General features: G+C 31.2%; 14 protein-coding genes and 1 long non-coding RNA gene across 25 annotated transcripts; 5 read left to right on the top strand and 10 right to left on the bottom strand.

Moving 5' to 3' along the window:
* The first annotated feature begins 1,565 nt into the window (after window positions 1-1,565).
* LOC115722560 (uncharacterized) lies at window positions 1,566-3,877 on the top strand. The gene is made up of 4 exons (XM_030651801.2): window positions 1,566-1,743; window positions 2,231-3,117; window positions 3,300-3,444; window positions 3,594-3,877. Exons 2-4 carry the CDS (start codon window positions 2,571-2,573, stop codon window positions 3,652-3,654), a joined length of 753 nt encoding a protein of 250 aa, XP_030507661.1. The 5' UTR covers window positions 1,566-1,743; window positions 2,231-2,570; the 3' UTR covers window positions 3,655-3,877.
* Window positions 3,878-4,533: 656 nt separating this feature from the next.
* LOC115721747 (cell wall / vacuolar inhibitor of fructosidase 1) lies at window positions 4,534-5,675 on the bottom strand. The gene has a single exon (XM_030650820.2). It carries the CDS (start codon window positions 5,435-5,437, stop codon window positions 4,793-4,795), a length of 645 nt encoding a protein of 214 aa, XP_030506680.2. The 5' UTR covers window positions 5,438-5,675; the 3' UTR covers window positions 4,534-4,792.
* A 6,633-nt stretch (window positions 5,676-12,308) lies between these two features.
* LOC133028959 (cell wall / vacuolar inhibitor of fructosidase 1-like) lies at window positions 12,309-13,493 on the bottom strand. The gene has a single exon (XM_061104458.1). The coding sequence runs from the start codon at window positions 13,032-13,034 to the stop codon at window positions 12,450-12,452; it is 585 nt and encodes a 194-aa protein (XP_060960441.1). The 5' UTR covers window positions 13,035-13,493; the 3' UTR covers window positions 12,309-12,449.
* LOC115722615 (uncharacterized) lies at window positions 12,309-17,206 on the bottom strand. Of its 3 annotated transcripts, none has more exons than XM_061104459.1 (2): window positions 16,728-17,206; window positions 12,309-12,948 (listed from the first exon to the last, which is right to left on the bottom strand). In XM_061104459.1, exon 1 carries the CDS (start codon window positions 16,993-16,995, stop codon window positions 16,732-16,734), a length of 264 nt encoding a protein of 87 aa, XP_060960442.1. In that variant the 5' UTR covers window positions 16,996-17,206; the 3' UTR covers window positions 12,309-12,948; window positions 16,728-16,731. The 3 variants fall into 3 exon arrangements, with proteins under 3 accessions (XP_060960442.1, XP_060960443.1, XP_060960444.1); XM_061104460.1 differs by lacking the exon at window positions 12,309-12,948 and adding an exon at window positions 15,420-15,609; XM_061104461.1 differs by lacking the exon at window positions 12,309-12,948 and adding an exon at window positions 15,420-15,596.
* Window positions 17,207-24,684: 7,478 nt separating this feature from the next.
* LOC115722614 (sucrose synthase 7) lies at window positions 24,685-30,347 on the top strand. Its single transcript, XM_030651861.2, has 13 exons — window positions 24,685-25,094; window positions 25,582-25,736; window positions 25,822-26,014; window positions 26,856-26,974; window positions 27,057-27,273; window positions 27,381-27,767; window positions 27,851-28,017; window positions 28,111-28,335; window positions 28,424-28,990; window positions 29,300-29,438; window positions 29,543-29,625; window positions 29,924-29,953; window positions 30,071-30,347. Exons 1-13 carry the CDS (start codon window positions 24,846-24,848, stop codon window positions 30,084-30,086), a joined length of 2,547 nt encoding a protein of 848 aa, XP_030507721.2. The 5' UTR covers window positions 24,685-24,845; the 3' UTR covers window positions 30,087-30,347.
* A 491-nt stretch (window positions 30,348-30,838) lies between these two features.
* Window positions 30,839-34,864, top strand: LOC115722616 (uncharacterized). 6 transcript variants are annotated; one of them, XR_009684613.1, is made up of 4 exons: window positions 30,839-31,859; window positions 33,210-33,513; window positions 34,459-34,485; window positions 34,518-34,864. XR_009684613.1 is itself a non-coding variant. In XM_030651864.2 (3 exons), the coding sequence occupies exons 1-2, from the start codon at window positions 31,479-31,481 to the stop codon at window positions 33,462-33,464; spliced, it is 636 nt and encodes a 211-aa protein (XP_030507724.2). In that variant the 5' UTR covers window positions 30,839-31,478; the 3' UTR covers window positions 33,465-33,513; window positions 34,508-34,864. The 6 variants fall into 6 exon arrangements, 4 of the variants coding, with proteins under 4 accessions (XP_030507724.2, XP_060960440.1, XP_060960439.1 ...); XR_009684612.1 differs by having other exon boundaries at window positions 34,454-34,485; XM_030651864.2 differs by lacking the exon at window positions 34,459-34,485 and having other exon boundaries at window positions 34,508-34,864.
* Window positions 34,865-37,651: 2,787 nt separating this feature from the next.
* On the top strand, window positions 37,652-42,468 carry LOC115722746 (protein REDUCED WALL ACETYLATION 2). 2 transcript variants are annotated; one of them, XM_030652042.2, is made up of 16 exons: window positions 37,652-37,911; window positions 38,067-38,158; window positions 38,581-38,721; window positions 38,813-38,869; window positions 38,967-39,039; window positions 39,412-39,570; window positions 39,876-40,025; window positions 40,110-40,365; window positions 40,440-40,558; window positions 40,675-40,761; window positions 40,836-40,924; window positions 41,004-41,066; window positions 41,209-41,265; window positions 41,597-41,693; window positions 41,777-41,935; window positions 42,097-42,468. In XM_030652042.2, exons 1-16 carry the CDS (start codon window positions 37,879-37,881, stop codon window positions 42,100-42,102), a joined length of 1,638 nt encoding a protein of 545 aa, XP_030507902.1. In that variant the 5' UTR covers window positions 37,652-37,878; the 3' UTR covers window positions 42,103-42,468. The 2 variants fall into 2 exon arrangements, with proteins under 2 accessions (XP_030507902.1, XP_030507903.1); XM_030652043.2 differs by having other exon boundaries at window positions 37,681-37,911; window positions 38,584-38,721.
* A 69-nt stretch (window positions 42,469-42,537) lies between these two features.
* LOC115724142 (uncharacterized) lies at window positions 42,538-46,069 on the bottom strand. Of its 2 annotated transcripts, XM_030653610.2 has the most exons (5): window positions 45,874-46,069; window positions 43,769-43,893; window positions 43,297-43,492; window positions 43,172-43,191; window positions 42,538-42,836 (listed from the first exon to the last, which is right to left on the bottom strand). In XM_030653610.2, the coding sequence occupies exons 2-5, from the start codon at window positions 43,873-43,875 to the stop codon at window positions 42,806-42,808; spliced, it is 354 nt and encodes a 117-aa protein (XP_030509470.1). In that variant the 5' UTR covers window positions 43,876-43,893; window positions 45,874-46,069; the 3' UTR covers window positions 42,538-42,805. The 2 variants fall into 2 exon arrangements, with proteins under 2 accessions (XP_030509470.1, XP_060960438.1); XM_061104455.1 differs by lacking the exon at window positions 42,538-42,836 and having other exon boundaries at window positions 43,044-43,191; window positions 45,874-46,032.
* Window positions 46,070-47,694: 1,625 nt separating this feature from the next.
* Window positions 47,695-50,731, top strand: LOC115724151 (pentatricopeptide repeat-containing protein At3g48810). 2 transcript variants are annotated; one of them, XM_030653615.2, is made up of 2 exons: window positions 47,695-48,375; window positions 48,508-50,731. In XM_030653615.2, the coding sequence occupies exons 1-2, from the start codon at window positions 47,926-47,928 to the stop codon at window positions 49,930-49,932; spliced, it is 1,875 nt and encodes a 624-aa protein (XP_030509475.2). In that variant the 5' UTR covers window positions 47,695-47,925; the 3' UTR covers window positions 49,933-50,731. The 2 variants fall into 2 exon arrangements, with proteins under 2 accessions (XP_030509475.2, XP_030509474.2); XM_030653614.2 differs by having other exon boundaries at window positions 47,695-50,731.
* Window positions 50,732-60,353: 9,622 nt separating this feature from the next.
* On the bottom strand, window positions 60,354-62,567 carry LOC115721955 (ferritin-like catalase Nec2). The gene is made up of 3 exons (XM_030651066.2): window positions 62,172-62,567; window positions 61,682-61,907; window positions 60,354-60,935 (listed from the first exon to the last, which is right to left on the bottom strand). The coding sequence occupies exons 1-3, from the start codon at window positions 62,501-62,503 to the stop codon at window positions 60,567-60,569; spliced, it is 927 nt and encodes a 308-aa protein (XP_030506926.2). The 5' UTR covers window positions 62,504-62,567; the 3' UTR covers window positions 60,354-60,566.
* Window positions 62,568-81,829: 19,262 nt separating this feature from the next.
* LOC133031117 (ferritin-like catalase Nec2) lies at window positions 81,830-83,202 on the bottom strand. The gene is made up of 3 exons (XM_061104454.1): window positions 82,861-83,202; window positions 82,535-82,760; window positions 81,830-82,370 (listed from the first exon to the last, which is right to left on the bottom strand). The coding sequence occupies exons 1-3, from the start codon at window positions 83,190-83,192 to the stop codon at window positions 81,993-81,995; spliced, it is 936 nt and encodes a 311-aa protein (XP_060960437.1). The 5' UTR covers window positions 83,193-83,202; the 3' UTR covers window positions 81,830-81,992.
* Window positions 83,203-88,586: 5,384 nt separating this feature from the next.
* On the bottom strand, window positions 88,587-90,338 carry LOC133031175 (uncharacterized). Its single transcript, XM_061104612.1, has one exon. It carries the CDS (start codon window positions 90,336-90,338, stop codon window positions 88,587-88,589), a length of 1,752 nt encoding a protein of 583 aa, XP_060960595.1.
* A 5,982-nt stretch (window positions 90,339-96,320) lies between these two features.
* Window positions 96,321-97,511, bottom strand: LOC133030953 (uncharacterized). Its single transcript, XR_009684494.1, has 2 exons — window positions 97,341-97,511; window positions 96,321-96,614 (listed from the first exon to the last, which is right to left on the bottom strand). It is a non-coding gene; the product is annotated as an uncharacterized LOC133030953 (long non-coding RNA).
* Window positions 97,512-108,206: 10,695 nt separating this feature from the next.
* On the bottom strand, window positions 108,207-109,757 carry LOC115702012 (ferritin-like catalase Nec2). The gene is made up of 3 exons (XM_061104453.1): window positions 109,437-109,757; window positions 109,122-109,347; window positions 108,207-108,788 (listed from the first exon to the last, which is right to left on the bottom strand). The coding sequence occupies exons 1-3, from the start codon at window positions 109,745-109,747 to the stop codon at window positions 108,411-108,413; spliced, it is 915 nt and encodes a 304-aa protein (XP_060960436.1). The 5' UTR covers window positions 109,748-109,757; the 3' UTR covers window positions 108,207-108,410.
* A 4,864-nt stretch (window positions 109,758-114,621) lies between these two features.
* Window positions 114,622-115,908, bottom strand: LOC133031174 (uncharacterized). Its single transcript, XM_061104611.1, has one exon. It carries the CDS (start codon window positions 115,906-115,908, stop codon window positions 114,622-114,624), a length of 1,287 nt encoding a protein of 428 aa, XP_060960594.1.
* Between the last annotated feature and the right edge of the window lie 5,988 nt (window positions 115,909-121,896).

Here is a 121,896-nt window from a genome sequence, read left to right as displayed (position 1 = left end):
CATCACTTGATGGAGCATTATTTTTGCACTTTTCCACCTCTTCTCTTATTTATTTTAAAGAAAAATTAATTTTAAAAAAGCTATTATGAGTGCTCTTAAAGAAGAGATATATTTTTTAGATTTTTTTTTCTAAATTATTTGCATGTAATATTATGATAATTAATTAGGGGAAATATATGTGGGCCTAATGAAGCTCCCCACCTACATAACATCATAGGCCCTTTTGTTGAATTAAAAGTGATCTTTAAAATCTTCAAGACTTTTGGGTTGGGCCTACACCTATACACTACAACACACTCTCAAATCTCACTTCACTATCTTTATTTATTGGTAATTTTATATTTTATTTTTTTTTTTAAAAAAGAAATTTGATTTACATAGTTTTCTTTCGTTGTATGAAGTGACAGTCACAGAGTATATCCATTATTCCCATACTCATCCAGCTAAGCACACAATTTTCTCATCAAAAATTATATTTTCGAGGCCTTTGTTTGTTTGCCATATAATAATATTTTTTCTGTCTTATTTAAAAAATAATAATTCTTTTTATTCCATTTTTTTCTCACTAAAAATATGTTTATATCATTCACACAAATATATGTTGAAGGACCACACAACAGCTTTTTAGCTATGGAGAAGAAACAGTCAAAATATTAAAAATTAATTAAATAAATTAAAAAAAAGTTGTTGATAATATCAATTCTGGGTTCTGGCCGTTTAATTCCCACTATTTCCACAACCATATCTATAAATATTTATATATAAATTTAATATTGTTAGTTGTTATTTATTACTGAGAGATTGGATAAAAAGAAATAAATATAATATTAAATATAACAATAAAGATGAATTGTTTTAGGTAAAGAATTGAGAATTTAGAGTACACGTGGCATAATGTTAGGAAAAGTGTGTGTCGGTGAAGCTTTTAGATTCCTCAAATTCCGCTGCTTCTTTATACGACACCGTTTCCAGTACCAAACACTTTAATTAATTTTTATATTATTATTATTAGTTTTTTAGCTTTTTTAGTTAGGCACAAAAACTAGTGACTTAAAATATAAATTAATAAAAATATTCAGAATTAAGAAAGGAAAAGAAAATAAATAAATAAATAAATCTTAGAATCTTATACAATTTGTAAGACAAAGGAAAGAGCACTAAAGAATATATATTATTTATTATTCTACATAATAATTATTAGAAGTCAAACATCATTTAAGGAAATTAAAAAAATATATATGCAACATAGAATATTGAATTAAAGTTAAATACATAAATAAATTAATAAAAATTTGTGACATTATTAACAAAAAAAATTAATTAATATGTTTTATTTGAAAAGGATTGGATGTTGTGCTTTTGTTTTGTGCATTTGGAAAATAAATTTTTTGTATTTGATTTTAATTAAAAGGATCACCAACAAAGTTTATTTATTATTTTATTTTAGTGAGAAAACCACCAAAGCAAAGTTTATTGAAAAAGGTAATTATTATTATTAATTTGAAATATTTCCTTTTTATTTATTTTTTAAAAAAATATTTATATAACTGGTAGTTTCCTGGTTTCTCACTCCTAGCCTCGTGCTTCTTTCTTTCTTCCCTAATTTTTCTCTCTCTATTTTTATTTTTATTTTAAATAAATATTAAAAATTGGAAATCACAGATTAGATTTCCGATTTCGACGGTGGCCTCGCTGTGTTTTCTGACCGTATCGGATCTGGGGTTTCTTCGCTTTCTTCTTAAGGTATCATTTCAATAATAAAGTTTCAATTTTTATGTTTTCATTATATTTTCCCCCAAAATTTAAAAAAGTACATTTTTTTTTTCAAAAAATATTTTCCTGTTGATGCATTTCAAAGTCTCTTAGTTGGTTCTTCTTCCCTTTTTTCCCACTTTGATTTCGATAAAGGTATATGTTTTGGTTTGCATTTAAATTTTTTGTGGAAGAAATTCCCCTTTTGGTATTTCTTAATTGCGTGACGATCGTCTTCTCTTTGATATTAGTACAAAGAGGTATTTGGGTTTTTGAGATTTGACTTTGTTATGATTTCGTACATTTTGTTTTCCTTCAAGCTGCATTCTTTGTTTTACTTTTTTCATGTATTTATTGTAAACAAAGATTTTGTTTTATGTAATTAACGCGTTTAAGCACACTGCATATGGTAATATTGTAATGGGGTTTGATTGTTTGTTGTTTATTTTTTTCCCTTTCTTGGTATAAATAATTGCAGGATTTTCTTCTGTTGATAGCTTGGAGGAGAAAATAGGAGTTGGATTGAGTTTTTTAATAGTTAATTATTGACTGGAAAAGTGTGCCGTCCGTGGAAAGCAAGTTATAATTTCAGCTATTGTTGATGTTTTAGAATTAATTACTTCTTAAATTGAAAAGGGTTGCTCACTTGATGAAGCTAGATATTTCTGTGGCTTCTATTCACATTTAAGAATAATATACATCGCCAAAAGGGAAGTTTTGTGTTATGGGTTGAACTTTTGGTGTTTTTGGTGATATTATTGGTTTTGGTCAATTGGAGAGTGAGGAGCTAGTTGATAATTATATTGGGATTTTGGCTTATGATGGATCTTACAGTTTCAAGGGATGATGGGGTTAGAGTTGATCTGGAACTTGGAGTGCTAACCAGTGATGAAGAGTTTAATACTACCCCTGTTTCGGGTTCTAAACAACAAGCTAAGACATTGATAGCTAAGTTTTGTGGTGGTTTTGTTGATGGGTTAATCAAGGCTGAAGATGGGGTGAGTTGTGGGAATGTGTCATATGATAATGGAGTTTCTCTTGAGAGTGTCAAGGTGACAGATAAGATGTTGGATGGGGAAGACACTAATGGTCATCCAGAGAAGACATCATCAGTGAAGGAGAAACGGAAAAAGGGTAGTAATTATAAACCTTCAAAGCCTCCTAGACCCCCTAGAGGCCCATCTTTGGATGCTGCTGATCAGAAGCTAATCAGGGAGATTTCCGAGCTTGCCATGCTTAAGCGTGCTAGAGCTGAGCGGATGAAAGCCTTAAAGAAGATGAAAGCTGCAAAGTCTTCTTCTTCCAGCAGCAATCTTTTTGCTATGGTGTTCACCATTCTCTTCTTTCTCGTGATACTCTTTCATGGTAATATTCCACATTCCCATTTACAGTGACTTTCATTAATAATGTTATTATCTTTATAGGTTTATAAACTTGGGTCAAACAGCTATTTTGATCATTTAAACCAACAAACAGTTTATTTCTTGGCATAATAGAATAGATCTCTTGGCATAACAGTACAATTTACAGTGTGAGCATCTTTTCAGGTATATCATCAAGAAGTTCTACCGAGAGTCTCCAAGGACCTTCCATGTCTGCGGGTGCAACAGAAGGTGGTGGGCTGATCTCAGTTCAGTTCTATCCAATACCATCAGCAAGCATACCAAATGTTTCTGGTTCTGAGTCTCCCAAGTATGTTACACGATCGATTGTTTACCAATTCATGTTATTTCAGAAATGAGATTCATTTCATTCATGTGTAGCAAGTCATCACTAAAAAAATAAGCCACATTGGCCGTCGGTTACTAAACAAGCATTCCATGTTTGGTTGTGTTTTGCAGTATGGTAGAGCAAATAGCTGGTGCAGAACCGCAAGAGAAGCCGAGAAGATTTGCAGGATGATAATGATATATGTGATGTTCTTTTGTAAATGAGAGGTTTATTAGCCATAATTTGAAGGGTTTTCCAAGACAACTTTGAAGTTCTATTGCAAGCTGTTTGATCAGCTTTGCTCTTTTTTGTACACGCAGAGAGCCTTGTGAAGCTGAATTTCATGTGTTTATTTGTTCCCTCTTTGTATATAAATTAATATTTTGGGAGAGCTAGATGATTGTTTTTTCTTTTATTATTTCAACTTTTTCACTTGTTTCTTCTTATGCCAAATGATTGGTTGCCTTTTTAGCAACCTACTTTGTCAAATACCTTAACTCCAAGACTAACTGTTTATGCTTTGTGTACTTGCATAAAATTTGGACTAACTACTAACTAGAAAAACTTGTTATCATTCATTGATTAAAAGCTAGCATTACGACACTGGAAGATTCTAAACTTAGCTTGTGTAAATAGTTTATTATAAACAATGGTGCCAGAATCAAAGGTTTCATTTTCTTAATAATTGAGGGATTATTACTAATTATTTTCATTTTCTGGAATCAGTTATTTCATAATGGTAGTACTGTTGATTAATTCACATGTCTAGGCAATGGCCTAACTATAACATGTGATGTTAGGATATGGAAATCATAATTGCATATGGGTTTTTGTCAAATCACTTACTTAACATCTGCACATGAGTTTCTCAAGCTTTCCCTTTCAATATGGATTAAGCTGTCCCCATTTTTAATATTCTCTTGATATTTTAATGAGAGCAGGGAAATGCTTGTCCATTATTATCTAAAATATCTAAAAATGTAATTTAATATATCACTTAGTGATTAATAGCAATGCTCTATTTTAATAGACACAAGAAAAAAACAAAGAAAAAAAAAGTGAAAATAGAAGGCCAATAAGATAATTGGTAAACCTCTCTTGTCCACTAAGAAAATGCTTGTGAACTATAGAGAGAACCCCACCACTTGTATTAAAACCAACTCAACCTCACATTCATCAACAACAAAATTCTAGAAAATAACAAAAGAGCTCAAATAATCCATGGCTGAAAGAAACTAAACAAAGAAAAGGATGGTAAGAAGAAAAGAAAAACAAGAATATATTCACCATTACAAAGAAGGAAAAAAAATGAAAGAAAAGAAGAAAAGATTCAATCTTTAAGTATGATATTGATAATGGCTGCAGCTACTTCAGAAAGGTCATGTAGAAGAGTGTTCTTCTCAGCCAAAGGAGACTTGTCAGAACCTGAAAAAGTCTTCTCACAAGCTTGGGCTTGCTTGGCTGCATCTGATATACCATAGTTGGCAAAACCAAAGTGGCCTCCAGTCAAAGCATCAATGACCTGAGGAAGACTGTATTTCACAACTGGGATATAGAGTTCAGCACAGTAAGCAAGAGATTTCTCTAAATTTTCATCTGGGGCTTGCTTAAGCAAAGCTCTAATGAAATTTAAAGTGTCACTTGCTTTTGAGAGAACAGTATCAACCATTATGTGGGCAAGTCCTCTTAGATCAGAATCAGAGCTTTCTGGGTTGGATTTAAGGGTAGAGACACAGATATCATAATGGGGTGTTTTTTTACAGGTTTGCTCAATCAAATCATTGCCTTCATTTAAAGGAAGAACATAGCAGTAATGGGATTGGAGTAGAATGAAAAGGGTAATATGGAAAAGAAGTAAGGAGATTGAATTCTTCTTCATTCTTTTTCTTTTATTGGATTTGAAATGAAATAGTTTGTAAGTGATGATTCTTAAATGGCTTGAAGTTGGGTTTTTATATAGGGGTTTGGAGATCATCTTTAGCTAAGAAAAATGGAAACTTTTTTATTTATATAAATAAAATATTTTTATAATTTTGTTGGAAGTCAAATCATTAGGATCACATGTTTGCATTTGGTTATAGTGTTGTTGTTGTCTTTTGCTAGGTGTTCTTGGTCTGGAAAATTGTTAAAAACATTTGTTTGGCTCTCAAGAAAAAGAAAAGGAACTCAAAAGAAAATCATGTGAACGAAGAATAAATAAATTATGTGACTTTTAATGGGATTATTATGGACCAAAAAGAAAGGACACTAAAGCAAAACCACAAATGTAAAGAAATGAAAAACTATGAGCTATAAAAACACAAAAAGGGTAAAAAAAGAATGCTTCATTTTTTTAATTTTTTTATTTGTGTGGTCTTATAAAAATACTGACAAAATGGAGTCTTCAAGAACACGTACGGAACTATTTTTAGTGTTTCAAAGAATTTCTCTTCTTTATTTGCAACCAATCTGTGTTCTCACACAATACAACATTACCCTTGGGCATTTGCTTAATCATAACACTAATGATATTTGCACACACACCTAAGTCATTTAAATAAAAATGATTATTTAAAATTACTTGTTAATGTTAAGTGTGTCAGGTTTGTGTTTACACATACAGAGTTTTAAAGTCTGTAATTCTATTATGAGGTTATAATTAATTAATTAGTGATTTTTTATAAATTTTATTAAAATTAAGATGAATTTATGTCGTTATCTCGTTTTAATTTTTATACACTTAATTTTTTATTTTTTTGTGGTAAAATTTCTGTAAATTTTTTTTTTTTACAAATTTGACACACTAATTAAATATCAATTGGATGACTACTGTATACACCTGTGTATATGTAACAATAAAATCTCGAAATCGACACAGTAGTAATTCAGTTGATATTTAACAATAATATCTATTTGACACCTTAAATTTACAAAGAAAAATAAACTTAAAGGAGTTTTGTCACTTAAAAAATATAAGAGAATTAAGTGTACAAAATTAAAATATAAAAAAAATTTGCCGCAAATTACTCTAAAATAAATAAGTGAAACCCAATATTAAATTATACTAAAAACGATATTATATCTCGCAAGTGTACTAAACATTCTGGGTGCCTTTTAATATTTTTATTATTATAGTAAAATATTGCTATTAAACATATTAAATTACACTATTAACAATATTTAACATTTCATAGGGGTGTTAAAAGCTATTCCACCTCTTAGCATTTAAGGAATCTTGTCATTTTAATTTTTTTGGCTTGGTGTTTTTGTTTTCATATGGTTTTATAATAGCTTCTTTCTTATCTACTTATTATTCTTATTATTATAATTGAAAAGCCAAAAAGGGTTATCTCTTGGAAGATGGTTTGGTTTGGTTTGTTTCTGTTAAAAATGGTAGAGAAGAGAGTGATGATCCCTTTAGACCCATCTGACATTTGTTGTGATGCATTGGATTGCGTTTAATTCTACACGCAAATGATACCATATGTGATTTGCCAATCTTCACTAAAATTTTACCAATTTTTGTTTTCTCTCCCTTTTTATTTTGGTCTCATGTATGTAATAATACACTACCATCTCTTGAGTGTTCCATCTGAACACACGTAGCATTATTTTGTAAATAATTCATATAAATAGTTCATATTATGTAAGCAAACAAGAAAAATACTAGGCGGGACCTGTTATTTCTCAGGCCAATGCTAGTAAAGCTAATGAACTTCAACGCACCCTAGACTCCATTTTACTTAAACAGGAAATATTTTGGAAACAGCGCTCTCGTGTCAACTGGCTTAAAGCAGGGGACAAAAACACTCGGTACTTCCACAATCGTGCAACGACTAGGAAACGTACCAATTACATTAAGTCCATCTCTGGAGCGGATAACTCTCAAATCACTAACCTCAAGGATATCTCCTCCACTTTTGTTCAGTTCTACACTGATCTCTTTACCTCTCAGGGTACAAACTCCGATGCTATGAACATGGCCACACAAGGTCTGACTAAGCATCTCAACCCCACTCAGATTGCGTTTCTTAGCTCCCCTTTTACTTTTGAAGAAGTTAAAAATGCTCTCTTTCAGCTCGCGGGTGATAAAGCCCCAGGTCCTGACGGTTTTAATCCGAATTTCTTTCAGAAGAATTGGGACCTAGCTGGCACCGATCTTTGCCATGCCGTCTTAGCTGCTCTTGCAACCAATGCTGACCTTGGCCCGCTTAATGAAACCATTCTGGTTCTCATACCCAAAGTTAAAAATGCCTCCCGTGTTAAAGACTTTCGACCTATCAGTCTCTGTTCCACCCTTTACAAAGTCGTTTCCAAAACAATTGCCAACCGCCTTCGTGCTGTTCTTCCTGATCTTATTTCTCATAATCAGGGCGCGTTCCTCAGCGATCGTATTATCTTTGACAATATCCTTATCGCTAATGAGGTAATCCACGCTATTAACTGTCGTAAGCATGGCAAAGTGGGTTGGGCTGCTTTAAAGTTGGACATGGAAAAGGCTTTTGACAAAGTCGAATGGGAATATATCCGGCATATTCTTCAACATTTTGGTTTCCCCCCTCCTTTCATCTCTTTAATTCTAAATTGTCTTTCCACTGTCTCTTTTCGAATTCGCATTAATAACACTCTTTCTCAAAATTTCTCCCCTTCTCGTGGTATCCGTCAAGGTGACCCTCTCTCACCTTATCTTTTTCTCCTTGTCGCTGAAGGCCTCTCTGGCATAATTAAATCCAAGGAAGCTTCTAGCTCTTTTCATGGTATATCCATATCTCGTTCCGCTCCCTCCATTTCTCATCTTCTTTTCGCTGATGACAGCCTGCTTTTCACTAGGGTAAATCCCTCTTCTGCTGCTGAAATTAAAGACATTCTTTCCACTTACCACCTAGCCACTGGCCAGTCTGTCAACTTCAATAAATCCTCCATCCTTTTCTCCCCTAATACACCTCCCTCTGACAGCCACACTTTCAGGAACACTCTCCACCTGGATAACAAGCCTTTCATCGACAAATACCTGGGCGTTCCTCAGTGCTTTTCCAAATCTAAAGCTTCCTCTTTCCAGTTTCTGCTACAAAAAGCTAGTTCCAAACTGTCGGTCTGGAACCAAAATCTCTTCTCTAGAGCTGGCAAAGAGATCCTTCTGAAGTCGGTTATTCAAGCTATTCCCTCCTTCGCTATGTCCTGTTTCCGCCTCCCTGTTTCTCTCTGCAAGCACTTCAGTAAATTAATGGCTAAATTCTGGTGGGGCTCCCTTGGCCATTCCAACAAGATTCACTGGAAAAAATGGGACAACCTCTGCTCTTCCAAGTTTTTCGGGGGCCTGGGCTTTCGCAACATTATCCACCATAATCAAGCTATGCTTGCTAAGCAAGCTTGGCGCATCTTCACCTCTCCGGACTCCTTGGTTGCTCAGCTCTTCAAAGCCAAGTACTTTAAGCGAAACGATTTTCTCCACGCTGCCATTGGTCACTCGCCTTCTTTCTGTTGGCGTAGTATTCTATGGGGACGGGAGCTCCTTCTTAAAGGCCTCAGTTGGAAAATTGGGGATGGCACCTCGATTAATATTTCTGAATCCAATTGGCTTCCTTCTCATGATAAAGTTTTTTTCAAACCTGGGATCCTCCCTCCTGCTCACACAGTTTCCTTTTTCCTTACTGATGATCGACATTGGGATTTAGACAAACTAAGGACTTACTTTGATGAGGAGATGTGTTCTGCCATTCTTTCGGTGCCTATTGATCCTCACAATCCGGATAGCCTCATCTGGAAACATCACCCCTCTGGTTGTTTCACCGTTAACTCTGCATACCACTTATCTAACTCCAGCTGCTTCACTCCTGGCCCTTCTAATCCTTTCACCTTTAAACGTTGGTGGACCTCTGTCTGGTCTTCTAACATTCCTCCAAAAATTAAACATTTCGTTTGGAAAGCGTTCCACCACATCCTCCCTACCAGCCTTAATCTTTTTCACCGCCATTCCGCCCCCTCACCTCAATGTTCCATTTGCCACTCCCAAATAGATTCCAATTCTCACTCTCTTATTCAATGTTCCAGAGCAGGTAAAATATGGAAAAACTCTTCTTTTCACCAATTTTATCTTAGTAATAGAAATTGTGATATCAAAGAATTTATGCTTAGGGGTTTTGATTGTCTTGATAAATCTGATTTGTCTACTTTTTTGGGCCTACTTTGGGCCATTTGGAACAACAGAAACAAAGCTATTTTTAATCAAAACAGTTCCACTGATTTCAATTTGGAGAATTCTGTCAGTAGTTATTTGCAGGAATACAGGACTGCCCAATCCAGAATCACTACTACAACATCCACAATCCACCACTCTTCTTCCTCGCCTCAAGTGCCAGCTTCTATGTTCCAGCTTACTGTAGACGCAGCCATCTCTTCAAGCAAACATGGTTATGGAGCTGCAGTCTCAGACTCTCAGGGCCACATAATTGCCACTTTCTCTGCTTCTTCTTGTTCAGGTCTCCCTCCAATCTTTGCTGAAGCTGAAGCCCTTCACCGAGCGCTACTTTGGTGTCAAGCAGTTCGTTTTCCTCTAGCTGCTATAGCTTCTGACTGCCAGAATTTGGTCCACTGCATCAACAAGTTCTCGGCTGACCGTTCAGCCCTGTCTGGTCTGATCACCACGATAGTCTCCTCTTTGTCTTCTTTTCCAGGTGTAAAGGTTCATCACATTTCCCGCTCCCTAAACACTACAGCTCACAATCTCGCCCGCCATGCACTTGGAACGAACGAAGAGTCAACTTGGAACCTTATAAGTTCCTCTTACTGAAGATCTTAGTCTCCTTCTAGCCTTCGATCTTCCTCTCAAAAAAAAAAACAAGAAAAATACTATTTTTTTTTTGAAACAAGACAAATACTATTTAGATTCAGCAAAAAGACAAATACTATTTAGATTTGGTGAAAATATTGTGTAAACTTGTTTGAGAGAATTATGGTATAAGTCTCTAAAAATTTATGTTTGATGTAGATAATAAGTTATTAATTTTAAAAATTGATAATAATGTCTCAAGTAATGCTGTAAATACGGACCGAGCTTTTTGACACAATGCGAAACTGGCATGAGCCTGGAAGGCACAAGCACGACTAGGCACAAAAAAATACGAGCTTGGACACGACACGGTACGATGCTACAAATTGACACGACATGAAAAATAAGTCCTTAAGCACGACTCGACACAAAAAGCACAAAAGACACGACACCTAAACACGAATAGACTAGCTCGAAAAGTACGACACACGATAAGTCTAAAAAGCACGTCACGACATATTAAAAATCTTATAATTTATTAATAATTATAATAAAATATGAATTTATCATATAAATGAATTAAAATAATAATAAAACTTAAATATAATATACTGAATATTATAATTTTATAATTAAAACTATTGAAACATTAATTAAGATTATATATTAATTTATTTATAAGGTATGATATAAAAATTTGAATATTTATAAGTTAATATTTAAATTCTAATGATAATGATGTTAATAATTTTTTTATATAATTATTTATAAAATATTGTTTAAAAATTATATAAATATAACTAAAATTTTGAAATATATATAATTTAGTAATTGTAAAAAAAATTATGAAAAAGTAAAGTACGAATTTAAGTCCATATATGAAAATGGGCTGACCTGTTTAAGAAATACAGGTCGACACGAGCAAAGCACGACACAAATTCGAGCACAACACGAAAATACAAGGTCGTGCCGGGCTTACCCTTTAAAATTGTTGACACGACACGACACGATCCATATTTTTTGTAGCACGACATGACCTGACCTTTTTTTAAAAGCACAAATAAATACGACTATCACAGACGCACGAACTTACAACACTAGTCCTAAGGTCTCCATTCTTGAAAGTCCTTGTACCTATTTTAACTAATCCGTTAATTGCTGTCAAATTTACCACATGTTTTTTTTTTTTTTTTTTTTATTTTTTGACATTAGGGGAAGAGAGATTCGAACTTGAGACCTTTTTTTTTGAGGAGAAGTGTGAGACTACTAGACTTAGTAGGCTATGCTTATGACCACCTCATAATTTTGATATTTTGTTCATTAATTTGAATTAGTTTGGTGATATTAAAGAAGGTTTTAGTTTTGAATATTTTAGTTTGTGATTTGGAGTTAATTTAAAAAATTTAATAATTAGAATTGGAGAGGTAAACCAAGGAAGAAGAACAAAGAAAAGTGAAAAAAAAGTTAAATTGAAATTTTTAATTAGTTAGATAAACCAATAATGCTTCAATTTTATATAGTGAAAATTATATATTTAAAATTATATATTTCATGAGATTTTATACAAATTTGTGTAAAAATGTAATTTTTTTCTAAAGAAAATTATTTTATGAGAAAAATTAAAAAAAAAAAAGGTAAAAATAGTATAAGATAACTAGTTACCCTAAGAAGGTAGTGGATTGCTCTAAGGAGGTAACTGGTTACCCTCTAATTACCCTAAACTATTTTTCTCATATTTTTCATTTTTTTTAAAAAAAATTATCCTGTAAACTTTGCCCCAAAAACTATACAAATGAAAGCCCCCTTAATAAATATCAAAGACCATTTACACAATTTGGGTAGAATTAGTTACTAGTGGTGTCTAACACTCTCTTATATGTTAATATTGCTATTGGTTTAACTAAGTGACGAGTTTAGAAGTACTGAGTATTATTAGTGGTCAATAACAATACTCTTATTATTAATTGTTATTAAGAGTCTAAGACCCTACTTAGTTAATACGTGGAATAGTTAACATTCAATTTTATACTCTTTTATGTGAAATTAGGTTCTGAATTCGAAACCCAGTAAATATAATTAAAAAAAAATAAACTTTCAATTTGTTAAAAGAGCAATCTTTAAAAGGTAGGCCAGTTCATTGTTTAATTATTCCAAAATAATAAATTTTATTCATTATAACACAAAATAGATAAGCACGAATTAAAAAGAAAATACAAAGTGCATAACTAAAAATAAAGTACTAATAAGCAAATAATAACATCTTAGCCATGGAGGAAGTGACAAGAGCCACATCATGAACATCTTTGTTCATCTGAGTAATAGGAGAAGAGCCAGATGGTGTGAACTCATTCTCACACAAATTAGCCTCATTTGCAGCATCATCACTACCTTGTTGCGCAAATTTGAAGTCACCTTTGGTAAAAGCCTCGGTGGCTTGTGGTATGTCGCCATTCAAAATGGCGCCATAATTGAGAGCACACTGATCCAATGCTTGCTTCAGTGTACTAGTAGTAGTACCAGTACTAGTACTACTACTTTTCTGTTGCTTAAGTAATTGGTTGATGCGGTCAAGAGTTGCTTGTGCTTTGCTCTTGACCACATCGACCATTACAAGGCCTAGTCCTTCAACGTTTGTTGCTTTTGAGCTTCGAGGGTCGGATTGAAGAGAAGAGATGCATAGATTGTAATTGGGTGTTTGTTTGCATGTGCTTTCGATTAGGTCGTCAAGCTTATTTGGCCTGCAATGGGTTAGTTGTGGTGAAAATGTAAGTGAGAAAATAACAAAAACAACAGCAAAAGAGTACATAGCTATGATATTCTTCATCTTTAGGAGAAATAATATAAAGATGACTAGAATAAGAACAATATATAATAACTTTTTTTTTTTTTGGTTGGGTAATGGGTGATTTTCTAGTGTAGATATGGGTCCTATTTATAGTGTTGAAAAACCAGAATAGAGGACATGACACATGAAACTTGTTTTGGTACATCTTTAATATTTGATAACTGTAAAATGTACACTGGCCAATTACCATATTCTTTGTTTGAATATTCCATTTGAATTGAATTACATAAGGACAAACATATAATAGTATAAACGGAAACTAATTTCATTTAATTATTAGTCCACTCTAGCATTTTCAATTTTGAACCGTTTTGAGAAATTTGTAACTGAAAATATACTATTTCTTTTTTGAGAGAACTGAAAATACTACTTTTGTCATAGACCAAATTAGTATCCTATAAATTTAGTGCTACTTGCAAAATATATATATATATATATATTTTTTTTTTTTTGGGTTAACCGATAAAGGTTAAGATAACAACGGTAACAAAAGTTACAAAGAAAGAGGGAGAATTTCTTTCATCAAATAAATATATATATCTATGGAAGAGGTTTCAATGGTTACATTTTTATTGTAACCATCATGGTTACATTTTTTTAAGTCATTGGATTACTATTTAATGGTTGTGATTAATTTGGAAATTAAATAAAAATAAATAAAAAATAACTTGTAACCTGAAAGTAACCTAATCATTTATTTCCTTATAAAACTTTAATTAAGATTAATTATATTTTAAAATTAAATTAATTATAATTATTAATTAATTTTTTGCAATTTATTACTATATAAGGATCTTTTAGCAATTTATTTTTTTTATACTTAAATTATTTAAAATTTTATAGCAAAGTTTTTTATAATTTAAAATTATACACATATAATTTCATAATTTAAATTTTATTATACTTGTAAGGGTAAATACCATTTTGGACCCTGTGTTTTGCAAAAGTTACAGATTGGACCCTGTGTTTTGTTAAATGACAAAATAAACCTTGTATTTTCTAAAATAGTAAAAATAGGACCCTGAGCTTAATTTTTGTCAACTTTTTTTTAATACAACCAACTTGAAGACAATGCTTAATACGAACAGATACAAAAAAATGTAAATAGTTTTGTCATAACGCTTTTAGATCGGACTATAATTAAACTTTATTTTGACAAAAAATCAATTTAGGGTCCTATTTGTACTATTTTAGAAAATACAGGGTCCATTTTGTCATTTAACAAAACACAGGGTCCAATTGATAACTTTTGTAAAACAGAAGGTCCAAAATAGTATTTACCCTACTTGTAATCTTAATTTTAAATTATTAAACATAATTATTTAATTTTTTTATTTAAATATTTAAAAATTAAAAAATGAAATAAGTTGAAGGATTTTTTAGAAAAAAAAATGGCTGCACTTGTTATCGATTGATTAGCTTGAGGCCTTATACTTAGTTCATAGAATTGTAACAAAATAATTAAATATCATTTTAAAATAATTAATTATTTGAAAATTTATTATAAGAAGAGAATTTTAATTTGTGTCAAAAGAAGTTTAATTTTTGTAAAAAAAAATAATTTTTTTTGTAAATATTATAATTAAATGGCTTAATTATTAAAATAATTCAAGTAAGGATTTAGATATAAATATTAATTACTAAAAGAGGTCTTGTTAAATATTTAATTAATTATTTTAAGAAAATAGTTAATTATAATTAAATAATTTTAAAAAAGGAATGTTTATTTAATTAATTATTTTAAGAAAACAGTTAATTATAATTAATTAAATCTAAAAAAGGAAAGTCTACCTATTAGTAACCTGATATTACAGGTTAAAGAAAAATGTAACCATATGGTTACAATAAAAATGTAACCATTGAATAGTCACCAATTTAACCTTCTACTGTTTTGTTAAATGACAAAATAAACCCTGTATTTTCTAAAATTATACAAATAGGACCCTGAACTAATTTTTTGTCAAAATAAAATTTAATAATAATTTGATCTAGAGATGTTAAGATAAAACTGATTATATTTTTTGTATTTATTTGTGTTAAAAATTATCATAAAGTTAGCTATATTAAAAAATAATTTTTTTTGAAAATTAAGTTCAGTGTCCTATTTTTATCATTTTGAAAAATATAGGATCTATTTTTTCATTTAATAAAACAGAGAGTCCAATTAATAACTTTTACAAAACACAGGGTCAAAAATAGTATTTACCTATATATATCTGGTATATAAATTTAATTGTTCAAAATATAACATTTAAAAAAAAACACTTAAAAATATGAGATAAATCATCATAAATAAGAATAAATACCATAAAAATTAATTTTTTAACGAAAAACGAGTTAAAAATAATTTTGTTAAAGCAATAATAAACAAATATCAAAACTAGTTTATTATTAAAGAAACCAATTACGAATATCAAAACTCATATGAATTTCACATGCTTTGTATTCTAGTTTATTGTATGGAATTATCGTTGTTACTCGGAGTTAGACATTGAAATTGTCATCAGTGCTGGATGTTAGGGTTGTTGCCAGAATTGGACCCTAAAATTTGAGACTGAGAAACTAATTATATTTATCAACCAGTTAAAAATATTGACAGTGACGAACAAGTTATGTAGATTAGTCCAATCAAAAACTAAATCGTAGAACCAATCATGTAAAATAACAAAAACAATAATTACATACAGAAACTAATTTTGTAATACAATCAAATAAAAAAGTGAACAAATATATAACCTAAAATGATAAAAAGATAAATCAAATACGAAAATCAAATACTTAATATGTATATGTAGAATAATTTTTAACAACAATTTATAAATTAAATCACAAAAATTAATTACATTAAATAATTTAGCAAAAATATACCTAAAACAGCTAAATTAAAATTAACTCACATAAACTACTTACTCAAATAACTAAAACAAAAATTAAATACACAAACCAGTTACAATAAACAAATATTTAACAACCTGTAAAAATTGATCAAAAAAGGGGAAGAAAATAATATGACTATTGATATGATGTGAGAAAATGATGATTGATAAACAAAAAGAGTTGTTTTAAATGTTCCTTTCTATCACTGGGGACACACATTACTGTATTATCACAATAAGTTACAATATGGTGGGCTCTATAACTTTAATGTATGATATTATTATGTACACTTAAGACAAATGGCATATACACATAAAATAAATGGCACCAATATTTAATAATGAACCGACACAATCCATCAATAGCTGATAACTGTTGATTATTATGTATTAAGCTTTAGATAAACAAAATTAGCTTTGTCAAAGACTGATTAACAGGCCAATCAAGCAAGATAATAATAAGATGGTCTCAATTTTCAACCAAACTACTCCAATTCCAGATAAATCTAAATAGAATTAAACTTACATAACTTTTGGGTAGCATTTTAGTCATATCATAAAATATTATACTTTCCCAAATTTGAAGAGACTTGAACAAACATTAGTAAAATAATTTGATCAGCACACAAACACAAAAACCCTTTATAACAAATTAAAAATCAAGAATTTTCATAATTTGATTCAATTTTATTGGTCAACTCTCCAAAACAAGCCTAACCCAATTCAGATATCATCAATTATAAGCTAATAAAAAACATATACAAATTAATATACATATAAATATGTTGAGGAATACCTGATCAAAGGGTACAGCCACAAAACACAAAAAAGAAGCAAAGCATGGATAACAAAGCCAAAGACTCAACCAGTGAGATGAAAGTCCAAACCAAATCATCAACTATGGACAAGTCAAACCACCGAAAGCTCTCTAAACTCCACCCACTTGTCAAGTAAGAGAGGTCAAATCCCTCCGGCCACCGGAAAACTGAAGATGACAAAGAGAAGTCGAACTCCGGCCACCGGAAAGCTGACGTGTACCACCACCTTGTGGTTGTTGGGCACATAATAATATTTGTTTCTTTTTTTTTTTCTTCCTAATAGCTTAATTATTATCCTTATATGTATTTTGTACAACTCTCTCTATTATTCTATTGTAACACTTCTCTTTTAAAATCATAATAAGATAGAATTTTGAGGATTTGTTTATTTATTTGGTGGGATCGATTTTTGTATATATGTTATACCACGTGTTTTAGCAAGGTCTTGCTACTTCAACTATTCAAACCTACTTATCTCAAAATTTTATAAATATATATTATTATTTGAGGTAAAATCTCTTTAATTTTTAATTTTTATACATTTAATTTATTTTTATTTTTTTAACAAAATTCCTTTAAATTTATTTTTCTTTGTAAATTTAAGGTATCAGTTAAAATATCAACTGAATTACTATTATATCAACTTCGAGGTTTTACTATTACATATATACAAGTATATACAGTGGTCATTCAGTTGATATTTAACTGTAATATTTAACTGGTGTGTCAAATTCGTAAAGAAAAATAAACTTATAAGGAATTTTGCTATTAAAAAAAAAATTAAGTGTATAAAAATTAAAAGTTTCATCACAAATTATTTTTATTATTTTTGGGAAAGTTTTCAAACTTGCTATTGTACCAAATCTTTCTATATTGTTCAAGAAAGATTTTGTCTTTACAAAAGAATTGTTATTTTTTTATAGCGAAAAAAAACAAGATTTTGTTAACAACTACAACCTAATAAATATATTTTTTATTTGCTAAATAAATAAATAAATATATTTTTTATGGCTGGTCTTTATTGTAATGTTTAACTAGTTAAGATATTTTGAAAACACTCTAATATTGAAAATAAAATTTAAATATTGTACTATTTTTTTTATATATAAATAATGTTGTAAAGAGAGTTAAATTGTACACAATTTTTATACAATAATATGCATTTAAATTTATAAGCTTAAATGCTCTCTCCCAAGAAGAGCTTACCCTCTGGTTTTGCTTTCGAAGCCTTAATTAACCATGAATAACTTGGTTGATCGTACCTAGAATCTGAACATTCTCGAAGAAAATGGATGGGAAGTGAATGATGGGGTTGGAGCCGAGCTGGGATGGGTCTGTCTAATTGGGCATTTATGCACAAACAAAATTATGTGTAGGTCTTTGTTAAAGATGATTTTTTGTAGGGGTTGGGGGTTGTCAGAGATGAATTAGGGAGTGAAGATTGAGTTAACGACAAGTACACATCTCTTTCTTGTGTTTTCTTTCAAGAACACGCAAGATTTGAATATAATTCTGTCTCGATCGTTGTGGTTGTTAAATAATAGACTTTCGATTCTGGAACACATAACTATGATGCCTTCGAATTGGGAGAATATTTTGTTGAGGTATCTGCTGGTAGGTAGAGTGCTTAATTTACCAGTGAAATCTATCACAACGAAAAATTTGGAAAGCTTGGTGGCATTAGCAAGCGAGGTCATCAGAGTCCAAAAGATTGATGTGGCCAAGATTGTTTTGAACGACTTTTTCTTTTTTAAGGTGTGGTGTGAGGTTTAGAAACCCCTATGCCTAGGTTTTCTATTTTCTTTTGAGGGGAGGAAGATTTGGCTTCCCTTTTGATATTATATGTTTCCATATGTGTATTTCACATTTTCACTTGTGGAATGGTGAGGCATGATGCTCGTTCTTGTACCTTATCACATGTTATGGTGAAAGATGGGGACGACAACTAGACTGAGCTTTTGTTCCTTGGCTAAAGGTTTTTGATCGGGTTCTAGATGGGTCTCGACGTGTACAGGATCATTGGAGGCAAGAAATAATGGTCAAGGAAAGGATCCTAGAAGTGGATATAGAGGTAATAAAGCAAGAACATTGATAGTGTTTAACCAGGAAAGTTTGGTCTCAAATCTAGAAGTATGGTAGCTAATCCTCTCAGCTGTCAAACACTGTTCTTGATAGTGGTTAGGATTAGTGAGTTAGTTCAGGTAGTTATGTTAGTTACTTTTCAGTTGTAACTAACTGCTCTACAGTTAGCTTTTCTTTGTAATTGAACTCTGTATATAACACCCTGTAATTCATTCATTGTTCAATAATGAAAAGCTGAATTTCAAAGTCTAAATTCTGTGGTGTCTGAAATCTGTCGAATTAAATCTCTCATATCTGAGCTTCATCTGCATCTATCATCTCCCCCACTGGTCTGGTGTGACAACCTCAGCGCCATTCTTCTCGCTGCTAATCTGGTGCTACATGCAAGAACTAAACACATAGAGATAGACCTCTATTTTATTCGAGATAAGGTTCTTCAAAGCATAGACAGACCTAGGGGTGTTGAGGGAGGACTAAAGCCTACCCTGAGATTTAAAAATATATTAATATACAATTGTTATTTTCATATATACATAGTAAACAATTGGTTAAGATACTTTAAATTTACATGGGAGACCATGTTTTGAATTTTCTTACCCCTTTTTTTCTACGTGTATATACATTTTATTTATCAAAAAAATAAATGAAGTATAAGGTTTAAATTAGAATCAAACTTATGACCACTAGAGTAGGAAGATGCCACTAAACCATCATTCCACTTAAATTTAGCTAGTTATTTATTGTTTTAGATTATATTAAATGTATAACTAAGCCCACCCTTACACTACAAGAAATGTCACTTTTGCCAGCACATTTTTATGCTCGCAAAAATTTGATATTGCGCTGGTAAAATGAAATTTACTTCTCATGTGTTGGCAAAAGGGATTACAAATCAACGTTGGTATTAGAAATTTTGCAGCACAAAATGAAAAGAGCTGGCAAAAATGACTTTTTTCAGCGCATAAATGCGTTGGTAAAAGTTAGATTTTAGCCACTGCAAATGTGCGCTGAGCGCAGTTTGCGAAATGCGCTGGTAAAATAGCGAACTGTGCTAGTAAAAGTAACATTTTCGTGTAGTGTAAAATTCAATCCTGGGTCCGCCACTGTCAAAGGAAAATCCTTCTTCACCATGAACCTGCAGAACACCAGTTAGCTGACTCACTCACCAAAGCAATCTCAAATTCTAAGTTTCCTTTCTTAAGAGACAAACTTGGTGTTATTTGCTCTACAAAACTAAGTTTGAGGGGGGCTGATAAGGAAACTAATCCTATTGAACCCTCTCAGCTGTCAAACATTGTTTTTGATAGCGGTTAGGATTAGTGAGTTAGTTCAGGTACTTATGTTAGTTACTTTTCAATTGTAACTAACTCTTCTACAATTAGTTTTTCTTTGTAATTGAACTTTGTATATAAGACCATGTAAATCATTCATTGTTCAATAATAAAAAGCTTTCTCTTTCACTATCTTTCTCAAACTTAACACTTCCTTGTCCTTGGTAAGGGAAACCCACCCAAATCAGGGAGATATTTTAGAGGAGACTGTTAAAGAAGAGTCAAACAAGCTTGCTAAAGGTATATATGTAGTGGTGGATCTGAATGGCTCGAGTTCTGTTGCTTGGGTTTTTGAAGGCAGGAGGTGCTAATGGTGAGGGAATTGTTCCTAGTTGTGGGGGATAAGGTGTTGGGTTTTTTTTGCCCTAAATAAAACATAATTTCAATGTAATCATACTTTTATTTGTCAATAAAAGAATATAATCATTACCATTTCGTATATTACTTGGTTCACATAATTTTTTCTTGATCATATGTTTGATATATAAATTCTGTGAAATTCGTATCATATTACTTTTCATGATTATAGTATTGTCGACACAATAGAAGTAATAATCATGACTATATGATATAAACCTTTTTAGTCCTTTAATTTATCAGTTCACAAGGATTTACACTGATATGATAATCAATGATGTAATTTACTTACACATGTTTAAGTGAAATATATTTTTCAGGGCATTAGCAAAGTAAATATGTATCAAATGTATTGGCTATACATCAGACTACCGATATTGACAATGAAAAAAATTATCAAATGTAATTTACTTACAATTATTTTAGTGGAATGACTTGTTTGCTACTTTCTTACCTGTACGAATAGCCTATACTTATATCTTGAAAACACGGTAGTACAATGGAGTGGGAGCATTAATCATAGATATAGAATCTATATCTTCTATCAATACATAGAAATGAAACGATAGTTTCCTTTAGGGTTGTACATCAGTCGGTTTGGGTGGTTTATCTTATATATTTTCTAACCCAATATAAGGTTCAGGTTGCTAAAATTTAAGTGCAACCCGCTGATTTTAAAAAAAAAAATCTGTAAACCGACCAACGGTTTGTTCGAGATAACCCGCCCAAACCGGCCAAACTTTTTTTTTTTGGTTTCAAAGTCAAAATCAATATAAATTAAAAAGATAAATTAAAAATATCACATTCCACCAAAGCACAACACAATATATATGACTTTGAAACTAACAATTAAGTATATAGCTTTATATTATTACATATTTAATTATTTATGTTATATATAATAAAAACTAAAAAGTAAAAGAGAAATTAAATCTAAAATCGGGTTGGTCGAGTCATTCAGTTTAATTGGGTGGGTTGGACCTATTTTCAACCCTCCCAATTAACAGATTGAGCGGTTTGTAGTTTTTTCGGGTTATTTCGGTTTTTAATTTTTATCGATTTTTTGGGTTTGGTTTGGGCGGATTATTCAGTTTAGGCAGTTAACGAATTTTTTTGTACAACCCTAGTTTCCTTAGAGCTTGGCTGAACGTGTTTAAATGGTGGAGTACTTATTTCAATAATTATATTTGTAATGACCACATAAATAGAATATGGATTAGTAGAACAATTAACATTAATTACTTTTAATGTATGATTTGATTAGTATATGTATGTTGTGAGCTTCATTTTTAGAAAATGAGCATTTGAGTTATAATTTCTTAATTTCAGAGATTTTATTAAACTCTAAGTGTATCAAATATAATATATGTGAAATTTATTTTTATAATTTTTGTTCGGTAACGATGAAAAATGCGATAAATAATCATTAAAGTCACACAAGTTAACTTAAAACTTTTGTTCTAGTAGGTCAATCAAAAGTTTGATTTTAGAATATCGAGTTTAAATGAGGTTGCGGGATTTGGCCATTTTACCCTTGAGTCTTGGTTTTATTTAAGTGAGAAGCAAGGGTTATGTTGATTTTTTAATTTTAGTCAGACCCGATATTAAGTTGTACCAATAACAATATTACAACCTTTCATATCAAGCACTATAGTAGTCTGTTTAGTATTTCTCAATTAGTATATTCCCACTTATTACTTTTTCCAACTTTTAGTAGGTTCTCAAATGAGAACTAAGCACACGTATCCACTAAAGACAAGAGAAAGAAGTGGCGGACATGCAGTGTTTGCCTAGTCAAACTTAATGTATTACTTACTAAATCTAATTAGATCATATTAATTAGTATGTTGATATCTATATATGTATACATGAATTACTAGAAGAAACCCAACATTAGGTACAAAAATGGTTTATTAATATTGATCAATATGAGATGTCCAACAACATTATTAGCTCCATGCAAAAGATAAGAAAAGAAAAAAGAAAGTGTTTCATGTCGATATATTCCATTTAAACGTACACGTTTGGCTCTAATAAGTTGTTCTTCGATCTTTATTTAGATATTACAAAAACAAAGTTATTTAACCCACACGTGGAAAATCATAAAACATCCCTGTATATACCTAAAATTGAAAGAGAGAGAGAGAGAGAGAGAGAGAGAGAGAGAGAGAGAGAGAGAGAGAGAGAGAGAGAGAGAGAGAGAGCTGAGTTGCCGTAGAGAAGAGAGATATTGGGGATTCCTTAGATATAATGCCAACCAATGAATGGAATCAAAAACAAAGAAAAGAAAAGAAAATAAATGATGTGTACTACTACTATATTTAGAGCATCTTTAATAATGAAGGGTCAATTTCGCCATCATATTACAATTATTTTTTTTTACAAAACTAAGGTGGCATTTGGTTGGAGGTAATGAAATAGAATGGAATGGAAAAGAAATTATTTTCATTCCATTCATTTGTTTGGTTGCATTTTAAAGTACTGGAATAGCATTCCAATGGAATGCTCTTTCCACCATTTTGGTGGAATGACTATTCCATTTTAAAAAGAAAGAAATGACCATTCTAATGTAACAAGAAAAAAAATTTAATAATTTTTTTATCAAATTTTTTATGCATTTTAAATTTTATTCCATTCCATTACTATTACTATTCCTATTTCTATTCCTATATTTTTATTCCTCCCAACCAAACGCCTCCTGATATATATATACTTCTTCAATCATATATAATTTCACCACTATTTTTATAGTATTTTTTATTTACAGTATTTATTATTAAATATTATTGAGCCTATACATATTAAAGAATCACAAAAAGAGTACTACAAAAAAAAATCGAGTATTTTTTTTTTCTAATAATTATGAAGCAAAATATTGGCTAAGTTTAAGTTTAGCACATACTAGAATATATATCAAATTTGATACAAAATATAATAATCTCCATTTACACCATGATGATAGTATTTTTTTATTAATTTTTTTGTTATTTATTTATGTTAATTTAAAAGACATAGATCAAATTATTTCATGGAATAAGATAAAATTTTTATGTAATATTTTTAATAAAAATTAAATTATTTTGTTGATGTTTAAATTAGTTTGACCCAAATACATTTATATTTAATATATATTATTTAATTATAATATTTTCATTAACTATTTTTTTAAAAAAATTAATTTATTAATTATATTAGAATACAATTATAAAGAGAATTAATACTATATATAAAGTGTGATTATTTAACGAGAAATTATTTTTCGCTTATTTCTAATGAAAACTATTGTTATAATGGATTTTGTTATTTTTTCTCTCAAAGTTAACAATTAAAAATAACAGTACTACGTAGATTAAATAATTATTATTTTTTTGAACAAATTTATTATTTATTTTGCTTAAAATATTTAAGTAAAATTCTTTATTTTATTTATTGAAATATAACTCATACAATTGTTTAAGAGAATTATTGTTAATAGAGAATTATTGTTAATATACATAAAAAGAATATGGTAGATATTTTAATATAAGTCTAAATTTGAATTTGAAAGAAATTTTCTCTCTTTAAAAGATATGATCATTAAATTAGCTTAGATTTAATTTTTTTTATTATTTTTATTTGAATTAATAACTTTTTATCAATTCATACACATACATATAACAAAAAAGAAATAATTCAAAGATAAACACTATTTGCTGTATATATTAGTTTTTATTTCTCTTACAAATTTTTTATGATCACTATATGTTCATATATATTCTTGATTTATGTTAATCGTTGCTATCAATTTTTCTGAACAACAAATAAATTGTAATAAATATTTGTGTTAGATTGATGATATTTATATATGATTTCATATTTTTTAGTAAAAATAAAATAATAAATTTCCAAAATAAAATTGTTTTTCTTCTTAATTTAGCAATTTTCATGTGTATTAGACATGGATTCCTTTTTCTTTCTTTCTTCCTAAACAAGAATATATTATTGTCCTTCCTTTCTTGACATATATAGCTAGATTCCTTTATCTTTCTTTTAAACTAATCAATATTAATAGGAATGTTCTTTCTCCTCTGTCTGCACCTTCTTAGAGGGCCCATGTCAAATAATAAAACAAAATTATTAGAATCCTAATTCCTAAATGCTACACGAAACTTAAAATCATCATGCAACAACAAGACAATAATAATAAAATGCTTTGCTTACTTCTGTCTCTATAAATACTTGAGCAATATAGAAAATTTAATAAGCATAAGTTTCCATTTCAAGTGTTCCAAAAAAAAAAAGAAATAAATATTTTGTATTTTTTTTTTGTTTATAATAAATATTATTATGGCGAGTGCAACAGCAGCAGCAGGAGGAGGAGTGAAGAGATCTGAGTCGATTGCGGATAGCATGCCGGATGCTTTGCGACAGAGCCGGTATCACATGAAAAGGTGTTTTGCTAAGTACATTGAAAAAGGAAAAAGAGTAATGAAACTTCACCATTTAATGGATGAAATGGAGACTGTTATTGATGATAAACTTGAAAGAACTCGTGTATTGGAAGGTGTTCTTGGTTACATACTATGCTCAACTCAGGTACAATATATAATAAGTACTCTCTTTTTTATATCTACACATTTTAAATATTCACTTTTAACATTAACAGCATAAATAATTAGTTTTAAGTTTTTGTTGAAACCATTATTTAGTTAAGAATAATGGTGGTGTAAAATACTTAAACTTTAGTTTTTAAAAAATAATATTAAGTAAATAACTAAAGGTTGCAACAAAAATAAAAAATTAAATATTTTTGTACCACTCATGCAAAAATTTAACTATTTATGGCACTAATATTCCTTAATAATATATCTTCCCCTTAATATAATTTGTTATATATAGAACAAATGTCATACATGTATGAGCAACATAATAATTCAAATTTTGATATAAATTTAAGAGGGACAAAATATTTATGATGAAAATAACTATCTATTAAAGAGAACCTTTGTTAAAATATGTATCATATATCATTTACTAACTTTTCTGATGAATGAGTGTTAATTATATGAAATTAATTATGCAGGAAGCAGTGGTAATACCTCCTTATGTTTCTTTTGCCATAAGACCAAATCCTGGTTTCTGGGAATTTGTTAAAGTCAGTTCTGAGGATCTCTCTGTTGAGGCCATTACTACCACAGACTACTTAAAGTTCAAAGAGATGTTATATGATGACAAATGGTATTAATATATAAATATAATATATTCTCTTCTCTTAATTTCATTTAACTAAGTTAAATATTTTGACCAATAATTTATTAAACAGGGCCAATGATGAAAATGCACTTGAAGTTGATTTTGGAGCTGTTAACTTCTCTGTTCCTAACTTAACACTTCCTTCCTCAATTGGAAATGGACTTGCTTTTGTTTCCAAATTCATTACTTCAAAACTAAGTGGCAAATTGGAATATGCACAGCCTCTTGTGGATTACTTACTCTCACTACAACATCAAGGAGAGGTACTGTAAAATCTTTATACATTAATAATGTTGGAATAATAAAAATATTACATTTGACCATGTTAAATAAATGAGGTATATTTTCAGTTAAATTTAACCTGAAATATATTATAAAACTATATTTACTATTAATGCTCATTCAAAATTAATTTTATTTATATTATTTTAATATTTTATAAATATAATTTTTTTTAAGTATTGAATAGTATAAATAAGTGGCAAACATATAATAAAAAAAATAATATCTATTGTAGGCTAAAATTTGACCTATCTTATTTTTTTATGTCAAATTTGACACAATTTTTAGCTTAGGTTAAATTTAACACACATTTTATATCATCATTAGAGTTAAAAATAAAAATACACCACATTTATATTTTTCATTAGAGATCCTCTTAGCTAATAAAATATATTTTTTCAAAGTATTGATTGACAAAATACACTTAGTGCATGCACTTACATGTTAAATGTTGATGAATTCAATCTTTGCAAATGACATTGAACATTTTTGTACTAAAATACAAGAATACTACATTAGAAACATTTTAATATACTGAGAAAGATTTAGAGATCATTAAGTTCAAGGAAACTTAAATTTTAAGGTAAAAGTTTCCTAGCTGAGTATTGAGATTATTTACATTTATGAAGAACTATTATCTAAGTTCCCGAGTTGGATCAGATGAAAATATAATTTAACCAAGATTATTATCGAAGTTATAGTGTACATAAAAATGACAAGAATTTGACTTTTAATGCCAATAAGCTGTTTCTTTCTTTTTTTTTTCCTCATCTTATTTGGTTAAGTTCTAATTATATGAACCTGTATGTTCTGAAATTGCAGACTTTTATGCTAAATGAAACTCTAAACACTCCTGCAAAACTTCAAACCGCATTGATTATAGCCGATGTTTTCCTCTCAGCACTACCAAAAACCAAACCATACCAAGATTTTGAAGCAAGGTGATGCATCACTTTAAATTCTCTCCTTTTGGAGACAAATATATATGTGTGTTAAATGACATATGAAAGGCTTTTCTTACAGGCTGAAAGAGTGGGGCTTTGAGAAGGGTTGGGGGGACACTGCAGAGAGAGTAAAAGAGACAATGAGAACACTCTCAGAGGTACTACAAGCACCGGATCCGTTGAACATGGAGAAATTCTTTGGAAAACTTCCAACTATCTTCAATGTTGTCATTTTTTCTCCTCATGGTTACTTTGGCCAAGCTGATGTTCTTGGATTGCCAGACACCGGCGGACAGGTAAAATATTACTTCGTATTGTATTGTATAGTATTATATTATGTTATACGATACAACTCAATGTTATGTTACTAAAGTTTTTTTATGATTGTTGTGTGTGAAAATAGGTAGTGTACATTCTAGATCAAGTTAGAGCACTTGAGGAAGAACTTGTTCTAAGAATCAAGCAACAAGGACTTAGTATCAAGCCACAAATCCTTGTGGTGACAAGGCTCATACCTGATGCAAAGGGAACTAAGTGCAACCAAGAGTGGGAAGAAATCATAGGCACAAAATACTCCCACATCCTTAGGGTGCCATTTAGGACTGAAAAGGGTGTGCTTAACCAATGGGTTTCTCGTTTCGAAGTGTATCCATATCTTGAAAGATATGCTCAAGATGCAATAGCCAAGATCCTTGAACATTTCGAGGCGAAACCAGATCTTGTCATTGGAAACTACACTGATGGGAATTTGGTTTCATCCATTGTAGCTAACAAACTTGGTGTAATTCAGGTGTGTTGTGTATTCAGCTATTTTTGTATTCTAGTTTAACTTATCAACTAATGTTCTTATCTAAATAAATTATGAATGGTCAGGGAACTATTGCACATGCTTTAGAGAAGACCAAATATGAAGATTCAGACCTCAAATGGAAGGAATTAGATCCCAAATACCATTTCTCTTGCCAATTTCTTGCTGATACAATTTCAATGAATGCAGCTGATTTCGTCATAGCAAGCACATTTCAGGAAATTGCAGGAAGGTTAGAAAAAAACTTCATGTACTAAAATACTTTACATTGGAAGAAAGATGATGATTATACTTAAAAAGTAGTATTGTTTTGATCTTTTTGCAGCAAGGATAGACCTGGACAATATGAAAGCCACACTGCTTTTACACTTCCAGGGCTCTGCAGGGTTGTTTCGGGGATCAATGTATTCGATTCGAAATTCAACATTGCTGCACCAGGAGCTGATCAATCTGTCTATTTCCCATATACAGAGAAACAAATAAGATTCACCTCATTTCAACCAGCTATTGAGGAGCTACTTTTCACTAAAGAGGACAACAATGAACACATGTAAGATAAAAGATACATAACTCTCTCTTTCTCAACCTTTGTTTTCTTCTATTTATTGATTCATTTGACCTTTTGTGTTGTCAAATAGTGGATATCTTGCAGACAAGAAGAAGCCTATCATTTTCTCAATGGCTAGATTTGATACTGTTAAGAACATAACTGGATTGACTGAGTGGTATGGGAAAAACACAAGGCTGAGAAATTTGGTCAACCTTGTTATAGTTGGAGGCTTCTTTGACCCTACAAAATCAAAAGACAGAGAAGAAATGGCTGAGATAAGGAAAATGCATTCACTGATAGAGAAGTATCAACTCAAGGGTCAGATCAGATGGATAGCAGCTCAAACCGATAGGAACCGAAATGGTGAACTCTACAGATGTATTGCAGACACAAAAGGTGCATTTGTGCAGCCTGCATTGTATGAAGCATTTGGGCTTACTGTCATTGAAGCAATGAACTGTGGATTGCCTACTTTCGCCACCAATCAAGGAGGACCGGCTGAGATCATTGTCGATGGAGTTTCGGGTTTCCACATTGATCCAAACAATGGAGATGAATCAAGCAACAAGATTGCTGATTTCTTTGAAATGTGCAAGAAAGATGCCACATATTGGAACAAGTTCTCCATTGCTGGTTTGCAGCGTATTAATGAATGGTATGTTAGAAAAACAATAGTATACCATGATATCAAATCACATATAATTTAGAAAAAATCTGATTGATTCATAACAATAATTGAGAAATTAGAGATTGTTAATGCAATATTAACATACTAAGTCTTCTTTTACTTTAGTTGGACTAGGCCTCCTCGTTAAAGATTTCAGTTAACTACAAAATCTTAACACATACACATCGCTATATGTAATATTTGAACGCATATTTTGGGTGTACATATCATTAGTAAAACTATACTATGAGCCTATTTTGTTGTGTTACAAATTAGTAATGTATAAACTTTTTTCAGCTACACATGGAAGATTTATGCAAACAAGGTGTTGAACATGGGCTGCATCTACAATTTTTGGAAGCAACTGAATAAAGAGCAGAAACAGGCAAAGCAAAGATACCTCCAATTGTTTTACAGCCTTCTATTTAGAAAATTGGTAAATTATCTCACTTTTAATATTTTTTATACATGTGATACTTTTTATTATCAAATATACATAATTATGTAGATTTACACATATATTTATGAATGTTGTTTCAGGTGAATAATGTGCCTATCCCAACTGAACAGCCTGAACAGCCTGCTCCAAAGCCACCTGCCAAGCCTATACAGCCCACACCAAGGCATGAATAATTATATAAATTGGTGATATAATATAATATATATATATAACTATTATATAAACATCAAAATAAATGTATGAATAATACTAAGTATTTCCACTAAAAGTTAACTACCCAAATATATAATGTAACTCAGAAGTGCAAGTGGAAAATATGAAGGGAGCTAGTACTATACTATTCCTTCCTTTATATAATATATCAAAAAATTATTACTCTTTGTTTTCTTTTCTTTTTCTAAAAATAAAAATAAATAATTTACATCAAAACTAATTTAATTTGCACATTTTGAATTTTGTAGCACAAGACGCTCAGCGTCAGGATTGAAAAGGTGAGACTAAAAAGGAATAATTTAGTACTTAAAAATTTGACTTAATTGTTTGAATACATTTTTCAATTTAAAGATTGGGATTTTAACAATTGCAACAATTTTAACCATAACTCTCAGGTTGTTTCGAGGTTAACAGAAAGAATAACCAAAGCATTGCAAATAGGGCTTCATAGCTCTTCAACTACTCATATCTTGTTGGAGCCTTTTCTTAAAATAAGATATTAATTAGAGGTTGAAGGATTTTCTTTGTAATAAGCTACATTATTCATCATCATATCAATCCATTTTGGATTTTGATGTAATCAAGCAATAATTGATCCATTTGATGTAATCAAGCAATAAAACAAATTATGGTACTTGATAATTAATCAAAAATTGAAACTTATATTCTTGATATTTGTTCTTGTTATTGGAAAGCATTATTGAGTTGTCACAGAAAATGATTGAGACATGAAAGTATGAACTATGAAGTACATACATTAATGGTTATCAACTTGTTACATTGTCACAAATTCTACCAATACTATTACTATGGAGAGAGTGTTTTTATGATAGAGTCAACCAAAATGAAACCTCTCTAGTTTTTGACTCTTTACCTAAACTTCTTATTAATAACATTTATAATTGTAAAAAATAGTAAAAGAATATTAAAATCAGGGGTTAGGGTTTCACCCTTACGCGTGCGGAGACAAGGACATCACTCGGTCATGACACAGCTTCAGACAACCATTGTCTGAGATTTCTCGAACATGAGGCTATGTGAACGAGCCCCTAACCGAGATTTCACGCCCACGAAGCCTGCATGCAGCCATAATTCTCAAAATAATTTATAATATAGAAAACAATATTCAAACAATCTCTTTCACACGCATATAAAATAAAAGAGTCAAGCGTGCAACAGACTGTTTAAATCTTATTTTTGGCGTGTTAAATTTCTTTGAATATCTCAAAAATTTTCAATGTATCTTAAATAACTATAATGTATATAACTATTAAAAAAATTAGATTAAAAGATTCTTTTCGAACACTAAAATAAATAAGAGTATATCAATATGGTAGAATTTTCAAAAAATATATGTGTCTAGACTAGTTTTCATGTTTGAAAAGAAAGCCCAAAACTATATTCCTTGAGCCCAGAACAAGGTACTAATATTTGGGCCAGATTTTTGTTAATGGACTGAGCCCAATAGAATATTCCTGAAAGAAGTACCCTAACCCTAGATAGATACCCAAACATCCCTAAGTAGCACGTGACAAGCAGCTGACTCGAAAGAGGCAGAATAGAGCGCCGCAATGACTCTTGAAATCGCAAAAAATACAAATTCTCAAACCACAGCCGTTCGATTTACTGCCACATCAGCAATCCGCGTGAATGCTTGTTTCTACGGCTGAGATCACAGGACGCAGAGCTACTGGTAGAGCGAACGAAGAAGCTTCTTTCTCTCTTGCTTCTCTATCTTCTGTGCTTTGATTTTCCCTGTGAAATTCAAAATTTGGTCTGCAAAATTCTTGCTAGGGTTTGAAGATGAAGATTACCGAGGAAGTTGTTGACGAAAACGTAGTTCTTTATGATGATGAGGATGATGTCACGGCTGACAGCATATTATCAACTGACGAAGACATTAGTCCCGATGAGGAGGAGGACGATGACGACGATGTGGACGAGGACGAGGACGAGGATGACGACGACGACGATGATGATGAGGATGAAGATGACGACGATGACGATGTTCAGGAGGTTGTACAATCCTCCGGTGGTCCTCCGGTTCACTCAGTAGATGACGATGAAGACGATGATGATGACGATGAGGACGACGATGAAGATGATGATGGTGAAGGTGATGGAGACGATGATGACGATGACGGAAGCGACGACGATGATGAAGAAGAAGTCGACCCCGAAGAGGTAAAGAGCTCAACTTTTATTTACAATATATTTGTGATTTTTATTTCTTGTTACTTGTTCTTCAACTGCTATTATTATTATTATTTCAGATCTGGTCTTTTAAGAAATTATATACGAAATTTCATATGTGTTGAAGGAAAAAAATTTGAAGGAGATTCGATTTTTTAACAGTGATAATTCAGATTTGTTCATAATTTTGTGAAGTATATTCTTTAAAGTTTCCAAAACGAGGATTGAATTGGTACTCTTATCTCATTGAATTTGATTTTGAAAGAATGACTTTATTAGGGTTTTTGAGGTTCATGCCTGCTTTTAATTGCATAATTTTGATGGTAGGTTAGGTCAACCCAAACTATAAGTGTTCAGCGGGGAATTAATTATTGTGGTCCTGTCTTTGTTATCTTGAACAGATGGTTTACTACTGTACACTATCAGGCTCCATGGATCTTAAGATCTTAAGCTTTAGAAGCTTTGTTAAGTTTAGCACGTAAGAGAAGAAAAATTCAACCCATATAGTAGTTTTACTTTATTTCAGTTTTGTTGTTTAGTGGGAGGATTCTACAGACATCTTGACTAGGATAGTTTCTGACCATAGTGTAACGTTTTTGTTTTGTTTGGTGGGTTTTTTTTTCCCTTTTTTGTTTTAGTGTTATAAAAGTGAATAAGGGGTGGAATTTTTTATGATTATTGTTGAGTTCAAATTATCTGGGCTCTTTTTTATCCAAAAAAAAAATTATCTGGGCTCTTACTCTTCCTTTTTATTGGGTCAGCAGATCCACTTATGGGTTTTTTTGGCTATTGAAAATGGTTGATTGTTTTCATGGTTGTCTTAGTTCAAATGATTTTCAGTACTGTGTCCTATATTACTTAGGCCAGTTTTTCATCATTTGTTGCACGATCTGAAGCTTGGGTTACTTTGTCAGCATCATTCTTTCTGACTTTTTCTTTTTAAATTTGTATTTCAAGCATCTTGATTATTCTCTCAAAAAAAAAAAAAAAGAGAACTATTTTTTTAACTGGTTTACTTCCAACTGGCCCCAGTTTACATTTTTTAATAAAAAGTTTCTACAATTTTGTAGGTTTAAGTCACTGTTTCCGTATATTTTTAGTAAGGGATTCTCTTGAGTTTTTGGTTTGTGAATCGTTTGGCAAAATACTTATAAACTTAAGCTTTTGGTTTATACTTTCCCTATAAGTATAATGAACTTTTTAATTATTGCTGCTCACTACTACTGTTGTTGGAGCTTAAAATGTTACGTTTTCCTTTTTCTTTCTTCATAATGTCTTCATTTGGTGGTACACTTTATATATCTGTATTAAACTTTATCTGACATTTCATTTAAAATTTAGGATATGGGTACTGAGTACCTTGTGCGGCCAGTGGGACGTGCAGAGGATGAGGAAGATGCAAGTGATTTTGAACCAGAAGAGAATGGAGAAGAAGAAGGTGAGGAGGAAGTTGAGGAGGAAGATGAAGACGATGATGGTGGTAGCGGGAAAGTGGAGGCACCACCAAAGAGAAAGAGATCGGACAAAGATGATTCCGACGATGATGACGACAATGATGATGGCGGAGAGGATGATGAGAGACCATCCAAGCGATAGTGGTTGGCCTCTTATTGGTATGAGGATAGGACTGACCGTTGATAAATAGGTCACTCTCTCATTCTCTCTCTCTCTCTCACTCACTTTTCTCTCCATTATGTCTCTATCTTAAACTTGTCTCCTCTTTGTAGAAAGAAGGATAGGTAGGAAGGGTGCTGCCTAAAAATCTGTTTATCTTTTTTTAAAACCTCAAATCAAATCATGTACTACCATGAAGCAATATAATTAGGATTATAAGTTTTTTTTTTCTTCTTTTTAATCTTCTAATGAATCTAGTCAATTGGGTGGTGGTGGTGGGGGTTGATTATCCCATTTGAAGAGGGTTGTTTTAGGATTTTGTGCAAGTTTAAACAAGTTAGAAAAGTCTAGTCTGTTGGATATTATTTATTTCAAGTTCTTTAGGTAGATGATCCTTTTTATGTCCTTTTTTTTGTTTTTTGTTTTTTTGGCTGGTTTAAACTATCAATGGTTAATTGGATGTCATGATTTTGTATAATAATGATGGTCATTTATAATTATCATCTTTAATTTTCAATTATTGTCATATCTCTCATGTCTACGTTAAGATTATGTACTCCAAATAGTACTGAATTACATAATAATGTTACTTGCAGAAGATACTGAAATTGACCTTGGTTTACCAACTATTAAAATTGGAATTGAATTGATTGCATCTTGCGTGGCTTGTAGTAGTTGATAGGTTCAAAAGAAAGTAAAAAAAAATAAAAATAATAAAATAAGCTCAGCACACTACAAGAAGAGGACTGCATTTTATATATTGGTGTAATGCAGCAAAACGATTCATTGTCTACTGTGGGTTACAGCTTTATACTCATTTTCTCTTGATTGACTAAAGTTTTATGATTTTTTTCATCGAAAAAAGAAAAAAAGGGATATGTTCATTTTCACGCATCCTATGTTTATCAGTACATTATGCCACATTTTTTGCTTTCGAGCAATTAATTAATTAATTAGCAAATTTTGAGCAGAGCAGAATCGTGATTTGGGTGGCTAACTTGATATATTTTGTCTAATGAGATCAGACTATAAGATGAACCGAACTGACGGTGGATAATGAATTCCATCATACAACCCAAACACTGTTACTGTGGGCCCCATTTAAAGCTGTCTATCTCTCAATCAATGGCATCTATGATACCACGTCAGCACGGCCAGATTGTCATTCATTTCTTCATCTGTATTCACCAATGGGCTTCTTTCGACCCATGACTTTGGTACAACAGTCAAAGGCAAAGCCCAATAATAGATAAGGAAGTCGTTTTTGGATTGGAACTGGTTTTTATTCTATTCTATTTTATTTTAGATCTGATCATTGAATAATTAAGTGTAATTCCCTTAAGATAAGATAAATGAAATTGTTTTAGTTTTACGTTATGTCATCATCATATTCATGTCTCTTAATTATATTTCATATTTAAGAGCACATAAATGGAAGAATGAAAATGCATTGGTACTAAAGGAGAAAAAGCCAAAGGCATGCACTATGTGGGTCCTTCCAATTGGCATGACATTGACAACAAAAGTGGTGTAAATATGGGCGAATTTTTTGACACGATACGAAATCGGCTGGAGTCCGAGAGTATGAGCACGATTTGACATCAAAAAATATGTGTTTAGGCACGACACAATATGAAAAAAAATATGAATTAGACATGATACGGTAGGAAAAAAATATAAACTTAGGCATGACATGACATGAAAAAATATAGGCGTAGGTACAACAAACCCGAAAGTACAACATGAGATTAGCTCGAGTGCACAACACATTAAAATGTCCAATAGTTTGATGATAATAACAATGATAAATATTTATTTAATAATTAAAATAATAGTTATATTCAAATTATAATTATTATAATTATTTTTTATATGATTTTGCGCCACTGAAAAATATATATATGTTCTAGTATTTTGATCCTCAATTATAATAGAAATGTAAAAAGGTAGAGCATGAATTTAAGTCCCTATATAAAGCCAGGTTTGTCTAATTAAGAAAAACAGGTTGGTTCAAATAAAGTACTATATGAATTCAAGCCCGGTACAAAATTACTAGATTTGTGGGTCATGTCGGGTCTATCATATAAAATGATTGCACGATACAACACGCTTTATATTTTTTTATAACGGTACAATACTATTCATATTTTTTATGACACGGTATAACACAACTTATATTTTTTTTATGACACGGTACGATACGAGTCACATTTTTTTTTACAATAAGCACAACACAATTTATATTTGGAAAGTAAAAAATATATAAACCAAACTAACACGACACACGTATTTACAGACAACAATTTGAGATTGTCCGTTTCAGAAAAAAATTAAAACTAAAATAAGATTGTATTTGTATGTAATATGTCTCTGGTTTCTATCCAAGTCTCTAAAGCAATTAGTGCCTTTCAAAAAAGAAATAAAAAAAAATAAGTGATTAGTACACGTGGCACATCCTTCTAACTTTGCCGACACAATTCTTGTAATACCTTTTTTTGGCATGACATTTTTAGTTAAGCTTTGCATAAATTAAATTAAATAGCTTTAGATGAAAATAAAACATATTTTAATTTTCCAGATCTAAATTAATTAATTATTTGGGCGTGTTTAGTAATATACCTAATTTTTTTTTTACTACTATTAGATCATCATGAAGTGTTAGAAGTTATTTTGACTTGAGAGTGGGATTGATACTTTTTTGAAACTTAAACTATTTATCTTAATTTAAAGAAACACTAACATTACATGAGTTTTAGGTTTAAATCAAATCTTAGTTATAAAAAAGGACATTAACTTTGATTGAAGAATTCACTAGTATTTATTTATTTTTTTAGGTTGAACAAAGGTCAAGTGCTAGTTTGAAATTAAAAGATTGCGAGTTATACCCACAAAGTGATTAATGATAGTTTACCAAAGAATTGGGTTATTTTTAAATATGTCAAATAATTTCCAGCTCAAACAATCAAAACTGGTCAATTTAGTCAAATTAAATTATTATGTAAAGAATTGAATAATATTTCAATATCAAGATAACCCATTATCTTATCTAATCTAACAGTAAACACAAAGTTAAAATCCCAATTATCCCATCAAAAAATTGAATCATTTTATGGCTTTGAAGTTTTAAAAAGAAGAAGAAGTGATAATGTGATGTGAGAGAGGGTTAGTATGTCAATTTTTCACCCACTTCATTCATAATATTATCAAAATTCACATAAATAAGAGTATTTAATACTCCTTGAATCTTTTTGCTGTTTGAAATTTTAATTCATCAGATTTCTTTTTTTCCAACTCAGATATTTGAGTTTGAAAAAAATAGTAATAAGTAAGAAGTTACTTAAAATTAAGAATTTTGAAATGATAAACAAAAATTTGATTGCCAAATTAAATTGGTGGTGAATTCCAAAAAAACATCAATGATACACACTAAATATAAATAATTATAATATAAACTATAGATATTACAATCAGTTTTATTAATAAATAATTATAATAATATAGATAATAATATTACACTCATAAATAATTATAAACAAACTATAAATTACACTCAGTTTTATTAATGTAAATAATATAAATTAGATATTACACTCAGTTTTATTAATGTAAATAATGTAAATTACACTCATAATATTACACTCAGTTTTATTAATGTAAATAATATAAATTAGATATTTTTTAAACAAACTATTTTCATTTAGTGTGTAGTTCTAAAAAAAACTTTAGTTCTTAATATTTGGATGATTTAATTTTGATTTTTAAAATTAAAATGAATGAAATAGTGACATGTATATAGTCACAAGTATAAACCTACAATAATTTTTAAGTGATGTGGGATTTTTTTTTATTTTTTAAAATCAAAGTTAAAACATCAAAATATTAAAAACTAAACAGTTTTTTTTTTAAGACGATACATTATCTCTTTTATATATGTATTTGCTAAATGAATTTTTTTTTTTGTAATTTCATAATAAATAAAGATTATTTTGGTAATTCAATTAGTATAAGTCCATTAACATTCTTATTTTTATTAAAGATAGATAATTTAGATATTTTTTAAACCAATTATTTTTATTTAGTTTGAATCAGAACAGAAAATATCTTTTTTTTGAAAGACGGTTAAATTCCTAAATAAAACTAATAACACTTAAATTAAATTAAATTATATAAATAAATAAAATAAAATAACTATTATAGTTGTGAGTCATTAACACACACCTTTCTCTATCTTTCTCACTCGTTTTTCTTATATACACATATATACATATACATACACGGTCGTCCTCAATCCAAATCTCGCCACCGGAGCGGTGAATATTTTCAAGCTTCCGATTCCGATCTGTGAAATGCTCCTTTGATCTCCGCCATCTCGTCGCTCCACGCTCATTTGCCAATAATGGTGATCTACAGCTCAGTAACTCCTGGCCAGGTTTCTTTCTTTGATTTCGCTTTTATTCGTAGATCTTGATTCACTCCTCTTAATTTCTGAATTGCATTTTTTTTCTTTGTTCTTGGAATGATAATGCTTGCGTTGGAGTTGATAGAAGAGTGTTTGTTGTTGTTGTTGTTGTTTGAATTATGCAGGTTTCGTTTTTGCTTGGACTTGTGCCTGTGATTGTGGCTTGGATTTATGCTGAGATTTTGGAGTACAAGAAGACTTCTGTCTCTCCTAAAGCGTGAGTTCAACTCTTGAATTGTTCAGCTATGTACTATAAGTCTATGTATCTCTCATTCAAATTCGGATTTGAACTTTTAATGTGTAATTTTATTAACTTGGCTTTGTTCTTAAGCAAACAAGGATGAAAAAACTATACTTTTTTTTAGGTTTTTATTTCTAATTTGATTGCCTTGAGTCATTTTTAAGCAAGTAATGGATAAAAAAAAGTGTTTCCTTTTCCTTTTTGAGTTGTTTTTCTCTATTATTGATAATTTGGCTACCTTGATTCTGTTTTTAAGAAAATAAGGGAAAAAAACTTACAATTTTGCTCTCATTGGAGTTGCTTTGTTGATTTGATTACTTCGAATATGTTTTCAAGTGAAAGAATGAGGAAGAAAAAACTTAAATTTTTGTTCTCATTGAGGTTGCTCTTCTACACAGTAGGCATTCTGACATCCCTTTGGAGGTGGTGGTAAAAGAGCCAGTTAAGGATGATGATAGAGCTGTTCTGCTGGAGGAAGGAAAGCTCCAGGCAGCCTCTCCTAAAGCTCGGATATTGTCTTCGTCATCTTCTATTGTGAGGTGTGTTGAGGGAATTTGTTTTTGAAAATCTTGAGTGTGTGAAGTGGTTATCACATTCTCTTATCTTATGTTGTTCGTAAAATTTGCGTAGGTTCCTTTTGATGGAGGAGAGTTTCTTGTTAGAAAATCGATTGACACTTCGAGCAATGTAAGTAGAGTGTACGATCACTCCAATTGCGAATTACTTTTTATTCTGTGGTTAGATTGTTGATATTGAATCATTCACTTCCTGTTGTGGCTTGCAGATCTGAATTCGGTGCCTTTTTAGTATATTATTATGTGTGTGATCGTACAGACTTCTTCAACTCATCAGAGAAGGTAGTCATTGGAACTTGTAGGATGACCCATTGAACATTTATTGGACCATGTTTGTTGTGAAAATTTTCAATATAGTGAAGATGCTTTGTGAACTCTACTTGCATACTCAGTTTACTGACCCTGGGTATACCAGACCAAATATTTTCAAGGGCTATAGTTGAATATTCTGTTATTCCTAGTATGAAGTTTCTACAAAAGATGTATAATAATTTGTATTTGTAAACATATTTTGCTTAACAAATCTGCGATGTGTTGCTGAAAATTTTATGGTACACCCCATGATTGTGATTGTTTGTTTTAAAATTTATCTCCTTTTATATCTGATCATTTGTTCTGATGAGATTTATCTTGGTTTATCATCTAATTGTGCAGAGTTACAATCGGGATATTTTTCTGTTTCTATACTTCCTTCTCATCATAGTTTCAGCAATGACTTCTTTCAAGATACATAATGACAAGTCACCGGTTACAGGGAAATCAATACTTTATTTGAATAGGCATCAAACCGAAGAGTGGAAAGGTTGGATGCAGGTTTGTTTCTCTTTCTCTAGGGCTTGTGTCCTGTTTTGGCAACAAATATCATGCTTTCTATTTATTCAAACATGTATTGTCCATACCAAATAAATAGTCTTGAGATCATAAGCACGCTGAAAGGAATTTTCATTGATTAGTGACACCTACTTTTTGGAGCTTGTTCTGTCATTCCAGTATCAAGAAAAATATTTTATGTGTCAGAGTGCAAAAAATTATTGAGTAATACGGATACGATGTGTAGGTATTCTGATATTGTATACATCCAATATTTGGAGAGTTATCTTACAACTTTTCTCTTACAGGTCTTATTTTTGATGTACCATTACTTTGCTGCCAAAGAAATCTATAATGCAATCAGAGTATTTATTGCTGCATATGTCTGGATGACTGGATTTGGAAACTTTTCATACTATTATGTGCGCAAGGATTTTAGCATGGCAAGATTTGCACAGGTATGCAAATAGAAGTCTTAAGATTAATCGTTTTAGTTATGTAGTGTACTCCAAACTAATGTTTATACTATTCTTGTTGAACAGATGATGTGGCGCCTTAATTTCTTGGTTTTCTTTTGCTGCGTTGTCCTAAACAACAGTTACATGCTGTACTACATTTGCCCCATGCACACCCTATTCACCCTTATGGTTTATGGGGCTCTTGGTATTCTGAACAAACATAATGAGAAGGGTTCAGTCATGGCGATAAAAATCATCTCTTGCTTTTTGGTGGTCATCATAGTATGGGAAATACCTGGAGTGTTTGAACTGATCTGGAGCCCATTAACTTTCCTTCTTGGTTAGTAACTTCATCTTGAAGATTTGTAAGTCAAAATGTTGCAGATTGCTGATCCAAACCCTTCAAACTTGCAGGTTATAAAGACCCAGCAGCGAAATTGCAGTATTCCCCATTGCGTGAGTGGTATTTTAGGTCAGGCCTTGACCGATACATATGGATAATTGGAATGATATATGCTTACTACCATCCAACTGTAAGCTTCATGAGACTCATACATTTTATTTTTCTAAATTGCAATACATATTGTACTAGAGTAATGGTCCTGTTGGAATGAATGAACACGCAGCTAATTGGCTTTATTTTTTGTAGGTTGAAAGGTGGATGGAGAAATTGGAGGAAGCTGACGTGAAGAAAAGATTATCAATCAAAGGGGCTATTACTTTTGTAGCCTTAACGGTATTTTAACTAATAATTTGACATTCACAATTCTTTGATGTTCAGTTCTAATGTGCTGGTCTTTGAATTTGTAGATGGGGTATCTATGGTTTGAGTATATATACAAGCTGGACAAGCTTACCTACAATAAATATCATCCGTATACTTCATGGATTCCGATCACGTATGTATACATTTCCTAAGTGATATAACAAATTTTAAAGCCTAAGCTGCTGTCTAATTATTTCATCTGTGTTGATCAGGGTGTACATATGTTTGCGAAATGTTACCCAACAGTTTCGATGCTATTCTTTGACCCTGTTTGCGTAAGTGTCATCTCATACTTTCGTTGATTCATTTTCTCATATATTAGTTTCAAAACTTCATCCGTGAACAACCTAGTGTACTTTTTCTGAGAAGATTGTAGTTCAATTATTCATGAATTATTAACACTCTCGTGTTTATCAGATGGCTCGGGAAAATAACACTAGAGACGTACATTTCACAAATCCATATCTGGTTAAGGTATTCTTTTCTTTTAAAATTCATTTGCTACTGCCGGTGTTTCTTATTTCATAGAAACTAAATTTGATGCCTTACATTGCTAGATACATAGGTTACATGCAAATTCAAATCTGTATAAACAAATGTAGACATAGCTGACTTTTATAGCAGCAGTTGACATGCTCACTAAAAAAGATGAAAAGATGGGTTGTAAAGAAAAAGAAAGAAAGACAATTCTCCTAAACATAACACATATAAACCTTCTGTCTCTGGAGTTTTTAAGAATCTTTATAAATTAGATTTACATCATCACATATTTTCATCCTTGTAATATATTATTTGATACTTACAGATCAGGTGTTCCCGATGGTCAGCCAAAGTTGTTGCTGTCCATGATACCAAATTATCCAATGTTGAACTTCATGCTCACAACATCCATATACGTTGCCGTAAGTTAAAATTTATATTATGCAATAATGAACATAGCCAAAGCTGCTGTTAACTCACTATATCAAACTTTTTTTTCTTGCAGATCTCGTACAGACTTTTTGACCTAACAAATACACTGAAAATAGCATTTGTCCCTAGTAAAGACGACAAGCGTCTTATCCACAACATGATCACGGGTGCTGCAATATCTTTCGCCTTATACACCTTGTCGTTTGTATTCCTGAATGTGCCCACAATGCTGGTAAGCTTACTAATTTTATGAACAAATACTCATTCCCATCATTAAATCGAGCAAGAACTCTTACTTACCTACATTTCTTAAACTGATGTTTTAGCTGAAACTCAGTTTTTTACATTGAAGAACACTCATGATTTTGCTTCTCTGTTTTATAAAATGTGCAGATTTGAGAACTGAAATACGTCGAAGTTGGTAGTGGAGTCATTTGGCTTCTATCCACGAACACAAGGAATATCCTATTCCATTGTACGAGATTGAGATCGAGCTTCTTCGAGTGCAGACTAAAATATTGATTGATTTGCAAGCAACTTGCACTGAAGTCAAATAGTTCAGAGCATACCCTATTATGTTCTTAGTTTAGTTTTTTATTTTTTTTTTATTTTTTGGTAGGATATGTATAGGAAAAGATGTGATCATGTTTGTGATCATCGGATTGGACAGAGTTTGGGTTTTTGTCATTATCATTCTTACTATTACATCAACTATAATAGTAAAATTCATTACAAGTGTAATACAATATTCATTAGTTTGTCAAACAAGACTATTTTTCTTATTAAAATTATATGCAATCAATCATCAATGCTGGTTAAATTTGAGAATTGAGATTGTGTTTAAGAAAAATTAATCTTACTAACCCCATCATTAAAGTTTAGTAACATTAACAATACGTCGTGACAACAACAATGAAAATTCATAGTTAAAAACCTAAACAAAATCTTTCCCAAGAGAAAAAATGGGTATAAATAATTAGCTATTCAAAGGCAGCATTATCAACTACATAACTTGCTTCATTCAGGTATTTGATACACCATTATCAAATAATGACCATAGATGATTCCTTCCCTACTTCACAAGCAGATTGCGCCTCACTCCTCAGAATATATGCACAATGTCATAAGCAAATCTATTCATTTATGTCAAGGAATGAACTTATAATAATATCAACAGTCATAAAAACATTTATATACGCATATATGTACAGGTAAATTTGTAAAACTTAGTAGCACATAATCATGGCAAGAATAAAATGTGCCAACCCTATAGTATTTGGAAACTGAGAAACTATAGACTGACCATTTCGGTTGCCCCTATCTGTTTTCGATAGAAAAAGATTTTTTTTTTCACTTATAACTATATACACTATAACCCAAGAAACAATTGACTTAGTCCAAACATTACTGACCCTAGTTATGATTTTCGCAATTAACAAAAAAAAAAATGAAACAATTATAAGGATACGTCCAGAACAGCACGAATGACTGCAAAAAGTCAAAAACAGGTGAGCGTTAATGAAGGAATTGAGTGTTGTAAATGATTAGGCAAAGAGTATGAAATTAGGAAGAACTAAATGATAGAGCATTTACCAATAGCCCACCAAAGAAACCATCAAGCACAATTTGATTCCAGGAATCGAAGTACGAATGGATGGAAAATCCGGCTTTGGCTATAAGTCCAACTGAAGTAATGGCCATGACAAGAAAATAAACAACAAACCCTTTCCAGCTTGTTAATCCCAAAATTCCAGCAACAACTCCGGCAATGATGGCCATGAATGTTCGGCTAAAAAATGATAAAATAGTCAACAATTTAATGTCAACAAAAATATATAAATAAAGAAATAAAAGAGAGAATTATCAAAAACATTTCAAGCAATGGCTTTGTCTGCAGCAGACTTTTGTCAATGAGGTTGAATATTTGCTTCTTATAATAACGAAGATATGAAGTATATTCTCTTAGATTGCTATTCTAGATATCAAAAAAATGTTCACGTTTCACCAATTTCAAGTAGTGAGATTACCAATGATTCAGCTTAAATTAGGACTTCCATTAACAAACCTGTAAAATATAGTCTTCATGTTACTTTGCAAATTCTCAGTGTTGAAAGTTGGTAAGTCATTAATGGTATCACTTGATTTCTTCCCAGTTGAGTCATGTCCAGCCATTCTTTCTGCTTATGTTGGCTGCAAGGAACACATTTTCCATAAGCGTTACTTGCAATGAAAAGCATAATTACAGATAGGGGTGCACATCAAACGGGTTGAATGGTTCTTTTACATGGTGTGTTCTAAAAAGTGGGATCCAAAAAGGCCCAATTAAGTGGCGATGTAGGTGGGTTGGGTTAAGTAAAATAGCTACTAAAAGAACATAGTTGTAAGAAAAACATCTCACTCACATACTAGTGTATTCAAAATTCACTACAGAGCACATATATATTAGAAGCTCATGCTTCAAGCATTTGTTTATCACTATATATAATGAGTAATCATTTACAGCACAAAAAATAATTGATAATATATAATATATTACAAACACAATGGAGGAATTCAAATAATTAATTTTTAAAACAAATCACACAGAAGGCATTATTAGTCTTTTGCAGTCCATCAAGATCATAACGACACATCATTTATGTAATGTCAGGTCCTCCCATTTCACAAAACAAAAATTATATGAAGACCAACTCTTCAGTACCAAACAATAAATCACATTTCAAAAAGGTGTCATTTGTGAAGATCACCCCAAAACCTCCTATAATAGAATATATCAGCACAAATTACTGAAAGGCGCAGTTCAATCTATAACTAAGTATTCATCAAATTGTAAAATCTAAACTTGAAACAGAATCAAATGGAAAGCAATAAAATATCTACAAAAGCATGATGAAGCCATGGGTCTGACTTCTTCATTACGTTCAATAGATACTCTAATTATGAGTAGGGTTGACAATTTGTATTATCATGTTGTATTCCGGTTGACACGATTATGACACAACATGATTGTTAAATGGGTGGAAAACCCAAATACGACATGACACACTAACAAGTTTAGTAAACGTGTCGTGTGACCCAAACACAAGATTACAAACATTAAATATGACCCAACACGAAATTGATACAACCAAACCTAATTATCTAAAAAATTATTCAACTTGCCACACAAACACAATACATAGAAGTGTGCAGCACAAATTCTTCAACAACAAGACAGCACAGGGTTGAGCCAATGTATACATTCATGCTCAACTAAAGTGAAATGTATCATTACATACCAAATTCATAGTTTAAATTTCTTAGCATTGTTTTGTATAAAGAATTTCTCTCTTCAGTTATAATTGAAGTACTACAGATTTGTTTTTCTACACTCTAACTTAATATCACTGAATTGAAACCAAAATAGGGGCCTATACCAAATAAAACGAACAAACAATCAAAATAAATTAGAAGGAAAAAACTGAAGCAGTTAGTACTCAAATACTATAAATTTGTCTAAAAAGATGACTGGATCTTCATATCCAACTCCAATACAGTCCTTCCTTGAGTTCCTTTGTATCATTATCATTGATCTCACTATATTCACTCTGTTCTCAACTACAATTTAAGATAATTCCGTGTATCCCTATACATAGATATATCCCATATCTCATCTGTTAACACAAAATCGATCATACATACCCCAATTTTTCCATGTCAACTCGCCCAGTACTCAAACAACAGAAGTGAAGTGAACACAATTACCAAGCGACATAAAAGACAATAATATATAAAAACAAACAAACTAGGTTTTGAAATGTACAAAGTTCAATCTTCCAGCGAATAAGTAGAATCCAGTAAGAGAATAAAATTTAAAGCGAAATCCACTAACTAATTATAATCAGAAAAGGATCTGCCAAGTTAAAAACCACAAGACTAGCAGAATGGAAAGCGGCTAGGCTGATGAGTGTGAGAGGAAAAACATATAACTGTTTTATCTCAGAAACAATGGCGGAATAAAGTAACCATTATTATATAACCATAACCCCAAAAGACTCAAAATTCAAGCTATAATACCAAAAAATAGAAACAAGTTTCGGATTCAAGGTGATTGCGATGCAAATTCATGATAGAGGAATTTGTGATAATAAAATCAACGAAAATAAATGTAAACAGAATGCAAATTCTTACTGTAAAACAAAATCGAGCAGAGAAATCTCCAATCTATGAAGGTGTGATTTGGTGAAGAAGAAGAAGTATTGCTCTGCTCAGTCCGTAGTTGTCAATTGATGAGTCTCCCTTTTTCACCGATCTGTGTATTTTGTTCGAACTATCTTATATTTCACATTACCTCCTTAAAGTTTTTCAATTTTCGCATTTGTCCTTTAATTATGATAAAATTATAATAAGCAACCATTAAAGTCCACATAAACGCAAACATGCCCCTATATATACGAGAGCATCTAATCTGCACGGATTTCATAGTTTGGATCGAATCCAATCCGAATAATAACTCAAATCCAATCCAATCAGATCGGTAAAAGTGCAGATTGAATCGGTAAAATTGATGATTTGAACAAATCTTTTGACTTAAAAGATCTTGGACAAGTGCATTACTTTCTTGGTGTTGAGATTCATAGAGATTCAAAGGGTATGTATTTATCTCAAAGTAAATACATTACTAATATTCTAGTTAAAGGTTCTATTAGAAAGAGCCAAACCATGTTCCAGTCCTACAAGTAGTGCTCACAAACTTTATCTCTATGAAGGTACTCCTTCTGAAGACAAAACACTATATATGAGTACCTTAAGTGCACTGCAAAATACTTAACCCTCACAAGACCCGATGTTACATTCATCATAAATAAGATATCTCAATTTATTCACGCTCCTACTAATGTACACTAGGAAGTTTGTAAATGGTTGCTGAGATATCTGAAAGAAACACTCTCTGAAAGACTTTTGATTCTGCTAGTTCCTAGACTATTGATTGAAGCCTATCCTGATACTGATTGGGCCAGTTGCCTTGATGACAGACATTCAACAGGTGGTTATGCAATATTTTTTTGGCCTTAATCTAATCTTTTGTTCTGCTAAGAAGTAAGAAGCAATAGGTAGTTACTCGATTCTCCACAGAGTCAGAATTCAAGGCCCTAACTAATGTTGCAACAGAGATCAAGTGGCTTCTCTCATTACTTACTGAACTTCAGGTCCAACTTGTTAACATTCCCATCATTTGGGTTGATAACTAAGGAGCAACTGCTTTAGCTGCTAATCATATTTTTCATGCCAAATGTAAACATATTGAGATTGATCTACATTTTGTGTGTGATCAAATTTTAAATAATGAAATCTCTGTTCGGTATGTTCACTCTGTTGATCAGGTTGCAGATGTTCTCACCAAGTCTCTGCTTAAGGACCGATTTCATTATCTTAAGACTAAATTCAAAATTGTTAACACCCATTTTCATTTAAGGGGGATGATAACTAACTAAACAGTTAGTTAGAAGTAGTTGGTATCAGGCTCAATTTCTATTATTTAATTTTGTATTTACTTGTAACTAACTTTGTTAACAAAAGATACTTTCTTGTATGAGCCTTTTCTACATAAATATTTAACCTAAAATGCTATGATTTTCTAGCATTAGTGCTAAGGCTTTTCATCTTTTTTTTCTCTCTCTCTCTCAAATTCTCCTTTGAGATTGTTGATTTTAAGAAATTTTATAACTTTTCATTTAATTTTACTAATATAACAATTAAACTCTTAAATTTTGATATCTATCAAATCATATCATCGAATGTTAATATATATATCAAATCAATTATACCTCTTAATTTTTTTATAAAAAGTCAGTTAATAAAAAAATTAGACAAAATTTTTTAAATTTTTCTAATAATCTTAATAATTAGGAAGTATTTTTAACAGTTAAAAAGTTGAAAACATGATTTGATAAATATTTACCAATTTGTTAACATCATTTTTTTTTGTTAACATTACATGCAGCCAAAATGAATAAATATATTTGAAAGTGATATCAATTTCTTTGTGATATGATATTACACCAAAAATTTACATCGACAACAAGACTAACTCCACTACTGCAAACCAGCACATGTTCGTCGTCAGATTCTCCCCCTACTCTTCTCCTACTCAACCAAAAATGCTCTCTTTAGCTCTGTAAATTGGGTTTCATGAAAGTGTTTTGAGTTTTTTTGTGAGATAAAACTGGAGCAAGCTCCAAAATGTATCTCAAAGAAGGACGTTCCTTATTACTCAAACTCCACAAACCATCAATACCCTTTGTCCTAACCACCAACACAAACCCAATTCCAAATTCAGTTGATAAACCCCAATTTCAGTCCATGGAAGAAGCTCTTCTCAGCGAGTTCGATGTGTTGAGAAAGTTGAAACAGGAACGAGATATCTCCTCAGCAATGGAGTACTTCATGTCCGTAGCCAATTCTCGAGCTTTCAAGCACACCCCTTTAACGTACTCTGCCATGATTGAAAAGCTCGGGTGGGATACCCAAATAGATGGAGTTCAGTATCTTTTGCAGCAGATGAAGTTGGAAGGAATTGGGTGCTCTGAAGATTTGTTTGTTCAAGTAATTAACTCTTACAAGCGAGCTGGTTCGGCAGAGCAGGCTTTGAAGATGTTTTATAGGATAAGCGAGTTCGGGTGTAAACCAACGGTGAGGATTTACAATCATATTTTGGATGCTTTGCTTGGTGAGAACAGATTTCATATGATTAATCCTATATATATTAATATGAAGAAAGATGGGTTTGAACCAAATTTGTTTACTTATAATATTCTTTTGAAGGCTTTGTGCAAAAATGATAGGGTGGATAATGCATGTAAGTTGCTTGAAGAAATGTCTAAGAAGGGTTGTTCCCCAGATTCTGTTAGCTATACAACTATAGTTTCTTCATTGTGTAAGCTTGGTAAAGTTGAGGAAGCGAAAGCTCTTGCTGTTGGATTTGAACCCATATTGCCTGTGTATAATGCTTTGATTAATGGGGTGTGCAAGGAATACAAAATTGATGAAGGGTTTGAATTGTTAGCTGAAATGGTGGATAAAGGAATCGACCCTAATGTAATCTCTTACTCTACTATTATTAGTTCTCTTTCTGATGTTGGGCATGTAAACTTGTCTTTTGCAGTTTTAGCTAAAATGTTTGTGAAAGGATGTAGTCCTAATCTTCATACTTTTACTTCATTGATAAAAGGGTTGTTTGTGGAAGGTAGATTTCATGAAGCTCTTGCCTTGTGGAACAAGATGATTATTGATGGATTAGAGCCTAATGTTGTTGCTTATAATACTCTTATCCATGGTCTCTGCTCTAGTGGGAATGTGAATAGAGCTGTATCTGTTGCTCATCAAATGGAGAGAAGTGGTTGCTCACCAAATGTTAACATATATAGCACTCTTATTGATGGCTTTGCAAAAGTAGGTGATCTTGTTGGTGCATCCGATACTTGGAACCGGATGATGAATTCTGGCTGTCGTCCTAATGTCGTAGCATATACTTGCATGGTAGATGTACTTTGTAGGAATTCTATGTTCAACCGGGCTTATATTCTAATAGAGAAAATGACTGCCCAAGGTTGTCCTCCAAATACAATCACTTTCAACACCCTTATCAAGGGATTATGTGGGAGTGGAAGAGAAGATTGGGCTCTAGAGGTGCTTGATGAGATGTGGAGCAGGTATGGTTGTTTGCCTAACATCACAACATACAATGAATTATTGGATGGTCTCTTCAAGGTGGGAAGATTTAAAGAAGCTTTTGAGCTCATTAGGAAGATGGAGGAAAAGCGAATAGAACGGAATTTAGTTACTTATAATACTATTCTCAGTGGGTTTCTTCATGCTGGTTTGCCTGAGAAGGCTTTGCAGTTACTTGGCAAAATGGTTGTTGAAGGAAAATTGCCTGATCTCATTACTTATAACACAATTGTTTATGCCTACTGTAAGCAGGGAAAGGTAAGGTATGCAATCCAACTATTGGAAAGGGTTGGTGGATCAAATGAGTGGCATCCGGATGTAATGACATACACCAGTCTCTTGTGGGGAATCTGTAGTTCGATAGGTTTAGACGAAGCAGTTGTATGTCTTCATAAGATGGTAAGTGAAGAGATCTTTCCTAACATTGCTACATGGAACGTCTTAGTCCGATGCTTATTTGATTCTCTTGGTCATTTGGGGCCAATATACATTGTCGATGAAATTCTGGGTAACAAATGAGTCTCTTGAATTTGATTCTCTTGAAGTAAATCAACTCATTTGTCGAAGTTCATTTTGAAAGGCTATGAATTTTGCTGGGGCTGCCCTGGTTGTGTTCTCAGGTCAAATGCACATGTAAGGACAATGAAAGAGGGATTCTGCCTTCTGAGGACAATGATTACTTTATCACTTGGTGTCAACCTAAGAAATTTGAGTTATCTTTTGCCAACTTTGGCACCTAAATAGCTTAAAATTCATGAGTGTGGTACAAGTACATACTCCAGTTACAAATACAAGATCATACTGGCTTGACATGGGCTACTGTGTTTTAGGAAGGTGGTGATTATGGATAATGGGGTGTCTCTGCTAAAGATTTATATTACTTGGAATTTCAAGATGAGGGCAAATAATTCGAAATGTTTTATTTACCAAGTTTACACCTTTAAATTGAAAATTTAAGAGGAAACATACAGTGATGAACAACTTGTAAAATCAACTGTGATGAAAGCAGAAAAGGGTGTGTTTTTCTTCGGAGGCCAGAGTTGTTCTAGATATGTTAGAGAAGCTGAAAAGAGAAGATTTTAGCTCTGATCCAAAGGTAGAAACAATCACTTCTGACTTTGGATTAACCAAAGACCGAAGGTGTGTTTTAAATGCCATCCTTGATTTTGTAAATCCTTGAATGTTTTTTTCTACATCGTCATTACATATTTACTTTCTCCTTTTGAAGTTTATTATTTAAATAAGATAATATGCTCTTTTGTTAGCATTTGAACTTTGATTCTCTAATATATACGGAAGGTAGTTTAACCATATTAAATCAACTATAATTACAAACATGTATTGTCACTCCATTTTTTTTGAAGGGGGCATGTGGGTACACCTGTGGTAATAAATTTTGAGAGAAATATACTGTGAATAAAACGTAACTCAAAAGACTCAGGCTGTTGCATATCAATTCATTTATAGTATGCATGGGAGAAATACAGGGAAGAAAAGAGAGGCCTATGAAAGGCTTACATGCAGCAACACTAACAAGAAAATATTCCCAAAAGTTATACAAGGAGGCAAAAAGAAATAACAGAGACCTCAGGATTGTCTCATTCATATGTACTGCTGTCGTTGTTATGATGTCACCATTATCATCAATAGGAACTAATCCATTTTCTTTAACTCCACCCCCCAAATGAAATGGGGAGGCAGCAACATTGAGTTTGTTGATCAAGGAAGGGATTGGAACCTGGTTGGTGTGAGTCCCTTTGTTAAACATTCAACAACTTGATCATGCGAAGGTACATATTGAATTTCGAGCTTCTTCTCCAACACCTTGTCTTGAACAAAGTGAACATTGAGTTCTATGTGTTTGGTCCTTGCGTGGTATACAAGGTTGGTGGCTAAAGCACTTGCACCTAAGTTACGCACCAGATAACATGAATACTTGGTAATTTAAACTTCATCTGAGTCAATAATCCATGTAACCAAGCTAATTTAGCAACAAGATGAGCCAAAGCTCTATATTTTGACTCGGTGCTTGAGCGAGCCACAATAGATTGTTTCTTAGAGGATTAAGAAATTAAGGACTCACCAAAGTACACACAATATCCTGTAACATACTTTTTATCGTCGGGACAACAAGCTTAGTCAACATTAGAAAATCCAATCAAGGATAGCCTTTCACTAGGAGCAATATGAAGACTGGTGCATACTCTAGATTTTGAAGTAGTTATGAGGTTATTTCCCCTTTCTCATAAGTTGTCTCAACTGTGATGAATTCTTGCGGACAAGCTTTTTGACCATTAAGACAGCCTTCCAATATGTGACCACGAATGATGGTAAACATCATAGTCTTCCATAGAGAGAAGGTGTTTTGATCAAGCTTGAGTGAAAAGAGATGGCTCAGAGTGTTACTGAAAGGAGTTGTCGCCGAGGTAGCTGTAACAACATGATGGTCAGCTTGAGAGGTCTAACTCTGTTCAGTCAACATTGGTGAGGGCCTGAATGCTCAAATACCAAATTAAATTTTGATAAAAAATATACTGTGAATAAAACTCAGCTCAAAAGACTAAGGTTGCATATCCCTTCATTTATAGCAGGGGAGAAATACATGGAAGAAAAAAGAGGCCTATGAAAGGCTTACACGTAGCAAAACTAACAAGAAAATATTCTCAAAAGTTAAACGACGAGGCAAAAAGAAATAACATAAGAAATCTTCTAGGGATTGTCTCATTGATGATGACAAGCTATCCTTGTCATCAATGATATCACCATTATCATCAATAGGAATGAGAAATTTGATTTTTTATGCTTACATTTGGTTAAATTTTTTTTCCTAAACACATAATAACTAATATTTGTAGGATATGATAATTTTTATGATATCCCTAAAATACTCCCCATTTACATCATACCCATTTATACAATCGGACCCCCCCCCCCTTAATCGGACCCCACATCTGACACAATCGGACCAATCAGACCCCCATATCGGACCCATCATACTCCCCATCGGACCTACATATCCTACCTCGCAAACTTACAGATTCATAAACCTCATCGGACCCCATTAGACCTACATCGGACCTTGCCCAGATCTGAGATTCTAAAAAACAGAACACGAAGTCACCTTTGACATTGTGTCCGATTTGGTTGGGGGTGTCCCGTGGGTTGGTGGGGGAGCGCCGTGGGAGAATGGGTTCGGTCTGTGGGTGGTGGGTTCGGTCCGTGGGGTGGTGGATTCATCGGTCGAGTGGGGGGGGGGGAATGGGTTCGGTCCGTGGGTGGTGGGAATTCGAAAGACAAAGAGAAAGGGGAGGATAAAGAGAGAGAGTCAGTTTAGAATGAGGGGGTAAAATTGGGTTTTAGTAAAAATTATCCTATTTACAAATTTTGTATAGTTTTAAATTAGTAGACCAATTTTAGTCCCTATTTTACATACAATTTCAAATTTCCCATAGGAATTAATCTATTTTTTTTTTTTTTCACTTTGGTTAACTTTTCCCATGAACACGATTGTGGGTTTTTCACAATGAATCGTAATTATGGTGGGATAATTGAAAACAAAATATATATAATGTTATAAATATTATTAATTATGTGGATGTCTAAATCTTTTACCATTAATGTAATCAACATTTCCTTTTTTTTAACATTCCCTTTCTCTTAGTTTCTTTATTTTTTTTAGTTTCTTAATATTTGACTCTTGTATGTGTATAAATAGGAGATCACCTATTGGAATAAAACACTCAGAAAATTCTCATCTCTTCCTCTATTTTCTTTCTCTAAATTATAATATTACATAATACATATATTTCATAATACGTTATCAGCACGAGCCCCTAACCAAAGTATGATAATGTTTTTTTATATGTGATCTCGAATTGCTTCAAAGTCATGATACACTAAATATATATATATGTATATATATATACTCATCTGACTGAAACACATTCGAGTTAGCTATTTTTTATTCTTTTATTTATTTTGTAATAAATCAATATTTATACAATATATGTCTATGCTCATATATATCTATATAGATGCTTATTATATATTATATATGTGTGTTGATTTGTTTATCATATTATATTGTTTAATTTTATTATCTTATTCTATATTTCAGTATTGTACTATATTTTGTTGTATTTTTTTTTCAAAATTTATGTATATGTCTAATAATTTACACTTTATATTGATATAGTTTTCTTCATGGCAAACCTTGCAAAACTTGACTTTGTGGCACTTGATATTTCTGGAAAAAACTATTTATCATGGATTCTTGATGCTGAAATCCATTTAGATGCTATGGGTCTTGGAGACACCATCAAAGATCAAAATACTAAAACAAAACAAAATAAGGCCAAGGCTATGATTTTTCTTCGCCATCATCTCCATGAGGGGTTAAAAATCTGAATATTTAACCGTAAAAGATCCTCTTGTGCTTTGGTAAAATTTGAAAGAAAGATATGACCATCAAAAAACTGTCATATTGCCAAAGGCTAAGAATGATTGGTTGCACATGAGGTTGCAAGATTTTAAATCAGTAAGTGATTATAACTCTGCAATGTTTAATATCACTTCTAAATTAATGTTGTGTGGAGAAAAAATTACTGACTATGAAATGTTAGAAAAAACATATACTACTTTTCGTGCCTCTAATGTGCTCCTGCAGCAGCAATATAGAGAGCGAAATTTTAAAAAATATTCAGAGTTGATTTCATGTGTTCTAGTAGCTGAACAGAATAATGAACTTTTGATGAAAAATCATGAATCTCACCCAACTGGGTCTGCTCCATTCCCTAAAGTGAATGCTACAATTGCTGACAATCATAATCATAGTCGTAGTCGTGATCATAATCGAAGTAATAGACGTGGTCGTGACCATCATCATAATCGTGGTCGTGGTCGCGATCGCGGTCGAAGCAATGTTTGGCATCATAATGGCCAAAGTAAAAATTTATATACTCCAATGAAAAGCACAATTACTGAGAACAAGGGAAAAGGTCCTCAAAATAATAATCGTAGAAATTCTGAAAATTTTTGTTCTAGATGTAGAATAAAAGGACACTGGGCACGTGCCTGTCGTACGGCAAAACAAGCATCTGTGAAAGGAAAGGAGAAAATAGAAGCAAATTTTGCCTATCAAGATGATGGTTTTCTCAAAGAACCTTTGGATATTACGCACTTAGATGTTGCAGATTTTTTTAATGAAGATCTCACTAATAACAACATGAATATCGATAATGGAAATGAGAATGTCCACAGTTAGTCACTTTTCTTTGTTATGTTTTTTTTTTTATTATTATCATTTATTTATTTTAAGGTGTTTATTTTATTTGGCATGTTTATGTAATGAACTTTTATTATTTAAGCATTTATATTTTGAACTTATTATGTTTTTTTTTTTGGTTAATGAAGTAATGGACATTTGTCATTCTATACATGATTCTACAAATAATGGTGATGATATGTGTTTAGTGGATAGGGCAACCACTCATACAATACTTAGAAGTGATAAATATTTTTCAAATTTATCAGGAATGAAGGCAAATGTTAATACAATATCAGGCACTGTAAATTTAATCAAAGGCTCCGGAAGAGCCATTATATTGATGCCTAGAGGAACAAAAATTATTATAGATGATGTCTTATTATCCACCAAATCAAAAAGGAATCTGTTGAGTTTCAAAGATATACGTCGTACTGGATATCATATTGAGACAATAGATGAAAATAATTTTGAATATCTTTGCATTACATCTATTGTTTCAAGAAAAAAAATGTATATTAGAAAAATTACCTGGTTTGTCTTCAGGTTTGTACGTTACACGTATAAGTACAATAGAAACTCATGTTATTGTGAACGAGAAGTTCACAAACCAGAAAAATTTATTTGTTATTTGGCATGACCGGTTAGGCCATCCCGGTTCAATTATGATGCGTAGAATAATAGAGAACTCACATGGTCATCCATTGAAGAACCAAAAGATTCTTTTATCCAGTGAGTTCTCATGTGCTGCTTGTTCTCAAGAAAAGTTAATCATTAAGCCCTCACCGGTAAAGGTTGGAATTGAATTCCCTGGATTTCTTGAACGAATTTAGGGCGACATATGTGGGCCTATTAGCCCACCATGTGGACCATTCAGATATTTTATGGTATTGATAGATGCATCAACTAGATGGTTACATGTTTACTTATTATCTACTCGTAATGTAGCATTTGCAAGATTGCTTGCTCAAATAATCCGATTACGAGCACAATTCCCAGACTATGCAATCAAGACAATCTGCCTTGATAATGCTGGTGAATTTACATCACAGGCTTTTAATGATTATTGTATGTCAATAGGGATAAATGTTGAACATCATGTTGCTCATGTACATACACAAAATGGTCTAGCAGAATCATTTATTAATCGCCTCCAATTAATCGCAAGACCATTACTTATGAGAACAAAACTCCCAATTATAGCTTGGGGACATGCTATTTTACATGCCGCGACACTTGTACGCATTATGCCAACATCATATCACAAATTCTCCCCACTTCAATTGGCTTTTGGTCAGGAGCCAAATATTTCCCATAATCTAAGAATCTTTGGTTGTACAATATATGTTCCGATTGCTCCACCACAACGAACAAAGATGGGTCCTCAAAGGAGGCTGGGAATATATGTTGGGTATGAATCTCCATCTAACATTAAATATCTCGAACCCACAACTGGAGATATATTTACAGCACGTTTTGCTGATTGTCATTTTGATGAGACAAGTTTCCCAGCTTTAGGGGGAGGGGAAAAGAAACAGCTGGAAAAATAAATTATATGGAATGCACAATCATTATCTCAATTTGATTCTCGTACAAATCAATGTGAACTTGAAGTTCAAAGAATAATTCATTTGCAAAATATTACAAATCAATTACCAGATGCATTCACTGACCGAAAGAAAATTACAAAATCACATATTCCAGCTGAAAATGCTCTAATTCGAATTGAAGTCCCAGAAGGACAATTAATTAATGATTCTAAAGCACGTTTGAAACGTGGTAGACCAGTCGGTTCCAAAGATAAAAATCCTCGAAAAAGAAAGGGAGCAAATAATCAAGATGACCCTAATGAAGAGGCTGAAAATTTCGAGGAAGATGTTGACATAAACAAATCTCTTGAAGAGATTCAGGTACTTGAAAATATTAGAAATAATGAAATCTCAATAAATTATGTCAATACAGGAAAAGAATGGAACCAACTCGAAGTAATTGTCGACAATATTTTTGCTTATAATGTAGCGCTAGAAATTGTAAATGAAAGTGAGGATCTTGAACCTAAATCTATCAAAGAATGTCAAAATAGAAAAGACTGGCCAAAAGGGAAAGAAGCAATTCAAGCATAATTGAATTCACTTGCTACACGCAAAGTATTTGGACCTATAGTCCAAACACCTGAAGGTGTGAAACCCGTTGGATACAAATGGGTATGTTTACGTAAAAGAAATGAGAAAAATGAAGTTGTGAGATACAAAACAAGACTTGTAGCTCAAGGTTTTTCTCAAAGGCCAGGTATTGATTATGAGGAGACATATTCTCCTGTGGTGGATGCAATAACATTAAGTATTTGGTTAGCCTGGTTGTGAGTGAAAAACTCGATATGCGATTAATGGATGTAGTCACAGCTTATTTATATGGATCACTAGATAGTGATATTTACATGAAGATCCCTGAAGGATTTAAGATGCCTGATGCATATAATTCAAGCAATCGAGAAATGTGCTCAATTAAATTACAAAGATCATTGTATGGATTGAAACAATTAGGACGCATGTGGTACAATCGACTTAGTGAATATTTATTAAAAGAAGGATATAAAAATGATCCTATTTGCCCATGTATTTTTATAAAAAGTTCAAGTCCTGAGTTTGTTATCATTGCTGTATATGTTGATGATTTGAATATTATTGGAACTCCTGAAAAACTTTCAGAAGCTGTGGAATATCTAAAAAAAGAGTTCGAAATGAAAGATTTAGGATTTTTTTTTTTATCTTGGTCTACAAATTGAGCATTTAAAATGTGAAATTTTCATTCACCAGTCAACTTATATTGAAAAGATTTTGAGACGGTTTTATATGGATAAATCACACCCATTGAGTAGCCCAATGGTAGTTAGGTCACTTGATGTAGAAAAAGATCATTTTCGACCTAGAGAAGAACATGAAGAGCTCCTTGGTCCAGAAATACCATATCTTAGTGCAATAGGAGCATTGATGTATCTTGCTAATTGTACAAGACTTGATATAGCTTTCTCTGTCAATTTATTAGCAAGATTTAGTTTCGCTCCAACATATAGACATTGGAAAGGGATTAAGCATATACTCCACTATCTCTAGGGTACTATTGATAAAGGATTATTCTATTCTAATAATTGTGGGTCACAACTTATTGGCTACGCAGATGGAGGATATTTATCTGATCCACATAAAGTCAGATCTTAAACTGGCTATTTGTTCACTTGCGGTGACACTGCTATATCCCGGCGGTCAACAAAGCAAACTCTGGTGGCTACTTCCTCAAATCATGCTGAGATACTTGCAATTCACGAGGCAAGTCGAGAATGTGTTTGGTTAAGATCAATGACACAACATATTCGAGGAACATGTGGATTAACATCTAATAAAGAAGTACCAACAATTCTCTATGAAGATAATGCTGCTTGCATCGCTCAACTTAAAGGAGGGTATATTAATTAAAGGAGGCAGAACTAAATATATTTCACTAAAATTCTTCTTTACACACAATCTTCAAGAAAATGGTGATATCGATGTTCAACAAATTCGATTAAGTGATAATCTTGCAGACTTATTCGCGAAGTCATCACCAACATCAACTTTTGAGAAGATGGTTCACAAGATTGGAATGCGTCGATTAAAGGATCTCCATGAATGCCAAAATGAGGGGGAGTAATTTCATACTGCACTCTTTTTCCTTGACCAAGTTTTGTCCCATTGGGTTTTCTCGGCGAGGTTTTTAATGAGGCAGTTATTATGGACATCCAAGTGGGAGTGTTATAAATAGGGAAATTTGATTTTCTATACTTAAAAAATTAAAATATTTTATTCTTAAACCAATACTTTTTAAACTAACAAAAATATGACACTTTTCTCAAAACCCCAAAAATACCCTCAAACTCTCACAACATCTCTCTTTCTCTCTCTATCTCGGCATCCCACACCCCAGGTCCGTTGGTCGGACCATGGGGTCCGATGGGGTTCGACCAATCGGACCCATCGGACCCCATGGTCCGACCATCGGACCGGGCTTTTTTTTTTCATCATTCGATTTGAGAGAGACGAAGAGAGAGGGGTCCGATGGGGTCCGATTGGTCGGACACCATGGTCCGACCATCGGACCTGGGACTTTTTTTTTCGAACTGATGACCTGGTCCCTTTGTGGTGCCAAGAGACTCATTTGAAAGAACAAATAAAAATAAAAGTAACGCCTAAAGATGACTACAATTGGGAATTGTGCAACTTTTCACACATTATAATTATGCATGGGAAATCTCATAAATAAATCAAAACCATTCATTCATTTATTATTATTAAATTAAATAAAGATGACTACAATTGGGAACTGTGCAACTTTTCACAGATTATAATTATGCATGGGAAATCCCATAAATAAATCCAAACCATTCATTTATATATTATTATTAAATTAAATAAAGATGACTACAATTGGGAACTGTGCAACTTTTCACACATTATAATTATGCATGGGAAATCCCATAAATAAATTCAAACCATTCATTTATATATTATTATTAAATTAAATTATTCAAACCTTATAAGAACAAAAAACAAAATAATATGTAGACAAAGGGACCAGATCCATCAATTCGAAAAAAAAAAAAAAAAGCCCAGTCCGATGGTCGGACCCTCTCTCTTCGTCTCTCTCAAATCGAATGAAGAAAAAAAAAAAAAAAAGCCGGGCTCGATGGTCGGACCATGGGGTCCGACCATCGGACCCCATAGTCCAACCATCGGACCTGGGCTGTGGATGCCGAGATAGAGGGAGAAAGAGAGATGTTGTGAGAGTTTGAGGGTATTTTTGGGGTTTTGAGAAAAGTGTCATATTTTTGTTAGTTTAAAAAGTATTGGTTTAAGAATAAAATATTTTAGTTTTTTAAGTATAAAAAATCAAATTTCCCTATAAATATTATTAATTATGTGGATGTCCAAATCTTTTACCATTAATGTAATCAACATTTCCTTTTTCTTAACATTCCCTTTCTCTTAGAGATTGTTTGGCTGTGTTTTCAGTTTTCAGTTTGTAAAATTGTGTTTTTAAAAGTGAGAATAGAAAATAATTTTAATTTTGTCATTTTAAAAATTTAATGGTATTTGGCACAAATTTTTAAAAATTGTTCTTAGATTTTTTCTTATGAAAAAAAATCTATATTTTAACACCATACCATGATATTAATCCATCTAGGTCTAGGTTCGGGTATGGTTTCGAGTCTAGGATCCGAGTATGTGAGCAAAATATAAAATATAATATGTTAGACAAAAAAAAATTATTTTTGAAAATTGAAAACATCATTTTGATGTTTTCTGTTTTCTAGTTTTTTAAAACTCAATTTTTAAAAAACTATTTTTAAAATTTTTTGCCAAAAGACTCCTAATAGTTTTTAAAAACTGTTTTCAGTTTTAAAAAACAGAAGACAGTTTTTAAACTATAAAGCCAAACAACCTCTTAGTTTTTTTTTTTTTTTTAGTTTTTTAATATTTGACTCTTGTATATGTATAAATAGGAGATCACATATTGGAATAAAACACTCAGAAAATTCTTATCTCTTCTCTATTTTCTTTCTCCAAATTATAATATTACATAATACTAATATTTCATAATATATAAATATTATTGTTACTCATTTTAATAGACGTTCTCTGGCTTTATTTACAATGTTGCACTATATATTGCTTTGTAATTTAACTCACACTAACAGTTTGGAAGATACATATACAATCAAAACATTGTAGTTGATTTATGTATCATCAATCTATAAAGTAGAGTGTTTATTTAATTAATTTATTTATTTATTTTTATAAAAGTACCAAGTTTTAATTATAATTACTTTCTCATGAGAAACTATTTTACCTAGAAACTAGATATAAGACCTAGCAATACGACCATTTGCTCCTCTGGGAAAGAAACCCCCAGGCACACGTTCATTACCATTTCCATACACAATTCTAAGTATCTCCGCCGGTGTCCTTCCATACGAAAGTGAGTCTTGATTTGCAGAGAGTACATTTCCAGAAACTCTTCCTTCAGCGCCTAGAGCTATTGGTACTACAAGCCCTTCATCTTTCACACCACTTCGTCCCAGCCTGTTCCTTAGCTCAGAAATTCGATTTGTGAACTCTGCCACAGTTATATTATAAGGCTCCACTCTCATCTCCCTACGCTCATACAACAATGCTCTAATTACAGCGTCTTGCCCTGATTCCACACCCAAAAGACCAGCCACAAGCTGAATGAACACCATACAAAAAACATCAGGTAAGATTTTAGAGTACTTTCATCACCTTATCTTCTCTATTCTTTACAACATCATCAAAAACTTTTAATTTTCTGTTTTATCTGGCATATTTTAATTTACACAATACATCAACTTCTTTCTTTATATAATTTAAATATCATATATTTGCATATCTTTTATTATGTAAAACAAAAAATGGGACAAAGAAAATAAAGAAAATTAATTAAATAATGAGAGAGAGAGAGAGAAAAATAAAAAATACGTTTTGACTCATAACTATTCATTAAGCTAATGGCGAGGTAAAAGTTCAAGGGTATAGTACCTCACTTGATATAGTGATATTTTAAACATTTTCGGCTAATTTATACCTCTTAGCTATTTTAACTTATCTAAGAGCACTCACAACAATTCCTTTAAACTCTTATCTTCTTTAAAAATTTAAAGAGAATGACATAAAAATAAGCTCCATCAGTTCCTTTAAACACATTTTTTAAAATAGATAGAAAGATAGAGAAGTTGATGTAGAGAAGAAAGATAGAGAATTAAGTTGATGTATGGTGTAACCTAAAAAATTGATATAAAATAATTAAGTAAAATTTTTGAGATATATTTCAACGGATAGAGAAAAGATATTGTTCGTAGTGCTCTAACGTGAGTGTTCCAAATTTAACTCATTTTCTTTTTTGTGGTAGTAAGTAGTAAATAAACATGAATGAAATGAAATTTTTGAAGCTTACACTCTTGGAAGTAGGTTTGATTAGGTTAGGGTTTGCTCCAACGTAGCCAGTTAGTCCAACATAGGGAACTAAATATGATGCTATAAGAAAGTTAAGGCTGTTTCTGTAAGGATTGAAAGGAGGTATTAGGTCTCTCCCAAATGCATCCTTTATTACTCCTGCAAATACTGATGAACTCAAATTCAATAGTGGCCTTGGGAACCCTGTTACTGTATTTTGAATAGCCCTGCATTGCATGCATATAAAACTCTTTAATATTTAGAATCAAAACAGTATAAACTAACTATTATATATATAATATATGAATATATATACTAGTCAAGGAGCCCAAAACAAATATTTTTTTAGTAATTTGTGAAAATATTAGATAATTTTTAAATAAAGGAGGTAATAATTTTTTTTTTAAGGCCCACCCAATCTCAGAATCGGCCTCGATATTAGTAAATATATCTATATATATACGAGAGAATACAAACTAAAAAAACAATACCTCAAGTGTCCAACTTCTTGGAACCCAAATTGTGTAATGATATCTGTTGTGACATTGTCCAAATTGGCCTTTGTAGCACCGATGGGAGGTGGGCCACCCTTTGTCAATTGTGGAGCAACTCTGTCCAAACCATAACCCAATGCTCCATACAAGAAGAACTCAGCTTCCAAAAACTCAAGATTCAAAGGAAATTCCAAGAGATCAACATCAGAATTTAGGACAATCCCAATATTATTATTAACTGCTAGATATTTTGGGAGGAGGAGGACTAGCATAAAAGCAACAATTGAACTGGCCATTGACCCCATATGTGAACTCATACGCATACTCATGTAAATATATTATATATTATATATATTGTATTCCTTAGTTTTGGTGATGATGATATTAATGTAAGCATACGTATATATATAGATGGAAATGCCATCATGGATAATTGAAAATATTATAGTAATATTTTGTAGTGGTGGACGTTAGGGTGGGCAGATAGTGTACTTAATTTTTTGACTTTCTCCTTTGATTTGTAGGGGTGATAATGTCAAGTTTTAATTTATTGAGTTTTTAAAAAATAACTTTTCAATAATAGGCTTAATGGAATACTTATCTTGATAATTTTTTTTTTTTGGTTAGAATCACTTAAACCATTGTGCTAAAATATAGGCTTCTTCACACCAATCATGAGCTGTCATTAGATAATTCTAGATGTTGTGCCAATTATTATCAAAGGATTGTTTTATTCTAGAATTTTCAAAATGCTTGGGATTCTTTTTTTGAATTAGCCAATGAGGTGGCAAAGGAATATTTTCTTGTTAGAATTTTTAATCACTTTTGATGTACAATAAATAAACTGTAAAAATTATTATTTATACACTGCGAAAAATCAATACAAAAGATATATCAAAAAGAATTTCTTTCTCTCTTTTATCTACTTTTCTTTTCCTCCGATCCTTTTCTTTTTGATTTGGTATCAAAGCCAATGGCTTCTCAAGGTGATTCCTCAGTCAACAATCCTAGGTCTCAAGCTGTCGATGCTCCTATTTCAGCTTCAACACCTGTGCCGCCTGCACCAGCCGCACTAGTGTTACCTGCGCCCTTGCTTCAACCGTTAGCTCCAATTACTATTCACCTAGACAGAGACTGTTGGAAAAATTCTCATTACAAGAGAGAATAGGAGGATTACAATCAAAATACTCAAAATACAAATAAAAGTATTTCATCAAGATTACAAGAAATCTAGAAAAGAAGAAGGATAACACACAAAAAGCTTGACCAAGGCTCAAGGACCTTTGTCCTAAAAGTCATTTCCTCCCTCATATGGACACTTAGGGAAACTCTAGAAATGCTCTTAAGGATTTATCAAGCCTCATATGCTCAGCCTAGTGTCTAAGGATGAGCATATCCTCACAAGGTTCTAACCACAACAAATGGTTTCAACCACTTCTTATGCAAGTGAACAATATGGCCTTTATTTATAGAGTTTTCACTCTCATATGAACATGAATGATCACCATAAAGCCCTTGGATGTTACCAATCATAAATTGGGCATTTATGTTATTAATTGGGTGATTTGGAGGAGTTTTGGGCTGTTACAAAGGCTCTCAAACTTTCAAAAACGTGGGCAATAATATGCTGAAAAAAACAGTAACTAGTTACTAGTTACCATTTTTTCAGCTTTGGCCAATTCTTTTCCAAAGTGTTCCAAATCATTCCCACTTGATTTTGAACCATTTATACACCTTATAAATGAATAAATCAAGTCTCCAACAACTATATTTTTAATAGCTATCATTCATTCACATTCATAAATAATTAGTAACATCTTTTACTAATTTAAGAGTGAAAAAGAGATGAGAGTTACATATTCAAGTGATCATCAATTTAAAGGATTTGCAACTCCTATTTTGTGATCATTCTACATACATTTTGTAACTCCATAATGTATGTTACAATTTGACAAAATTAATACTTTGTCACACTTAATTATTTACAACTTAATTATTTAATCTAAATATTATATTATATAAAATAATATAACATTCCCCCACTAGATTAAATAATATCTCATTTGTAGCAAATAATTTTGTAACACAACATTTTATTTAATCAATCAAACATTATATTATGGAGTAATATAATATTCCCCCACTTGATTAAATAACTTCACTCTAATAGAAACCATTGCATTTGTGCATAGTGTAAATTGTCTTTCGACTTGAATTTTACCTTAGTGTAATTACCACAAAGTTTATCGAAATTTTGGTTGCCGTAGCATTGAACCACTATTTCTTGATAACAAACCTAAGTGATAACACACACACATTTGCTATGTTCACTCAAGAACCTTATGGATTGCTTTTGCACCGTTAATGGCCATGTGCACAAATCCAATTCATGGACTTTCTAGAGAATAACTCCCAATTCTCATAAGAGGCGGCACCACCCCTAGTCCATATAGGTGGAGTTTTAGTGTCTCACAACACTTTAGACACTTTCTTAAGCTTAAGTGAGTTTTCTCAAGCTTAAGCTCCATTAAAAAACCTTTCAGTTTTAACCATCAATTTTCACCACATGTACTCATCCATAGATGGGACAATTGAGTACCACATTCACTCTATTGACTTGTTATTACCTATTGAACTTAAGACTAGATTTTTACTAGTGTTAAGATAGGTTACCATCAATGAGCAAAACGCTAAGGGAGTTTAGGTCCCATCCCTCGAAATTCATGCTTTAATCTTGTATGAAGATTAAGCGATTTGTTAACCTCACACTTTTGATTCCAAACGAATCATGCTAGCCAAAATATATAGTGTTCACTTTGTGACCACTTTTCTCCTTAAGTACTTAAGCTTTGAAAATTCAATCATAAAAGATTAATTTTCACACAACTCAAATTCTCAATAATTTTGATATCAAGCATATCAAAATTAAACATTAATTTAGACACCAAACATGTCTAAATTACACACTTAACTTTATACATCAAACATGTCAAAGTTATACTATATTTAAGACATCAAGCATATATCTCAAATATATACATTTTTAGTTTTAGACACTCAATATGTCTAAACTTCTCATATTGGAGTATGCACCCCCACTATCTTAAATTTAATTTCCTTCTTTGAAATTATTACCACCAAATTTTGACACTAAATATGTCAAAATTTCACATATGCACATAGCAAAATATTAATTTAGAATATTAAATTCAAAACCACATATATATAATCAATAATTTCTCAATAAATTTGATTAAACTCAAATCTCACCCCCACATTTAACCATAAAGTTAAAACAAACATATCACTTTAAAATAAATCTCTTTATTTTATTTTGTTCTCTACACATTATCTTTCAAAATAATGTGCACTCAAAATTATCATGAACCTTTCGATATCACATGATAATCTCTCCAAATACCACTTACAAATTAATAGAATATTTTATCCATTATTTGTCCTTTATTAACAAAATTATACTTAAAATTTGTTAATAGATAACACAAAATTCACATAATGATAAAATTGCTTCTTCAATTTTATGGTTATCTCCTCATTGAGATTAGTCCAAAGTTAACAAAATTACTTCTCATCAATTTTGTTTCACCACTTTACTTTTTAAGATTCAAAATTGCTTCTTCAATTTTATAATCTTTTATCTCATTATTTGAATCCACAATGATCCACTTTCTTTGAGTCTAAAATTGTCCTTCCAATTGTATGAGCTCATTTCACAATATAGATCCACTTTGATCACTATGCTCTTGCTATGAAATGAACAAACACAAAAAAGTGTAACTCACATAGTTCACTTTTTCTTATCTCATAAAATGAGATGATTATCACCAAAATGGAACTTCATTTCCAAGTAACTATCTTTAATCATAATATAGTTTCACAATAATAATGATAGAATGAACAAATTTTCCTTATCATCATCTCCATTATCATACCATATAGTACATATATTAATATGATAATTTATATACATATATTAATACACAAAATTAATATATAACTCCCATAAAATTATAACTCTCAAATAATTTTATATTAATTAATATTGTATATATGTTACCATACTATCATAAATAACATATACAAAATATCAATATTAATTCCACAATTAAATATATATATGTTTCATATCATATATATTAACATACAAATACATTAATATGCATATACACAATATATATATCATGTATGCATGTATATAGAAATCACTATTTCTACATATTTATTATCACAAATATATATATATGTAATTATATCTCATGCTCATCATATAATATACATATAACTCACATATGTCACATATTATATGATATATATATATCTCTCTCTCACATATATACATATAATAATATGTTATAATCTCAATTATAATATTATATATCACTATATATAATAATATAATATACACATATCATATATATTAACATGTAAAAACTTTATACCAAAATATCATATCTCATCATATGAATATGTTAATATATATTACTATTAAATAAATAAGATATCACAAAATAAATCCACCATGCTTACCCATGGATGGCTTGAATCTCTTACCACATTATTTTTCTTCTCATGATCTTGATTGATGCTCTCCCTCATGGATAATTTTCTTTGATTGTTTGACCTCCATGGCATGTCTTTTAGAAAGAAGAATATGCCACATAAATGACTTTTAGATTGTTGGAAAAATTCTCATTACAAGAGAGAATAGGAGGATTACAATCAAAATACTCAAAATACAAATAAAAGTATTTCATCAAGATTACAAGAAATCTAGAAAAGAAGAAGGATAACACACAAAAAGCTTGACCAAGGCTCAAGGACCTTTGTCCTAAAAGTCATTTCCTCCCTCATATGGACACTTAGGGAAACTCTAGAAATGCTCTTAAGGATTTATCAAGCCTCATATGCTCAGCCTAGTGTCTAAGGATGAGCATATCCTCACAAGGTTCTAACCACAACAAATGGTTTCAACCACTTCTTATGCAAGTGAACAATATGGCCTTTATTTATAGAGTTTTCACTCTCATATGAACATGAATGATCACCATAAAGCCCTTGGATGTTACCAATCATAAATTGGGCATTTATGTTATTAATTGGGTGATTTGGAGGAGTTTTGGGCTGTTACAAAGGCTCTCAAACTTTCAAAAACGTGGGCAATAATATGCTGAAAAAAACAGTAACTAGTTACTAGTTACCATTTTTTCAGCTTTGGCCAATTCTTTTCCAAAGTGTTCCAAATCATTCCCACTTGATTTTGAACCATTTATACACCTTATAAATGAATAAATCAAGTCTCCAACAACTATATTTTTAATAGCTATCATTCATTCACATTCATAAATAATTAGTAACATCTTTTACTAATTTAAGAGTGAAAAAGAGATGAGAGTTACATATTCAAGTGATCATCAATTTAAAGGATTTGCAACTCCTATTTTGTGATCATTCTACATACATTTTGTAACTCCATAATGTATGTTACAATTTGACAAAATTAATACTTTGTCACACTTAATTATTTACAACTTAATTATTTAATCTAAATATTATATTATATAAAATAATATAACAGAGACAACTACCCCTATTGGCGCTCATAAGTTGTCCCAACCGTGCATGCTCATGACCTAGATGGATTCCTTTTTGGCACAAGACCCTGTCCACCTCAGTTTCTTGATGCTCCTCCTGAGTTAAATCCAGACATACAGCAGTAAGAAAACCCTCAGTTCACTGTGTGGATTCGCACAGACCAAGCTATATTAAGCTGGATTCTAAATTCTATTTCTGAGGCTATGCTAGGCCATGTTCTTCAATGTCGTATGTCCCATGAACTTTGGTCTCTTCTCAAAAATCTTTTGACCACTCAATCTCGTGCTCGCATACTTCAACTCAAGTTCCAACTTCAATCTTTCAAAAAAGGGTCCATGACCATTCATGACTATATTCTTAAAATGAAATCCATAGCAGATGGACTTAACTCTGTAGGTCAAGCATTCAATGATGATTATTTTATATTAAATACTGGGAGGTTTTGGTTCTGAATATGACTATGTTGTCATTAACCTTACATCTAGAGCAGATCAACTAACACTTTTTGAAGTGCAATTTCTCTTACAAAGCCACGAGATGCGTATTGAGCAACTCAACTCTGTTGCTGCACTAAAGCTGGCTGCTCCTTCAGCTAATTTTTCTGCTCGAGGCAAAAAACCCTTTATTCCTTCTAACTCTGGTAGGTCCTCTGGTTTTCGTGGCTTTGGTCATGGCAGAGGTCGAGGAAATCAAGGCTGAATTGTTTGTCAGCTTTGCAACAAACCTGGTCATCCTGATGGCAAGTGCTACTTTTGTTTTGACACCAACTTCATACCTTCCGATAATTAGAATCCTCCTCAAAACAACACTGCTCAACAACATGGCAACAACCAGCAGGCTTTTGTAGTTGCCTCAGGCTAGCACCCTTAACCTGATGATACCAATTGGTATGTTGACAGTGGAGCCACAATTCATATCACAGACAATGCCAACAACATTCAAGCTCCTGCTGAATACAAGGGTAAGACTCGACTTATAGTTGGTAATGGATAATCTCTTGCTATTTCTCATGTTGGTAACTCAGACATTAAATCCTTTGGTGGATCAAAACATGTCAAGTTAAACAAAATATTATGTGTACCCAAAATAGGAAAAAACCTCTTAAGTGTTTCCCAACTAACTAGAGATAATAATGCCTATGCCAAATTTTATGCTATTTCTTGTGTTTTGGACATGGATTTGAAGAGGGTTCTTCTTCAAGGGACGCTTAACAATGGTCTCTATCAATCCACAACACCAGCAACAAGCTCTACAAGTCATAGTTCCACTTCTGCTTCAAAATCCTTTACCAATAGCCCTAGTTTTAAGTCAACTAAGTCTTGTTTTTTAATTTCTCTCAATGAATTAAGTTTGTGGCATCATAGGCTAGGTCATCCTTCCTCTAATGTACTCAGACTTATTTTTATCAATGAAAAGAAGTTTTTACCTTCCAATTTATAGTTTTGTTAAAGTTGTCCTCTTGGAAAAGCTCATCATAAGGCTTATCCTGCTGCTATAAAAGAATCAAAACCCTCTTGAGCTGATCCACTCAGACATATGGGGTTTGACACCTACTATGTCTAGGTATAGTTATCACTATTACATCCACTTTAGGATGATTTTAGTCGATACACCTGGATTTTTCCTCTCAAAACAAAAGATGAGGCCTCGGTCTTCACAACCTTCCGAATCCAAGTAGAAAAACAATTGAATACCACCATAAAAATTGTCCAAATAGATTGGGGAGGTGAGTACCGTAAGTTTAAGCTATATCTTAAATCAATAGGTGTAAAGTTTAGGCATCCTTGTCCTCACACTCACCAACAAAATGGAAAAGTCGAGCGAAAACATCGGCACATAGTCAAAACTGGCCTTACTCTTCTTGCTCACTCTAGCATGCGTTAAAGGTTTTGGTGGGAAGCCTTTAAAACTGCAACATTTCTTATTAATCATCTTGCCACACCTGTGCTAAACTATAAGTGTCCTATTCAAAAGCTCTTTGGTCTCTCTCCCAACTATAAGTTCTTGAAGGTTTTTGGTTGTGCTTGCTATCCATATCTTAGGCCATATTCTACCAATAAGCTACAATTTCGTTCTACCAAGTGTGTTTTCATAGGGTATAGCCCAAGTCACAAGGGTTATTTATGCCTTCATACCTCTGGTTGTGTCTATGTTGCTAGTAGTGTGTATTTGATGAAATTGTTTTCCTTTTTGCTAGTGGCTTTACTTATCCTACTGTTCATACAAAGCCACCATTGCTACCCAGCCATTACCCTCAATGGCTGCCTTATTTGTCTACTTTGACTTCAGATCATGGTACTGATGTTATGATTGATGATGGAGCTCCTTGTTCTACCTCCCAACAAGACAATTTTTCTTCACATTCTCCTATCACTCAACATCACAACTCACCTGGTCTAGCAAATCAAGCCACTCCTGGCTCTGTCAACTCCTACTCCACCATACCTTTACATGTAGATCTTGATCCACTGTCACCTTTATCTCAGTCCAAACAGCCACACCAAACCTAACCCTCCTAGCTGCAACATAATGCAGCACCTAACCCTCCACCCAACCCAAACGCACCTTCTCGTCCCATGATAACTAAAGCCAAAGCTAGTATACATAAACCTCGAGTCTTTCATGCCTTCTCTCTTACCATTGGCCTTAATGACTGAGTTAGAACCATATAGTGCAAGTGCAACCTCGAAAAATTCTCGCTGGAAGTTAGCAATGGACACTGAGTTTTATGCTTTGCTCAAAAACAAAACATGGATCCTTGTGCCAAGGAGACATGGTATCAAAATTTTTGATAATCGATGGGTTTTTCGTGTCAAATTGAATCAAGAAGGGACAGTTCAACGCCTTAATGCGCGTCTTGTGTTGTGGGTAAAGGTTTTCAACAAAAACCAGGCATCGATTTCTTTGAAACTCTTACTCCTGTTGTTTAAATTTCAACCTGTAATACTTTCTTTGACAACAACAAACAATTGAGATATTCAACAAGTATTGACAATGCCTTTCTTAATGGTGTCCTCTCTGAAGATGTTTATATGAAACAACCAATCGACTATCTTCACAAGACACATCCAGACTATATGTGCAAGTTGCACAAGGCATTGTATGGCATTCGACAAGCGCCCCGTGCTTTGTTTGATCGACTTAATAAACAAGTCATATTCTCACTTGGTTTCAAAATTCTGTCTTAGATTCATCATTACTTTCTTACAAAAATGGAGGTGTTGAATTATATCTTCCTGTATACGTTGATGATATCCTTTTAATAGGCAACAATAACCACAAAGTTTGTGGTATCATTGCTCAGTTACAGTAGGTCTTCTCCCTAAAAAAACTTGACTTTCGTTAATTACTTTCTTGGTTTCGATCTCACTTGCGACAGCCATGGAATTCACCACTCACAAGGAAAATATACTACTGATTTACTCACCAAAACTCATATGTTACACTCAAACTCAAGCCCAACTCCTATCTCTCAAGGTGACAAACTTAGTATCAATGACAGTAAGCGCTTTGATCAACCTACCTTCTTTTGAAGTGTCTTGGGAGGACTTCTATATTTAACTCTTAGTCGCCCAAACATTGCTTTTACAGTAAACAAATTAAGTCAATTTATGCACAGTCCCACTCAACATCATTGGAATGTATGTAAAAGGCTCTTGAGATATCTAAAAGGCACAATTGGGCAGGGCATTGTGTTCAAACCGTCTAAAGATTGGACCATTGAGTGTTTTAGCGATGCCGATTGGGCTGGTTCCATTGATGATAGAAAATCAACAACTGGTTACTGTGTTTTTTTGGGAGGAAACCTCATAACCTGGTGCTCAAAGAATCAAAAGGTAGTTGCAAAATCGTCGATAAAAGTAGAGTATAGAGCTCTTTCGGAAACTGCCATGGAAGTTGCCTGACTTCACTCTCTGTTTAAAGAACTTGACATACAACATCAACTACCTGTAATTATTTGGTGCGACAATGTTGGCGCTAACAACCTCTCTTCCAATCCCATATTTCACAATAGAACAAAACACATTGAAGTTGACATGCACTACATCAGAGGCCTCATTAAACAGGGACTAATTGAGGTCAGGTACATTCCTACAACAGAGTAAACTGCAGACATTTTCATAAAAAGCCATTTCAATTAATCAATTTTCCTACCTGAAGGACAAGCTTGCCGTGGTTAGTCATTTAAGTCAAGCTGGAGGGAGCATGTTATAAAATAGCCTTCCTCACGCCAGATTATTTCCCAATCATGAGTTGTCATTAGATCATTCTAGATATTGTGCCAATTATGAGCTATCAGAGATTGTTGTAGAATTTCCAAAATGCTAATGATTCCTTTTTTTTTTGAATTAGCCAATGTTGGTTAAATTTCCCTCATAACCAATCCCTTAACACAAATATCCACATCAGCAACTTAACAATTGAAATAAACAAGTTGGACTCAATCCTAGGTGGCTTCACCTCTACTGGATCAAGAAATAGGAGTTAGTTACAACTGTTATTGTAACTAACTCCTAGATCTGTGATCAATCGACTCATTACAAGTAAAGCAATTATAGGCAGACAATACAGATCAGAGAAGATAAAGAGAAAGAGAGAAGGAGTAAACCCTAGTGTTGAAGACCTCAGCTCCAAGATCCAGAAACGAGAATGGAGCTCTCGTGGTGAGGAAACAGAGGGAAGGAAGTACATGCACAACAAACAGAAACTGAGTTAGATCGAGAACAAATCAGAAAGAAAACAAAAGCAAAAAGTGTACAAAAGAGAGAACCGAGTTTACCTGGTCGTTCTTATGTGACAGGAAGCTCCAAAACTTGTAAATCGACATTGTTGATAGTGGATATCAAGCTAAATCTCTGAGATGAGCTCGACGGAGACGTAGCCTAGTTTTGGGTGAACTCTCAAACAAATTTCTTGGTGTTTTCTCTCCCTTACTTGTTTTTCATTTTGCTAAACCTAAATTTGTGTGTGTGTGGGTGTGATTCTGGGTTTTGTGCTTAGAATCGAGCAAGTTCTTGAAGAGAACTTGCTCTGCTAGGGTTTTGAGTTGTGAGGCTGAGAGTGTATTGTGTTTGAGTGTTAGGGTTTCTATAATCTTCTTGGAGAGTCTTTGACCCATGGATCTAAACGACACAAGAGTTGGTATCGTGTTGATTAAAACGCTGCCGTTTTTTGTCTAGACTTTAATTAGACAAGGAAAGGTCGATTTTGACCTTGATACTGATATTAAAAACGTTTTGTTGGTGTAGGTTAAAAGGGTAAAAACCCTACAGCCAATGAGGTGGCAAAGGAATATTTTCTTGTTAGAATTTTTATTCCCTGTACTATAAATACATTGTAAAAATCATTGTTTATACACTGAGGAAAATCAATACAAGAGATATATAGAAAAGAATCCCTTTTTTCTCTACTTTTCTTTTCCTTCGATCCTTTTCCTTTTAATTCATTGATTATTTTTTTTTTCTTTTCTCTCTAGTCTCCTCTCTTTTAAGCCTTCGATTACAGTTTTTTTTCTTTCCTTGGCAATGTTAGTGCTTTAATCGAGAGGCCTTTCCTCCCGTACAAAGGTTTAGACCTTATTCGAGTGGCTGAAAGTGAAGCAACTACTTTCGTAGTAACAAGAAGAAAAACAATTAAGGTAAAAGTTTGGTATGCCAAATTGAATTGTGGATTAGTTAGTATTAAATTTAATTAGAAAACTGGATTAAATTATATTTGTACTATATTATATTTGGTGTAGTAGGATAGGACTAATGGAGTACAATTTTTTTTAATAAATTTATTATTATTTTAATTTTTTTTGTTAATAAAGAATAATTTTAACTAAATATTTAATAAAACCAGAAATTTAAAAATAAATAAACTAAATACGTTTCAATCAAATATAACAACTCTATAAATTAAATAATATTTACAACATTATAATAAATATAATTTATTATTCTAAAATTTAAAATCCATATTATAAGAAAAAACAAGTAAAAACATAAAAATTAATTCAATTAAATTTTAAAATTGAGCTAATTTATTGTTTCTTTTTTTTTTTTTAAAAAAAAAAATTTGATTATCAAAATACAATACATATACACATATGTATTTAAATCTAATTAAAGGAAAATATAAAAGTCTACTTTAAAATCTATCCATTCGACTGCTCATTTTTCAATTTTTAATACCATGAGTAAAATCTTTTGCCATATATAAATATTTTCAATAACTTGTGAAGAATTGAGACTTTTACTTAATATAGTTTTCGAAAATTTTTATGTGCTAAGGTTTTGCAGTAAGAAAGTTCAATTTTAGTACACACACTCACAACTCTAGATTTATTCAAAGTGATTTGTATAGCGCTCTTATTGACTTGTAAACAATATTTTGTTTGAATACATGCATAATTTTAGAATTTTTGATCTAAAAAATATCATGTTGACATTATTTATTTATTTTTTTTGCTTGAATTGCTAGCGACTAGGAAGAAGCTAATTAGGGATTGTGAATAAAGCTCAAAATTACATATTTTAAAGCTTTAATTGTGTACATATAACAAAACACTTCAAATTTGTCAACTCTCCAATATTGTTACACAAAGCTCAAAGCTCAATACAAAGAGATTCGTGGGCTAAGATTTATACCTGAATTACGTAAAAATACTGATTTCAAATTCTTATTGTGTCTTTATTTTCTAGCCTTTAATAATATTTATTAATATCTATTTTTGAAAAGCTCGAGAAATAAAATATTTGTCCAAAATTGGCTTCAACTTTCATTTTGATCTATTTTGTAAAACGGATTATCCATTTGGTTATTTAATATGTGCGGTGCATGAGTATTGAGATTAAAGAAGGGGACTAAATTATATATTATTTTATCTTGCATTCCATAACTGATTGATTTAAAACTATTTGATGATAGATGGAATGATTAGATTTGAAATTTATAGTAACTATTCAACCAAACTTATAATGGAAGTTTTAATAATTTTCCAATGTGCATATTGCTAGGTAGGTAGCTAGGTATATCATATAGAGCTAGAGTTTATATATATTACGTACGTTGGAGGATTACAAAAATAGTATGTATATATAAGAAATGCAAGTTAATTAAAGGAGAAAGTGAAGGAGACTCTAATAATAATAATAAAATGCTTACCCATGCCACCCCTAGCTAGCTAGCTAGCTATAGATAGATGCCCTCTAACCTAGCTATAGCTATATACTCATCAAGTATATCAATCAATTATATACGTACAGTTAGCATGCCCTCATGCAAGGTACGTAGTGCATATAAAAATTATATATATATGAGAGTAGAAAGTGTTATCACCAAACAAATTGTATAAGAAATAATCTAATTAATAATATATAAAAGTAAGTATAGAGAATCAATAATGGACACTCCAATTGTTGCTCTTACATTAGTAGTCCTCCTCTTTTCAAAATCTGTACCAGTGTTTGGTACCATTGATATTCTCCCAATTAGCTATAATGATGTGAATCGCTTACAATGCGAAGAAATAATATTTAACAAAGAATAAGGATAGAGAAATTAGAAATTGGTAGTACTTTTTCTTTTGAAGGATAATGTTTTTGTATAATTTATTAAAATTAATATTAAATAATTAGTTAATTAATAAGTAAATATAATTTGTTGAAAACAAATAATTAATATATAGTTATATTTATTAATTAATAAATTTAATAATAAAAAATCGCGAAGAAATAATATTTAACAAAGAATAAGTAGTTAGATAATTAATTTAATATTCAATTAAATAAAATTAATTTAAATAATTTAGTATTTATTTATTTATAAACATATAAAAATTTTATGTAACTAATTTAATAAGATATAGATAATTAACTACGATAATTTTTTTTAAATATTTTTTAGAAAATAATAATAAATAAATAATTTTGTTTAGTTAGAAATAAATAGTGAGTAATTAAATATTTAATTTATTTAATAATTAGTAAATCCTTACCATAAAAAGAATTAATAATTAATAAATAGTTAGAATTAATACTTGCAGTTTGTGGCACAGTTGCCAAATAATTCGCAAGTATTGATGAATATGATGACGCAGTCGCCTCGGACGTCTCATGTGTCACAGCCTTAGATGCCACAAATATTACAAATGCTGCAAAATGTTCAGATGATGTCGACACAAGGGCAGCAATATCAGAACACATCGCAAACGATGCAGGCACAACCATGACAGCAATATCAGAACACATCGCAGACGATGCCGACACAACCATGGCAGCAGACATCTCAGATGATGCCGACACAACCAGGATATCAGACTTCTCAGATGATGTCGACACAACAAGGACAACAGACATCTCAGATGATGCCGATACCACAAGGGCAGCAGACATCTCAAATGATGCCAACACTACATGGGCAGCAGACATCTCAAGTGATGACAAGTTCACAAATGCTGCCATACTACCCACAGATGCCGGATGTTCTTGGAGATGCTAGTGATGAGGACAATGCTACTACAAACTTCTTTTAGAATTTTTATTTTAATTTTACAAACTATCGGTTTTATGTTTATTAATATTTTATGAACACTTAATTTATATTTAAGTATGCAGTATTGTAATGTTTATGACTCACTTTTTATTGTAATGTTTGTGACTCTAAATATTTACTTTTAGTTAAATAATTTTATATCTTAATTAATTAAATAATTTTATATATTAATTAATTAAATAAAAATAATTTTAATATAATTAATTAATTAAATAATTTTTATATAATTATAAAAATATAAAATTTTAAAAATAATTATTTATAATATTCATTAAATAATTTTAATATAATTACTAATTTTTTTAATTCGAAAATACTCATCAATGACGACATTGTCGTCATTGATAATATAATCAATGACGACATTATGGTCGTTGATGTACAAAAATTTAAAAAATAAAAAATAAATTAATTATTATTCCCAACGACTATGTCGTTGGCGATATTATAAATTGCCAACGACATTAAAAGTTGTTGATAATCATTTTTGCCGACGAACTATTCCCAACGACTTTTCAGCAACGAAATGTCCTCATTGATGGCTAATACTGACGAAAAAGGGATTTTTTACCAACGAAATTTGTCCTCATTGATGCCCATTTCTTATAACACACCAAAAATGAAATCAATTACGGTGGCATGAACATGTGGCAACGTTGGCTAAGGGAATAAGATGACTCAATAATTTTCACCTCACATCAAATTTCTTGCGCAAGTTCTGCCACGTTGTTTCTTGCATTGTCCCATCATTCATTTTGAACATGGCATTTCTAATTCCTTCAATTGGACAAGTTTAGCCATTGCCAAATATCACTTTGCCATATTTTTGGACTCTCAGGTCTCTTATCCAAGTTTTATTGTTTGCCATGTTGAAGGTATATGCATCCTGAATCAATGATCCACTCATTCTTCTGAGGCACTTCATTTGTGACCAATGCTTTTGTTGCAGACTGTCTTATGAACACCTCTCTATCTTCACAATGCTCTCCATAATTGGCTATTGTTTCTTATTCTTTATTATTTTGATTATCAATTCTTTACCCTCTTGGCAATTTCCCTTCAGTTCATAACAATTTTTTTTTTTTTTTTTTTTTTTTTTTTTTTTTTATATATATATGACCTATTTTGCCACAGTGATAGCATTTATTATTGGTTCTAGGATCCCTAGATTGAGACCTCACTTTCCTTGACGCTCAGACTTCTTCCTCTTCCTTTTAGTGGATGATGTCCCTTGTGTTGATCTCTTCCTCTTGAGTATTAAGCCTTTGACTTGCTTCTTGAAACCTTTCCTCAATATTTTAGGGACAGTTAACTAGTCATATTGAGCTGGCAAGGAATTCAAGAAGTAGATTTCCTTGTCTTCTTCCTCGATCTTTACTTCCAAGCTGTCAAGAACAATTGTGTAATGGTGAAAGTTGTAAAAATTGAGATTATTCTGTTTAAGAAAGGTTGACTTTAAAGACTAACTTCATACTCATTAAAAAAAATAAATGAAGAAGATCATCGCTAATTTGAATATTTGTATCCATTATATCTAGCTTCATTAAACAATGGAAATCCTAGTGCTATTAAAGGTATTATTTATTTTATCAAACCATAATTCAGAAACAGGAAGGAAGCTTTCCAATATTATTCTTTGTACAAGAATGCGAATGCCAAAAAATAGAATGTTTGGTCCAATAAATATGATAATTATAATTGGAAGCGTGAGCACGACTATAATTATATGATCGTAGAAATATTGTGAAGAGGAAGATCCTTGGTATTCTCATAACTCTCAACATATATACAACCGTTTCCTAGATGACATTATTGTTGAGTTACAAGCATCTTTGGTGACAAATTGCAAGATGTTGAAAGACTTACTTGTTGAGCTGACAGAAGTTAAGCAGGAATTGAGCAAATTATCTTGTCACCTGGTAAGTTTGCATGCTAATAATTATCCTCTGCAACTGGTGATTGAAGAACCTCCGATACCACCTTTCATAATTTTGATGAGGTAAGTATCAACGTGCTAAGAAATTTGAGTTATTTTCTGCTAACTTTGGCACCTATATATCTTAAAATTCATGAGTGTGGTACAAGTACATACTCAATTACATATACAAGATAATACTAGCTTGACAATGGGCTACCGTGTTTCAGGAAGGTGGTGATTATGAATAATGGGTGTCTCGAAATGTTTTATTTACCAAGTTTACGCTTAAATTGCAAATTTAAGAGGAAACATACAGTGATGAACAACTTGAAAAATCAGTTGTGATGAAAGCAGAAAAGGGTGTGTTTTTCTTCGGAGGCCAGAGTTGTTCTAGATATGTTAGAGAAGCTGAAAAGAGAAGATTTTCGCTCTGATCCAAAGGTAGAAAGAATCACTTTTAACTTTGGATTAACCAAAGACCGAAGGTGTGTTTTAAATGCCATCCTTGATTTTGTAAATCCTTGAATGTTTTTTTTTCTACATTGTCATTACATATTTACTTTCTCCTTTTGAAGTTTATTATTATTATTATTATTATTATTATTATTATTATTATTATTATTATTATTATTATTATTATTATTATTATTATTATTATTATTATTATTATTATTATTATTTTTTACAAAATGATTAGAATCACTCATGAATTTACGACGCCCACGTCCGCCACATGTGCTGTAACCTCCTCGAACCAGGATAGCTCATCGTCTAACCGCAGAGCATGCTTTGCCAAGCCATGGGCCGCTAAATTCACAGAGCGAGCCACATGGGACAAAACTGCCCCCATAAATTTAGACAATAAAGCTATAACATCTTCAAACAACGCTCCTAACTTGTTGAAAGCCGTCACCAAAGCTAACGAATCTAAATAAACTGAAAAAAATCAGAAAACCAAACAAATTTATTAGAAAAATCTCAATCTGATCAAAACACTCAAAACTCAAAAACTGAAAAACTAGATCCCCATATAAATTAAAATACTATAACTAGCCAAAGGATTACTTCATCATCATCTTAGGATTACTATCCCTTACTAAGACCCTACGACCTAAAAAGATTTTGATATGTAATCTAGTAATAACAAAAAATCTTGCAATGCTCCCATCCATAGGATATCAAAAGTTTACTTTGGAAATTATCGCAATAATAAAGTAAGCAACGAATAATGTACTTCAATAATCTTGATTATTAATGATTAGTGTAATTCAATACAGTGAAACAAAATAATCTTGATTATTAAGCATTAATGGCCCATTTATTCCATAATCCTTCCCAAAATAGACAAAATCAACCATTTTAATTTATTATTAATGTCCCCTTTTCCAAAATATTACAAATTCTTTTATTGTGCTTATCCCAAAAAAGCAATTTTTATACATATTTATTTATAGTAAAACTTGATTATAATCAATCTATATTGAATTGAAATTACTTAAAATAATTCAATTCAGTTATTATGACATAATGATTCCTATTTTAATTTCCAAAAGGCGGTTGTAAAATTTCCAAAAATTGTATCCTTTTAAGTTACCATAAAAACAAATATAATGATACCTTCCTATACGACATAGATTACAAACCAAATTCCATAAAATTTGCACTTCCCAAATATATCTTAACACAATAAATTCGCATTTGACAATTAGTGTTCCCACCTCCTTTTAATACAATATCCTCGTATTTATTATTCTTCAAATTACTTGATTAATTTTAATTAATAATATTAGAATCTGAATATTTCCACCACTTTTCCTTTTTGCTAATAATTTCTAAAAATATGAACCAACCACAGCTAAAAGCTATTATCGTTTAAACTTAATCCTCTTTAAACCTTATTTCACTTGAAAATATTTTTAAAATATTACTTTAAAATTTTCTTTACATCATACCTTAACCTAAATAACCCTTATATCCCAACTAGTAAAATGTGTCTAGTGCATAACTTGTTTACTTTGCAATTTTATTGTGCCAACATTTTGTAATACTTTCAATAAAGAAATCGTGAAAATTTTAAACAAACTACCCTAAATAATTAGGGGTCAGCCATATAATAGGCGCCATAGCCTTGTAAGGCGTCAAAGCCATAAAAATGGCACAAATGTAGAACAAACCAATAACTTGAAGTTTATTATTTAAATAAGATAATATGCTCTTTTGTTAGCATTTGAACTTTGATTCTCTAATATATACGGATATACGGAAGGTAGTTTAACCATATTAAATCAACTATAATTACAAACATGTATTGTCACTCCATTTTTTTTTTTTGAAGGGGGCATGTGGGTACACCTGTGGTATTAAATTTTGAGAGAAATATACTGTGAATAAAACGTAACTCAAAAGATTGAGGCTGTTGCATATCAATTCATTTATAGTATGCATGGGAGAAATACAGGGAAAAAAAGAGAGGCCTATAAAAGGCTTACATGCAGCAAAACTAACAAGGAAATATTCCCAAAAGTTATACAAGGAGGCAAAAAGAAATAACAGAAAAGACCTTCTCAGGATTGCCTCATTCATCTGTACTGCTGTCCTTGTTATCAATGATGCCACCATTATCATCAATAGGAATTAATCCATTTTCTTTTAACTCCACCCCTCAAATGAAATGGGAAGGCAGCAACATTGAGTTTGTTGATTAGGGAAGGGATTGGAACCTGATTGTTGTTAGTCACTTTGTTAAACATTTAACAACTTGATCATGGGAAGGTACATATTGAATTTCGAGCTTCTTCTCCAACACCTTGTCTTGAACAAAGTGAACATCAAGTTCTATGTGCTTGGTCTTTGCATGGTATACAGGGTTGGTGGCTAATGCACTTGCACCTAATTAAGTTATCACACCATGGTAACAAGAATACTTAGTAATTTAAACTTCATTTCAGTCAATAATTCCTGTAACCAAGCTAATTCAGCAGCAAGATAGATTATCTCTTAGAGGACTAAGAAATTAAGGACTCGCCAAAGTAAACATAATAACCTCTAACTGACTTTTTATTGTCGGGACAACAAGCCAAGTCATCATTAGAAAATCCAATCAAGGATACCCTTTCACTAGGAGCAAATATGAAGACTATGCTGCATATTTAAGATTTTGAAGTAGTTATGAGGTTATTTCCCCTTTCTCATCAGTTGTCTCAACTGTGATGAATTCTTGCGGACAAGCTTTTTGACCATTATGACCACAAATGATGGTAAACAACATAGTCTTCCATAAAGAGAAATTGTTTCGATCAAGCTTGAGTTAAAAGAGATGGCTGAGAGTGTTACTAAAAGGAGTCGTAGCTGTAACAACATGATGGTCAGAATTGAGAGATCTGACTCTGTCCATTCGACATTGGCGAGGACCTGAATGCTCTAATACCAACTTAAATTTTGAGAGAAATATATACTGTGAATAAAACTCAGTGATATCACCATTATCATAAATAGGAATTAATCTATTCTCTTTACTTTTCCCATGAACACGGTTGTGTGTTTTACGCAAAGAAAACAAAACATATAAAATGAAAACATATATTGCTTTGTAATTCAACTCAAAATGAAAGTTTGGAAGATACATATACAATCAAAACATTGTAGTAGTTGATTTATGTATCATCAATCTATAAAGTAGAGAGGTTATTTAATTTATTCATTTTATAAAATTACAAGTGTTATTTATTAGTGTAGTATGAGAAACAGTTTCACCTAGAAACCAGATAAGACCTAGCAATACGACCATTAGCTCCCTTGGGAAAGAAACCCCCAGGCACACGTTCATTACCATTTCCATACACAATTCTAAGTATCTCCGCCGGTGTCCTTCCATACGAAAGCGAGTCTTGATTTGCAGAGAGTACATTTCCAGAAACTTTTCCTTCAGCGCCTAAATCTATTGGTACCACAAGCCCTTCGTCTGTCACATCAGTTCGTCCCAACCTGTTCCTTAGCTCAGAAATTCGTTCTGTGAACTCTGCCACAGTTATGTTATAAGGCTCCACTGTCATCTCCTTACGCTCATACAACAATGCTCTAATTACAGCGTCTTGGCCTGATTCCACACCCAAAAGACCCGCCAAAAGCTGAACGAACAATTAATTAATGTAAAATAATTAAATAATTAAGATTTTTGTGATATATTTTGAAGAATAGAGAAAAGAAAACTGTTAGTGCTATGTGTTTTTCTTTTTTGTGGTAGTAAATAGTAATTAATAGACATGAATGAAATGAAATTTTTGAAGCTTACACTCCTGGAAGTAGGTTTGTTTAGGTTAGGGTTTGTTCCAACGTAGCCAGTGAGTCCAACATAGGGAACTAAATATGATGCTATAAGAAAGTTAAGGCTGTTTCTGTAAGGATCAAAGGGAGGTGTTATCTCTCTCCCAAATGCATCCTTTATTACTCCTGCAAATACTGATGAACTCAAATTCAATAGTGGCCTTGGGAATCCTTTTACTGTATGTTGAATAGCCCTGCATTGCATGCATATAAAACTCTTTAATATTTAGAATCAAAACAGTATAAACTAACTATTATATATGTATATGAATATATATAAAAAAACAATAATACCTCAAGTGTCCAACTTCTTGGAACCCAAATTGTGTAATGATATCTGCTGTGATATTGTCCAAATTGGCCTTTGTAGCACCGACGGGAGGTGGGCCACCCTTTGTCAAGTGTGGAGCAACTCTGTCCAAACCATAACCCAATGCTCCATACAAGAAGAACTCAGTTTCCAAAAACTCAAGATTCAAAGGGAATTCCAAGAGATCAACATCAGAATTTAGGACACTACTCCCAATATTATTATTTGCTAGGTATTTTGGGAGGAGAAGGACTAGCACAAAAGCAACAATTGAACTGGCCATTGACCCCATATGTGAACTCATACTCATACTCATGTAAATAGTATATATATATTGTATTCCTTAGTTTTGGTGATGATGACTCTAATGTAAGAATACGTATATTTATAGATGGAAATGCATTAGTAATATTTTGTAGTGGTGGACGTTAAGGTGATAATGTCACCTATTAATTTATTGAAATTTCAAAAAATAACTTTTCAATAATAGGCTTAATGGAATAGTTATCCGATGCCAATTAATGTGGTGGCACAATAAATTGATGTGGTTTTTTTTGCTGTAAATTTTGTAATTTTTTTTGTATTTATTAATTACAATTTTATTTTAATTTTTTTTATTTTAGTTGTCATTTATAATAAAAGTTTTATTACTCTAATTTTCTAGATTTTAGTATGTCATTTAATTTTAATTGTAATTATCTCTAGGCGGAATTTTTTGTGTTTTTGTCATTGATAAACATTTATTTGATGGATTTTGAATATTATTTATTACTATTATTATATTTTCTTTATCTTTCATTGATATTTATATTTAGTAAAATTAAATAGTAAAATTATATCAAAGTTTGTATTTTGTATTTCAAATTTTGATTGTATATTTTTTTAATATCGTAAGTAACTATGCTACTAAACTTTCATTTTTTACTCTTAATAACTGAAGAAAAATAATAAATTAATATTATAAAGTCTTAATTATTCTAATTATTTTGAACTCAATAAATGATATTTTTTAATTAATTAATTTATTATAAATATACATTAATTATTAAAATATAAATGGGTTTTGCCAACAATAAAAGATAAAAGGGGTATCTGTTTTGGATAAAAAAAGATTTTCTTTTCACTATAACTATATACACTATAACCCAAGAAACAGTTGACTTAGTCCAAACATTACTGAGCCTAGTTATGATTTTTGCAATTAAGAAAAAGAAATTAAATAACTATAATTATAAGTAATGGCCATGACAAGAAAATAAACAACAAACCCTTTCCAGCTTGTTAATCCCAAAATTCCAGCAACAACTCCGGCAATGATGGCCATGAATGTTCGGCTAAAAAAACATAAAATAGTCAACAAAAATATATGAATAAAGAAATAAAAGAGAAAATAAAGAATTCACAAAAATCTAAGAAAATTTACTATATAATAAACAGAGAAATATGTAAAAAAATCACAACCATACAACACTAATTTCGGATGTAATAAATATTAAAATAGACTAATAATAAACAAAATTATATTGAATAAATCAATTAGTTAATGAAAATTAAATGATAAATCTCCCAATATAATCGTCACATGTACATAAAATTTTTGGCAATGAAGCTGATTCATTCAAATTATGAATTTATTTATAACATAGTATATGAAACGAAGGAATATGGGAAAATATTCAAACTTATTTTGCTGCAACAATAAACATTATGGATGAATGATGACACCCCAAAACAAAAAATAAAAGAAAAACAAAATGAATAATAATAATATTACCTTCTATATATATTATTTTGAATGGATATGGGAAGAGTTGAATGAGGAAGGAATGAAAAATAAATAGCAATGAAGTGTACACCATAAATATATATATGATTTAATGGTAAATTAGAGATATATATATATATATATATCAATATACTAGATGAGACTTACGTGTCGAGCCACGTAAATTTTAGTTTTATATAAGTTTTAGTAGTTTTTGTTTAAAAATTCAGTAACTAAGCAACGACAACAACAATGGTAATAGATCTATTTAAGTTTTTCATATTTGTAAAGATTATAAATCTAAACTTTTAATTTTCTTGATTTGAGATTTTGAATTGTTCTGATTTATTTGTTTATGAATTTATTGAAATACTTGAATATTTATTTGTTCTGATTTATTTGAATATTTATATTGATGATTGTTAATAAAATTAGTCTGTAGCTTTATGTTTCTAGAAAAAAAAGTATTTTTTAATATAGAGTTTAAATTTTATATTGATAATTGTTAATGAAATTAGTCTATAGCTTTATGTTTCTAGAAAAAAAAAAAGTATTATTTTATATATAGAGTTTAAATTTAAATTTATATAAATATATTTATTTTAAAAAGAGTAATCCACCAAAAAAAATCGCATAAATATCAAAAAAATATCAAAATTTGGAGATATACGATTTTTTTTAATTTAAAAAAAAGATTGTTTAATTTTTTGGATTAATTATTGGGTTTATTTGTTAACGGAAGATTAAACCTATCGTTAAATTTAACAGAATATTCTTTTATTTTTAAAGTATATTCTGTTAAACCAAGAAATGCCGTTAGATAGGCACTTTTAATATATAAAGATATAGTTTAATGTACGTTTTAATTTTTATTTTTAAATAATTAGATATTTAAGTATTTTATTTATATTTTATAAAAAATTTATTAGAATTAGAAAAATTTAAAGATTGATTTATTAATTTATGCTGTAAGAAAATATTAGAAAATGAGAGAAATAAGGAGAAAATAGATAGATGTATTTAAGCTAATTTTAAAGCGTCACATCACCGCCTCATACTTTTCCGTTATATAGATATATAAATATATAGATTTTTTTTTTTTTATTAATTAACATACTTAAAACATCAAACTGATAACCGGTATCAGATTCAGTACCAGACGTATCGCTGTCGGATTGTCGTTCAAGTCTTTTCCTATCAAGCTCCTTGATCAGTTCCTCCTATTTAAATCAAAATTATTAGAATACATAATTAATATAAAATATAAATTGTAATAATAAATTATTTTATTCACTTACATAATCTTTTGCAGCTAATTCATTAACGAAAGTGTCAGACGGCTTTTTCATATGGATCTCCTTCCATGCTTCAACTACATGCTCTCCAGGAGGACCCCCCTATACGAACATAAACAATTAAGTTAGTTTATTATAAGGAAAAAAACATTATTAACAATTAAAGAATTAATACATACCATTCCGTGGCGTATGGAAGCCAACGATTTTGTGCCTTGCGTTGTTGGATATTTCATTAGTTACCGATTCGATTTATTTTTAGTTGAACGATTCAAAAATGCATCGCTAACGAACAATTCGCAAACCGGTTTTCAAGTCTCGGTATTCAAGTAGTCAGGAGGGAATTTGAGAACTGTCTCCCAATCTTCTGGTTTTTTGTAATGTTGTTTAAAATGCTTGTGTCTGAGTGTCTTTCGCTCACTATACCGCTCCGTCATCACCGAATATAAAGTCCCATAAGTAGGTCTTGGTGGGGATTCCCATTGATATCAAAATAGTACTGTGTAATAAAATAATTTAAAATTATATTAATTTACAAATGAGGACATAAAATTATTACAACCATGAATAATTAAAAATCACTCACTCTTATTCGATTGAGAACTTGATCCTTATATTGTTGGGGTACATCAGAAAAAATTAGATGACCACCCGGGCACAACATGCTTACTTGTTGGCCAATAAATCGAACATAATTGCTTGCTTCAGTGCCAACAACTTTGCCAGTTTCAAGATCTACCTCCACCGCTAAGGGCTTACCAGCTTCTCTCCTTTTTTTTTTCAAGGTTAGTATTTGCTGCAACCCCACGACCCTTTCTGACCGGAGGTGGAACTATATTTATTCGAGAGAAAAATAATTTTATTAGTAAATCATACATTCACCATTTATATTCAGAACAATGTTAGATCTGAAAAAATATGAAAACCTGATTCGCAGGACGAGGGTACCCTAGAAGGATCAGGGGGATCCCTGCCATCACTATCCCCACCGTGATATGTCGCTAACGTAGTTGACATTGTACTTTACTTTGAAGACGAAAAAAAATATGTAAAAATTCACAAAATGTGAAACACATAATTGAAAGTTGACACAAATATTAATGTGAAAGAAATTAAAAAGTCATTTAATTGTAAAAAGTTTTAGTAACAAACATTTACAAAATAAAAGTTAGACCGACGAATCACTATCATTTCCATCATTCACCACATTTTCATTTTCATCCTCCACATGTTCAACTAGTAAATCATCTACTTCTTCAGCAACATAATTTTCATTAAGTTCATTATTCTCTACCTCAGAATCCACTAACTGATCGGACGATTCAACAATTACTGGAGGTTCATTCGATTGCATAATCAACTCTTCAAGATCAAGCGTCAACACAAAATTTGAAGAGTTAGAATCACTAACAACATCAACATCAGTCTCATCTTCATTGTCATTAATGTCCCAAATTTGTCGATGGCTAATATCTTCAACAACCTTCTAATCGCGACCTCTGAGTGGATCTTCAAGATAGAAAACTTACTTTGCCTGGTTAGCAAGGATGTACGGTTCATCTTGATACCAATATCCACGAGTATTTATACTGGTTATATTATTTTCAGTGATTGTCTTCTTTCTTAATGGATTAGTGTTATACCATTTACATCCAAACAATGTCACTGTATATGCACCAATATAAGATATAGTGAGTACATCTTCAAGTGTGCCGTAGTAATTAAACCCTTCAGTTCCAGCAACAGTAACACCACTATTTTGTGTCTTCCGTTTTTGGTCTCGCTTCGACGCAATAAACCGAACACCATTCACCACACAACCTTCGTAAAATGTTGCTAAGTAATCGGAGCCAGAAGCTAGAGCGAGTAACTCATCACCATTTTGTAAAGTTCTAAGCTTGTACAACTCATATATCTAAATACATAAAATATTAATATGAGAGGAATATAAATGGTTGAATTAAAACTTTACAATTTTGTCATTATACCTTCTTATGAAACCACGGACGGAAAGTTTGCCTATGCAAGACATCGTGATTACCATTAGGAGATTCATGCCTGATCTTGTCCAAATGTTCACTGTGAAGTATGATAATGTCAAGGTACGATAGAGGGAGATAGAGAATAAAAACTAAAAATTTAATAAAATAATTTATAAAAATGTAACAAACTTACTCTAAGTAAGCTTGGATTTCAGGAGAATTTTGAAGAATGTACCACTCAGCTTTTTCACGACCGATAGGATCAAGAGGCTTGATAATTTCGCTAGTCAGAGGACGAGATTGAGAATTAAAAACTGAGAGATAGCGAGACACAGAAGGCGCATCTTCATTTCGATCAAGCCGATTAAATCTTGTTTCACACCCTTTAAAGTACATTGAACAAAAGGTTACTGCCTCATCAGCAACATAACCTTCTGCAATTGACCCTTCAGGACGTGCCTTGTTTCCCGCATAATTCTTCAATTTTTTCATGTACCTTTCAAAAGGATACATCCATCTCATAAAGACCGGGCCACCCAGTATCGCTTCTTCAGGCAAATGCAATACCAAATGTATCATTATGTCAAAAAAAGCTGGAGGAAAAATCAATTTCATCTTGCACAATAACATAATTAAATTATTTTGAGCATCCTCCATATCTTTTACATTTAGAGTTCTAGAGCATAACTGTTGAAAAAATTACACAGCTGAGTAATAGTTGTTGCAGTGTCACGAGGTAGAAATTTACGGACACCAACCGCTAGTACTCGCTGCATAATGACATGACAATCGTGGGATTTTAACCCAATAATGTTAGATTCATCTGGTGAAACTTTGCTCTTTAAATTTGAACAAAAGCCATCGGGAAACTTGATTCCTTTAACAAACTGACAAAAAAGTTGTCTTTTCTCACGAGTCAAAACATAAGGAGCATGCGGTTTCATTAGCCTACCATTCCCATCTTCATAAATCCACAACGATTCCCTTATACCCATCTTCTTTAAATCATGTCGCGCATTGGTTGTGTCCTTGGATTTATCATTATCCAAGATGGTTCCTAGGAGACTGTCACACACATTCTTCTCAACATGCATGACATCAAGGTAGTGTTTTAAAATATTCGTGCTCCAATACTCCAACTCGTAGAAAATACTTTTTTTCCTCCAATTACAAGTTTCTGCAACTCTTCTACGTTTCACGCCCCCAAAATTTTCATGATGTCCGGGAATTTGGGGTTCGAGAGTATTAACTTGTGATAATATCTCTTCACAAGTAAATCGTCTTGGAGGAGGTCTTCTTTCAACTTTACCATCAAATCGAGTATCCCTTCTCATTGCATGGTTACTTGGCAAGAACCTTCTATGACCAACATATGATGTCTTCCCGATCACTCGAATGGACGTCGTGTCTTCATTACAAGTAGGGCAAGCTTTATAACCTTGACCACTCCACCCAGACAAGCTACTACGAGCAGGAAAATCATTCACTGTCCACAAAAGCGCAGCACGCATGGTGAACATCGAGTTGGTCGAACTATCTCTCGTTGGTACCCCATTATTCCACAACTCCTTTAATTCATCCACCAAAGGTCTTAAAAATATATCCATGTCTTTACCAGGAGATTTTGCACCAGGAATTAGGGTAGATAGCAAAAAATAATTATCTTTCATACATAACCAAGGTGGTAGATTATAGTTAGCCAACACCACTGGCCACATGCTGTATGCAAGACTCATGTTGCCAAATGGATTAAATCCACCAACAGCTAACCCTAGTCGAACATTTCTTGGGTCCCTTGCAAACTCAGGATGTTTTGCATCAAAGTCTTTCCAAGCGAGACCATCGACCGGGTGTCGCAACACCCCATCATCTTTTGATTTTCCAGTATGATGCCATATCATGCTCTTCGCTGTAATCCTCGAACTATATAATCTTTTAAGTCGAGGTGTCAACGGAAAGTATCGCATGACTTTGCAAGGAACTTTTTTTGCTTTGCCGTTCTCGGAATTAACCCAACGACTAGTTCCGCAAATTGGACAAGCCTCCTTGGATGCATTCTCCTTATAAAATAAGCAACAATTATACAAACAGACATGGATAGAGTCATAACCCAAGCCTAATTTCTTCAATCTCTTTTTTGCCTCGTAGTATGTTGCTGGAATATTATTTTCCTTCGGAAATGCAAACTTTAACAGCTTCAACAATTCTTCAAAGATGTTATTAGGAATTTTTCCTATAACTTTTAAATGCAATAGCTTTGCTAAAAATTTGAGAGACGAAATCCAATCACAATCGGGATACAATTCAGCTTCAATTTCCTCAAATAAGTCATCAAAATGTGGGTTTGTGGTTGGTTGTTCATCTTCACCTTGTACATCCTCTGTTGTCGAGGGAAAGAAGTCTTCTAGAATAGGAATCATTTCATCCTCTTATTCAACATCACCAACTGCTACATCATCGACAGCATCCTCAGGCTCCCCGTGATAAATCCACTTCTCATATCCTTGCATAAAACCTCGATCAAATACGTGTGCTCTAACCCTATCTATTTTTTCAAACCTACTATTTATACATCTCACACAAGGACATCGAATTCTTCCATCACAATCCTTATGTTCTCATGCCATTGCTAAAAAGGCTTGTAGACCATTCCAAAATTCATGGCAACCACGATTTCTGATTTTGGTCCAAGACTTATCGATTGTCGCCATCTACAATTTAGGCGACAAATAAAATGTTACAAATTTGAATAATTTGTAAAGTGTTATGAAATATAACAAAGCTATGGTATATATTTATAAGTATACCAAAGCATTGAGTCATTCTTTTCAAAATTAAGAAAATTTTATGAATATTTTATGAATTAGACACATTTAATTAAATAAAAATTTTATTCATTAAATTATTTTCCCTATCTACAATATAAACCACAAATGTAATATTAAAAGTTTAATAATTTATAGTATTATGAAAGTTTTTTAGATTACACATATTTCAACTTTTAAGTAAGAATAATATTAACAATTTAATTCTAATAAACTTTTAAAAAAAATTATTCATTTAATTACAAATTACATTTAAATTAAAAAAAAAAGTTAATTCTTTTTTATGAATTATTTATTTTAAACAAAATATATTATTTAAAAATTTATATAATTTATTAAAATTTAAACTAATTTTTTATTTAATTTATAAAATTAATAATTTATCTTCATAAAATAAATTTATATTAAATTATAATTTTTTAATTCTATTATTATTCTCAATTTTTTATAATAATAAAATTATCACAACATAAAATTCCATTAACATGTTTTTTCTTAAAACCAAACATAAAAGTTTAGTAATTTAATTACAATTTATATTAAAATTAAAAAATTCATTTTATTTAACTTTTTAATTTTTAATATTCAAATTATTATGTTATATTATACTTTTTTTTTTCATTGTTTTCATTTTTCTTTATTTAAAAAATAACAAATTACAATATATATAACAAAACTTACAACCTAAAATTATATTTGATAATTTTTTCACTATTCTCACTATATTATGATAATGTTACATATTTAACATACCCAGCAAAATTAATTACATCAAATAAAAATTATAATATAACAATAAAAAATAAACATTAATAAATACATACAGTTCACAAAAGAAATTGTGTGTCCACTTTCTTGATCCTTTCACTTAATCTGAAAATAACAAAAATAAATAATTTCAATTCCACAAAATAAATTAAAAAAGTAAAAAAAAAAATACAACAATAAAATATTTATATAAACTTTATAAAATATATTTATTTAGCATATACAATATTACCAAAACAATATATATATATAATATACACTTATATAAACAAAAATAACATTATTATATATATATATAATATAAAAACAATACATTATATTTCAAAAATATGACCAAATCATATATATATACACAGTTAACATATATATTAAAATAAAACAATAAATATCCAAATTATATATATATATATATACACACAGTGAACTAAATACCCAAATCAAATATATATATATATATACACAGTGAACATATATACCCAAATAAATCAATAAATACCCAAATCAAATATATATATACACAGTTAACATATATACACAAATAAAATAATAAATACCCAAATCAAATATATATATACACAGATTATATTATATAAATACCTAAATTTTATATATATACACAAACTAATATATATATACCCGAATAAAATATATATATATATATACACATATTATTATATATATACCCAAAAGAACAATATATATACTGATCTAACACAAAACAAAAAAAAACTGATCTAAATATACATAAATCACAAACAATTTTTTTAGCAATTTTAGATGAAAATAAATCACAAACAAAAAAAAAAAAAATTCAAACACAAATAAAAACCATAAATCGAATAGAAAAACGGGAAAGTGTAGATTCAATACCTGTGTTGAGAAGGCGCCGTGAGATTGTCGTCACCAAAATCGGAGGCGGAGGCAGAGGCGATTGGGACTGATGGGGGAGGCGGAGGAGGAGGCGGTTCGGACTGGAAATTGAAATGGGGAAAGTGGGGTATTAGGGTTTGAATTTGAAGAGAAGAGAGGAAAAATGGGAAAGTTGAGTCTGATGGGGTTTATATAGGGCTATTAGCGACAGGGTATTAGCGGCGGACCCTGCCTGCAAATTATTCTTATTAGCGGCGGGCATTAGTGGCGGACAGCCCGCCGCTATTAATTTTTTCAAAAAAAAAAAAAAATTCTGCCCCCCAATAGCGGCCAAAAAGGGGGTCCGCCGCTAATACGGGCATTATTAGCGGCGGAAGAGCTCCGCCGCTAATACCCCCGCCGCTAATGAGTCAAATTCTTGTAGTGTTAAGGTGATAATAATGTCACGTATTAATTTATTGAAATTTCAAAAAATAACTTTTCAATAATAGGCTTAATGGAATAGTTATCAGAGATGCCAATGTGGTGGCACAATAAATTGTGAGGTTTTTTTGCCGTAAATTTTGTAATTTTTTTGTATTTATTAATTAAAATTTTATTTTAATTTCTTTTATTTTAGTTGTCATTTATAATAAAAATTTTATTACTCTAATTTTCTAGATTTTAGTATGTCATAAAATTTTAATTGTAATTATCTCTAGGCGGATTTTTTTGTGTTTTTGTCATATTGATAAGCATTTATTTGATAGATTTTGAATATTTATTACTCTTATTATATTTTCTTTATCTTTTACTAGGAAACTAAGCCGCGCTTCGCGCGGTGTTGCTCAACTTTTATAAATATTTTATAATTTTTTTTTTACTTATTCAATGATATAATCTAAAATATAATATTTTGATGTGTGCATTATAAATCAAGTAAAATGGTTGAAATTAAAAACATAATTTATTATTTTATAATACACAAAAAGTTGACAAATTTGTGACAAATATTAAATAGTGGAATTAACAAAAAAAAATTGCATATGTTTTTATGATAAAATAAAGAAAAAAGATAACAGTCTCTTGAATTTAATAATCTAGACTTGTAACTGATGATGTAGTTGTTTTTAAAAGATTGTTTAGGACTTTTTCTTTATTTATGAAAGTTTTGATATTTTGTTTTGTGGTGTCAGCAAAATGCATTTATCATAAAATTGAATGTAGGATGAAAACTGTAAAATAAACTGTCACAATATTATATATTTTCCAAAACTAAAAAAGTGAGGGTTTTATATAAAAAAATAAAAGAATTTGTCTACATGAAATATTTAATAAGGAGATTAATTTTAATAAATTATATAGATTTGAAATTTCTACATTAAATTATAACGATGAAAAGGGAATCATAATTCATGTGACTAATTATTTCCATAATTTATTTGTCAAACTGTTTTGTAGTAACTAAAATGATAAGTATCGTATAAAGTTGGTTGAGCACACGTGAGATTGCAAGTTATAAAAATATTGTGTCTCATCTGATTGTTATAATCATTAAAAAATAAAATTTAATTTATAATTATTTTATTAATTTAGAAATTCATATATTAATTAAGTAGTTGTTAATATTTTTACTAAATAAGTAAAATATTATAAATCATTCTTTTCTTATTTTTCAATTATTTCTAAATAAAAAATGGAATAATTTTTTATTATTTTATATATGTAATAGTATTATATATTGAACTAAAATTAACAATTTAAAATAAAAAAAATTATTTTCTTATTTGTTAAAAAACTTAAAGGATTTTTTTTTTAATTTTTAATATTTGACATGTAGAGTAAGTGTAATATAATATTCATTATTTTTTATTTGTACCAAATGAGTGCAATATAAAATATATTTGTGTTATAAAAATTATAAATTTTTTAAAAGAAATTTATAATAGTAAGTATCAAAATCAACTAAACTACATGACACGTGATGTTAAAATTTTAAAACTTATTAATATATTTATTAATATTAGTTCTATTACATAGGGTATTAAAATCTATTTATTATTGATTATATTAAAAAAAAATGTATGTTAATTATTAAATTATTAGAGTGTTTACCTTAATATTAATAGACTGCAATATTTTATATTAAACTTTTAAGATTTTATAGTAGATCATATTAAATTGAGAGATTTTTTTTTATATATATATTTATCTTTTTAAAAAATTTCTTCATACTAGAATTCTAAATTGTATTACTGAAAATAAAAAAACAATAATTTTAAGATTTAAACTGTAATGCACATAAAATGTATAAGATTTTTTTTTAAACCTAAAATCTTTAATTTTATAATAATTAACAATTATTTATATGTTTTTATTTTTTTTTAAAATACTTGAGCTTACCAAATCTATAAGAACAAAACCAATGAAGAAAATTTTAACAAAAAATAAATGAAGGAAGAAAAAAGTATCATAAACATTATTGAATAATGGCAATTGCCAACACAAGAATTTCAGCACAAAAAATTATATTTGACCCCTAGACAAGATTATCATCTTCCAATCCTAAAAATATAAATAATGAACAACACCTCATTAGTTATTCTAGGAGAATGATTCATGGTAATATCAAAAAAATCATTGGATGGTAATAATATTTTAGCCTAAGTAAGAACTAAGAAGTATTGTAGCATTTTATTTTTAAGAATATAAATAATATTAAGACAATTGGATTCCACAATCAAGCTCCTATTCTTGTAATAAAAAAAACACATTACTATACATGTAAATGATTTTTAGTTTTACAATAATAAATTATTAATAATAAACTCATAATTTCATAAAATAATAAAGTAGTAATTTTAATTAATTTTTAAAAATAATTTATAATTTTTTTTTTCAAATTATTAGTTGTAATTATTATTTCTAATTTTATAAAAAATAAATATAATTTTTTTTTTTAAAAAAAAAAATAATTTTTAGAAACTTTCCATAAAAGGTTATTGGATTATTACCTTATTATTTTTTTTTTTAGTTCCCATCAATGGGTATTACCCATTAAGAAGTGTTCCATATATATATATATATATATATATATGATATGTTACTTATTTAGAATGTGAGAGTATTTATATATAATATTAATATATTAATTATGAATTATATAAAAATATAAAGAGAGATGAAAAGACGTATGTGAATTAACAAATCGTTTACAATATGATTATCTTAAGAAATTTAATTAAAAAATCATAAAGAAATATACAATGATTAAGTAATTAAAGATATAATAATTTTTAGAATAATATATAATTTTAATTACATAATTAAATTTAAAAGGTAACATATATATATCATATATCAATTATTTCATTCTAATTATAATAATAATAATAATTAAACATCCAACTTAATATATAATTACACTTTTTCTTCTAAAAATAAAAAGAAAACATAATTATACAATATTAAAATTATACATAGAATAAAATCACACATAATAGCCTAATAATTTAGCTTGAAAATTTTCTAATTTTTTTGTCAAAAGTTCCCTTATTTGTGAATGAAACTTTCTTAAAACAATGACTACTGTAAATGACTTGACTAATAAGAGAGGAATTTCTTAAAACAATGACTTGACTAATAAGCTAAAAACATCACTACAACAAATATAAGAATTAGAGGCGGAAGGGTCCGCCGGTAATAATTGAAAAATCCGCCGGTAAAGATCTTTAGAGGCGGGTTCCGCCGGTAATAATCCGCCGGTAATAAAGGGTCGCTATTAACAATAATTAGCGGCGGACTAACAGTACCCCGCCGCTATTAATAGTGTCAGATTCGTAATCTGACACTATTATTAGCGGCGGACCACTCCGCCTCTAATACTTTTAAATTTATTTTTTAATATAAATTAATATTAAATAAATTTAAAATAAAAAAACATTAAATAATAAAAATATATTAAAAACCAATTATCTAATTTAAATATAAATCAAATTTAAAATTAATATATAATTACAATATCCATTAAACAAACTAACTAATACTCATACTATCCAACTAAATAATTACATTAACTAAGTTTACAAAATGCATAAACTAATCATTAATGTTGTTCATCATCACTTCAAAACAATAAAGGTCAATTTGGTGAAGCTCTTCATCTACCGTGCCATGCGAAGATCACCTAAGCGGTCTATCTTAAAATTGATTCCGAAATTGTTGGCGTATGAGGATAAGTAAAAATTGTTACTCCTGTTGTTGCGATGAACCAATAACTTCACAATCATTATTAAGTACTTAAATTAAATAATTATAAGATTATATCACAATTTAATCAAAATATTATTCTTGTTTAAATAACTTATTTAATGGAAAAATTATATTAAATAAATACACACTATGAAATAAGTAAAATTTAAATACATACTCATTTAAAAAACATAAACAAATAAATACACACAAAGATATTAAAATATTACATCAACTCAAGTATTATTTTCTTTTACTAATATAAATATACATAAGCACTTATTTAGGCTATTGAAAAACACAATAATTTCACAAATAAAAATTTGTAATAAAATACTACTTATTCAAAACTATAATATATTCTAATTGTATTTTCTCACAAAAATAAAATAAAATACATATACATAATAATATATATATAAATATATTATATATATTAAAAAAGTATATATATATAAAATATGTATAACATTTAAATTACTGTATAATTTTTTTTTTGAAATATACAAATATATATACTCTTAATCAATACATACACTCCTTTTCAAAAAAAAAAAATCAATACATTCACATAATTTATATTTAATCAGAAAAATATACACCTCAATAAATTAATATATATCAGTTTTCTAAAAAAAAATTATATATATACCCATATTCACATATATACCTCATTTATTAATAAATTTTTTTAAAAATAATTAAAAATAAATAAGAGAAGAAACTGACCCAAAAATAATGGTTTCCTTTTGATTTTCTTTGTCGCAGTGCTCTAGCATTTCCACAGAGAGAAAATAACTAAAAAGAGAGAAAGAGAGACCCATTTTTAAATATATAATTAAATATTTCTCAAGTAAATATTCAAAAAAAAAATATATCAGAGATCATACTCACCCATTAGAGGAGATTATCATTAATTTGGTGAGATGTAGGGGTGGATTTAAAGGAGCAAGAGGAGAGGAATTGATGGTGGTAAGGGCGGAGACGAAGAGACGAAGAGAGAGAGAGAAATAGAAATTAATGAAGAGTAAAGATGAAGATGATATATATATATATATATATATAAAATTATTAGGGGCGGAGATCTGCCGGTAATAATAGGATCCGCCGGTAATAATAAAAGTATAATATTTAAAATATTATTTAATATTATTAGCGGCGGACTTCCGCCGGTAATAGTCCGCCGCTAATAAATTTGAAATTTAATACTGGGAGAATTCCCGCACAAACCAATTCTTTCAATATTATTTTATTTTTTAAAAAAATAAACCTTACTATTAGCGGCGGATTTAGTCTGCCCCTAATAATTCCGCCGGTAATGTAACATTTTCATCAATACTAAAAGTATTTTTATAAGATATTAACTACTATAAATGCACATGACCCACACACATATATTTTTCTTGAGAGTGATTATTATTACTATTGTTAAACTTCTTCTTCATAAACATTGTCTTTGTGGTTGAGATGATAATGTTGATGATGATTTCTTCTCCATAGCCATGACATTTAATGTTTTCCTACCATTGTTTTTGAATGAAAATAGAAAAAATAGAAAAAGATTTTTAAAAGATTGAAAGGGAGAGAGAGGAGTGTGAGGAGATCAAGTAGAGAAGGAATTATATTTATAGAGAAAGTATTGCATGAGTGTGAGATGTTATGTGAAAAAAAAAATTTGAAAGATAGGTAGGAAAATGTGAAAAGACTTTACAAATTGTAATAATTAAATTAGAGTGGAAGAGTCTCTACATAATATTTTGTGGTATTGGAAGGTCAATAGGTTAATTTATTAATAATTACATTAAAATATTTATGTATAACATAATTATGTCAATCTGTTACTTATATATTATGTATAATTGTTTAGTTAATATTTTTTTTTTATATATAATTACAATTATTAATATTACTATTATTATGTGTAAATATAAATCTGTGGTTCATTAAATTTATTACATAATTTTCTTTAGCAACTGAACATATATTATTTTGAAAGGATTTAGTAACTAAATATTTTATTATGTATACTATCACAATTATATATATTGTTAATAATAGATAATAAATATAGAATAATAAAATATGTTACTAAATTCATTTTAAAATTCATCATAATTCTTTTTAAGTAATTCTTAACATTTACAAAAGTTTAAATATGAATATTTTTTTATTTAAATATTAAATTGATATAAATTTAAATGAATAATAAAATAATAAAATCAAATTAAAAAACTATTACAACTATAAATAGTGAATTTTTTGTGAAGAATGATTATTATTATTGTTTTGAACTTTTTTGAAAGGATTATTATATCATTGTTTGACTTATGGTTTTTTATTTACTTTTAATACAAAAAGTAATTCTAATATCAATCTAAAAAATGTAACATGCATAAGAATTATTAATTATTTTGAATGACTTTTGGTTTTCATAATACTTATTAATATTAATTGATATTTATAGGCACATAATTTCTCTCTTTTATAAATTTGATTAATTTATTATTGTTATTATTACTAACTTATTGACTATAGATTATTATGATATAATTGAATGAAAAAGTAATTTAAAAATTACATAAATGTGAAAAATAGAGATAACAAAGAATTAGGAAAAAACTTCATATAAGATGCCACTTAGAATGCTTTGTGCATTCCTTTATATTAATATATAGATTGATATTTATATTTTTAAATGTGTTTTAATAATATTTTATTAGGTTTTATTTTTTTTAAATTATTCTAATTTTATATATTTTATTAGCTGTTTTAAAAATCTATTCAATTCTTAAATAACTTTCATTTAGTTTTTAATTATATTATTAAATACTAGAAAACAAACTGCTCACGATGCGGTTGTATTTTATTTAGTAAAATTAAATAATAAAATTATATCAAAGTTTGTATTTTGTATTTCAAATTTCAATTGTATATTTTTTTTAAGGGTAAATTGTGGCACAAATACCTAATATTTTTATACACTTAAATACCTAATGTTTATTTTTCGTGGCAAAAATACCCAATGTTATAATTCTCTTACACCGTTACTACCACTTCTGTTAACTCATAAATATGGACACGTGACGGGTTCAGATGCATTACATTTATTTTTATTTTATTTTAAAACTTAATATTCTTAATATCAGAAACTAAATGCTACTTGTTTCAAAAAAAAAAATACGTGTTCTCATTAACAATTTTCACATGATATTAGCACTTCAATTCGATAATCATGTTTCATATGCTATACTGGTTCACTCAGCTATGGTAATTTAGTATTGCATCTCTCTTATTTTTTTTAAAATACAAATAATATTTAGTTTTTTATATTAATAACGGAAGTGGTAGTAACGGTGTAAGAGAATTGTAACATTAGGTATTTTTACCACAAAAAATAAACATTAGGTATTTAAGTGTATAAAATCGAAAACATTAGGTATTTATGCCGCAATTTACCATTTTTTTATTATCAAGTAACTATACTATTAAACTTTCATTTTTTTACTCTTAATAAGAGAAGAAAAATAATAAATTAATATTATAAAGTCTTAATTATTTTAATTATTTTGAACTGAATAAATGATATTTTTTATTTAATTAATTTATTATAAATATACATTAGTAAACATAAATGGGTTTTCCCCATTGTTGAAGTGCGCGCCCACAACCATGTATTTTTTGCATTATATCCTGTCCCGAAGACCAGCTGCTACTGACAACTAATTCACAATCTTGGTGACTAGTCCAGAAATTCTCAAACTTAAAAGGCCTTACCCGAGTAACAACCTCATTGTAAAGAACATCCAAAAGTAAAAGCAGTGATCCGAAGGTGAAATCTCAAGATTAAATAATTTAGAGGACGTAAATTTGTTCAACCATACACCGCTTAAGTGGCGTGCTGCCCCATGGCACACCCACAATGGGGCCATTTTGTAACATGAGCATGCCTTGGTGCTTGATCATTAGTCAAGTCTTGCACTAAGCACCTCATTGGGGTATTTTGTAACATGACCATGCCTTGGTGCTTGATCATTAGTCAATTCTTGCACCAAGCACCTCATGGGGGTTGGGAGCCTTTTGTTGTTTAGCTTTCTTTCTTTGTATTTCCCTTCACATATGTCTACAGAGCTAAAATCATCTATGTTCCTGGAAATCTCTTAAAACCCCAATAAGCTCTTTAGGGGGGGGGGGGTGACCAGGTGACTTATGAAGCACCTTGTCACCAGCATGATAGGGGCCGAGCTGTGTACTCCCTTGCCCTATCAAGGCCATATATTAATGTACGATGTTTATCCATGCTTCTTGTGTATGCTTCTATATGGTCTTTTGTGATGCATGTTTGTTGCCTTTGTTGGGCCATTGCGTGTCATTTGTCTATATGTTTGCTTGTGGGTTGTGTGAGATTGGTCCTTGGGGACGCTTTGTGTTTGCTTGCTCATGCTTCTTGTTTGCACTCAACATGTGCGAGACATGTATCGTGCCTAACCTTTGAACTTGTTTGCCTGCAGGCGCATTTAGGCTGATTTGCTAGCTCGGTGTGCCAGCAAGTACCGCACGTCCCACCTATTTGGGGGTGTCCAAATAGGCGGCCCGTGACAGTTGGTATCAGAGCCAAGAGAAAGGGAAACTTGGTAACACGACATAATGGTGAGCAACACCCAAAGGATTCAAGAGCTTGAGAGACGCATAGGAGAATTAGATGGCCTGGACGAGAGGGTCAGGGATCTAGCCCCTAACAATCAGAACTCAGGGCAAACAGCGACACAGCAACAAGTTGCCTTGTTGGCTCAAGACTATGCTAACTTGTTGGCCAGGGTAGCTGCGATCGAGAGAAGAGATGCTGCTACCAGAACATCAGGTGCACCTCAGATGGAGGATCGCATCAAGGCATTAGAACAAGCAACAACAGACATATGCTGGCTGCTATCACTGTGCTACAAAATGGGCAGGCTGCATTACAAGACTCCCTCAATGATACGATCGAGGATTGTAACGTGTCTGTCACATCCATTCGGGAAGAATTAGCAGGAATGTCAACCAAGCTAAATCTTACCATGATAGCGGCAAAGCGTGCAAATACCGGGGGGCACAGAGGTATGGAGTATGGCCGACCGAGAGCACCCGAGCCCTAATGCTATGGAGGGGCGAGGGATGCCAAGGAGCTTTAAAACTTTCTGTTTGACATGGAGCAGTACTTTAGGGTCGTGCGGATCGACTCTGAAGAAGCAAAGGTAGCAACAACTACCATGTATTTGTCCGGGGATGCCAAGTTGTGGTGGAGGACGAAGTATGAAGACATTCAGAATGGTAAATGCACCATTGACGCTCGGGAAGACCTCAAAAAAGAATTGAATGCCCAATTTCTGCCAGAGAATGTCGCCTACCTCGCTCGACGTCATCTTAGAGAGTTAAAGCAAGTCGGGACAGTCCAAGACTATGTAAAGAAGTTCTCCGGATTGATGCTCGACATCAAAGATATGAATGAAGTCGATAGACTTTTCTACTTCCTTGAAGGACTCAAGTCGTGGGCTAAACAAGAGCTGCAAAGGAAGCGAGTGTCAGATCTCGCCACTGCTCAAGCCGCACCGAACGCGACCGACTACACCTCTGAGAATTCACAGCCGAAGAAGATCAGACCAGCACCAACAATGCCGCGGGTAAGAAGTCAGGAAAGCAGTGGCCGAGTAAAAGTGGGGGAGGAGACAAGAGGACTCCTGAATTTAGCTCCTCCTCTAAAAGTGATGCTGCAACGGGGAAGAAGTCCCTTAAGTGTTGGCTTTGCCAAGGCCCAAATAGGGCGGCTGCTTGCCCCCACCAGTCCAAGTTGAGTGCCATAAAGGCATCCATTGCTCAAGAGGAGCAAGGATGTGGGGAAGATGGTGCACATGAGCGCCGTTCGATTAATGGCTGCTCTTAAGAAGCATGGCGTCGGAGGGAAGAAAGCCCTTGGGAAGGGATTGATGTTTGTGGAGGCCACTTTAAACGGTAAGCAGGCCAAGAGCGTATTGATTGACACCGGCGCAACACACAACTTCATTTCCAAAATTGAAGCTAAGAGGATGGGCCTAAAACTGGAGAAAGATGAATACAAGATAGTTTAAGACAACCAACTTCTTGCAGGGCTCGAAGTGGAGATTTACCTCAATCTATAATGCTTAAAATGGAAACAAGTATTTTTTTTATGCTACTACTTACTTTCTTTTCAAATGGTTACACACTTTTGGCTATTTATCAATATTCAGCTTAATTATCTTAAAACTAAAATATTATTTCTCTTGTTTTGGAGGCATCTTAATGGTTATTTGACATTAATTACTTGTTTCGAACTAAATTTTTGAAAACTCTTTTTGTAGGCTGCAATGCAGAATTCATATGTGATTGTAAAAATTAAAAGTGCAGACTCTATCCCAAATCTTCACACAATTATTCATGCATCTGATGAGGTTAGTTTAAGTCTCTTTGTGGAAGGGCTCTTCAACACCTTCTCTCGAGGTGAGTCATTAAACCTTTGTATTGTGAGTGCTTTAATGATTATATCAGAAACTTGAAATTTTTTTTGGCGCATATTGTATTTCGGCTTCAATTTTTTTGGGCATATTATAATATATCATAGAATGTTTAATTTTCTTAGCACAAGTGAGAGGCATTATACTTTGTAGATATTTACTGACAGATATGGTTGTTGTGCTTAGAGATCATCTTTCAATTTGGCTCCCAAAGGACAGTTCAAGCTCTACTAGCATCACACAGCTGAGATCATGCCTTTTAGATAATCTTCTAAGAGTTTGAGGGGCGTGTGCTTCCAACTTCCGAGTTGGAGCCAGATTAGGGGTTTCTCATTCTTTTTTTTTTTTTTTTAGTTGCTAGTTTTCTTTGTTTTTTATTTTTGTTGTAGTTTGGTTTACAACTTTGATTCATGGAGTTTGCTTTTGTAGTTTCTTGTTTAGATTTTGTATATTTCAAGATAGGCAAGAATTACATTGTAATTGTAATTTTTATGTAATGAATAAATGCCTTTAATATTATTTAAATATATTTTGAATTATTTGTTTTTGCTTATAATTTAAATGAATGTAAACTCCAAATTAAAAATTAAAAATAAATTTTATAAATTAGTTTTTAAAACTAAATATTTGTCACTAAATAATTAATTTATATAATTATTTATTTATTATTGCCAACTAAAATCTTTGGTCACCAAATATTAATTCTTTCGTGACTAAATTTTAGTTATTGAAGCATAGTTTTTTGGTTGTTAAAAGTGTACAATAAAATTGAGATGACCAATATATCAAATTTATTGTGACTAAATTTTAGTCATAAAATATAACACTTTTTGTGACAAAATATTTTAGTCACTAAATGTTTTCTACGACCGACTTTCAGTGACTAAATGGCAACTAAAAATAATTAGTCGTAAAACATTTTAGGTGACTAATTAATGAGTTTTAATGACTAAAAATTTAGTCATTGAAAAAGAGTTTTCTTGTAGTAGTTATTCATTGTTTACGGACGTGGAGGCATTACTTGCTGGGGTCAAAGTTTGTGGTGAAGACGGACAATAGTGCTGCTAGTCATTTCCTCACGCAACCAAAATTGACTCCCAAGCAGGCCAGATGGCAGGAATTCTTGGCGAGGGTCGACTTCTACTTTGAGCACAAGGCTGGACGTCTTAATCAGGCAGCTGATGCCCTTAGTCGTAAAGCAGAGTTGGCGGCACTAAAGGTGTTACCGGGCATGTCAGCTAGCCAAGTGGCACCAATCAAAGAGCGCATCAAGGAGAACCTGGAGAAGGACCCAGTTGCAAAGAACATCATGACTCTCGCAAGAAAGGGAAAGACAACTCAGTTGTGGGTAGAGGATGACCTCTTGTGGGCCAAAGGTGGGCGTTTGTTTGTTCCGAAGGCAGGAGATCTAAGGAGGACGCTGCTGAGTGAGTGTCATGACACGTTGTGGGCGGGTCATCAAGGGTGGCATAAGACACATGCCCTTTTGAAGCATGGGTACTATTGGCCGCAGATGCGGGAAGATGTGGTGGACTACACAAGGACCTATCTCGTCTGCCAACAAGACAAAGTGGGGAGGCATAAGACGCCAGGGTTGTTAGAACCTTTGTCGGTCCCATGCAGACCATGGGAGAGTGTCTCACTTGATTTCATTTCAAGTTTGCCGAAGACTGGAGACTTGAATGCAATCTTGGTGATCGTGCACAGATTTTCTAAGTATGCAACCTTAATTCATCCCGGTGTCGAAGCAGTGTCCGACAGAAGAGACAACTCAACTTTTCTTTAAGCATATAGTAAAGTACTGGGAGTACCCCAGAATATAGTAAGTGACCGAGATCGAAGATTCACAGGGACCTTCTGGTCCGAATTATTTAAGCTTCTTGGGTCACAGATGAACATCTCCTCGAGCTACCATCCACAAACAGATGGGCAAACAGAAAGATTCAATGGGATGTTGGAGGAGTATTTGCGGCACTTTGTCAATGCCAACCAGAAGAATTGGCCGCAACTACTAGATGTAGCTCAATTTTGTTTCAACTCTCAGAAGAGTTCTTCATCAAACAAGAGCCCTTTTGAAGTTGTGAATGGACAGCAACCACTGTTACCCCACACAGTGGATGAATACCACAGACGGAATCCGCGGGCCTTTAATTTTACAAAAGACTGGAAGAAGAACACAGAGATTGCCCAAGCATATTTAGAGAAAGCTTCACGAAGAATGAAGAAGTGGGCAGATTAGAAACACCGACTGCTGGAGTTCAAGGCAGGTGACTTAGTGTTGATCAAACTGCGGCCATAGCAATTGAGATTCTGAGGGGACAACGACATCAGACTCGTACGCAAATACGAGGGCCCTGTTCCAATCATCTCCAAAATTGGCCTAGCATCCTACAAAGTCGAACTACCTTCTGGGATGAAGATACACCCGGTCCTGCACGTCAGCAACCTCAAGCCGTATCATGAAGATCCAGAAGATCCAGCGCGCAACCAGTCTACCAGGGACGACATCAGCATTCAACGACGCAGCAGCAGAGAACCAGAAGAAATCCTTGCCGAAAGAACTGTTCGTGTGAAGAAAAAGAAGAGAAAAGAGTACCTGGTCAAATGGAAGGGCCTTGCTGATGACGAGATCAGTTGGGAGAAGGCGGAGGACTTGCAGCAGTTTATGTAGAAGACTGAAGATCATGCAGCAGGTTTGTCGAGGACGCCGAACAATTAAGTGGGGGAGAATGTGGCGTGCTGCCCCATGGCACACCCACAATAGGGCCATTTTGTAAAATGAGCATGCCTTAGTGCTTGATCATTAGTCAAGTCTTGCACCAAGCACCTCATTGGGGTATTTTGTAACATGAGCATGCCTTGGTGCTTGATCATTAGTCAAGTCTTGCACAAAGTACCTCATGGGGGTTGGGAGCCTTTTGTTGTTTAGCTTTCTTTCTTTGTATTTCCCTTCACATATGTCTACAGAGCTAAAATCATCTATGTTCCTAGAAATCCCTTAAAACCCCAATAAGCTCTTTAGGGGGGGGGGTGACCAGGTGACTTATGAAGCACCTTGTCACCAGCATGATAGAGGGCATTTGTGTACTCCCTTGCCCTATCAAGGCCATATATACATATATATTAATAAAATGATGTTTATCCATGCTTGTTGTGTATGCTTCTATATGGTCTTTGTGATGCCTGTTTGTTGCCTTTGTTGGGCCATTGCGTGCCATTTGTCTATATATTTGCTTGTGGGTTGTGTGAGATTGGTCCTTGGGGACGCTTTGTGTTTGCTTGCTCATGCTTCTTGTTTGCACTCAACATGTGCGAGACATGTATCGTGCCTAACCTTTGAACTTGTTTGCCTACAGGCGCGTTTAGGCTGACTTGCTAGCTCGGTGTGCCAACAAGTGCCGCACGTCCCACCTATTTGGGGGTGTCCAAATAGGCGGCCCGTGACACTTACCATTGCTCTGTCCAACCGGGCTTTAATCCAACCTGCTGTGTCACGACTCTTCCCCCAAGTAAAAGGATGCCCACACAAATCTAAATCAATCAATCCACATTGCTGAACCGCCTCTTGAAATCCCTCTATAAGCCACGCAAGGTAAGGTAAACCCCCAAGTTTCTTCCCTTGGCTAAGAACGTTATTAAAATCCTCCATTAAACATCACGGAGAAGAGGACTATCCACGAAGCGTCCTTAAGAGATCCCATGAAGGTAGTTTAACCATTGATTCAACTATAATTACAAACATATATTGTAACTCCATAGGGGGCATGTGGGTACACCTGTGGTATTAAATTTTGAGAGAAATATACTGTGAATAAAACGTAACTCAAAAGACTGAGGCTGTTGCATATCAATTCATTTATAGCATGCATGGGAGAAATACAGGGAAGAAAAGAGAGGCCTACAAAAGGCTTACATGCAGCAAAACTAACAAGGAAATATTCCCAAAAGTTATACAAGGAGGAAAAAGAAATAACAGAAAAGACCTTCTCAGGATTGCCTCATTCATATGTACTGTTGTCCTTGTCATCAATGATGTCACCATTATCATCAATAGGAACTAATCCATTTTCTTTAACTCCATCCCCAAATGAAATGGGGAGGCAGCAACATTGAGTTTGTTGATCAGGGAAGGGATTGTAAACTGGTTGGTGTGAGTCCCTTTGTTAAACATTCAACAACTTGATCATGGGAAGGTACATATCGAATTTCGAGCTTCTTCTCCAACACCTTGTCTTGAACAAAGTGAACATCGAGTTCTATGTGCTTGGCCCTTGCGTGGTATACAGGGTTGGTGGCTAATGCACTTGCACCTAAGTTATTGCACTAGATAACAAGAATACTTAGTAATTTAAATTTCATTTCAGTCAATAATTCCTGTAACCAAGCTAATTCAGCAGCAAGATGAGCCAAAGCTCTACACTTCGATCGACTCAGTGCTTGTGTGAGCCGCGAGCCACAATAGATTGTTTCTTAGAGGACTAATTAAGAAATTAAGGACTCGCCAAAGTAAACACAATATCCTGTAACAGATTTTTTATCGTCGGGACAACAAGCCCAGTCAACATTAAAAAATCCAATCAAGGATAGCCTTTCACTAGGAGCAAATATGAAGACTATGGTGCATACTTTAGATTATTTTCAAGTAGTTATGAGGTTACTTTCCCTTTCTCATCAGTTGTCTCAACTGTGATGAATTCTTGCGGACAAGCTTTTATTTGACCATTAAGATAGCGTTCCAACACAAATGATGGCAAACACCATAGTCTTCCATAGAAAGAAGTTGTTTCGATAAGCTTGAGTGAAAAGAGAGAGTCGCCGAGGTAGGTGTAACAACATTATGGTCAGCTTGAGAGGTCTAACTCTGTCGAGTCGACATTGGCGAGGACCTGAATGCTCTAATACCAAATTAAATTTTGTAAGAAATATACTGTGAATAAAACTCAGTGATATGACCATTATCATCAATAGGAATTAATCTATTTTCTTTACTTTAATTTCCCATGAACACGGTTGTGTATTTTTCGCAATGAATCATGTTTACGGTGGGATAATTGAAAACAAAACATATACAAATGTTATATATTGTAAGTTAAATGAAACAGTTCATTTTGTTTATAAAAGTTCATACGATGATTCAACTCAAAATGAAAGTTTGGAAGATACATATACAATCAAAACATGCATTGTAGTAGTTGATTTATGTATCATCAATCTATGAAGTAGAGAGGTTATTTAATTTATTCATTTTATAAAATTACAAGTGTTATTTATTAGTGTAGTATGAGAAACAGTTTCAGCTAGAAACCAGATAAGACCTAGCAATACGACCATTAGCTCCTTTGGGAAAGAAACCCCCAGGCACACGTTCATTACCATTTCCATACACAATTCTAAGTATCTCCGCCGGTGTCCTTCCATACGAAAGCGAGTCTTGATTTGCAGAGAGTACATTTCCAGAAACTTTTCCTTCAGCGCCTAAATCTATTGGTACCACAAGCCCTTCGTCTGTCACATCAGTTCGTCCCAACCTGTTCCTTAGCTCAGAAATTCGTTCTGTGAACTCTGCCACAGTTATGTTATAAGGCTCCACTGTCATCTCCTTACGCTCATACAACAATGCTCTAATTACAGCGTCTTGGCCTGATTCCACACCCAAAAGACCCGCCAAAAGCTGAATGAACACCATACAAACATAAAGTAAGATTTTAGAGTACTTTCATCAGTTTACCTACTCTATTCTTCAGAACATCATCACAAACTTCATTTTAATTTTCTGTTTTATCTAGAACATTTTACTTACATCAACTTCTTTCTTTATATAACATAAATATTATATATTTGCATGTCTTTTATTAAGTAAAACAAAAAATGGGACAAAGAAAATAAAGAAAATTAACTAAATAATGAGAGAGAGATATAGAAAAAATAAAAAACATGTTTTTCTTTTTTGTGGTAGTAAATAGTAATTAATAGAGATGAATGAAATGAAATTTTTGAAGCTTACACTCCTGGAAGTAGGTTTGTTTAGGTTAGGGTTTGTTCCAACGTAGCCAGTGAGACCAACATAGGGAACTAAATATGATGCTATAAGAAAGTTAAGGCTGTTTCTGTAAGGATCGAAGGGAGGTGTTATCTCTCTCCCAAATGCATCCTTTATTACTCCTGCAAATACTGATGAACTCAAATTCAATAGTGGTCTTGGGAATCCTTTTACTGTATGTTGAATAGCCCTGCATTGCATCCATATAAAACTCTTTAATATTATTTAGAATCAAAACAGTATAAAAACTAACTATTATATGTAAAAAAATAAGAATACCTCAAGTGTCCAACTTCTTGGAACCCAAATTGTGTAATGATATCTGCTGTGATATTGTCCAAATTGGCCTTTGTAGCGCCGACGGGAGGTGGGCCACCCTTTGTCAAGTGTGGAGCAACTCTGTCCAAACCATAACCCAATGCTCCATACAAGAAGAACTCAGTTTCTAAAAACTCAAGATTCAAAGGGAATTCCAAGAGATCAACATCAGAATTTAGGACACTACTCCCAATATTATTATTATTTGCTAGGTATTTTGGGAGGAGAAGGACTAGCATAAAAGCAACAATTGAACTGGTCATTGACCCCATATGTGAACTCATACTCATACTCATACTCATGTAAAATAGTATATATATATTGTATTCCTTAGTTTTGGTGATGATGATTCTAATGTAAGCATACGTATATTTATAGATGGAAATGCATTAGTAATATTTTGTAGTGATGGACGTTAAGGTGATAATAATGTCCCTTATTAATTTATTGAAATTTCAAAAAATAACTTTTCAATAATAGGCTTAATGGAATAGTTATCCGATGCCAATGTGGTGGCACAATAAATTGATGAGGTTTTTTTGCCGTAAATTTTGTAATTTTTTTGTATTTATTAATTACAATTTTATTTTAATTTCTTTTATTTTAGTTGTCATTTATAATAAAAGTTTTATTACTCTAATTTTCTAGATTTTAGTATGTCATTTAATTTTAATTGTAATTATCTCTAGGCGGAATTTTCTTGTGTTTTTGTCATTGATAAGCATTTATTCGATGGATTTTGAATATTATTTATTACTATTATTATATTTTCTTTATCTTTCATTGATATTTATATTTAGTAAAATTATATCAAAGTTTGTATTTTGTATTTCAAATTTTGATTGTATATTTTTTTAATATCATAAGTAACCATGCTACTAAACTTTCATTTTTTACTCTTAATAACTGAAGAAAAATAATAAATTAATATTATAAAGTCTTAATTATTCTAATTATTTTGAACTCAATAAATGATATTTTTTAATTAATTAATTTATTATAAATATACATTAATTAATATAAATGGGTTTTGCCAACAATAAAAGATAAAAGGGGTATCTGTTTTGGATAAAAAAAGATTTTCTTTTCACTATAACTATATACACTATAACCCAAGAAACAGTTGACTTAGTCCAAACATTACTGACCCTAGTTATGATTTTTGCAATTAAGAAAAAGAAATTAAATAATTATAAGGATACGTCCAGAACAGCACGAATGACTGCAAAAAGTCAAAAACAGGTGAGCGTTAATGAAGGAATTGAGTGTTGTAAATGATTAGGAATTGAGCGTTAAATAATTATAAGGATACGTTTTAATTTTTATTTTTAAATAATTAGATATTTAAGTATTTTGTTTATATTTTATAAAAAATTTATTAGAATTAGAAAAATTTAAAGATTGATTTATTAATTTATGCTGAAAGAAAATATTAAAAAAAATAAGAGAAATAAGGAGAAAATAGATAGATGTATTTAAGTTAATTTTAAAGTGTCACATTACCGCCTCATATTTCTCCTTTATATAGATATATAAATATATAGATTTTTTTTTATATAAATTAACATACTTTTTAAAACATCAAACTGATAACCAGTATCAGATTCAGTACCAGACGTATCGCTCTGGGATTGCTGTTCAAGTCTTTTCCTATCAAGCTCGTTCCTCCTATTTAAATCAAAATTATTAGAATATATAATTAATATAAAATATAAATTGTAATAATAAATCATTTTATTCACTTACATAATCTTTTGCAGCTAATTCATTAACGAAAGTGTCAGACGACTTTTTCACATGGATCTCCTTCCATGCTTCAACTACATGCTCTCCAGGAGGACCCCCCTATACGAACATAAACAATTAAGTTAGTTTATTATAAGGGAAAAACATTATTAACAATTAAAGAATTAATACATACCATTCCGTGGCGTATGGAAGCCAACGATTTTGTGCCTTGCGTTGTTGGATATTTCATTAGTTGCCGATTCGATTTATTTTTAGTTGAACGATTCAAAAATGCATCGCTAACGAACAATTCGCAAACCGGTTTCCAAGTCTCAGTATTCAAGTAGTCAGGAGGAAATTTGAGAACTGTTTCCCAATCTTCTGGTTTTTTGTAATGTTGTTTAAAATGCTTGTGTCTGAGTGTCTTTCGCTCACTATACCGCTCCGCCATCACCGAATATAAAGTCCCCATAAGTAGGTCTCGGTGGGGATTCCCATCGATATCAAAATAGTACTGTGTAATAAAATAATTTAAAATTATATTAATTTACAAATGAGGATATAAAATTATTACAACCATGAATAATTAAAAATCACTCACTCTTATTCGATTGAGCATTTGATCCTTATATTGTTGGGGTACATCAGAAAAATTTAGATGACCACCTGGGCACAACATGCTTACTTGTTGGCCAATAAATCGAACATAATTGCTTGCTTCAGTGCCAACAACTTTGCAAGTTTCAAGATCTACCTCCACCGCTAAGGGCTTACCAGCTTCTCTCCTTTTTTTTCAAGGTTAGTGTTTGCTGCAACCCCACGACCCTTTCTGACCGGAGGTGGAACTATATTTTTTCGAGAGAAAAATAATTTTATTAGTAAATCATACATTCACCATTTATATTCAGAACAATGTTAGATCTGAAAAAATATGAAAACCTGATTCGCAGGACGAGGGTACCCTAGAAGGATCAGGGGGATCCCTGCCATCACTATCCCCACCGTGATATGTCGCTAACGTAGTTGACATTGTACTTTACTTTGAAGACGAAAAAAAATATGTAAAAATTCACAAAATGTGAAACACATAATTGAAAGTTGACACAAATATTAATGTGAAAGAAATTAAAAAGTCATTTAATTGTAAAAAGTTTTAGTAACAAACATTTACAAAATAAAAGTTAGACCGACGAATCACTATCATTTCCATCATTCACCACATTTTCATTTTCATCCTCCACATGTTCAACTAGTAAATCATCTACTTCTTCAGCAACATAATTTTCATTAAGTTCATTATTCTCTATCTCAGAATCCACTAACTGATCGGACGATTCAACAATTACTGGAGGTTCATTCGATTGCATAATCAACTCTCCAAGATCAACCGTCAACACAAAATTTGAAGAGTTAGAATCACTAACAACATCAACATCAGTCTCATCTTCATTGTCATTAATGTCCCAAATTTGTCGATGGCTAATATCTTCAACAACCTTCCAATCGCGACCTCTGAGTGGATCTTCAAGATAGAAAACTTACTTTGCCTGGTTAGCAAGGATGTACGGTTCATCTTGATACCAATATCCACGAGTATTTATACTGGTTATATTATTTTCAGTGATTGTCTTCTTTCTTAATGGATTAGTGTTATCCCATTTACATCCAAACAATGTCACTGTATATGCACCAATATAAGATATAGTGATTACATCTTCAAGTGTGCCGTAGTAATTAAACCCTTCAGTTCCAGCACAGTAACACCACTATTTTGTGTCTTCCGTTTTTGGTCTCGCTTCGACGCAATAAACCGAACACCATTCACCACACAACCTTCGTAAAATGTTGCTAAGTAATCGGAGCCAGAAGCTAGAGCGAGTAACTCATCACCATTTTGTAAAGTTCCAAGCTTGTGCAACTCATATATCTAAATACATAAAATATTAATATGAGAGGAATATAAATGGTTGAATTAAAACTTTATAATTTTGTCATTATACCTTCTTATGAAACCACGGACGGAAAGTTTGCCTATGCAAGACATCGTGATTACCATTAGGAGATTCATGCCTGATCTTGTCCAAATGTTCACTGTGAAGTATGATAATGTCAAGGTACGATAGAGGGAGATAGAGAATAAAAACTAAAAATTTAATAAAATAATTTATAAAAATGTAACAAACTTACTCTAAGTAGCTTGGATTTCAAGAGAATTTTGAAGAATGTACCACTCAGCTTTTTCACGACCGATAGGATCAAGAGGCTTGATAATTTCGCTAGTTAGAGGACGAGATTGAGAATTAAAAACTGAGAGATAGCGAGACACAGAAGGCACATCTTCATTTCGATCAAGCCGATTAAATCTTGTTTCACACCCTTTAAAGTACATTGAACAAAAGGTTACTGCCTCATCAGCAACATAACCTTCTGCAATTGACCCTTCAGGACGTGCCTTGTTTCCCACATAATTCTTCAATTTTTTTCATGTACCTTTCAAAAGGATACATCCATCTCATAAAGACCGGGCCACCCAGTATCGCTTCTTCAGGCAAATGCAATACCAAATGTATCATTATGTCAAAAAAAGCTGGAGGAAAAATCAATTTCATCTTGCACAATAACAGAATTAAATTATTTTGAGCATCGTCCATATCTTTTACATTTAGAGTTCTAGAGCATAACTGTTGAAAAAATTACACAGCTGAGTAATAGTTGTTGCAGTGTCACGAGGTAGAAATTTACGGACACCAACCGCTAGTACTCGCTGCATAATGACATGACAATCATGGGATTTTAACCCAATAATGTTAGATTCATCTGGTGAAACTTTGCTCTTTAAATTTGAACAAAAGCCATCGGGAAACTAGATTCCTTTAACAAACTGACAAAAAAGTTGTCTTTTCTCACGAGTCAAAACATAAGGAGCATGCGGTTTCATTAGCCTACCATTCCCATCTTCATAAATCTACAACGATTCCCTTATACCCATCTTCTTTAAATCATGTCGTGCATTGGTTGTGTCCTTGGATTTATCATTATCCAAGATGGTTCCTAGGAGACTGTCACACACATTCTTCTCAACATGCATGACATCAAGGTAGTGTTTTAAAATATTCGTGCTCCAATACTCCAACTCGTAGAAAATACTTTTTTTCCTCCAATTACAAGTTTCTGCAACTCTTCTACGTTTCACGACCCCAAAATTTTCATGATGTCCGGGAATTTGGGGTTCAAGAGTATTAACTTGTGATAATATCTCTTCACAAGTAAATCGTCTTGGAGGAGGTCTTCTTTCAACTTTACCATCAAATCGAGTATCCCTTCTCATTTCATGGTTACTTGGCAAGAACCTTCTATGACCAACATATGATGTCTTCCCGATCACTCGAATGGACGTCGTGTCTTCATTACAAGTAGGTCAAGCTTTATAACCTTGACCACTCCACCCAGACAAGCTACTACGAGCAGGAAAATCATTCACTGTCCACAAAAGCGCAGCACGCATGGTGAACATCGAGTTGGTCAAACTATCTCTCGTTGGTACCCCATTATTCCACAACTCCTTTAATTCATCCACCAAAGGTCTTAAAAATATATCCATGTCTTTACCAGGAGATTTTGCACCAGGAATTAGGGTAGATAGCAAAAAATAATTATCTTTCATACATAACCAAGGTGGTAGATTATAGTTAGCCAACACCACTGGCCACATGCTGTATGCAAGACTCATGTTGCCAAATGGATTAAATCCAGCAGCAGCTAACCCTAGTCGAACATTTCTTGGGTCCCTTGCAAACTCACGATGTTTTGCATCAAAGTCTTTCCAAGCGAGACCATCGACCGGGTGTCGCAACACCCCATCATCTTTTGATTTTCCAGTATGATGCCATATCATGCTCTTCGCTGTAATTCTCGAACTATATAATCTTTTAATTCGAGGTGTCAACGGAAAGTATCGCATGACTTTGCAAGGAACTTTTTTTGCTTTGTCGTTCTCGGAATTAACCCAACGACTAGTTCCACAAATTGGACAAGCCTCCTTGGATGCATTCTCCTTATAAAATAAGCAACAATTATACAAACAGACATGGATAGAGTCATAACCCAAGCCTAATTTCTTCAATCTCTTTTTTGCCTCGTAGTATGTTGCTGGAATATTATTTTCCTTCGGAAATGCAAATTTTAACAGCTTCAACAATTCTTCAAAGATGTTATTAGGAATTTTTCCTCTAACTTTTAAATGCAATAGCTTTGCTAAAAATTTGAGAGACGAAATCCAATCACAATCGGGATACAATTCAGCTTCAATTTCCTCAAATAAGTCATCAAAATGTGGGCTTGTGGTTGGTTGTTCATCTTCACCTTGTACATCCTCTGTTGTCGAGGGAAAGAAGTCTTCTAGAATAGGAATCATTTCATCCTCTGATTCAACATCACCAACTGCTACATCATCGATAGCATCCTCAAGCTCCCCGTGATAAATCCACTTCTCATATCCTTGCATAAAACCTCGATCAAATACGTATGCTCTAACCCTATCTATTTTTTCAAACCTACTATTTATACATCTCACACAAGGACATCGAATTCTTCCATCACAATCCTTATGTTCTGATGCCATTGCTGAAAAGGCTTGTAGACCATTCCAAAATTCATGGCAACCACGATTTCTGATTTTGGTCCAAGACTTATCGATTGTCGCCATCTATAATTTAGGCGACAAATAAAGTGTTACAAATTTGAATGATTTGTAAAGTGTTATGAAATATAACAAAGCTATGGTATATATTTATAAGTATACCAAAGCATTGAGTCATTCTTTTCAAAATTAATAAAATTTTATGAATATTTTATGAATTAGACACATTTAAATAAAAATTTTATTCATTAAATTATTTTCCCTATCTACAATATAAACCACAAATGTAATATTAAAAGTTTAATAATTTATAGTATTATGAAAGTTTTTTAGATTACACATATTTCAACTTTTAAGTAAGAATAATATTAACAATTTAATTCTAATAAACTTTAAAAAAAATTATTCATTTAATTACAAATTACATTTAAATTTAAAAAAAAATAATTCTTTTTTATGAATTATTTATTTTAAACAAAATATATTATTTAAAAATTTATATAATTTATTAAAATTTAAACTAATTTTTTATTTAATTTATAAAATTAAAAGTTTATCTTCATAAAATAAATTTATATTAAATTATAATTTTTTAATTCTATTATTATTCTCAATTTTTTATAATAATAAAATTATCACAACATAAAATTCCATTAACATGTTTTTTCTTAAAACCAAACATAAAAGTTTAGTAATTTAATTACAATTTATATTAAAATTAAAAAATTCCTTTTATTTAACTTTTTTATTTTTAATATTCAAATTATTATGTTATATTATACTTTTTTTTTCATTGTTTTCATTTTTCTTTATTTAAAAAATAACAAATTACAATATATATAACAAAACTTACAACCTAAAATTATATTTGATAATTTTTTCACTATTCTCACTATATTATGATAATGTTACATATTTAACATACCCAACAAAATTAATTATATCAAATAAAAATTATAATATAACAACAAAAAATAAACATTAATAAATACATACAGTTCACAAAAGAAATTGTGTGTCCATTTTCTTGATCCTTTCACTTAATCTGAAAATAACAAAAATATATAATTTCAATTCCACAAAATAAATTAAAAAAGTAAAAAAAAAATACAACAATAAAATATTTATATAAACTTTACAAAATATATTTATTTAGCATATACAATATTACTAAAACAATATATATATAATATACACTTATATAAACAAAAATAACATTATTATATATATATAATATAAAAACAATACATTATATTTCAAAAATATAACCAAATCATATATATATATACACAGTTAACATATATACCAAAATAAAACAATAAATACCCAAATTATATATATATATACACACACACAGTGAACTAAATACCCAAATCAAATATATATATATACACAGTGAACATATATACCCAAATAAATCAATAAATACCCAAATCAAATATATATATACACAGTTAACATATATACACAAATAAAATAATAAATACCCAAATCAAATATATATATATACACAGATTATATTATATAAATACCTAAATTTTATATATATACACAAACTAATATATATATACCCGAATAAAATATATATATAGATAGATACACATATTATTATATATATACCCAAAAGAACAATATATATACTGATCTAACACATAACAAAAAAAAAAACCAATCTAAATATACATAAATCACAAACAATTTTTTCAGCAGTTTTAGATGAAAATAAATCACAAACAACCAAAAAAAAAAAAAAATTCAAACACAAATAAAAACCATAAATCGAATAGAAAAATGGGAAAGTGTAGATTCAATACCTGTGTTGAGAAGGCGCCGTGAGATTGTCGTCACCAAAATCGGAGGCGGAGGCGGAGGCGGTTGGGACTGATGGGGGAGGCGGAGGAGGAGGCGGTTCGGACTGGAAATTGAAATGGGGAAAGTGGGGTATTAGGGTTGAATTTGAAGAGAAGAGAGGAAAAATGGGAAAGTTGGGTCTGATGGGGTTTATATAGGGCTATTAGCGGCGGGCTATTAGCGGCGGACCCTGCCGGTATTACTATTAGCGGCGGGCATTAGTGGCGGACAGCCCGCCGCTATTAATTTTTTCAAAAAAAAAAAAAATTCTGCCCCCCAATAGCGGCCAAAAAGGGGGTCCGCCGCTAATACGGGCATTATTAGCGGCGGAAGAGCTCCGCCGCTAATACCCCCGCCGCTAATGAGTCAAATTCTTGTAGTGTTAAGGTGATAATAATGTCACGTATTAATTTATTGAAATTTCAAAAAATAACTTTTCAATAATAGGCTTAATGGAATAGTTATCAGAGATGCCAATGTGGTGGCACAATAAATTGTGAGGTTTTTTTGCCGTAAATTTTGTAATTTTTTTGTATTTATTAATTAAAATTTTATTTTAATTTCTTTTATTTTAGTTGTCATTTATAATAAAAATTTTATTACTCTAATTTTCTAGATTTTAGTATGTCATTTAATTTTAATTGTAATTATCTCTAGGCGGAATTTTTTGTGTTTTTGTCATATTGATAAGCATTTATTTGATGGATTTTGAATATTTATTACTATTATTATATTTTCTTTATCTTTTACTAGGAAACTAAGCCGCGCTTCGCGCGGTGTTGCTCAACTTTTATAAATATTTTATAATTTTTTTTTACTTATTCAATGATATAATCTAAAATATAATATTTTGATGTGTGCATTATAAATCAAGTAAAATGGTTGAAATTAAAAACATAATTTATTATTTTATAATACACAAAAAGATGACAAATTTGTGACAAATATTAAACAGTGGAATTAACAAAAAAAATCACATATGCTTTTATGATAAAATAAAGAAAAAAGATAACAGTCTCTTGAATTTAATAATCTAGACTTGTAACTGATGATGTAGTTGTTTTTAAAAGATTGTTTAGGACTTTTTCTTTATTTATGAAAGTTTTGATATTTTGTTTTGTGGTGTCAGCGAAATGCATTTATCATAAAATTGAATGTAGGATGACAACTGTAAAATAAACTGTCACAATATTATATATTTTCCAAAACTAAAAAAGTGAGGGTTTTATATAAAAAAATATTAAAAAGAATTTGTCTACATGAAATATTTAATAAGGAGATTAATTTTAATAAATTATATAGATTTGAAATTTCTACATTAAATTATAACGATGAAAAGGGAATCATAATTCATGTGACTAATTATTTCCATAATTTATTTGTCAAACTGTTTTGTAGTAACTAAAATGATAAGTATCATATAAAGTTGGTTGAGCACACGTGAGATTGCAAGTTATAAAAATATTGTGTCTCATCTGATTGTTATAATCATTAAAAAATAAAATTTAATTTATAATTATTTTATTAATTTAGAAATTCATATATTAATTAAGTAGTTGTTAATATTTTTACTAAATAAGTAAAATATTATAAATCAATCTTTTCTTATTTTTCAATTATTTCTAAATAAAAAATGAAATAATTTTTTATTATTTTATATATGTAATAGTATTATATATTGAACTAAAATTAACAATTTAAAATAAAAAAATTATTTTCTTATTTGTTAAAAAACTTAAAGGATTTTTTTTTTAATTTTTAATATTTGACATATAGATTGAGTGTAATATAATATTCATTATTTTTTTGTACCGAATGAGTGCAATATAAAATATACTATTGTGTTATAAAAATTATAAATTTTTTAAAAGAAATTTATAATAGTAAGTATCAAAATCAACTAAACTACATGACACGTGATGTTAAAATTTTAAAACTTATTAATATATTTATTAATATTAGTTCTATTACATAGGGTATTAAAATCTATTTATTATTGATTATATTAAAAAAAAATGTATGTTAATTATTAAATTATTAGAGTGTTTACCTTAATATTAATAGACTGCAATATTTTATATTAAACTTTTAAGATTTTATAGTAGATCATACTAAATTGAGAGATTTTTTTTTTTTATATATATATATTTCAACAGCGTTATAGCTGCTACCATTAACTATCATTTATGGTTATTATCGCTGTCAATCCCCATATATCCAAGTTGGCATTGCCACGATATTTTGTATCATCTACCATACTATTTGGAGTGGCCACCACTACTAAATAGTCATATTAGAAATTTTATGATAAAAAATTTCTACTAATACTAATACTAATACCAACTTTTAAGTGTTATTTTTTTTTTTAAATATTACTATACATAAAGTATGACAATATTTATACTCAATACAAACAATTAATTTGTTTATAAAAGACTAAATAATGAAGAACTAATCAATATTGATTACAAAATTGTGAGATTATTTATTATTATTTTAGAATGGGATTTTTTTTCGTGATAAAACCATATATATAGATATGAGATTAAGTATTTATTAAAATGGTAAAATATTTAAAGAATGTTAATAATAATAATAATGTGAGTTTTAAAAAGTAAAAGGATACTATTATTATTAATAAGAAATTATTTGATGATACAAATATTATTTTTTTATTTTAGTTTAATAATATATATTTATATATAACTGTCAAACTAAAATAAAAAATAATTGGTATAGGTTTGCTTAAATTTGTGCTATTTTAAAAGCTGGAATAAGTTGATGGTATGTATATATTTAATATGTTAAAATAGGTTACTTATTACTTATATAGGGAAAAAGTAAGAAGAAAAATATTATATATCTATCTATATATATATAAATGGGTATGCTCTTAATGGGTATTACCCATGTATGGATATTTTATTCTTGACCATTGGATCAAATATCTAATGGTTGATATTTATAATCATTAATTAAATATTAAAAAATTAATATTTCCTATTTTGTTATTCTCTATATTCCTAAAATAGATAAAACTATTAATAGAAATAAAAAATTTATAAATGAAATTGTTATTTAAAAAATAAAACACAACTAAAAAATTAACAAACTATTTTTTTTAATAAAAATCATTTTAAAGATTAAAAAGAAAAAAAGTGTATATTTATCTTTTTAAAAAATTTCTTCATACTAGAATTCTAAATTGTATTACTGAAAATAAAAAAACAATAATTTTAAGATTTAAACTGTAATACACATAAAATGTATAAGATTTTTTTTTAAACCTAAAATCTTTAATTTTATAATAATTAACAATTATTTATATGTTTTTATTTTTTTTTAAAATACTTGAGCTTACCAAATCTATAAGAACAAAACCAATGAAGAAAATTTTAACAAAAAAAAAATGAAGGAAGAAAAAAGTATCATAAACATTATTGAATAATGACAATTACCAACACAAGAATTTCAGCACAAAAAATTATATTTGACCCCTAGACAAGATTATCATCTTCCAATCCTAAAAATATAAATAATGAACAACACCTCATTAGTTATTCTAGGAGAATGATTCATGGTAATATCAAAAAAATCATTGGATGGTAATAATATTTTAGCCTAAGTAAGAACTAAGAAGTATTGTAGCATTTTATTTTTAAGAATATAAATAATATTAAGACAATTGGATTCCACAATCAAGCTCCTATTCTTCTAATAAAAAAAACACATTACTATACATGTAAATGATTTTTAGTTTTACAATAATAAATTATTAATAAACTCATAATTTCATAAAATAATAAAGTAGTAATTTTAATTAATTTTTAAAAATAATTTATATTTTTTTTTTCAAATTATTAGTTGTAATTATTATTTCCAATTTTATAAAAAATAAATATAATTTTTCTTTTTTTTTAAAAAAATAATTTTTAGAAACTTTCCATAAAAGGTTATTGGATTATTACCTTATTATTTTTTTTTAGTACCCATCAATGGGTATTACCCATTAAGAAGTGTTCCATATATATATATATGATATGTTACTTATTTAGAATGTGAGAGTATTTATATATAATATTAATATATTAATTATGAATTATATAAAAATATAAAGAGAGATGAAAAGACGTATGTGAATTAACAAATCGTTTACAATATGATTATCTTAAGAAATTTAATTAAAAAATCATAAAGAAATAT

Source organism: Cannabis sativa, chromosome 9 (assembly GCF_029168945.1).
Source record: "Cannabis sativa cultivar Pink pepper isolate KNU-18-1 chromosome 9, ASM2916894v1, whole genome shotgun sequence".
NCBI classification, from domain to species: Eukaryota; Viridiplantae; Streptophyta; class Magnoliopsida; order Rosales; family Cannabaceae; genus Cannabis; species Cannabis sativa.
Note: the sequence above shows the minus strand (reverse complement) of the source record. Positions and strands in the feature narration are given on the sequence as shown.

Bases quoted from the DNA above. Each gene is read 5' to 3' on its own strand.
- LOC115722560 (XM_030651801.2), top strand. From the start codon at position 2,571: ATGATGGATCTTACAGTTTCAAGGGATGATGGGGTTAGAGTTGATCTG. The intron at 3,118-3,299 runs GTAATATTCCAC...GCATCTTTTCAG, and splicing joins TCTCGTGATACTCTTTCATG to GTATATCATCAAGAAGTTCT. The intron at 3,445-3,593 runs GTATGTTACACG...TGTGTTTTGCAG, and splicing joins TCTGGTTCTGAGTCTCCCAA to TATGGTAGAGCAAATAGCTG.
- LOC115721747 (XM_030650820.2), bottom strand. From the start codon at position 5,437: ATGATCTCCAAACCCCTATATAAAAACCCAACTTCAAGCCATTTAAGA.
- LOC133028959 (XM_061104458.1), bottom strand. From the start codon at position 13,034: ATGAAGAATATCATAGCTATGTACTCTTTTGCTGTTGTTTTTGTTATT.
- LOC115722615 (XM_061104459.1), bottom strand. From the start codon at position 16,995: ATGTGCCCAACAACCACAAGGTGGTGGTACACGTCAGCTTTCCGGTGG.
- LOC115722614 (XM_030651861.2), top strand. From the start codon at position 24,846: ATGGCGAGTGCAACAGCAGCAGCAGGAGGAGGAGTGAAGAGATCTGAG. The intron at 27,768-27,850 runs GTGTGTTGTGTA...ATGAATGGTCAG, and splicing joins ACAAACTTGGTGTAATTCAG to GGAACTATTGCACATGCTTT. The intron at 28,018-28,110 runs GTTAGAAAAAAA...ATCTTTTTGCAG, and splicing joins TTTCAGGAAATTGCAGGAAG to CAAGGATAGACCTGGACAAT.
- LOC115722616 (XM_030651864.2), top strand. From the start codon at position 31,479: ATGAAGATTACCGAGGAAGTTGTTGACGAAAACGTAGTTCTTTATGAT. The intron at 31,860-33,209 runs GTAAAGAGCTCA...TTTAAAATTTAG, and splicing joins AAGAAGTCGACCCCGAAGAG to GATATGGGTACTGAGTACCT.
- LOC115722746 (XM_030652042.2), top strand. From the start codon at position 37,879: ATGGTGATCTACAGCTCAGTAACTCCTGGCCAG. The intron at 38,722-38,812 runs GTGTGTTGAGGG...AAATTTGCGTAG, and splicing joins TCGTCATCTTCTATTGTGAG to GTTCCTTTTGATGGAGGAGA. The intron at 41,694-41,776 runs GTAAGTTAAAAT...TTTTTCTTGCAG, and splicing joins CAACATCCATATACGTTGCC to ATCTCGTACAGACTTTTTGA.
- LOC115724142 (XM_061104455.1), bottom strand. From the start codon at position 43,875: ATGGCTGGACATGACTCAACTGGGAAGAAATCAAGTGATACCATTAAT. The intron at 43,493-43,768 runs GTTTGTTAATGG...ATCATTTTTTAG, and splicing joins ATGAAGACTATATTTTACAG to CCGAACATTCATGGCCATCA. The intron at 43,192-43,296 runs GTAAATGCTCTA...GACTTTTTGCAG, and splicing joins GTTTCTTTGGTGGGCTATTG to TCATTCGTGCTGTTCTGGAC.
- LOC115724151 (XM_030653614.2), top strand. From the start codon at position 47,926: ATGTATCTCAAAGAAGGACGTTCCTTATTACTCAAACTCCACAAACCA.
- LOC115721955 (XM_030651066.2), bottom strand. From the start codon at position 62,503: ATGAGTATGCGTATGAGTTCACATATGGGGTCAATGGCCAGTTCAATT. The intron at 61,908-62,171 runs GTATTGTTTTTT...CATGCAATGCAG, and splicing joins CAAGAAGTTGGACACTTGAG to GGCTATTCAAAATACAGTAA. The intron at 60,936-61,681 runs GTAAGCTTCAAA...GTGTTCATTCAG, and splicing joins TCAAACCTACTTCCAAGAGT to CTTGTGGCTGGTCTTTTGGG.
- LOC133031117 (XM_061104454.1), bottom strand. From the start codon at position 83,192: ATGAGTATGAGTATGAGTTCACATATGGGGTCAATGGCCAGTTCAATT. The intron at 82,761-82,860 runs GTATTATTGTTT...CATGCAATGCAG, and splicing joins CAAGAAGTTGGACACTTGAG to GGCTATTCAACATACAGTAA. The intron at 82,371-82,534 runs GTAAGCTTCAAA...TTGTTCGTTCAG, and splicing joins ACAAACCTACTTCCAGGAGT to CTTTTGGCGGGTCTTTTGGG.
- LOC133031175 (XM_061104612.1), bottom strand. From the start codon at position 90,338: ATGATTCCTATTCTAGAAGACTTCTTTCCCTCGACAACAGAGGATGTA.
- LOC115702012 (XM_061104453.1), bottom strand. From the start codon at position 109,747: ATGGGGTCAATGACCAGTTCAATTGTTGCTTTTATGCTAGTCCTTCTC. The intron at 109,348-109,436 runs GTATTCTTATTT...GATGCAATGCAG, and splicing joins CAAGAAGTTGGACACTTGAG to GGCTATTCAACATACAGTAA. The intron at 108,789-109,121 runs GTAAGCTTCAAA...GTGTTCATTCAG, and splicing joins ACAAACCTACTTCCAGGAGT to CTTTTGGCGGGTCTTTTGGG.
- LOC133031174 (XM_061104611.1), bottom strand. From the start codon at position 115,908: ATGGCGACAATCGATAAGTCTTGGACCAAAATCAGAAATCGTGGTTGC.